The 121,747-nt window shown below is 43.5% G+C and overlaps 1 protein-coding gene and 1 long non-coding RNA gene across 5 annotated transcripts; both read left to right on the forward strand.

Moving 5' to 3' along the window:
• The first annotated feature begins 11,844 nt into the window (after positions 1-11,844).
• On the forward strand, positions 11,845-29,603 carry LOC307218716 (prostaglandin G/H synthase 2-like). 2 transcript variants are annotated; one of them, XM_079981472.1, is made up of 10 exons: positions 11,845-12,036; positions 12,497-12,613; positions 15,083-15,226; positions 16,465-16,608; positions 17,777-17,958; positions 20,570-20,653; positions 21,219-21,465; positions 22,041-22,327; positions 23,523-23,670; positions 27,010-29,603. In XM_079981472.1, exons 2-10 carry the CDS (start codon positions 12,541-12,543, stop codon positions 27,411-27,413), a joined length of 1,713 nt encoding a protein of 570 aa, XP_079837598.1. In that variant the 5' UTR covers positions 11,845-12,036; positions 12,497-12,540; the 3' UTR covers positions 27,414-29,603. The 2 variants fall into 2 exon arrangements, with proteins under 2 accessions (XP_079837598.1, XP_079837599.1); XM_079981473.1 differs by lacking the exon at positions 16,465-16,608 and having other exon boundaries at positions 11,847-12,036.
• A 10,167-nt stretch (positions 29,604-39,770) lies between these two features.
• On the forward strand, positions 39,771-88,186 carry LOC307218948. Of its 3 annotated transcripts, XR_013840173.1 has the most exons (5): positions 39,771-39,816; positions 43,136-43,237; positions 62,967-63,046; positions 78,077-79,056; positions 88,102-88,186. It is a non-coding gene; the product is annotated as an uncharacterized lncRNA (long non-coding RNA). The 3 variants fall into 3 exon arrangements; XR_013840174.1 differs by lacking the exons at positions 39,771-39,816; positions 43,136-43,237 and adding an exon at positions 50,867-50,944; XR_013840175.1 differs by lacking the exons at positions 39,771-39,816; positions 43,136-43,237 and adding an exon at positions 55,306-55,487.
• The last annotated feature ends 33,561 nt before the right edge of the window (positions 88,187-121,747 follow it).

Below are 121,747 nucleotides of genomic sequence, written 5' to 3' on the forward strand. Positions count from 1 at the left end.
TTTACTTTTTGGTTTTAATGCTCCAAACAAAGCCTTGGAACTGTAGGTTTCTCTTTCATTATAATTAAGAATATGTAAAAAACCAACACAAAAACAACAACCAAAAACCAGTCCTTTCTTTTTCCTCCCAAATTAATAGTTTTCAATTATAAAGAGTGGATCCATATCATTTTAATGTCCTTGCAGAGACTCAAAGGCTCTATACAGAACAAGGGTGGACCACCTTTGTTGTAGAATATAACACTAAACCCATTCTTTCTGAACCCTAAAGTGCCTTCAGGTGTTTGAAACTCCATAGAGGAGCCAGTGAGATAGCTGTGCTGCCTCTTTTGAGGTGCCTATGTAATGTGATGGGTGAGATACATCTCTCCCATAAGTAAGAACTGGAGTTTCAGATGTCATTTAGGACTCAAATCGATATGACTTGAGATACAGACCAGTACTGTAGGTTCCCAAGCCCCGTTTAAACACAGCACTTTATGTATACAAAGGCCATTTCAATTTTTGGATACTGACACTGCATTTCTGTTAATATTATTATACTTCAGTTTCTATATTTTTTTTAAAAAAATCTATTCCACTTTTCAAGTTGGCTAATAAACATAATTCCTCAAGTAAACCAACAGGCACGTCAATTAATAACTTGGGTATTGTCAATTTTACACATTCAATTAGATGCTAATTAATGGACTGCTAACTTGGGAAATGCAACCTTATTCTCATATTGTAGGTATTAAACCTTTCATATTGCTTAAGAAATGCATGTTTAATAGTATGGTTCTGAAGCCCGCACGTTACTGGCCCTCTTGGTTGAAAAACCCTCTGTTATTTGTACTCTGGCAATTGATATAATGATTATCTGTTAAAGCAAAGTGCTAAAGGAAAAAATATTGCTGGAAAAGGAAATATTGGTGTAACCCAATGAAATATGGACAAAAGTCACCAGGAAACGCTTGAGAAAACTCCATGATATCTGCTTTTTGTGCTTTTTATAGCACTCAGTGGAGGTTGCTCAGGAGAACTTCTGGTGGTTTGTGCCCACAGATTATAGGGCTAATTGTCCTTTTTGAGAACACACTATTCCATTCCTCTTTGTTCTTTTGATTAGTTCAAGCCTAGAAGTTACCTCATCTCTTTCTGATGCCTATCACTTCTCCCATTTAAGTTCTCTTTCTCTTTGAAATTAGGACACTAGTCCTGCCAGTTCCTGAACTTCGTGTTCACTGTTCTTTCCCCACAAGCTTTTACAGCCTACTCAGTGCTGCCTCCTCTTCTATGCCTCTTGTAATTATTAGATTGTGAGCCTGTTTTTCTTGGAACCTTTCTTTAAAAAAAACCAAAAACCATTTTTGTACATTACTTGCAAGTGCCGTGTGTGTTCTAAATAGCTGTAGTTCACTATATGGTGCCAGTTTTATGGAATTCTGTCTTCCTCTGCATTAAGTTCACTGGATATGCATCACACAGCCTCATTTTGTTCCTGTAATATTTCCATTTTTATAAAAAAAACAAAGTATTATTTATCCCAGCCTGCTGGTCTTGGTTGGGCGTTTAGATTGATGCCAGATTATGCACAGGGAAGAATTTTGTAGTGACCGCAATCCAGATAAAGTTAAGTCTCATTTGTGTTGTTGTTAACATCAATGGGATTTAAGCCTATTCTCTGGATTATGGCCTTATTTATTACTATAGTTTTAAAACTGTTTGGTGGTGTTGTTTTTTTAACGTTCCATGATGTGCAAAGTGTACTTCTACAAATAAATTATTTGAAAGCTAATTATTTGGTGTCTTCTGCATTTTTAAAATCCCATCGCAATGAACACAAGTGCAAGGAGGTGGGGCGTTTTTGTAGCCATGCAGAAGTCGGGTTTCTGCACTCACACATACACACACACCCCCGGCATCCTGTGTTCAGGAAGGCAAAAGTTGTTGCTGCAATTCAAGGGCACATTCTCCCCAGGGAGACCTACTCAGGGATGTGGTCTGGGAGAGGGATCTGATGAGAGAATCCTGAGGCCAACATTATCCTGGAGTACCACATTCAACTACAGGCCCTGAACATCTCCAACATGGGTGCATGTACCCAAGATTCCCGTTGACTAAGGCTTTGTTACCATTCCCATTTATGTGTACTCAATGCATTTCCAGTGTTGGGTTTTTACATGAGAGTTATCCAAAGGATATCTGTATCCTACACTTTGGTGGTCAGTCCTACTGTCTGATTCTCAAACAGGCATCACACCTGTTGGAATCCTTAAGCTGTTCCTCATTTGTCTCTAGCCAAAGTTTGAAAGTGATGTGAAACACACCTAGGGGAGCGGGGTGGGCACAGTCCAGCTTGAACAGGTCTACCATCTCTAGGCTAGGTAGACTTCGAAAAACGCAGTGAAGTGGAGGTCACAAAGAGGATGGATAAATAAGAAAAGCTTCAATAATAATAATAATAATTTATTATTTATACCCCGCCCATCTGGCTGGGTATCCCCAGCCACTCTGGGCGACTTCCAACAAAACACTAAAATACAATAACCTATTAACATTAAAAGCTTCCCTAAACAGGGATGCCTTCAGATGTCTTCTAAAAGTTTGGTAGTTATTTTTCTCTTTGACATCTGGTGGGAGGGCGTTCCACAGGGCGGGTGCCACTCCTGAGAAGGCCCTCTGCCTGGTTCCCTGTAACTTGGCTTCTCGCAGCGAGGGAAACGCCAGAAGGCCCTTGGTGCTGGACCTCAGCGTCTGGGCAGAACGATGGAGGTGGAGACGCTCCTTCAGGTATATTGGACCGAGCCCGTTTAGGGCTTTAAAGGTCAGCACCAACACATTGAATTGTGCTCGGAAATGTACTGGGAGCCAGTGCAGGTCTTTCAAGACCGGTGTTATATGGTCTCAGCAGCCGCTCCCAGTCACCAGTCTAGCTGCCGCATTCTGGATTAGTTGTTGTTTCCAGGTCACCTTCAAAGGTAGCCCCATGTAGAGCACATTGCAGTAGTCCAAGCAGGGGACAGGAGGCGGGCAGGTAGGGTCTCAGCCTGCGTACCAGATGGAGCTGGTAAACAGCTGCCCTGGACACAGAATTGACCTGCGCCTCCATGGATAGCTGTGAGTCCAGAATGACTCCCAGGCTGTGCACCTGGTCCTTCAGGGGCACAGTTACCCCATTCAGAACCAGGACGTCCTCCATGCCTGCCCGCCTCCTGTCCCCCCAAAACAGTACTTCTGTCTTGTCAGGATTCAACCTGAATCTGTTAGCTGCCATCCATCCTCCAACCGCCTCCAGACACTCACACAGGACCTTCGCCGCTTTCACTGGTTCTGATTTGAAAGAGAGGTAGAGCTGGGTATCATCCGCATACTGATGAACACCCAGCCCAAACCCCCTGATTATCTCTCTCAGTGGCTGCATGTAGATGTTGAAAAGCATGGGGGAGAGGACAGAACCCTGAGGCACCCCACAAGTGAGAGCCCAGGGGTCTGAACACTCATCCCCCACCACCACTTTCTGAACACGGCCCAGGAGGAAGGAGCGGAACCACTGTATAACACTGCCCCCAGCTCCCAGCCCCTCTAGATGGTCCAGAAGGATGTTATGGTCAATGGTGTCAAAAGCTGCTGAGGGATCCAGCAGAACTAGGAAATGGCTCTCACCTTTGTCCCTAGCCCCCCAGAGATCATCAACCAGTGCGAACAAGGCAGTTTCAGTCCCATGATGAGGCCTGAATCCCAATTGGAAGGGATCCAAATGGTCCGCTTCTTCCAGGTGTGCCTCGCTACCACTCGCTCAATCACCTTGCCCAAGAATGGAAGATTTAAGACTGGGCGATAGTTGGGCATATTGGCAGCATCTAAAGATGGTTTTTTAAGAAGCAGTTTGATAACCGCCTCTTTCAGCGAGTCTGGGAAGACTCCCTCACAGAGAGAAGCATTCACCACCCTGCAAAGCCCATCGCCCAGCCCTTCCCGGCTAGCTTTTATAAGCCAGGATGGGCAAGGATCAAGGAGACAGGTGGTTGGTTTCACTCGTCCAAGCAGCCTGTCCACATCCTTGGAGGTAACAGATTGAAACTGATCCCACGCAACTTGACTAGACAGGACTCTAGCACTCTCCCACCCCAGCCCTGCTCCCACGGTGGAGTCTACCTCTTCCCGAATCTGAGCGACTTTATCTGCAAAAAAACTTTGCAAAATCATTGCAGGAGATCATGTGGCCCATTCTGGGCCCCAATGTAGCAGGTGGTTCCACTAAATTGCGAGCCACCTGAAAAAGTCTCCTGCTGCTGTTTTCTGCAGATGCAATAGAGGCAGTGAAGAAAGTCTTCTTCGCCATCGCTATCGCCACTTGGTAGGCTCGACGTTGAGCTCTAACTCGTGTCTGGTCAGCTACAGAATGAGTTATCCACCACCGGTGCTCTAGCCATCTCAGCGATTGTTTCATTGCCCTCAGATCCATGGAAAACCACGGGGCTGATACAATTGTTTATGGAGAAAGAATAACAGAGTTGAAAGGGAACACGAGGATAATCTGTTCCAACTTTAATTGATCACTCCCACACACACACTCTGCCACCCTTAGTTTGTTATGAATAAGGGGTGGAGTTTGCTTGTTTCAGGTTTATAAGCCATCGCTAACTGGTCCATAAAGGCAGATCATCTACTGGACCTACTCCAGACACAAAATTAGCACCAAGAGCAGAAATTGCTAATCCTGCAGGGGTAAACAACGAGTAGGAGTCATTGTGCAACAACTCCTCAGGAATTTATCTTTATTATAATATTATATTTATATTAATATTTATCATATCATATCATAATATTATATACTAAATAACAGAAGCTGAGTCTGCTACTTTCTCCTCAAAGTTAGGAAATGTTTTTAACCTGCATTGTTCTGTTTTGTCTCTCTGCCATCAGCCAAGCAGGTGAGCATCGTGACTCCTTATTCTCCTCCTCTGTTGACCCATTTAAATTAGTTATAACCATTTACAAAAGCCAGTGCTTTGTTGTGCTTTGTTGTGTGCCCTCTTGCTTCAACCTAAGTCCCGCTGAGTGCAACAGGACTTACTTCTGAGTAAGGATAGGATTGCGCTGTTAAAATGTACTTCCAATATGTTTCTCATGGTAGTCTCTTCCTGGAGTTCCTTCGGTATTTAAGAACGATTTGGGGTTACAGTTATGGCTCGAAGTGGCTAAAAACCACTGAAAACAACCGGTGGTGTTTGGAAATGTTTAAGTAATCCTGAAATAAGAGGTTAACGTCTAAGTTTCCTGAAAGTTTCACACAGCTGTCCCTAAGAGGCATTTTATGGACAGGTTAGGTGGGCAATGAAGTTGAAGGGGAGAAGAAGGCTTAGCAGGAGCTAAATGTTTAAGTAATCCTGAAATAAGAGGTTAACGTCTAAGTTTCCTGAAAGTTTCACACAGCTGTCCCTAAGAGGCATTTTATGGACAGGTTAGGTGGACAATGAAGTTGAAGGGGAGAAGAAGACTTAGCAGGAACTCTACAGATAAGAGTTTAGAGCGCTCTGTTTGGACTGTAAGAGCATGAGTGGTTTTATCCTTGTATCTATGAATGTAATTTAACTGAATATAATTATTTCTGGCTTTGTCTCCTCGATACCTGTGTTGTCTGAATTAGGCTTAATTTCCTTTAACAAAAGTCAAACGTAGAGAAAAATGCCTGTATTCTGCCTTCTGTGCACTCATTCTGAAAAAATTAATGAAACACTAACTAAAGATTATGCCCTTATTCATACCCTTTCCTCAATATATCTGGCTGATTTTCTCATTGGGAAGGAAATTATATATGGGATATTATATATGGGAAGGGAGAGCAAGGGGCAGGAAGCTTTAAAAGTGTTTGATCTTGGAGCTAATAACAGCCTTCCCCCCCCCCTCTCTCTATATATATATTTAATAATATTTATTAAAATTTTAAAGGTTACAAAAAGAAAAAGAGAAAACACCAAGTTGAACAAAAACTAAACAACACATCACAATATAGAAAAAAGAAAATAGAAAAAATAAAAAAATAATTATAAAAAACAGAAAAACAGAGAAATATAAACAATTGAAAAAAACACAACGAACCTTCCCATAACTTATCTTTCATTTATTTGTTTCCTTGACCTCCTCACACCTCCCTTTTTTGTATTCTAGTACGGTTAGCTATTTCAGCAAATCCTTCCCATCTTTCCCAATTTTTATCCTATAATTTATCTTAATATAATGTAACTTTACCTTTCATCCATCAACAATCTATTTTTATTTAGTCATTTATAATATTTCTGCTAAAGCCACATAACTATCATTCCAGCCTCCTTCTAACATTCCTTAATTTTACAATGTTTCTGTAAATAAGCTTTAAATTTCTTCCAATCTTCTTCCACCGACTCTTCTCCCTGGTCTCGGATTCTGCCAGTCATTTCCGCCAGTTCCATGTAGTCCATCACCTTCATCTGCCATTCTTCCCGGGTGGGTAAATCTTGTGTCTTCCAGTACTTTGCAATAAGTATTCTTGCTGCTGTTGTAGCATACATAAAGAAAGTTCTATCCTTCTTTGGCACCAATTGGCTGACCATGCCCAGGAGAAAGGCCTCTGGTTTCTTCAGAAAGGTATATTTAAATACCTTTTTCATTTCATTGTAGATCATCTCCCAGAAAGTCTTAATCCTTGGGCATGTCCACCAAAGGTGAAAGAATGTACCTTCAGTCTCTTTACATTTCCAACATTTATTGTCGGGCAAATGATAAATTTTTGGAAGCTTGACTGGTGTCATGTACCACCTGTATATCATTTTCATTATATTCTCTCTTAAGGCATTGCATGCCGTAAACTTCATACCTGTGGTCCATAACTGTTCCCAGTCAGCCATCATAATATTATGTCCAACATCTTGTGCCCATTTAATCATAGCTGATTTCACCGTTTCATCCTGAGTGTTCCATTTCAACAGCAAGTTATACATTCTTGACAAGTTCTTACTTTTGGGATCTAACAGTTCTGTTTCCAATTTTGATTTTTCCACCTGGAAGCCATTTTTTTTGTCCAGATTATATGCCTCCATTATTTGATAATAATGGAGCCAATCTCTCACTCTATTTTTTAGTTTTTCAAAACTCTGTAGTTTTAATCTATCTCCCTCTTGTTCAAAAATTTCCCAATATTTCGGCCATTTGGCTTCCATATTGAGCTTTTTCTGAGCCTTCGCTTCCATTGGTGACAACCACCTTGGGGTTTTATTTTCGAGCAAGTCCTTATATCTTATCCAGACGTTAAACAGTGCTTTTCTGACAATATGGTTTTTAAACGCTTTATGTGCTTTGACCTTATCATACCACAAATATGTATGCCACCCAAATACGTTGTTAAAACCTTCTAAGTCCAGCACGTCAGTGTTTTCAAGAAGCAACCATTCTCTCAGCCAGCAAAAAGCGGCTGATTCATAATAAAGTTTGAGGTCTGGCAGGGCAAATCCACCTCTTTCTTTAGCATCAGTTAGTATCTTAAGTTTTATTCAAGGTTTCTTGCCCTGCCAGACAAATCTAGAAATATCTCTCTGCCACTTCTTGAAACAATCCATTTTATCCAATATTTGTAATGTTTGAAACAAAAACAACATCCTAGGCAGTACATTCATTTTTATCGCAGCAATTTGGCCTAGCAATGATAGCTTCAGATTTGACCATATTTCTAAATCCTTTTTCACTTCCATCCAACATTTTTCATAGTTATCCTTAAATAAATTCACATTCTTGGCAGTCCTATTGACCCCTAGGTATTTCACTTTCTTAACCAGTGTTAATCCTGTCTCCTTCTGAAACCTCTCTCTCTCAGTCACTGTTAGGTTTTTCTCTAAAACCTTAGTTTTCATCTTGTTCAACTTAAATCCCGCTACCTGACCAAATTCTTGAATCAGTTCCAATACTCTTTTAGTACTAGATTCTGGCTCCTGTAATGTCAATACCAAATCATCAGCAAATGCTTTCAATTTGTACTGTTTAGCTCCAACTTGTATACCTTCAACCAATTGGTCCCTTCTAATCATGTTTAAAAGGACCTCCAGGACTGATATAAAAAGCAATGGAGAGATTGGGCAACCTTGTTGTGTTCCTTTCTCTATCTTAAATTCTTCCGTCACTACATTGTTCACAATTAATTTAGCGTTTTGTTCTGAATAAATTGCACCTACACCATTTCCAAACCCTTGACCAACCCCCATCCCCTTTCCCCCTCTATATCATTTGTGTAGCCTGAAAAATGGGAAGAGGCACTGGGACTTGTGTTTTTAAACCACTGTATGCTTTGTCTCTCTTTTTTTACATCTACTCATTTATATGTGAACAGTCTGTGCTGCAGAGGCAAAAGCAGGTAAATGATTTCCAGTGGTTCTGGAAGCACTTATTATCCTTTTAAGAGATGATAATAAATTATCCTTTTAAGAGATGATAATAAACTTTTAGAGCCACGTTCGGGGGCAGGGGGTGTGTGGTTTAGAAACTGCAATGTCACTTATACTTTGAGTCTCTGAGCCCATACATCAAATGCCATTCTGGGGCAGTGAAGATAAGGAAGTGATAGGATCAGATTAAAACCTGCTGAAATAATTAAATTCTCTTCCAGGTGCACAAGATTATACATGCCCACCCAATGGGGCTTGCTTTGGTTACGATGGAATGGGATTCGACAGAGCAGGATAAACTTGACTTTCTGATCTTCTTGTTTTAATTGCCGTTAACTGTTTAAATCGCTATGCTTTTGAAGTGGCTTGTTTCAGTATGTATTTTAATTAAGAATGTTTTAATGCTTTGGTGGATCTGTTTTATTTTTGCATAGCTTTTATAATTTGTTTTGTAGTTTCAAACCTCCTGGAAATGATTTTGGCAAGCAAGTAGCATAAAGATGAATAGCTGAATGAAAACCATAGTATATTTAGATCTTGCATTACATTTGCTCCTGCAAATGAGAGTAATTTCTACCTGTAGGTTTTAGTTAAGATTATACCGTATTTTTCGGTGTATAAGACACCCCCATGTATAAGACACCCCCTATATTTGGGGACTCCAAATTAAGAAAACACCCCTCAACACTACCCATGTATAAGACAAGCCCTAATTTTAAACCTAATTTTTTGGTTTAAAAACCTAGTCTTATACACGGAAAAATATGGTAAATCATACAGAATGACTCTTATTCAAGGATTCAAGGATTTGAATTCAAGGATTCGAATATTTGGACTAATGAAATCCATTGTGTAAGACTTGCATGGAGAAATCCATCACATTTTCCTCCATATTTGCCAATAGTAGACTCCCCTTAATTTCATCCAGAGTTTTTCTACAACTAAAAGTTCAACTAGAAAGACCTTTCGGTGTTAGTGTGTCTTACTACTGTAGCACCAATGGAAGAAAGCAACGTTGCCAGGTTGCTAATAATGACGCTGAATGGAGTTTCTTATTTATTATTATTGCATTTATCTCCCACCTTCCCTCCCCAAGGAGCCCAGGGCAGCAAACAACAAGCAACAGAACAACAAAAACATCTTAAGAACATTAGCTGAAGGTGTAGATGTTCAGCAGATGTTCTTAAGAACAATTCCAATACTGATGCACACTGGGACAAAGTCTACTTCAAAGGCTTGTTTCAAAGGAAGGTCTTCAGTAGGTGTCAAAAACACAACAGAGGTGGCACCTGTCTAATATTTAGGTAAAGGTAAAGAGACCCCTGACCGTTAGGTCCAGTCGCGGACGACTCTGGGGTTGCGGCGCTCATCTCACTTTACTGCCTGAGGGAGCCAGCGTACAGCTTCCGGGTCATGTTGCCCACATGACTAAGCCGCTTCTGGCAAACCAGAGCAGCACACGGAAACGGCATTTACCTTCCTGACGGAGCAGTACCTATTTATCTACTTGCACTTTGACGTGCTTTCAAACTGCTAGGTTGGCAGGAGCTGGGACAGCAATGGGAGCTCACCCTGCCGTGGGGATTTGAACCGCCAACCTTCTGATCGGCAAGCCCTAGGCTCAGTGGTTTAGACCACAGTGTCACCCGTTGTGACAGGAGGTTATTCTACAGGGTATGTGTCACCAAAGGCTCAGTTCTTATATCGTACAGAATGAACCTTGTTATAAGTTGTTAGCTGCTGGAGGCCCTCAGCTGCAGAGCTCAGGTACTGACTGGGCAAATAAGGGGCGAATCCATCTTTCAGGTATCCTGGTCCCAAACCATATAGTGCTTTCAACAGCAAAACCAGCACCTTGAACTTAGGGGTTTCCCACACCTCCATTTGCCCCATTGCTTCCTCTTGGGGAAACCCAATCTTTAGTGCTGAATCAGAACAAAGAGCAATCGAGTTTCTTATACAAGGCTGTTTGTTTTGATTTATCACTAAAGAGTGGGTTTTCTGGGGGAAAGTAGCAGGATCAAGGCAAAACCCTGGGTCCGGCTATTAACCAGAAGGTTGGTGGTTCACGTCCACCCAGGGATAGCTGTGGGCAGGTTTCCAGCATTGCAGGGGGTGTACCAGGTGATCCTTGTCATGTGACAAAGACATGAGAGCAGAAGCAGCAAAGCAGGCTGGGAAGTGCTGGGACTGCACAATCATTTGGGCCTACTCAAGTTATTCAGGCCTAACTGCTAACTGTTGAGTCACTCTGCCATGTGACTTAGCAGCCATTTTCTCTGTGTGTTCTCTGTAAGATTTCAGTCAGAGTCTGTCTGCCTCAGATGTGAGCAGTATGTAATCTCAGTCAAACTGTTTGGAACCATGTTGTTTATGAAAAAGTTTATTTCAACTCAGTAAAGCTCTTTAAGACTTTGCATTATTAATTTATGCTGCGTGTCATGAGCCCTTAGCCTGGCACTCAGTGCAATTCTTTCAACAATAGCCTGCCCTACTGAGCAGCTGCCATATTTTATACCAACTGCCGCTTCCGGATCAGTCTTAAAGGCATCCCCACATACAGAGAACTGCAGCAATCCAGTCTGGAAGTTAACAGTGCACAGATGGCTGTGGTCAAGCTTTTCTGTCCAGAAACGGCCACATCTGTCTTAATAAATAGAAGGGGAAGAAATGGAGGCAGTGATTTTATGTTCTTGGGTTCCATGATCATCGCAGATGGTGACAGCAGTCACGAAATTAAAAGACGCCTGCTTCTTGGGAGAAAAGCAATGACAAACCTAGACAGCACCTTAAAAAGTAGAGACATCACCTTGCCAACAAAGGTCTGTATAGTTAAAGCTGTGGTTTTCCCAGTAGTGATGTATGGAAGTGAGAGCTGGACCATCAAGAAGGCTGATCGCCGAAGAATTGATGCTTTTGAATTATGGTGCTGGAGGAGACTCTTGAGAGTCCCATGGACTGCAAGGAGATCAAACCTCTCCATTCTGAAGGAAATCAGCCCTGAGTGCTCACTGGAAGGAAGAAGAAGAAGAAGAAGAAGAAGAAGAAGAAGAAGAAGAAGAAGAATAGTAGTAGTAGTAGTAGTAGTTTGGATTTGATATCCCGCTTCATCACTACCCGAAGGAGTCTCAAAGCTGCTAACATTATCCTTTCCCTTCCTCCCCCACAGCAAACACTCTGTGAGGTGAGTGGGGCTGAGAGACTTCAGAGAAGTGTGACTAGCCCAAGGTCACCCAGCAGCTGCAGGTGGAGGAGCGGAGACGCAAACCCGGTTCACCAGATTACGAGTCCACCGCTCTTAACCACTACACCACACTGGCTCAGATCCTGAAGCTGAGGCTCCAGTACTTTGGCCACCTCATGAGAAGAGAAGACTCCCTGGAAAAGACCCTGGTGTTGGGAAAGATTAAGGGCACAAGGAGAAGGGGACGACAGAGGACGAGATGGTTGGACAGTGTTGTCGAAGCTACTAACGTGAGTTTGACCAAACTGTGGGAGGCAGTGGAAGACAGGAGTGCTCTGGAGTCGGACATGACTAAACGACAACAATGCTGAAGCGCAGCAAAAAATGGAAAAGAAGGGAAGGCACAAAAAATAAAGACTGTTCAGGGCGCTACTAGCAGCTGCTGGGATCTTGTAGGTAAAGGGCTTGCCTCCTGCTGCCTCCCCATCCTTCTACAGCCATACCATAACATGTGAAGGATGCAGTATCAAAGTAAAAAAAGGCTGAATGTAATGTGAGAGCAAATATAAACTAATAATATCAAGCAGCAGTTAATCTATTGGGATCTAATTCATTAGCACTAGCTCATGGATTTTTATAAGACTTTAGATCAGCCATGTCCAAAATCTGTTTTGGGGGCCTAATCCGGCCCACCGGTTGGTTTAATCTGGCCCCTGTCACAGTTCATTTTTTCCTGGGGTAAAATCCTAAAAAACCCTCAACAACCTCAATCCTTAAAAAAGCTCAACAACTTTGGTCGGCCCTTTGGTTGGCCCTCGCGGCTCTTCACTTCATCAAATTTGGCCCTCTTTGAAAAAAGTTTGGACACCACTGCTCTAGATGTTACTTAACTGCACACCTCTCGATTCCTTTTCAGTTAATCCTTGCTGCTCAAATCCATGCCAAAACAGAGGAATCTGCATGACAACAGGATTTGACCATTATGAATGCGACTGTACGCGGACTGGTTATCATGGGGAAAACTGCACTACACGTACGTATTCCAGAAAGTTACACTTGCACAATTAACATTTAGGAGAAAAGCCATAGTCCAGTGATGTAAAGAGCACATTATTTTGCACAGTGTTGGTTCAAGCTAAAAATGGGTTTAAAAGGAGAAATTCTGGGGCAAGTTTGGGGCAAGTACCAAGTACTCTTTGGTGAGGGAACTCCTGTAGAGATTTAAAATCACAAAATATGTAGCAAAGTAAGCATGGAAATATAGGCTATTGGACCTTTAAAATATGCCCTTTCAAGTTCCTTCAAAAGTTCCACTTTTCCTGCAGCATAGGAAAAGACCACACGTTTTTTTGGTAAGTTAAAAATGGTTTACTTACAAACTCTTTTCATGAGCTTCAGAAAATTGCACAGGCAATAAAGCTTGGCTTACTTACAAAGTGATGAAGGTTCCTAAATTATTGTAGTGGTCTGGCACCCTCAAACTCATAACAGTTCAGCTTTGTAGTAGCTAACCAGTTGAACTAATTGGTATAAGAACTCAGCGGTTTCTCTGAGTCATATGGTCTAAACAGGAGCAACCAGCTCAGACATTCTCACATGTTGAACTTCTCAAATAGACAAAGGCTTAATTACCTCGTTCCTCCCAAAATGAGGGGAAATGGACATATTTAAGGCTGGCAGGACAGCTTGCTCTATGGTATTAACCCCTTCATGCATTAATTAGACTTAAGCATGTTAGTTATATGAGGCTGGGTATCCCACAAGCCTAGGGCTTGCCGATCAGAAGGTTGGTGGTTTGAATCCCCGCAACGGGTTGAGCTCCCATTGTTCGGTCCCTGCTCCTGCCAACCTAGCAGTTCAAAAGCACGTCAAAGTGCAAGTAGATAAATAGGTACCGCTCCGGCGGGAAGGTAAACGGCGTTTCCGTGTGCTGCTCTGGTTCGCCAGAAGCGGCTTAATCATGCTGGCCACATGACCCGGAAGCTGTCTGCGGACAAACGCCAGCTCCCTCGGCCTATAGAGCGAAATGAGCGTGCAACCCTAGAGTCGGTCACGACTGGACCTAATGGTCAGGGTTCCCTTTACCTTTAGCTTTATCCCACAAATAGCTGGTTCCAGGTTCAATTTCTGGTGGCACCAGGTAAGGTAGGGAAAGACTCCTGTTTGAAGCCATGGAGAAAGGCCACTAGTCAGTGAAGTTATTACGGATTTAGATAATCAGTAATAGCAATAATCAGAGTTTCCCAGACTTGGGTCTCCAGCTGTTTTTGGACTATATTTCCCATAAATCCTGGCCACTGGTCCTGCTGCCTAGGGCTGATGAGAATTGCAGTCCAAAAACAGCTGGAGATACCTTAGTTTAAGGTAGTGTCAAAGGTTTCAAACAAAGGGTTGCCATATTTCAAACCAGGACACCCCGAAAATTGTTGAATTTTTTTTAGATAAATCCCAGAGTTGTTGCACTCCCCCCCCCCCGCAAAAGCCCAAAAATCATCTCTTTTTTTTATTTACTTGCCTAATATCCAGGACAAACATCCACCTTTCGCAGATTCTCCCTGGACATATGGTGGTCCAGTTTTCTTCAGTTCTTATTTGCGTGGACAGGCGGAGTCCCCAGATCCCGAGTGGTCCCCCCCGTCATGTGGAATAACGACTCTAGACAACGTGCTATGGGATTAAATTGGCCACAACTTTATTAAATTTCAAATGTGGGTAGACCTTGGCTCAGGCATTGGGCGTTCTCCCTCCCTAGTCCCCAGCCAGGGACCTAGGGAGCTACAGGGTTATCCAGTGTGTGTGTGGGGGGGATGGGCCGGCTCTGGAGAACATATGTTCAAGCAGAGATAGCCGCCCCTGTTACGCCGCCGCAGGGGAGAGCAATGACGACCTTTCGGCGTACGGCCAAAGCCTCCCTTCAAAAACCCCTTTAACGGGGAACCCTGGTATCGCCGCCACAAAGAGGAGGATGGACTAAAGGATTCCGCCCAAGGCCTGATACCACCAAAGTTGTGACGTTTTGCTACGGGAAAGGCGAAACCTGCCAATGCAGGGAAATTCCTTTCCGGCCCTTTAACAGAGACCTTATCGTAGCAGTGCCCGCATACCTGTGGAGAAAGGTTAACCTGCAAAACCTATGAAGAAAAGTTAACCTGCAAAATAAGACATTAACTGAGGGTGGGTAGGGTGGGAGAAGCTCTGGAGCCAAGTGAGGATTACCAGGTAAGATCCACCCTCTATTGTGTGGGCAGGTAATCCCTCCCCCTACCTGGCCTGGTTTCCCTGGCAACGCTTCCCCCAGGTGGGATTGGACAACTCACTGGGGTAGGCGGGGACCTCCAGGTATCCCACCTGAGGGAAGGCAAAGCCTATGCTGATGGGGCCACTCCAGATCCAGGGCTGCACGCGTCCACGCAAAAGGCGCCCCCCGTTTTAAGTGGGGAGCGGTCATTGCAATTTTTCATGAATGTTTTCCCTAATTTTCATTGCACTTCATTCCTTGCAGCCGAATTCTTTACTTGGCTGAGAGCGATGCTGAAACCTGCTCCAGCCACAGTCCATTATCTGCTCACTCACTTCAAAGCAGTCTGGGATGTAATCAACAACACCCCTTTCCTCCGCAACACCATCATGAGATACTTATTGATGTGTAAGTAACCCTACCTTTCAATGCTGTTCTTACAGAATAGTCCTATACACATCTACTCAGAAGTATGTCTCACCGAGTTCAATGGAGCTTGCTGCCAGGTCAATGAGTATTGGATTAGAGGCTTAATAGTGGGGACAGGTATTTACCTATACATGTCTACTCCTTGAGAAGTAAGTCTCATTGAGTTCCATGGGCCGTATTCCCAGGTGAACGAATATAGGCTTGGAACAGGAGGTCAGCTATATATATCTGAGCTCTTTGAGGTACCATATGTTGACTACAATAGTTGTCATTTCTATACATATTGACCTAATGCAGTAACTGAATTCTACCCTCTAAGCTTTCTAATAAATGGCATTATGGAAAGCAATAGCTGAGTCAAGAGACTTCCTTTTCATACCTTAGGTGCAATTTGCTTCTTGTGGAAGATGACAGCAAAAGTGAAAACTCCTCTTGAGAAGTTTTTGTACAACACACATTTAAAATGAGCTTTGTGGTCTGTATAGCTGTCTGTACTTCTTCGAGGGAAGTTGGGGATCTTTCTCAAAGGGTTTTGAGCACCCTCATCTGATTACAAATTTCAGGATTCTCCAAGGGGTTTGACAGTGGTATGTCCTCCCACTTTCCTCAGTGGGCAGTATCATGGCCAGGCCACACAAGTGATCCAGCAAATGACAGGCCCAATCACCTGGCTGCTGACTATTGGCCAATGCCAGCAGACCTTGGATGGACATTCGCCTGGCGGTGGGCCCACCTGACCAATGGGGACAGTTGGGCCCACTCCCAGGGGTGGTTTAATTGTGGCCTGCCCAGCAGACTCCTCTGCCTTGACAAGAGGTTTTTAGTGTCATAATTTTTTAGAGTTGCTATGGCCCCAAAGATGTAAAAATGCAAAGAGTATAAAATTGAGAATGGGCTTATCATCTCACATCACTTCTGAAATTTGCCTTGCCGTGGTAAGATCATTAATTGGTGAGGTTTAGATCTGGCATGGGCAAATTCCAGCCCTCCAGATGTTTGGGACTTCAATTCCCATCATCCCTGACCACTGGCCCTCTTAGCTAGGGATGATGGGAATTGTAGTCCCAAACATCTGGAGGGCCAGAGTTTGCCTATGCCTGGTTTGGATCCTCTGTGAAAGCAGACTGTATATGAGTTATCACTGCTTAGGTCACACAGTCAGTCATTAATTGCTTGCCCTGAACATAATTTCTTTTATTCATCCCTTGGCCATCTAGCAAGGTCCAATTTAATAGAAAGCCCACCAACGTATAACAGCCGTTATGGTTACAAAAGCTGGGAAGCCTATTCAAACCTTTCTTACTATACCAGAGCACTTCCGCCGGTAGAACGCAGCTGCCCAACTCCTATGGGTGTGAAAGGTAAGAAGGGGGGGGGGGAGAGAATCTGAATACGTGAAGGTAAGAGAAGATGAAATATTATTCCTCCTCTATGCTCACAAGGCCAGTGGGGGCAACCCTGGTCTCCCGCCTCAATGCAGTGGTCAATCATGTCCAGGGAATACCTCAGAAGGGCTGAAACATTAGAAAATGTGTCAGAAGGAGAAGCACAAGATGTCAAGCATTTGCTACATCATAAATCTTCACATTGAAAGGTTTTGTCTTACTTTGTCAAATAAGAAGAGGGTGGGCTTTTAGTGGATGCTAGCAAGTGATGCATTTGGGCATGTAAAGGTAAAGGGACCCCTGACCACTAGGTCCAGTCGCAGACGACTCTCGGGTTCCACGCTCATCTCGCTTTATTGGCCGAGGGAGCCGGCGTACAGCTTCCAGGTCATGTGGCCAGCATGACTAAGCCGCTTCTGGCAAACCAAAGCAGTGCACGGAAACACCGTTTACCTTCCCGCCAGAGTGATACCTATTTATCTACTTGCACTTTGACGTGCTTTCAAACTGCTAAGTTGGCAGGAGCAGGGACCGAGCAACGGGAGCTCACCCCGTCGCGGGGATTCAAACCACTGACCTTCTGATCGGCAAGTCCTAGGCTCTGTAGTTTAACCCACAGCGCCACCCGCATCCCAATTTGGGCATATACTGGCAACCAAACTAATATCAAACTGGTTTAAACCAGAACTATATTCAGCGTACTACTTTAGAATTAGACTAGTTCCAAAACACAAAGAAGCTATCAACATTGTACATTTGGAGTTTAACATACTGTACATTTGGCGTTTTGCATATTTACATTTTCCCTGTCAAATTCCTGTAGGAAGGACCGCTCCCCACATCAAATGGGGGGTGCCTTTTGCTTGGTCGTGCCCAGCCCCCTGCATCCCAGTGCGGCTCCTGGTAGTTCGGGCTGGTTTTACCTCCCCTTGGCTGGATACCTGGAGGTCTCCGCCTACCTCAGCCAATTGCCCAATCCCACCTGGGGAGGTGTTGCCAAGGGATCAGCCAGGTAGGGGGAGGGACTGCCCTGCCCACACAACAGAAGGTGAATCTTACCTGTAGGAAAATGGAAACTGCAGCAGCTATTCTGTTTCCAGTACTTACAAGTGTCAGAAAAATAAATGATTATTTTACATCCCAGGCAAGAAGGAACTTCCAGAGTCTAAACTCGTTTTGGAGAAAGTTCTACTTAGGAGAAAATTTATTCCCAGCCCTCAAGGCACAAATATCATGTTTGCGTTCTTCGCTCAACACTTCACCCACCAATACCTCCGTACAGAAAAGGACAAAGGACCAGCCTTCACAAAGGCCTTTGGGCATGGGGTAAGCTGGAAGAGTCACGACTTTGACTGGTTAGCTATTACAAAGTAGAACTGTTATGCATTTGAGGGTGCTGGAAAAATACAATCTCTAGACCTTATAAATGTTAGAATTCAACTAAGGCTTGGGGGTGCCGAGCTATGTGCTAAACACTTTTCTTTCTTTTTCATAATTTTTATTAAATTTCCTGTTTTACATTTTTCACTTAATCAACCTTAAAATATCATTGACTTCCCTTCTCTTCCCATGGTTCCTTTTGCATAATGCACACTCATACTTGATAATGTGGGTGCCCTTTGTGGGATCGCGCGCGGTGCTACGGTTCCCAGGGAACTTATTAATAAAAGGGGGCTGGCTTGCTTCTCAGTGTATTATTTGGAGGTTCACACCCAGCCTCAGTTATCAAGTTTCTTGCTGGGAGGGGGCCCAGCCCCATTTATAATAGGGGATGAAGCCGACAATAGCCAGGCAGTCGGCTCTGGAGATTCACCCTCCCTCCCATCCCTCTATTTAATGTTTTCTCGTTTACAGGTTAACTTTTTCTTCCTGTTTAGCGGGTGGTTGCTGTTGAAGGACTAGGAAGAAATTTTCATGCATTTTGTCTTCCCCATAGCAGTTCGTCACAACTTTGGCGGTTATGGCCTTGGGGGCGTGGGCGTGAAGGGGTGACTCACCCCCCTGCAGTGGCAATTCCAGGGTCCCCTCTTAAAGGGGTTATATATATGGGTGTCACTGGCCATACACTGAAAGGTCATCAGTGAACTACCCTGCGTGCGGGGATATGGGCTTGGCTGCCTGCTACATTTACATCTCACAGAGCACCCCCATATCCCATTTACCCTGATGAGCCCCAGTTCCCCCCAGCTGGGGGGCTGGGAGGGATACACGCCTAAGGCCTACGCCAAGGTCTTCCTACATTTGGAAGTTTAATAAAGTTGTGGCCTAATTTTTAATTCCAGAGTCTTTATTCCTTTCTTATAATCCCTGGGGGCTGGAGCTGTCGCGCCTGGTCACGCAACATAAATCCCTACGTATTTTATATAAACTACACCATTCAGTATCCCGTTATTACATCAATCAAAGCTTATTTACACTGTTGAATTTATCTTAATGCTGCCCACATTTCCAAATATACACAGTTTCCTCCATATATTCAATAAACATTTTCCAATCTTCTCTAAACCTATGTTCTTCTTGTTCTCTTATTCTGTGTTAGGTCCGCAAGCTGCACACATTCCATCAGTTCAAGTTGTCATTCTTTTTTAGTTGGGACCTCGCTTGTTTTCCCATTTTGGTGCTAACAAAACACAGGGCTCAGTAGTGGCATACATAAATAACCTTTTATGACACCTGGGAATTTCAGGCTGAATTATCCCCAACAAAGAGGACTCTGTTTTTTTTTTTTTTTGTTTGTTTTTTTGAAAAGTACTTTTAAGCATTTCTTTCAATTCATTATGAATTATTTCCCAATACTCTTTTATGCTTTTACAGGTCCACCACATATGCCCCAGCCTCATTGCATCTCCATGTGCTAGACCCTTTTAATCCCCTGGAATCAGCAAGTGTTAAAAGATAATTGTATTTTAGTGTTCTGTTGGAAGCTGCCCAGAGTGGCTGGGGAAACCCAGCCAGATGGGCAGGGTATAAATATATTATTATTATTATTATTATTATTATTATTATTATTATTATGCCAGGCTAGCCTCCTGGGTCAAGGTAAAAGCCTGGAAGATGTGTCATTAAGAAAAGAAGGCTCAAAGTGTAGGTTAGAATGGTGACAGGAACTGTGTGACCAAGACACAAAGCAGAAGGCAGAGCATGGTGTCTGACATCTGTCTGAATTGAAAGCTACGGCTATGGGAGAAGCAAGACCCTTTTGGCGTGTTAATCCTGTGAGACCCTCCATCGTAGGCTCAGGTTGTATATATTTGTAAATAAGCCTTATATCATAAAGATGCCACAGTCTCTGCTCTGCCTCATTTCCAAAAGAAAATATGGACCCTGGATAAGTGCCTGGAATCTTTTGTACCGCTGGAGATTGGGGTAGCATGCAACACAATTTCCATTAGTTCCTTCAGAAAGCAGGAGCCCTTCTTAACAACCGTGTTTACAATGATATGTATCACCACCACCCTGTGTTGTGTATCAGAAAAAAACCAGTTTTATATGCCAGGGCTCATTCTATATTTAACCCAAATACAGGCATGCAATAGCAAAACAATTTTTCTATAAATTAAGAATATTCAAATCATGACGTATTTTGAGGACTGACCAAACTCTCTCCTCCGTTGTACCCTCACTGCAGCATATATTGTTCTGAAACTTTTAGAGGGAGATAACTAATTTTACTGGACATTTACAAAGTGTTCAACTTTCTTTGGGCAACAACTAGTATATTTAAGTAATATTCTGTCTGTTTTTATTTATATATAATTTTTTTATTATTTTCTTATAAACAGCTTTTCCATCAATACAATAACCAACTTAAAAATCCCTTTTACTCTGCTGAGCTTATTCTGTCTATTTTGTAAGGGCTTCACCCTGAATCTATTTGTTTCTCTGTCTCATCTGTCAAATTAAAAATCAGACGTTCATGTTCCTATCTTTTCAACAGGTCGATCTAAATCATATCTACGGAGAGAATTTGGATAGGCAGCTGAAACTCAGACTATTTAAGGATGGGAAGCTGAAATTTCAGGTTGGTTTGGACTTTTTCTGAAAACGCTGCAGTGTGTTGAGAAAAAGAGAGATTGTATTTATGTTAAAGTGTTTACTTGGAAGAGTGGTGTGTTCCCTCTGATGCATAGAAGCCCCACAGACATTTTAGTAACTGCACCAGCAAGCATTTCCTCCCTAGATAACTATTTAAGGAGTATAGACTATCACAATGCCACAATCTCACAAAAATCTCTGTACTTGAAATCCACTAGAAATTGACAAGTACAGTGGTACCTCGGGTTACAGACGCTTCAGGTTACAGACTCCACTAACCCAGAAATAGTACCTCAGGTTAAGAACTTTGCTTCAGGATGAAAACAGAAATCGTGTGGCGGCAGCAGGAGGCCCCATTAGCTAAAGTGGTACCTCAGGTTAATAACAGTTTCAGGTTAAGAGCGGACCTCCAGAACAAATTAAGTTCTTAACCCGAGGTACCATATAAGCATTTTATATTTTCACTGGATTTTAGTATTCTTGGCTGAAATTCAGCATGATAGAAGATTCTATATGCTGCCATGCTCATTTATTTGTTTTTGTAATTACAGATGATCAATGGAGAGATGTACCCACCTACAGTCAAAGAAACTCAGGCAGAAATGATCTACCCACCACATGTCCCTGAGCACCTGAAATTTTCTGTAGGGCAAGAGGCCTTTGGTTTGGTTCCAGGGCTGCTGATGTACGCCACGTTATGGCTCCGGGAACACAACCGGGTCTGTGACATTCTGAAGGGCGAGCATCCAGAATGGGATGATGAGCAGCTGTTCCAAACTACCCGCCTGATCTTAACAGGTAATTCTTACAATTGCTCATGGTTAACACACAATTACTTGATGAAATTTTGCTGCTGCTAGATGTGGCGATGGCCATCATCTAAGATGTCTTTAAAATGGCCGAGACAATTTCATGGGAGATAGCTCTATCACCGTTTGTTGACTATTGTTGATTCTGAGCATCTCAGGGACATTTTGTGGGCCGTCGTTGGAAATGTAGTGCCAGACAAGATGGACACTTGGATTGATCCAAGAGGACTGTTCTTCCATTATTCAGTGTTGCTGTGACTTTTAACTGAGAGCATGGCATTTCATAGCAAACTTTCTGTTAGCCTGCTGGATTTTGGTTGGCCTGCTGCAGATTTGGTTAGGGACTTAACATTGCTCTGGAAACAAAAGTAAAAGATTTGACTTTATTGTGGGACAACAGGAGCCACCATCAAGATTGTGATTGAAGACTACAGCCTGAAAGCGAGATGAGTGCCGCACCCCATAATTGCCTTTTTCTGGACTTAACCACCCAGGGATCCTTTACCCTTTTATTGTTTAGGAAATGAAAAGACTGACTGACTTTTGTTTTCTGTGGGGAAACAGGAGAGACCATCAAGATTGTGATTGAAGACTATGTGCAGCACCTGAGTGGCTACCACTTCAAGTTGAGGTTTGACCCAGAGCTGCTGTTCAACCAGGGATTCCAGTATCAGAACAGAATAGCGGCAGAATTCAACACCCTTTACCACTGGCACCCTCTCCTTCCTGATACCTTCCAGATTCATGACCAAGAGTACACATACCAGCAGTTCATCCATAACAACTCCATCATGTTAGAACATGGTCTTTCCCATATGGTGGAATCCTTCTCCAGGCAAAGGGCTGGAAGGGTAAGAATATATTTCCTACTAAGAAATTGCATAGCCTTCATCTTGAGGCAACATGTCCTCCTGTATTGTAAGTCACCCTTGTGTCTGAAAAGCCTTTAAACACAGAATGATCATCAATGGGGCCTTCTGAGATTTGGGGAACAGTTTTGCAGTATCTGCAGCTTTCTCTGTGGCAGCAGCTTTTATTGATTTCCCGTTGTTGCATTTTCTGACAGAAGGCTCAATAGCACAAGCAGTTTTACATTGTAAATCAAGAGATGAGCGTTCAGTCTTTTACACTTGAAGTCTGGTTGATTTCAAAGGGGCCAGAAGTTCCTATGACCTACTATTCCATTTGATCAATTTATAATGCAACAAATGCACAATAGACATGATTAGTTTCTCTACATATACTTATAGAAAAGTAGCTTTTATCACTGAAGTGGCAAACCTGTTCACTATTCTGCTTGAAGGAACTTGCATGATGGAATGTTCCTCAGTTTTCTCTTTTAAAAAATGTTCCTTCTGTATACAAAACTAGAAGTTGTGGAGAAGAATTCAAGTCTAGTATTTTCCCTGGTTTTTTTTTTCCCTGTGTGAGAACTGGACTCTGAGTTTAGTCTCAGTGAGAACATACAGCTCTGTCTGAAGTAACCAAGTTTAATGCAGTCCTCTGTGTTTTCTCTACTTCTCCATTCTACCCAAAGGAAGGCCAAGTCCAGAAGCTCACATTCCTATTTTTGGAACCATGGTGGCAAGGCTTGTAGGTATTATGCAACGCCATGCCATACTTGTTCCAACATATGCAACATTTAAGCTCCATTTTGTTACTCACAAAAGGGACGCGGGTGGCGCTGTGGGTTAAACCACAAAGCCTAAGACTTGCCGATCAGAAGGTTGACAGTTCGAATCCCCGCGACGGGGTGAGCTCCTGTTGCTCAGTCCCTGCTCCTGCCAACCTAGCAGTTCGAAAGCAGGTCAAAGTGCAAGTAGATAAACAAGAAGGTAAACGGTGTTTCCGTGCGCTGCTCTGGTTCGCCAGAAGTGGCTTAGTCATGCTGGCCACATGACCCAGAAGCTGTACGCCGGCTCCCTCAGCCAATAAAGCGAGATGAGCGTCGCAAACCCAGAGTCGGTCACGACTGGACCTAATGGTCAGGGGTCCCTTTACCTTTACCTTTTTGGTACTCACATTACTCCATTTCTTTGATAACAGGTAGCTGGTGGGCGGAATGTCCCTGCTGCAATGCAGAAAGTAGCTAAGGCCTCCATTGATCGAAGCAGGCAGATGAGATACCGCTCCATGAATGAGTATCGGAAGCACTTTATGCTGAAACCCTTTCAGTCATTTGAAGAACTCACAGGTAAGACTTGTCCTCTACTTAGAGAAAAACAGGAGCTGCTCTTTATGGGCAAGGCTGCGCAGCTTAGAGAACAAACCGCTGCTTTGTATGGGGATGTTTTGGGTCCAATTATTGGCATCTCCAATTAAGGGAAAGCAGTTAGCAGGTCCAGGATTGTGTAGGCAGCTAAAGGCTAGATGCTCCAATGGGTTGAATTGTTGTTTAGTCGTTCAGTCGTGTCCACCTCTTCATGACCCCATGGACCCGAGCACGCCAGGCACTCCTGTCTTCCACTGCCTCCCACAGTTTGGTCAAACTCATGCTGGTAGCTTCGAGAACACTATCCAACCATCTCGTCCTCTGTCGTCCCCTTCTCCTTGTGCCCTCCATCTTTCCCAACATCAGAGTCTTTTCCAGGGAGTCTTCTCTTCTCATGAGGTGGCCAAAGTATTGGAGTCTCAGCTTCAGGATCTGTCCTTCCAGTGAGCACTCAGGGCTGATTTCCTTCAGAATGGAGAGGTTTGATCTCCTTGCAGTCCATGGGACTCTCAAGAGTCTCCTCCAGCACCATAATTCAAAAGCATCAATTCTTCGGCGATCAGCCTTCTTTATGGTCCAGCTCTCACTTCCATACATCACTACTGGGTAAACCATAGCTTTAACTATATGGACCTTTGTTGGCAAGATGATGTCTCTGCTTAAGTGTTCAAATCCAAATACAAGATTCAAGCAATATACCCAATAAATGAATTTTTCAGTGTGTCGAGAACGCTACCAGACTTTTGGAAGACTTTTAGAAGACATCTGAAGGCAGCCCTGTTTAGGGAAGCTTTTAATGTTTGATGGACTATTGTATTTTAATATTTTCTTGGAAGCCACCCAGAGTGGCTGGGGAAACCCAGCCAGATGGGCAGGGTATAAATAATAAGTTATTATTAGTCCTTTCACGTGGACTATCATTCTGTCCTGCCAAATCCCCACACATGATTCAGTTCTGTGGGGACTTGGAAGCATTTTTCCGCCATTTATGCCTGAAGGAGTACTTTCAATACACACAAGAACAAGACAAAGTAGAACAAACAACATCTTCACAACACAACATCTCTCAACCTACTGGGGAACAACCACCACACTCCCAACACATTAATGAACAGAACATTGACTACCAACTACCACTTAAAAAGAGTTACACAAAAAGGGACTCCACATGGACCCCTCCTGATGGATGCAATACCACACTAGATCTGTACATCAATTTCTTCTGCCACAGTATCCAAACAGATGTGACCAGAAAACACCATCGCTTACAACCAGGTTTACCACAACTATCAGCCAATCACCCATTCCCTTCACCCTTCTGAGTAATACTCCTCCCCACCCTCTCACTATATATAAGGGTCTGGTGACTTCTGTTTCAGTGTATCTGAAGAAGTGTGCATGCACATGAAAACTCATTCCAGTAAGAAACTTAGTTGGTCTCTAAGGTGCTACTGGAAGGAATTTTTAAAAAAATTATTTTTATTATTAGTTTTTAAAAAGTGTTGAGTTCCTGTAGAAAAGCTTTGTTGTCTTTTATTGGAGTTTGGGTAGTTGCAGCCCCTCTGCTGAGAACCTGTACTGTCTTTTCAAGCTGTAAGGTAAAAGGCAAAGGGACCCCTGACCATTAGGTCCAGTCGTGGCCGACTCTGGGGTTGCGGCGCTCATCTCGCTTTATTGGCCGAGGGTTCTGGGTCATGTGGCCAGCATGACTAAGCTGCTTCTGGCAAACCAGAGCAGTGCACAGAAACGCCATTTACCTTCCTACCAGAGCGTTACCTATTTATCTACTTGCACTTGACATGCTTTCAAACTGCTAGGTTGGCAGGAGCAGGGACCGAGCAACGGGAGCTCACCACGTCATGGGGATTCGAACCGCTGACCATCTGATCGGCAAGTCCTAGGCTCTGTGGTTTAACCCACAGCACTACCTATAAGGAGAGATGCTCAAAAGGGAAACTGCATGTTCTAAGGATGGAAAGGAAGAAAGCAGAGGTTGTGGGGAGTTCTTCTTTTTTTAAAAAAAATAAAATAATTTTTATTCATTTTTCAAACACATAATAAAAACAGAACAAGACAAACAGAAGAAAAACAGAAGAAAAACAAGAAAATCAAAACACAAGCAAAAACATACAAAACAATTAAACCAATATAACTTCAAAATCATAGTTTCATACCCTTCTTTCTTTTGACTTCCCCATACCTCCCCATCCCTGCATCCTTGTTTAGTGATTCTTTAGCAACCCTTTAGTCAATTGTCTTAATTCCCTTTCATAAAATTTCCTTTAGTTTTTTAGTTACTGCTGCAGTTCTCTGCCTCTTACCCCCTGACATCTTAACATTCCTCAATTTTGCAATAGTTTTTGAGATATATTTTAAATTTCTTCCAGCCCTCTTCCACTGTCTCCTTCCCCTGGTTGCGGATTCTGCCCGTCATCTCAGCCAGTCCCATAAAGTCCATCACATTTGTTTGCCATTCTTCCAGAGTAGGTAGTTCTTGCATCTTCCAATACTTTGCCAGTAGAATTCTTGCTGCTGTGGTAGCATACATAAAGAAAATCCTATCCTTCTTTAACACCAATTGGCCAACCATGCCCAAGAGAAAAGCCTCTGGTTTCTTAGGAAAAGTCCACCTAAGGACCTTCTTAATTTCATTATAGATCATTTCCCAGAAAGCTTTAACCTTTGGGCAGGTCCACCAAAGGTGGTAAAAAGTGCCTTCAGTCTCATTACATTTCCAACACTTATTGTTAGGCAAGTGATAAATTTTTGCGAGCTTGACTGGGGTCATGTACCACCGATAGATCATTTTCATAATGTTTTCTTTTAAAGCATTACATGCAGTAAATTTAATACCGGTGGTCCATAACTGTTCCCAGTCAGCAAACATAATATAATGACCGATATCTTGTGCCCATTTAATCATAGCTGATTTCACCGTTTCATCCTGTGTATTGTGGGGAGTTCTTCTAGGGGATAGTTTTCCATAAGACTATTCTGTGTCAACCATAACTTTCCTTGCAAAGATTTTTATATGATTCATTCATTCTTCTCTCGCTGCATTGACTTTCTCCCTGCTGATGCAAAATTTATTCAGAATTGCAGAGCTTGACTTCCCCACCATACTATTTCTATTTCATGGCAGCTTTTGCAACACTAATGAGTCAGGGTCTCTCCCTGTCCTCCTTTGTAAGGCAACTTCCTTTCTTATTCTCAGAACCTCATAGAAGAACCCGCTAATGATTTACAATCATATACAAAACCATCCCCCCAACTGTTGGAGATTCCCTTCTTAACCATGATTTTTGCCTCTTGTTATCACAGGAGAAAAAGAAATGGCTGCAGAACTTGAAGAACTCTATGGGGATATTGATGCTATGGAGTTCTACCCAGCTCTTCTTGTAGAAAAACCATATCCTGGAGGTATATTTGGTGAGACCATGATAGAAATTGGGGCACCGTTCTCTTTGAAAGGTCTCTTTGGGAACGCTATTTGCTCACCAGAGTACTGGAAGCCCAGTACCTTTGGAGGCAAAGTTGGCTTTGACATAGTGAACACAGCCTCCATCCAAAACCTTATCTGCAACAATGTGCAGGGCTGTCCTCTCGTGGCTTTCCATGTCATAAACCCAGAAACAGCAGCAGCGAATAACATCAGCACCTCCAGCACAGCAAGAGACGAGATCGGCCGAGCTGTGCTACTAAAAGAGCGCTCTGCTGAACTATAGGGAACAGCTATTTGTATATTTATTTATTTATATCATTGCTGCTGCTGCTGCTGCTGCTGCTGCTGCTGCTGCTGCTGCTGCTAACAAAAACCACTTTAAAGGCATGTTCTGCTTAGATTTGCAGGACTGAACCTTTCGGTTTTTAAGAATATCTACTGTACCAGAAAGATGTATTCCAAAATGGATCAGGGCATGAAATATGCTGATTAAATTTGAACAGAAATGATAACTCTGCCTCTTAAACTTGACAAGAAGGACCCTAAATATGGAACCATTTTAGGTGTCTAGAAGTGATATTTCATGGAACAATAAATCCTGTTCTTAAATCATGCTAAAACCAATCCTTATTAACTATGCAGTTTGAAATGAGTTCAACAGCCAAATGGCCGCTTTCTAAACCCATAAATTGCCTTCAGCTGTTGCAAGTGGTGAGGGGCTTATGCTTCCTCTTTTCAGTTGTGAGAAGTGGAGTTCCAGATCCCATCTAGGGCTCACAAATGTGATTTGAGATATAGAATAGCACTGTATGTTCCAGAGCTTCTTTATAACACAGCCGCTTATATCTGGTCATTTCAACTTTTGGTTACTGACACGTTTCAAGTAGGCTGATAAACACTTATGAAAAAGAACTATAAACATAATTTGTAAAAAATAAACCAGAAAATAAACCAAATATGCACTCTAATTAATAGCTTGGTTATCGTCAGTTTTGCAAATTCAAGGCCCTTGAATCAGACCATTATTTCTGTAATCGACTGGTAACTTGGGAAATGCAACCTTATTCTCGTACTGTAGGTATTAAAATTTTAATATTGCTTAAGAAATGCATGTTTAATAGTATGGTTCTGAAGCCCATACATTACTGGCCCTCTTGGTTGAAAAACCCTCTGTTATTTGTACTCTGGCAATTGATATAATGATTATTTGTTAAACCAAAATGATAATGGAGAAAATATTGTGGAAAAGGAAATATTGGTGTAACCCAAGGAAATATGGACAAAAGTCACCAGGAAACTCTTGAGAGAGCTCTATGAGGGCTGCTGTTTGGGCTTTTGTAGCACTCAATGGAGGTTGCTCAGGAGAACTTCTGGTGGGTTGTGCCCACAGACTATAGGGGTAATTGTCCTCTTTGTTTTGAGAACTCTCTATTCCATTTCTCTTGGTTCTTTTGATTAGTTCATACCTAGAAGTTTCTTCATCTCTTTCTGGTGCCTCACTTCTCCCTTTTAAGTTCTCTTCCCCTTTGATACCAGGATACCAGAGCCCTGTCACATCCTGGACAATGGACTTCTTCTGCATTACCAGAGTAATTTTAAAAATGTTTACAAAATTAACAGGAAAAAACACATTATTTGCATGAAATAAGTTGGAAAGGTCATGCATGCTTTTGAGTCACAGCTACCTTAAAGTCTTGGATACCTGAATGGTTCTCTATGGTGCAGCAATCATTTTTCCCCACAAGGCAAGACCAGCATAAAAATAAAAAAAAATCCTTCTCTAGAGACTAGAAAATTGGTGTTTCATTCTAGCCTTTCTTTTTCTAACTGACTAGATCTGCTTTCTTAATATCAAACGTTGTTATGACTATCCATTGGCTAGAAACACTGTGGTTCCTCAGGTGGTTCCTCACAAAGCTGAGCAGACTAGAGCCCCTTTTGTGTTCTTCCTCCTATTTTAGGTTCTACAAATGCCATAAATTTAGTTTTGTAAAAAAGATGATGACGCAAACTGGGAATCTGGGTACTGTAACTCATCTGAGGAGGCAATCACCCCCTTTCTACAGACATTCATGCTCCTGCATCTGGGCCAATTCCTATCATAGCTGCAGTCGCAACTCTCTAGTGGGGTTGCTACCCTGTAGCATGGAGCAATGGTCCAGTCTTACAAAACTTAGAGGTTTCTACACACACATATCTCCTTTCTCCATCCAAGCAAAAAAGAGACTTTATTACAGTTCCATGACACCTTCCAGCCAAGCAAAAAACACTCAAGAGAGGCATGAGATACTAGAAGAGCCTTCTGGATATAAGTCCAATGGTCCATTTACCCCAGCTTCCTCTTCTCACAGTGTGTCTGGTGGTCTTGGGCTGCCCAGAAATCAAGACCCCTCTCTTGGCCTCGCTGATGTGGTCCAAAGGAAAGCAGAGCAATATGTTTGCCACCAGCTTGGCTGCAGGAGTTGCTGGAAGGAGGCGTTGTGGTTTAGACATTTAGTCGTGTCCGACTCTTCATGACCCCATGGATCAGAGCACACCAGGCACTGCCTCCCGCAGTTTGGTCAAACTCATGCTGGGAGCTTCGAGAACACTGTCCAACCATCTCATCCTCTGTCGGCCCCTTCTCCTTGTGCCCTCCATCTTTCCCAACATCAGGGTCTTTTCCAGGGAGTCTTCTCTTCTCATGAGGTGGCTATGGTATTGGAGTCTCAGCTTCAGGTCCTTCCAGTGATCTTAGGGACTCCACTCTGGATTTCTGTAGGGTTTACTCCTTAGCCTTTTCTTCTCCTGAAGATATCCTACAAGGCAAAGGAGATTTTGGATCAGAGTATTCCTTCTCCTAGAAGTCTTCCCAGGTTGACCACCTGCCCTTCACTTCCCTCTCCAGAACATGCAGAAACCACCTTCTTGACCTGTCTGCAGTAACCCTATTAATGGGAATGGTTTTGGATACACGAGGTTCCCCACTGCTGATCTAAGTGGCCACCTGTGTGCTCCACCCCTATGACCTGGCTCAGCAGATGGTTGGTGTTCATTCAACAATCCATCCATTCTCCAGCTCACTCCCAAACCCACTCCCCCCCCATTTGTCTTTTATTGCCTGATTCCTCCCAGCTTCACACCAACAGAACCTCTGTTCATTTTCCTCTACATCTAATAATAATAATAATAATAAATTTTATTTATATCCCGCCCTCCCCAGCCGAAGCCGGGCTCAGGGCGGCTAACAACAATAAAATAGTACAACATTCTAAAATCATTTCATTATAAAATTAATTCAACTCAAATTGATGGCAACCATTAGGCTAAAGTTCTGTGAAGATTGCCAAAGGAGGGAGTCAGGCTGTGCCCTGACCAAAGGCCTGGTGGAACGGCTCTGTCTTGCAGGCCCTGCAGAAAGATATCAAGTCCCGCAGTGCTCTAGTCTATTGTGACAGAGCGTTCCACCAGATCGGAGCCACAGCCGAAAAAGCCCTGGCTCTAGTTAAGGCCAGCCTAACCTCTCTGTGGCGTGGGACCTTTAGGATGTTTTTGTTTGAAGACCGTAAGTTCCTCTGTGGAACATACCAGGAGAGGCGGTCCTGTGTGCATTGGTAGGAAGCTGACCAGAAACCTCACACTGAACGCATGATGAATGGATGCAGAACAGTGTGGGAGGTGACGATTGTGCATGCATTGTTGATTCAGGAAGGTAAATTGCAAAAGGCACGCCATGTACCTTGCTTGATGTTTACTTCCTTCTTTTCACATGTGGTAATTTTTCAAGAAGATCGTTAAAATAAATGCTTTTCAACAACACAATGACTTTCATTTGTATTAGAAGGTGTGTCATGGAGAGCACTGTTGATCTTTCTAAAACCTCCAATTAACACAACATTTTTTTTTAGAGCAGCAAGGCAGCATTGGGGAAATGAAAAACCCTGAACAGCTCGGTTGGTAGAGCATAGGACTTTTAATTTCAGGGTTGTGGGTTCGAGCCACACGTTGGGTGAAAGATTACTGTATTGCGCGATGTTTGACTAGATGACCCTCGCTGTCCCTTCCAACTCTATGATTCTTTGAAATCCCCCACTTCAGAAAAAGAGAGAGATAACCCTAGCAACTGTTGTTGTTGTTTAGTCGTTTAGTCGTGTCCGACTCTTCATGACCCCATGGACCAGAGCACGCCAGGCCCTCCTGTCTTCCACTGCCTCCCGCAGTTTGGTCAAACTCATGCTGGTAGCTTCGAGAACACTGTCCAACCATCTCGTCCTCTGTTGTCCCCTTCTCCCTGTGCCCTCCATCTTTCCCAACATCAGGGTCTTTTCCAGGGAGTCTTCTCTTCTCATGAGGTGGCCAAAGTATTGGAGCCTCAGCTTCAGGATCTGTTCTCCAGTGAGCACTCAGGGCTGATTTCCTTCAGAATGGAGAGGTTTGATCTTCTTGCAGTCCATGGGACTCTCAAGAGTCTCCTCCAGCACCATAATTCAAAAGCATCAATTCTTCAGTGATCAGCCTTCATAATAATAATAATAATAATAATAATAATAATTTTTATTTATATCCCGCCCTCCCCAGCCAAAGCCGGGCTCAGGGCGGCTAACAACAATAAAACAGTGCTGGCACTAATTGCGCCCCCGCAAGAGATGGGAGTTGCCCCCCCCCATCCCATATCGTCCCGTCCCAGCCATAGGACCTCTGTCTTCGAAGGATTTAGCTTCAACCGGCTCCCTCACAACCATCCAGCCACAGCTTCCAAACATCTGGTCAGTGTGTCTGGGGCCGAGTCAGGATGGCCATCCATCAACAGATAGAGTTGGGTGTCATCGGCATACTGATGGCAACCCAGCCCAAAACTCCGAACAAGCTGGGCGAGGGGGCGCATAAAGATGTTGAAAAGCATCGGGGAGAGTATCGCACCCTGAGGTACTCCACACACCAAGGAGTGGCGCGATGACAATTCCTCCCCAAGCACCACCCTCTGTCCCTGACCAGAGAGAAACGAGCGCAGCCATTGAAGGACTGTGCCCTGGATCCCCACGTCGGCAAGGCGGTGGTCCAGAAGTTCATGATCGACCATGTCGAAAGCTGCTGACAGATCTAGAAGAATCAGCAGCCCCGACCCGCCTCGATCCAGCTGTCTATGAAGATCATCTGTTAGGGCAACCAGAGCCATCTCAGTCCCATGACCAGCGTGGAAGCCGGACTGGAATGGATCCAGATCCGACCAGCTCTCACTTCCATACATCACTACTGGGAAAACCATAGCTTTTACTATACGGACCTTTGTTGGCAAGGTGATGTCTCTGCTTTTTAAGATGCTGTCTAGGTTTGTCATTGCTTTTCTCCCAACAAGCAGGCGTCTTTTAATTTCGTGGCTGCTCTCCTAAAGAATGATTATGGTCCACACAAGCCACAGTTGCTGGAATCACAACAATTCTCTGTAGCCATAACAGATGCTGCTTAAAAACTCAGATCTGGGTAACTGAGAAGGAGGCTTGGGGATGAGAGGGGTTCACTGCCTTGCATTTCTGGTGCATCTCAGAATGATGAATGGAGATGCTATTGAAGGGACCCGCCTTCCCTTTGGGCATAGGCAGGCCTGGGATGATGCACTGGGGCAAGAATGTGCCTGTTGCATGCCCGAGAAACATATATTATGCACCAGTTATGATTACAACTCAGACGTTGTGTCAACATGAGGGTCAGGCCATGGTTTGATGCAATAAAACCTATTGTACTGCGAGAAAGTGATTTATCATGAAGCCAGAGGGTAATGTAGGACTTCAAAGCCAAACATTGGGAGCCAGACTGTAAACTCAAGTGCATAATTGTGCATTGCACCCCAACTTTCCCATTCAATAAGAACTGTCATACTGGATCATATCTGATCTACTGACTCATGTAGCTCACCTGTCTCTCTTTTGGCCAGTGCAAGATGATTAATTGCAGATTTAGATTTTATCCCTGGGTACAGCAGTTAAAGTGAGGCTGGCTTTTACCATTATTCATGTGATCAGTTCTGTTTATTCCCCAACATGAGTTGCATCTGGCTGGGAATTGTGACAATGGAAGTCATGATTGCTGCTTTACTGTTCAATTCAGGGACTCCTAAAGGCCAAGCCAGAGTCAGGATATATTTGGTATGGAAGTTTTTGGAGAGATTGGCCATGGATGGATGGACAGACAGACAGACAGACACATACAGATCTGGGAGAAAGAAGCTTTAATCCTTCTCACTACCTCCATTTCCCCTTGAAGCTGTTGTTGTCTATTTTGCCATGCAGGACACAGAGGGAAGGGTGCAATTTTTGTGGAAGTGCAACAGCAGCAACCATTCAGTTTACAATTTAAGAGTTAACCCTGTTGGTGTTAAAGACAGCCAACCAAGAGGGTTATTTGGGAGCGTCGCTTAGCAACCAGTGAGGAGGTATGATCCTTGATGAGGTAGCTTGTATGCGAAATAACATTTTGGGTGGTATTCCACGAAATGAATGTGCAGGCGGAATGACGTTGGCTTGTGCAACTGGACTTCTCTTCCACCACACCCTGTGTCATCCTCAAAACTGCTGCGGAGTGTTGTAGTAAGCAGTGTCAGGTGGACATATTTTGAAGAATCTCTATGAGATCCTTTTAACTGGAAGCTGAATCGGGAACCTCATCTGTGCACCCCCACCAAGAAGCTACAACTCCTCCAAAAACCCTCCTTATTTGAATAGAGGGAAATCACCATCCACCAGCCAAGCCCAGAGGTGTTTTCTCTTTGTTTTTCTTGTGCGTTCTCCTGGTAACCAGGTGTATACCTTTATTTTGGACATCAGGAGACAGGAATCATAGGTGTGCCTTCTTTGTTCAGACCTGTCCTGCTAGCTAATCATTTTTTAACACCCATTCATTTTCATTTTATTGTGGGTTTCTTTTTTCGCATTGCTTTGAGTGAATGCTCCACCCTTTCATCACCACTGCAGGGAAATCAGCGCTCCGAGCAGCGACTTGCGAAAGTGAAAGGTGACTTCAGCCTGATACCTTACCTCTGAGCGATTTATGGAGCCCTCGTCTCGCCACAATTCCACATTGGATGGGACAGGCGGGCAGTGGCATTTGCTGTTGCACCTCAGGCTTGTCTCTTGCAGTCAACCAACATGCTTGCCCCTCTAGAGACTGAATCATGCACAGGGAGGCAGCCGTTGAAATGAAATGCATTTTAACATTCCCAGGACAACAGTGTGTTTGCCTCTTAGGGAACAAGCGTTTAAGTGAACAGCCATTGGGGGTGGGAGACACAGCTAAGAAGTGGTGCCCCCCCCCCTTCCCTGAATGCAGCTGTTCTTTTTAAGGTCTTCCCAGGGCCATCTTAAGCATATCCAGAATTAATCCAGAATGCGGCAGCTAGACTGGTGACTGGGAATGGTCGCTGGGACCACATAACACCGGTCCTGAAAGATCTGCATTGGCTCCCAGTACGTTTCCGAGCACAATTCAAAGTGTTGGTGCTGACCTTTAAAGCCCTAAATGGCCTCGGTCCAGTATATCTGAAGGAGCGTCTCCTCCCCGATCACTAAGATCCAGCGCCGAGGACCTTCTGGCGGTTCCCTCATTGCGAGAATGAGAACCAGGCAGAGGTCCTTCTTGGTAGTGGTGCCCACACTGTGGAACGCCCCCCTTCAGATGTAAAGGAAATAAGCAGCTATCTTATCTTTAAAAGGCATCTGAAGGCAGCCATGCTTAGGGAAGTTTTTAATATTTAATGCTGTATTGTTTTTAAAGTCGCCCAGAGTGGCTGGGGAAACTCAGCCAGATGGGCGGGGTATAAATAATATATTATTATTATATTATTATTATTATTATCCAGTGCTGTAGTGCAAAGTTCCCTCCAGCACCCCCCGCACCCCCGTTTCCCATATTTTTTTTAGGGAGGACGGAGCTGCTGGTGGGGCTGGAGGAGGCGGGCAGTGGCTGGAGGGCAGATCCTCCGGCAGAGAAGAGGCGGGGACTGGATGCGGTGCCTCCCGGCTCAGCTGGCCTCTTCGTGCGGCGGTGGCCACAGCAGATGGAGCTTCCGGGCGCAGTGCTGCTTTGGCACGGCATGGCAGAGGCGGGCGAGGGCGGTGAGCTGATGCCGCCAGGTGCCACGTCCAGCCTCTGCCTCTTCCCTGGCGCCCTCCAGAACATGGAGCCCTGGTGCCCCACGCCACTACCCTCTATGGGTAAGACGCCCCTGGGTCTTCTTCTGCTGGGCTTGCATCATGGATAGAGAATGAGACTCTTGATCTCATTGTTGTGACTTCAAGCCCCACTTTGGGCAAAAAAAATTCCTGCATTGCAACTCTTCAATCCTACGGTTCTATGATGATTCCTGTTCTGAATGTGAAATGTGCTCCAGTTAATAAGAACCTAAGAATCACCCTGCTGGTTAAGGTCAAAGGTCCATCTATCTTTCTTTTCTTTTTGGGTTTTTTTTTTAGTTTTTTATTTATACTTTTCAAATTTTAACATTTCATTAGTTTTACAATCATTTTAACATTTCAAAATTGGACTTCCTTCCTTCTCCCTCTTTCTGCTGTTCCTAATTTTATATATATATATATATCACCTGCCTATCCAGGTTCATTTAGCTTGCTCATTTAATTATCTACTGTAAATATATACTCTTATGAAACTGCAGGTTATTACAATAATCCTGCCAATGTTTTTATCTTTTTACAATTTATCTGTAAATATTCAATAAACCACTTCCATTCTTTTATAAAAAAAAGTTTGTTATCTTGGTTTCATATTCTTCCGGTAAGTTCCGCCATTTCTGCAAATTCCATAAAATTTGGACTCTATTCCTCTTTCCCTGGGACTTCTTCTTTCCATTATTGGACAAGTAACCCAAGAAACCACACTGCAGACTCATGGTGTTTTAAAAATATATATCTATTTATTTATATAATTGGGGAAACTGGTTGGGGGGGGGGGAGAACTGTCTTGGAGCTGCTGGCTCCAATGATGTTTGAAAATGAACTTTATTAGAATAACTATTAAAAAAAATTCATTTATTTTTCGATCCGGATTTCTGGGGAAGGGGAACTGGGCAAAGGCGGGGGGGGGAGAGAGAGAGAGAGAGAGCTGTATTGCAGCTGCTGGCCTCACTGCTATCTCTGCCTGGAAGAGAAAAGAAAAAAAAGGATTCTTAATACTTTCATTTATTATTACTGTATGTTGATAATCCATCTTTCTGCAACGAACTCAAGGTGGCTTACGTTATTCTCCCTTCCTCCTTTCCTCATCCCATCCCTGAACTCTTATTGAATTAGGGAACTGCCCCCCCCCCAGTGAGCCAGATTCTCTCTGCCCCCCCCTGCTCTTTATGAACAAAGATCAACACTCACCATCCATGTTGGCATCGGTGGCATCCATCCCCTGGTCCCATGGTCTTACGTAAATTCTTCTTATCTTGATTAAACTCCTCCTTCTGGTTTTTAATTGCATTTACTTCACCATCCCATTGCTGTGGCAATATTTGTACCGCCTCCTCCTCACAGACCAGGGAATGGATCTTGGCCATGCGACAGCAGGAGACCAGCAGCCCATGTAGTCTTTGGAGACTTCGAAACCTAGGGAAGAAGAGGGAAAATCATCAGCAAATGGGTTCTAGATACTTCCTTGATACTCTATGTCTCTGTGCTGAATTTGGGGAATCGGTCAGCTAAACCTACTTTCAGAAACCTCTCATGGAGAAGTGTGTATCTGAAGAAGTGTGCATGCACACGAAAGCTCATACCAAGAACTAACTTAGTTGGTCTTTAAGGTGCTACTGGAACGAATTTTTTTATTTTGTTTTCTCTCATGGAGAGTGCAGGAAGCAGTCAAACCCATAGAGAAGGGCATTTTGTCAAAAGACCTCCAAAACTGGGAGATGCCCTTCTTGTGATGATGCCCACAAGGGGGAAGGCAAGCCATTTCCCTCAAAACATCTAAGGGGGCCCTGAGGAAAATCTTTAAAAATTAATCTAGCCTAGTCCCCTATGTTTTTGTATCCATTCTTCCATTAGTGGGACTTCTGCTTCTTGCCACTGTAGGATCATGCATAAATAAATTTCTATACAATTTAGGTAGTTCTGTCCCTATAATTCCTAAAAGAAAACCTTCTGAGGGTTTTTAAATAAAAGTTATTTTGTACATCCTTTTGAATTCATTATACAGTGGTACCTCAGGTTACATACGCTTCAGGTTATGGATGCCTCAGGTTACTGACTCCGCTAACCCAGAAATAGTACCTCAGGTTAAGAACTTTGCTTCAGGATGAGAACAGAAATTGTGCTCTGGGGGCGCAGCGGCAGCGGGAGGCCCCATTAGCTAAAGTGGTACTTCAGGTTAAGAACATTTTCAGGTTAAGAACGGACCTCCGGAACGAATTAAGTACTTAACCCGAGGTACCACTGTACAGCCATACCTCAGGTTACAGATGCTTCAGGTTGTGTTTTTTCAGGTTACGGACATGCTGAAACCCGGAAGTACCGGAACGGGTTACTTCCGGGTTTTGGCAAGTCGTGCATGCGCAGAAGCACTAATTCACGCTTTGTGCATGCACAGAAGTGCCAAATCGCAACCGTGCATGCGCAGACATGCCACTGAGGGTTGCGAACGTGCACCCCACCCGAGCGTCCACTGTATATCATTTCCCAGTAAGCTTTAACCTTACTACAAGACCACCACATATGATAAAAAGAACCTTCTTTGAGGGAGGGGGTGTCCATCTATCAGGACATCTTGTCCTGACACCAAATAGCTAGATGCCTATGTGAAGCCCAAAAGTGGGACCTGGGCAAAGTACGGTAGCCCTCTCCCGTCCTGTGATTCCCAGCGATGGGAATTCAGAGACATACTGTCTCCTACAGTGGAGAGAGAACATACCGTATTTTTCGCCCTATAGGACGCACCGCCCCATAAGGCGCACCTAGTTTTTTTGGGGGGGAAATAAAGAGGAAAAAATTATTTTCCCCCCAGGCGCGGGGCTGGGGCGGGGAGGCCCGAGCTTCCGCCGACCCCAGTCCCCAAACAGGCAGCTCTCTGCAAGCCGTGGGAGCCCAGGGCTGGCTCCCGCTGCTTGTGGAGAGGTCCGCGAAGCCTGGACGCGCTGAGCTCAGCGCACGCAGGCTTCGGCATGCAGGCAACTCTCCGCAAGCAGGGGTAGCGCTCCCACTGCTTGTGGAGAGGTCCGCGAAGCCTGGACGCACTGAGCTCAGCGCGCACAGGCTTCTGCATGAAAGCAACTCTCCGCAAGCAGGGGTAGCGCTCTCGCTGCTTGCGGAGAGGTCCGTGAAGCCTGGAGAGTGAGAGGGGTCTGTGCGCACCGACCCCTCTCGCTCTGCAGGCTTCAGCGAAAGCCTGCATTCGCCCCATAGGACGCACACACATTTCCCCTTCATTTTTTGAGGGGAAAAAGTGCGTCCTATAGGGCGAAAAATACGGTATCCATCATGGCTAGTAGCCACTGATAGCCTTATGAAGTTGCCTAATTTTTCAAATCCGTCTACATTGGTGGCTATCACTGCTTTTTCTGGGAAAGCATGTTCTCCTTCATGGAGAGCACGGGTTGCGGTGGGGTTAACAAGACACCTCGCCGGTGCCGGGCAGGTTAGTTTGGGTGTCCACTGTTGTGATTGGGCTCCTCTTGTTTTTGGGGAGAGTTTGATGTTGCCAATTATTGATTGACAGCCTTAGGTTATATATTCTCTCCGTGCAGCGTTGAGCTTCCTCTTTTCGCTGCGCACATCAGATCACCCACCCACCCTCCCTAATTTTAGGGCTTTTGAGTTTGACCTTGCTATGCCTGTCATGGGGTCATCTGCTTTTGGGGCAGGGGCCTGGTAGGAATTTTGACCATTTGGCTGATTGGCTGGAGCCATTTGGTTTTTTGCCTACTGCGTAGCAAATCGCCACAACTTGTAAGGTTGCGGTTAGGCACTGGTTTTAGAAAATTGGTTGGTGGAGGGGATGTGGTTGGCTGTGCCTGCCCCTCCAATGCTGCCGCTGCTGCAAGGGTATTCCATTAAAGGAATCCAGGGGCTCACCATGCTTTTGTCTGCATCCCTGTCAAGGGGCTAGGGCCACGCAAGAGCCCCTGGGAGCATTTGGGGAGAGGTGAGGGTCTGGCACCCAGCTCCATTTTCTCCCCAAAATGTTTTCCCTTACTGACTTTGCAGGTTTGCGGATGTCAGTTCTGTCCCTGGGCGGGGACAGATAGTCACAACCAATGCCTAAGCTACTACTCGCATTTTGTATTTTAATAAAGTTATGCCATAAAACAAAACAGAACCTTAAACAAAAATTCCCGTGTGAAGTGTGAATTAATTTGGGGGTGGCTTGGGGACCTCAACACGCAATGAATTCTGCATGGAAAGAAGCACTTTCTTTTGTCTGGCGGGAATCATCGAACCTTCAGCTTGATCGGATGTCCCCAAGCCTTAATGTTATGGGAGAGGGTGAAAATGGATGCTCACCGCTTCCCTGATGGGCATCAGTTGCAAACCTTCGCTCTCTGCCTCCTTCCCAGCCAGCCACATCTGCCCGGTTATTACCTCCCGACCAGTAGCTGGGTTCAAATGAGCCAATCAGGACCCAGGGCTTTGAGAATTCCTTTACTGTTCACAGCCAAGACCAGCTGAGCAGCAACACCTAAAAGGGCCAGTTGTGCTAAAATCCTGGCTCGACCTGCAGTGGTTTCAGCCCCCCCCCCCAAAAAAGGTAAAGGACCCCTGGATGCTTAAGTCCAGTCAAAGGCAGCTATGGGGTTGCGGCACTCATCTCACTTTCAGGCTGAGGGAGCCGGCGTTTGTCCAGAGACAGCTTTCTGAGTCATGTGGCCAGAAGGACTAAACGGCTTCTGAGGCAACAGGACACTGTGACGGAAACCAGAGCGCATGGAAACGCCATTTACGTTCCCACCATAGTGGTATCTATTTATCTATTTGCACTGGTGCGCTTTCGAGCTGCTATGTTGGCAGGAACTGGGACAGAGCAACAGGAGTTCACCCCTTTGCAGGGATTCGAACTGCCAACCTTCTGATCGGCAAGCCCAAGAGGCTCAGTGGTTTAGACCACAGCACCACTAGAGTCCCTCCAGCCCTCCAGCAGGAGGCTGAAATGGATATACACCCAATGCCTGAGCCAAAGACCCACTGACACCTGTAATCAATAATGATGTGACCATTTTCAATCCCATTGGTTATCTACCTGAGTCTGGTCTGCCACAGGTCAGCTGGTCGCTGGCTTGGGGGTGGGGAGGATAGCTCTGTGACTGAGCCCGCAATCTTTTCCTCACTTTATTCACACCATGAGTAATTTTACACACCTCTATAACATCCCCACTTACTTGCCTTTTCTCTGAACCAAAAAGCCCTAAATGTTGCAACCTTTCCTCACAGCTTGCTTCATCCCCTCAATCTTTTTGCTTCCTCATTTCTGAACCTTTTCCAGCTCTTACAATACCCTTTTTGAGGTGAGCATACCAGAACAGTTCATAGTACAGTATTCCAAGTGTAATCACACCATAAGGTAAAGGTAAAGGGACCCCTGGGAGTTCAGTCCAGTCACGAATGACTCTGGGGTTGCAGCGCTCATCTCACTTTACTGGCCGAGGGAACTGGCGTTTGTCTGCTTCTGCAGACAGTTTTTCTGGGTCATGTGGCCAGCATGACTAAGCTACTTCTGGCAAAACCAGAGCAGTGCATGGAAATGCCATTTACCTTCCCGCCAGAGTGGTACCTATTTATCTACTTGCAGTTTGACGTGCTTTCAAACTGCTAGGTTGGCAGGAGCTGGGACTGAGTAATGGGAGCTCACCCCATCGCGGGAATTTGAACCACCGACCTTTTGATCAGCAAGCCCAAGAGGCTCAGTTGTTTAGACCGCAGTGTCCCATAAGCACACCATATGTTTGTATTAATAGCATTGTGATAATGGCAGGGTTATTCTCAATCTACCTATGTCCTAAGGATTCCTAGCATGGCATTCATCTATTTCACAGCTGCCACATGCTTTTTTGACATCTTCATCAAGCTATCCGCTACAAGCCCAAGGTCTCATTCCTGGACAGCCAGTATGAGTTAACCCACCCCATGAGCATATATGTGAAATATAATCCCCCCCCCCCAATTGTGCATCACTTTGCAGTTGCATTTACCATTTTACTGTTTTAACCACCCTGTTAAGAAGCAGTTCTTTTGTTTCTGGTTCTAACATGTACAGTAATTAAGAACTGTGTTTCCTATTACTGAGGCAACACTAACTTCCTCTGTTTAGCAATGAAAACGAGAGTTGCTAAGAGTCTGGACATGAGTAATTAATTAAGACACATAATTATACAATGTTCCGCTAATAAAATTCTAGTTCTTTCATAAAACTGAATCATCCAACAATACAATTCAGAGGTCTTTGAAATAAATATAAAACTATGAAATATTAGTTCTTTGTATACTGAGCCAACCAGAAATGGAGTAACCACCCATTTTCAGTTGTAATAATTTCAAAGTACAGTGGTACCTCGGGTTACATACGCTTCAGGTTACAGACTCCGCTAACCCAGGTTAATAATAATAATATTATAATAATTTATTATTTATACCCCGCCCATCTGGCTGGGTTTCCCCAGCCACTATGGGCGGCTTCCAACTGAATATTAAAAACAGTACAGCATCAAACATTAAAAACTTCCCTAAAGAGGACTGCCTTCAGTTGTCTTTTAAAAGTAAAATAGTTGTTTATTGCTTTGACGTCTGCTGGGAGAGCGTTCCACAGGGCAGGCGCCACTACCGAGAAGGCCCTCTGCCTGGTTCCCTGTAACCTTACTTCTTGCAATGAGGGAACCGCCAGAAGGCCCTCGGCGCTGGATCTCAGTGTCCGGGCTGAACGATGGGGGTGGAGACGCTCCTACAGGACTGAGGCCGTTTAGGGCTTTAAAGGTCAGCAACAACACTTTGAATTGTGCTCGGAAACGTACTGGGAGCCAATGCAGATCTCTCAGAACCAGTGTTATGTGGTCCCGGCGGCCACTCCCAGTCACCAGTCTAGCTGCCGCATTCTGGATTAATTGCAGTTTCCAGGTCACCTTCAAAGGTAGCCCCACGTAGAACGCGTTGCAGTAGTCCAAGCGGGAGATAACTAGGTTAAGAACTTTGCTTCAGGATGAGAACAGAAATCAGCCTCTGGCACCGCGGCAGCAGCAGGAGGCCCCATTAGCTAAAGTGGTATCTCAGGTTAAGAACAGTTTCAGGTTAAGAACGGACCTCCGGAACGAATTAAGTACTTAACCCAAGGTACCACTGTATATAGAATCATAGAATCATAGAATCATAGAGTTGGAAGAGACCACAAAGGCCATCGAGTCCAACCCCCTGCCAAGCAGGAAACACCATCAGAGCACTCCTGACATATGGTTGTCAAGCCTCTGCTTAAAGACCTCCAAAGAAGGAGACTCCACCACACTCCTTGGCAGCAAATTCCACTGTCGAACAGCTCTTACTGTCAGGAAGTTCTTCCTAATGTTTAGGTGGAATCTTCTTTCTTGTAGCTTGGAACCATTGCTCCGTGTCCGCTTCTCTGGAGCAGCAGAAAACAACCTTTCTCCCTCCTTCACATTCTCCCTATACTTCACATTCATTCGGGGAAAATATGTTTTATAGGATGGTGAATTTGTGGCTCTCCAGATTCTGGACTACAACTTCCATCAGACATTGTGGCCAACAGCAAAGTTGATGGGAGTTGTAGTCCCAACAACTGAAGGACCACAGTTGAATATCTCTGCCTATGATCTCCCTAAAATATGAAGCTCTTCCAGCAAGTTGGGGGGGGGGAGCAGACTTCAGCTGAATTAAAGAGAAAGTGGTGGCAGAACAGGGACTTACTTCCCCTGCACACAAGACCAATAGTGGGCCAGAGAAGGTGTTTTCTGCATGTGCTGTAGAGGAAAGTGGGGGGCAATTGGGGCTCATCAACCTGGGAAGTTTGCCCATCTAGGAGAAGGAAAACTCTGATCCTAAGCCTCCCTCCTCTGCCTTACAGGATATCTTCGGGAGAAAACAAGGCCAAGGGGTTCGCAGACTGTGGTCAGGTGACCACCAGTATCCTATGACCTTCATTCAGGTGAATTTTAATCTGTTTCAGTATTTTAACTTGTTGTATGTTCTGAAGCATTGTTGTCACTCTTTCTTGATTTTATCGTTTTATCTCTACCAAGTGGCATATACATTTTATGAAACAAAAACGGACAAATAAATGTATTTTGCTCTTTTTCTTTCTCATGTTGCATTACTCTTTGGATTCTGGGGAATGCAAACTGTGATGAAATAAAATACAATATAAGAAAGAAAAGAAGCAACAAAAGTCCAACGGTAAATCATACAGCATGCAGCACACTGCATTCCAATTGCTGTAAGAAGCAGAAAAATATTAGCTGGTCTGCTAAGACCAGCAGCAATTTTCAAGTAGTCCATGGTGGCGGGTGGGGAGTGGAGTTTGAGAACTAGTGCTTTAGGCCAATAATTTCTGTAAAGTGTTCTGTAAGTCCACCAAATCTACTTGTGTTTGTTATGTAATAACCTTTTATGTTATATATAGGTTAGGTTAATTGCGTACAACTATGATACATATAATTTTAACAGCAGTGCTGCAGGTCAGGAGTCATATGTAATTTGCCTAAGTGCTCATGAAAGACACTGTATAATTATATTTTTATAAAGGAAGTTCAGAGACTTTTACAGGTCTTCTTCTCGTGGTGGAACCTTGCCAGATAGAGGAGATGCCAGTATCCAACACAATTTGGCCACAGTCTGGAAAACATCTCCAATGTTGGAGGCTGTGGAGTGTCACGATTATCATTGTTGCATCAGTACAGACCTCTGCGTAAATGCTCAGATGCTGACGTCATTGCTGAAGCTTCCAAACCTGACCAGAATCCCTTTGGTTAAGCAAGTTCTCAGGATGAGCCAGGTAGACGACATCTGAAATAAAAGACTGGTGTCCATTCCAGAAGCTTGGAAAAATCCGAACTACAAAATTGCACTGCACTCTAGAGCAGAGCAAACGAGGTCCGCCCATTCACAGTGCTGAAAGCAAATTCTATCTCATACTTTATGGGGCCATTTTTACTTCCTGTTATATATTCTCAGTCTTCAGGTCTTTGTTTTTCAAACAGAAGTGCTGAAATCATTTGTGGGTTCAGAAATTAGGAAGAGAGATGGATTGTGTCATATGTTTCATCCTCCCATGGAGTCAGGATTATACCGGTTTGTATAATCTTAGTGGTTTGCTTGGTCTAGCAACAATGTGACTCAAACAAAGGGACTTACAAAATTTCCTTAGGACTCCTTTTTTTTTTAATACAACAACTATGTAATGACTCCATCCATTAACTCTTTATATAGCTGCTAAATGGAGAAAAGAAATGGAAGCAGTGAGAGATTTTACTTTCTTGGGCTCCATGATCACTGCAGATGGTGACAGCAGCCATGAAATTAAAAGACGCCTGCTTCTTGGGAGAAAAGCTATGACAAAGCTAGACAGCAGCTTAAAAAGCAGAGACATCACCTTGCCGACAAAGGTCTGTATAGTTAAAGCTATGGTTTTCCCACTAGTGATGTATGGAAGTGAGAGCTGGACCATAAAGAAGGCTGATCGCCAAAGAATTGATGATTTTGAATTATGGTCCTGGAGGAGACTCTTGAGAGTCCCATGGACTGCAAGAAGATCAAACCTCTCGATTCTGAAGGAAATCAGCCCTGAGTGCTCATTGGAAGGACAGATCCTGAAGCTGAGGCTCCAATACTTTGGCCACAAATAGTACCTCAGGTTAATAATTTTGCTTCAGGATGAGAACAGAAATCGCACGGCGGCAGCAGGAGGCCCCATTAGCTAAAGTGGTGCTTCAGGTTAAGAACAGTTTCAGGTTAAGAACGGACCTCCAGAACAAATTAAGTACTTAACCCGAGGTACCACTGTAGTACCTCAGGTTAAGAACTTTGCTTCAGGATGAGAACAGAAACTGTGCAGCAGCGGTGCTGCAGCAGCAGGAGGCCCCATTAGCTAAAGTGGTGCTTCAGGTTAAGAACAGACCTCCAGAACGAATTAAGTTCTTAACCCGAGGTACCACTGTATATATACCGCACTATACCCGGAGGTCTCAGGGCAGTTCACAGAATAAAATCAAGATATAGAACCACAAAATACATAATAAAAATAAAAACAACAACCCAATAGCCCCCCCCCCAAAAAAAAACCACATTTGAAAAGGGTACAGGGTGTAGATCAGATCAACCAAAGGCCTGGTTAAAAAGGAACGTTTTTGCCTGGTGCCTAAAGGTATATAATGAAGGCTCCAGGTGAACTTCCCTGGGGAGAGCATTCCACAGACGGGGAGCCACTGTAGAGAAGGCCCTGTTCTCGTGTTGCCACCCTATGGACCTCTCAAGGAGGAGGCACATGAAGAAGGGCCTCAGAAGATGATCTCAGGGTCTGGGTAGGTTCATATGGAAAGAGGTATTGCGATCCCGAGCCTCTGAAAGCTTTATAGGTCAAAACCAGCACTTTGAATTGGGTCCGGAAACTAATTGGTAGCCAGTGCAGTTGGACCAGGATCAGTGTAATATGCTCAAACCGTCTTGCTCCGGTGAGCAACCCTGGCCGCCAAATTCTACACCAGCTTAAGTTTCCGAACCGTCTTCCGAGGCAGCCCTACGTATAACGCATTGCAGTAATCTAATCTTGATATAGGTTGATATAGGAAGAAGCACTCCTCCTAGTATTTGAATCCCAAGTCGTCTAGGGCTTGATATGTTCAGCAGCAACACCTTGAATTGGACTTGGGAGTGTACAGGCAATCAATGCAGACCTCATAACACCAGTATTATATGGTTAAGACTGGCCACGCCGCTGGAGCCCGATTTCTGTTCTTCTCCTGAAGCAAAGTTCTTAACCTGAAGCACTATTTCTGAGTTAGCAGAGTCTGTAACCTGAAGCGTATGTAACCTGAAGCGTATGTAACCCGAGGTACTACTGTATAGCCACTGCTTAAAAAAAATAAAACCCCAGAAAATCAACATTCTGGGAAATCAACCACTGCTTTAACCCATCTGTGTCAGAGTGCAAAAGCTTAAAGATATTAAAGGGGAAATGTCATATTGGTGGTTTGTGGTTTTTATAAGGACTTAAGACTTTTTCTAGGTGATTTGAACAGGTATTCTGTTGAAACAACAGCCAAGAGGATAACCTTTGATTACGAAACTTCAAAGGATGAGCAAGCATTAGCGGCGTTACAAAGTAATGTCTTTAGTTGCTATATATGGCTGTGAGATTTCTCTTCTCCTAGACCACCGGGGATATATCAAACATGACTCAAGGTCTATTCTAAGGGTAATCTGGGGGCATAGTAGCCACAGAGGAATCTCCTGTATGCTGGTGTCATGACAGACTTACCCTGTGGCCAGTAAATTGCACGCAAAGAGCTAAGAATGACATTTAGCCCTCTTCTGGCTTCCAGTTGAAACAGCCATTTATGGAGCAGATACCTGGTACAAACAGACGATGCTTTATACCTGTGTCTCCATGCTGCTTTGCCCTATATGTCAGTCCTTATTTACCCCTTAAATTGGCAGTACGCGGGTGGTGCTGTGGGTTAAAGCACAGAGCCTAGGACTTGCCGATCAGAAGGTCGGCGGTTTGAATCCCCACGACAGGGTGAGCTCCCGTTGCTCGGTCCCTGCTCCTGCCAACCTAGCAGTTTGAAAGCACGTCAAAGTCCAGGTAGGTAAATAGGTACCACTCCAGCAGGAAGGTAAACGGCGTTTCCGTGCACTGCTCTGGTTCGCCAGGAGCGGCTTAGTCATGCTGGCCACATGACCCGGAAGCTGTATGCTGGCTCCCTTGGCCAGTAAAGTGAGATGAGTGCCGCAACCCCAGAGTTGGCCACGACTGGACCTAATGGTCAGGGGTCCCTTTACCTTTATCTTTAAGTTGTGACTAGCAGAGCACACTAATAGAAATATGATGGAGAAATGCAGCTACAGTGAACCAATCTAATTTGTACTTCCTGAATCAATATGCGGACATGCAGCTATTCTTTGAAATTTGTGCTTTATGAATGTTGCGAATCAGTGCTGCAACACGCACACACCCACCCCAAAAATGCGCACATAATATTTGAAGGACAATTGTAAACAGTTAACAACACTAGCAGGGTTGATTTAAAAAGACTTGTAAAGTTAATGAGTATTGCCTTTTTATATTTATTTAAAATTGTGATAACAGAAATGAGTGAAATGTAAAATTGGAAGAGGTACAAATGCTATGACATCGAAATGAAATATGAAAACCATGAGGCGGGAGGGAGGGAAGTCCATCAGCTCACATGAGAAAAAAATTAAGATAACAATAAGGATGTATTTACAGTGGTACCTCAGGTTACATACACTTCAGGTAACAGACTCCGCTAACCCAGAAATAGTACCTTGGGTTAAGAACTTTGCTTCAGGATGAGAACAGAAATCGTGCCCCGGCGGCGCAGCAGCAGCAGCAGGAGGCCCCATTAGCTAAAGTGGTGCTTCAGGTTAAGAACAGTTTCAGGTTAAGAACAGACCTCCGGAATGAATTAAGTACTTAACCCGAGGTACCACTGTAAATGGAAAACAATAAAAATATTATTTTTAAAAATGTGCACATTGTGAGAAACAATGTTGGTGAAAATAAAATACAAAAATGCATTATATAAGGGGAAATTATTATAGTAGGAAAAATATTTCTTATGTTCACAATAATTCATTTGGTTTTTCTTATGTTCACAATAATTCATTTGCTTTTTTAATGTATCTTCTCCATAGGTATGCATATAAATATAGAAACATAGAACTGCAGAGCAGGAAAGGACTCTGATAATCATTAGTCCAACTCCTTGCAGTGAAATAATATGCAGCTGTCCCATATGGTGATTGAGCCTTTGGTGTTATCAGCACCACACTCTAACCACCTGAGCTATCCAGGCTCATCCAGGTGTGATGAAGATGATGCCCTCTTGCCTCAGTTCCCTGTGCCACGCATGCCACCTTAAATCTGGTGCTAGTGTGCACACTGCACCTTTAATGTGTGTTTGTCTTGTGTGTGTGTGTGTTAGTGTGTTCATGTGTGCACATGCAAGTCTGTGTGCAAGAGAGGCCATGCCCAAAGGTAAAGTTAAAGGACCCCTGGATGGTTAATCACTTTATAATTACTCTCAGTGGAGAGAAGTGGGGTTTCTCAACAGGTTGAGGAGATGTTTCCACCTTTTGACAGGAGAGTTAGACAAATCCAGGGACTTCAGCAGAGGGTGCCTGGCTGGTTTGGTTCTGGGAACATAGGTTAAAAAAAATGGTAAAGGACCCTTGGACGGTTAAGTCCAGTCAAAGGTGACTATGGGGTTGCGGCGCTCATCTCGCTTTCAGGCTGAGGGGTACCGGCGTTTGTCCACAGACAGCTTTCCAGGTCATGTGGCTGGCAGGACTGAACCGCTTGTGGTGCAATGGGACACCGTGACAGAAACCAGAGCGGACAGAAACACCGTTTACCTTCCTGCCATAGCAGTAACTATTTATCTACTTGCACTGGTGTGCTTTCGAACAGCTAGATTGGCAGGAGCAGGGACAGAGCAACGGGAGCTCACCCTGTTGCAGGGATTCGAACTGCCGACCTTCTGATTGGCAAGCCCAAGAGGCTCAGTGTTTTAGACCACAGCGCCACCCACGTCCCTGTGACCATGCCTAGTACGAGTATGTGGGCCCTGGAGGTCTGACCATAGCTGTCAACTTACAGATTTGAAAATAAGGGACCAGCAGCCTCGAAAATAAGGGATCAGCAGCCAAAATAAGGGATTTTCAGAGCACAGGTATGTTCAACTTCTGAGCCCCTCCCAGCCAAAGGCAGAAAGCCCAGCCAGCAGCCAAACGAAGCCTCAAGCGGTGGTTCCCACAGCGCAGCAACCCGGCAAAGGGGATACAGCAAGGAAAACCACCGTCACCTCTCCGCTGGGAAGCGCTGAGCAAAGGCGAGTCCCCAGGCAATACGGCCGATTTGATGGGCACAAGGCATGCAAGCTCCACCCCCCAGTCGTTCTTAGACTCCTTATTGGGTGAGCAACGCAGCCAAGCAACACAGTTGGAGCCTCCCTCCTCCCTGGCCAGCAGGGAGGGAGGGAGAGGAGCTGCTTCCTTTGAAACCCGGGAAATTTAAGGGACATCATCAATCCGGGACAGCAGCAGGACACGGCGCTGGGATAAGGGACTTTCCCTCTAAATAAGGGGCGGTTGACAGCTATGGGTCTGACCAAGGGCAAATATGGCCCTCAGACCAAGCCAATCAGCCACTTCTCCTCTAAGAGCAAGTCGGTGCAGCATAATCCTATGGATGCAAAAAATCTAGGCACCCCATAGTGCCTTAAAAGAGGTAGGAGCGTTGCCGCAGCACCTGGGATGCTGACAGCAATGACTTACAGTTCAGCATCGGCTTCCTTGCACCTCTCTGTTAACCATTGCTTGGCAGGGAGGCTTAATATGTGGAGAGAACAAACCAGAATGCACCAACCAGAACAGGTATGCTCAGTTTCCCCTCTCTCCCTGCAGCCGGGCTCCCAGAAAACGCTGCTGGAGACTTTTGCACAGAAACTTAATGGAGCTGCCTGAGCCTGCGTCAGCTAAGCGTTTATCACTACAGTCTTCATTCATTAAAACTACTCATGTGTAGAATAGTGTAGCTGTTGCAAATATCAGGGAGGCGATCGGTTCTCAACTATTAATGTGTAACTCAGGGACACGAATATCACCTGTGGAATTTAGACAGCTGTATGGAAAGACGAATGTCTTCCTCAATAAAGTGCACAAATCTCTGCCGCTTTATGTTAGGTATGTCGTCAGTGGCCCCTTCCCACTTCAGCCATATTTTCATTGCTCCGTTTCACACTCGCATTCTGATTATCCAGCGGCAAATGTTCTGTCGGGCTTGGTGTATATCTGAAAAGGAAGTACCAGAAACATTAGCTTTTCGTAATTTGGTAATAATGCATGTTCTTTGGACCTTAACTGTTCAACAACTACTACTGTTGAATTATCTGAGTGGCTTGATATATTCAGCATGAATAAAAAGTCAAGATGCACTTTAGGCAAATATTCATACAAGTAGCGAATAGAAAGCGCTGTAAAATCTACATTAAACTCAAAAATTTGTTCATTCTTGCTTTTGCTTTTTAAAGGGATAGTCTACCTACCTGCACACGAAGTCCAAAGACTTAGGATGCCTTTAAAAAGGTAAAGGGACCCCTGACCATTAGGTCCAGTTGTGACCGACTCTGGGGTTTTGGCTCTCATCTCGCTTTACTGGCCGAGGGAGCCAGCGTACAGCTTCCGGGTCATGTGGCCAGCACGACTAAGCCACTTCTGGCAAACCAGAGCAGTACATGGAAACGCCGTTTACCTTCCCGCCGGAGCGGTACCTATTTATCTACTTGCACTTTGATGTGCTTTCAAACTGCTAGGTTGGCAGGAGCAGGGACCGAGCAACAGGAGCTCACCCTGTCACGGGGATTCGAACCGCTGACCTTCTGATTGGCAAGTCCTAGGCTCTGTGCTTTAACCCACAGCACCACCCGCATCCCTAATTGGATGCCTTTACAAAACAGCAAAACCAAAAGCATTTGTTTTTTTTATTTAATTATTCAAAACAGTTCTGTACTACCTTTCATCCAGGGCTTTTTTTTTCCAGCCAGGACACACCAGAACTCAGTTCTGGCACCTCTCAGGTGGGCCCCACTGCTATTATAAGAGAACAAGGTTCATGGTGAGTTCTGGCACCTCTTTTTCTAGAAAAATAGCACTGCTTTCATATGTGTTTAGCAGCGGTTCTCAACCTGTGGGTCCCCAGATGTTGTTGGACTACAACTCCCATCATCCCTGAGCTCTGGCCTTGCTAGCTAAGGGTGATGGGAGTTGTAGTTCAACAACATCTGGGGACCCACAGGTTGTGAAAGGCTTGTCTAGGACATGGGTAGGCAAACTAAGGCCCAGGGGCCGGATCTGGCCAAATTGCCTTCTAAATCCAGCCCGCGGATGGTTCGGGAATCAGCGTGTTTTTACATGAATAGAATGTGTCCTTTTATTTAAAATGCATCTCTGGGTTATTTGTGGGGCCTGCCTGGTGTTTCTACATGAGTAGAATGTGTGCTTTTATTTAAAATGCATCTCTGAGTTATTTGTGGGGCATAGGAATTCATTTTTCCCCCTTCAAAATATAGTCTGGCCCCCCACAAGGACTGAGGGACAGTGGACCGGCCCCCTGCTGAAAAGGTTTGCTGACCCCTGGTCTAGGGTATGTCCCACCAAGGCTAGTGTTTTTGAAGGAGGTTATCTGGATGGGTTAATTTCTTAAAGGGCAGGTTTTTTACAAGCAAGAAAAGCACCGTAGCTTTTCCACCTTCATACAAAACAAGGCATCATTCATTATATTCTGTGGCACTCTGTTCCTACAACCACTGTCGGAGTTTCCTGTGTTTCGCTCACTGATGCAATGGTAACTTCTGCTGCGGCGGGATGCCAGGAAACAAAACTGAGATTTCAGTAACGGAATATTATTTTTGGAGGCAACGTGTTCATGGAGTGAATGCAGGTCAGCTTTTACTCATTTACTGAAAAAATCCGTTGAACCTTCTAACTAGGTTATTTCATATTGAATTTCCTGAGGCGATGCTGACTTTCTTTGCTGAGAAGGGAAGCACTGAACAAATACTTGTTTTAAAGAGAGGTACGGGGTTTCGCAGGGAGAGGGGAGTTTGGAAGAAAATTTTGGTGCCTTCCAGAACCACAGCCTTAGCCCTGCAAAGTCCTTCATCATATTTAGTTTTTTGACAGGCATAACTAGCAAGTAATTGTGTTTTTCACCCTTGAAAGAGAACTTTTTTTTTCTGGGTGTATGTGTATTTCTCCAGAATTCTTTGTAACAGTGGAAGCACCACTGCTTCTTTGCAAATATTTTTTATAAAACAATTCTGGAAATATTGAAAGCTGATGGTTATCATCTCTGTCTTTTGACACCAGTCTTTTAACACATAAAGAGGGACACTCTTCTCATTTTGGTTTGCGATAGCTCAAATTGTACCTTTAACGCCATCCCACCTTTCGTGCCAATCGTTCAACAAACCGAAAAGAAAAAGAAAAGAAAATGGATGAAAAAGGGACAGTTTTCTTAAAAATTACATATTATTAAGGGAATGAGTACAGAACAGTCATGGAAAACAGTGGCATAACATGGGGGGCACATGGGTAGTTTAGGGGGGGGGTTAATGTTTGACTTTTTCTTGTGTTTTTAATATCCTGTTGGAAGCCGCCCAGAGTGGCTGGGGAGGCCCAGCAAGATGGGCCTGGTTTTTAGTAATAAATTCTTCTTCTTCTTCTTCTTCTTCTTCTTCTTCTTCTTCTTCTTCTTCTTCTTCTTCCTCCTCCTCCTCCTCCTCCTCCTCCTCCTCCTCCTCCACAAAATTGTTAGGGGCACAAGATTTCAACACCCAGTGCCGCCTCAGTACAGCTTCATGCTTCTGTCACTGGGCTCTGATGAAAACGGCTGCCCCATGCCAACCTGGAAGTGACCTGGGAGGTTGAATGGTTTAACTTGGTACAAGGCAGAGCCAAATATAGCTGACCTAGTGAAAGGTTGCATGGGAGTCATCCTGCAGATCATTAAAAACCGAGTTCTCCCTGGAACAGTTCTTGGAAGTGTGAGCCCAAGACAAAGAGCAGGAGCCAACACACATTCCATAGCGTGTCAGTTTAAGAACCAGCACTGCTTCGTTGTTTACATTGGACTGTTTGGATTACACCTGATTGGAATGTGCACTAATTAGATCTACCCTAGATAGGTTTCAGCTCAAGGAAAGGATGTCACCTCTTAGAGACTTTACAGACTGAGGAGAAACTCCCCTTACTTTCTCAAGTCATGATTACTGCCTGAATCACTACAGTTCTTGGCTGGATTCACCCCACCCCACCCCCTCAAGCAGCAATTGACGTCAACATTGCCAATCATTAATTCGTCAAGTTACAAGTTTGTAATTTGCACAAGTGCCTAAACGCTGAATACAAGCCCCATTAATCAAACATTCCAGAGTCTGTTGCTGCTACATAACAGTATCCCGGTGTTATTTCAAACAGTAATGAGGCTATTTATTTATTTTAAGAGTGGGGGAAAAAAGATTAGGAAAAGGAGTGAAATGCTCAGATCATGGATTGTGAAAGAGCCATTTTGGGAGGTAGGGCTTTCCAAAGTGGGCTTCCCTTCTCTAGGGGTGAATGAGAGGTCAGCAGAGGTCCTGGGCATCTTCTGAAATGCAGGCCATCAGAAGGACAGAACTGCAAAACCAATGGGCCATTGAAGAGCACATTGTGCACAGCTCCACACTATACATAGCAAACATTTATTTTAACACCACTACAGCAAATGTATAGAGTACAAGTAACATATCATGTATGTATCTGCTTCTTAAAATGCCATTAGTGTAAAAGCATCTGGGAAGTGGATTGGCGTGGGGTGTCCATACAAACGTGGAAGAGTAGTTCAAGATCTGTGCATATGTATTTATGTTATCAACACTTGCAGTGGGCAATATAACAGCAAACACATTCAGGTGTACTGGGCTAAGGCCTTTTAGGGCAGGCTTCCTCAAGCTTGGGCCTCCAGATGTTTTTGGCCTACAACTCCCATGATCCCTAGCTAGCAGGACCAGTGGTCAGGGATGCTGGAAATTGTAGTCTCAAAACATCTGGTGGTTGAGGAAGCCTGGTTTAGGGCTTTAAAGGTCAGAACCAACACTTTGAATTGTGCTCAGAAGCGTACTCGGAGCCAATGTAGGTCTTTCAGGACCGGTATTATATGGCTCAGCGGCCACTCCCAGTTACCAGTCTAGCTGCCGAATTCTGGATTAATTGTAGTTTCCAGGTCACTTTCAAAGGTAGCCACATGTAGAGCACATTGCAGTAGTCCAAGCAGGAGATAACCAGAGCACGCACCACTCTGGTGAGACAGTCCATAGGCTGGTAGGGTCTCAGCCTGCGTACCAGATGGAGCTGGTAGACAGCTGGCCTGGACACAACTTGCTCCAACAGTGCCTGAAACCCACATGCAACCTTCTATACTTCTCAGTTCACATTACCGCATCTCATTCTCTTCCCTTGAGAAAGGTGAGCTTAAAAAGCCAGCCTTCTTATCTGGAGTGTAGCCCTGCATCTATTCTCCATTATTTCTTTCCTCCTCACCTGTGCCAGCAATATTCCAGGAAAGGGTCCTAGAGGAGGCAGTGGTTGGTTCCTTAGGAGTGTCAGAGTTGTAGTCTCTCTGATAGCTGCTCAGGGTCCTCTTGGCAGGGCCAGATTAGGGCCTGCACCTGAATATAGCCCTTCCACAGCTTTCAGTGTTGATCCTTTGAACCTGGCTAGAGCCATCACATTAGGTTGGAGTCAGAGCTACTGTCCAAGGTGGGGATCATGAATACTAATCTAACGGGTGTACATGTACATTTATAAAATTTCCTTCCTTGTGAGCAGGGACACGATGAATATATCTGAACTCTGTTTCTATTTCTTCTACACTGCAAGTGGCTGTGACATAAGATTTTATGTTCAGCTACCAATTACTGGATTAGTTAGCTTTTTATAGTTGCTAGTACTGTCATCTAATAGGTGTAATCTAAAGGCACGTAATGCAGCAACCTTGCAAAGTAGTTCTGGGTCTGGCGGGTGGCGCTGTGGTCTAAAGCCCTGAGCCTCTTGGGCTTGCCGATCAGAAGATCAGCAGTTCGAATCCGCCCAACAGGGTGAGCTCCCGTTGCTCTGTCCCAGCTCCTGCCAACCTAGCAATTCGGAAGCACACCAGTGCAAGGAGATAAATAGGTATTGCTGCGACAGAAAGGCAACTGGTGTTTCCATGCACTCTGGTTTCCATCATAAGCGCCAGAAGCGGTTTAGTCCTGCTGGCCACCTGACCCGCAAAGCTGTCAGTGGACAAACACCGGCTCCCTCGGCCTGAAGAGAGATGAGTGCCTCACCCCATAGTCTCCTTTGACTGGACTTAACTATCCAGGGGTGCTTTACCCTTTTATTGTTTAGTAAATGAAAAGACTGACTGACTTTTCTTTTCTGTGGGGAAACAGTAGAGACCATCAAGATTGTGATTGAAGACTATGTGCAACACCTGAGTGGCTACCACTTCAAGTTGAGGTTTGACTCAGAGCTTGATCCGTCACAGTGTTTCCGTTGCACCAGAAGCAGTTTAGTCATGCTGGCCACATGACCCGGAAAGCTGTCTGTGGACAAACGCCGGCTCCCTCGGCCTGAAAGTGAGATGAATGCCGCAACCCCATATTTACCTTTGACTGGATTTAACCATCCAGCAGTCCTTTACCTTTTACCTTTGCCTAGACTGTAGATGGGACGCGGGTGGCGCTGTGGGTTAAACCACAGAGCCTAGGACTTGCCGATCAGAAGGTTGGCAGTTTGAATCCCTGCGACGGGGTGAGCTCCCATTGCTCAGTCCCAGCTCCTGCTAACCTAGCAGTTCGAAAACACGTCAAAGTGCAAGTAGATAAATAGGTACCGCTCCAGCGGGAAGGTAAACAGCATTTCCATGCGCTGCTCTGGTTCGCCAGAAGCAGCTCAGTCATGCTGGCTACATGGCCCGGAAGCTGTACGCCGGCTCCCTCGGCCAATAAAGGGAGATGAGCGCCGCAACCCCAGAGTCGGCCACGACTGGACCTAATGGTCAGAGGTCCCTTTACCTTTACCTTTAGACTGTGGATAGGCAACCACCTACAAGTCAATCGTATACCTCCTTGACCTCCATAAATGAAAATAGGGGGGAGAGTTGTGCACACGTGGGTAGGTTTGGGGTGGAGTCTAGCCTACCAGTGCTGTGACCTGGTGGACAACAGTGGGCAAACATAATCAAGACGCAAATGAGCCTCAACTAGAAAGTGGGAACTCCAAGTGCATGCACACAAATGGTGGCAAAAACATGGGGGCAAGTAACATGCCACAAATTGTGCAAATTTATTACGTTGCATTTCTGCTAGACATAATAATGGATATCTAGGATGACAACCACAGGCTACAGCCTGTTTCAAACCCCTGCCCTTTGGCCTCGGAGGCTTCTTCTAAATTGCCAGCTGTAGGCTATTATGAATTCGTTTTTGAAGTGGGAAAAGCTCCTTATTAAGACATTATCTAACTGAAGCAACCGAAATAGCTGCATTGATCATTATCTTAGAGCAATTAAGCTCAGAAATGTGACTGCTGTAACAACAAAGTACTTTTATTTGTTGCTTCAACTCCCCACCCCCAAATACTACACAAGACCCAAAATAGCCTTACAATAATAATTATTTCTCTCTGCAAACTATCATAAGACTGGAAGGATGGAAACGTATTTGCCAACCTGGGTGGTCTTGCTTTTGGGTTCATTCACTGGCTGGTGTAAAACATTGTAGGATTTGCAGCAAAGCTTTCTTAGCGGCAGCACTGCATTGTAGCTCTGAGACAAACCCACCTGGCTTTTTCTATACAGTGCAAGTCAAACAGTTACATAAGCATCCCTATGTCAGTTTAGCAGGATCAGGGGATACATACTGTCCCCACATTGTACCAGTTATTCCCATGTGCCTTTTGAGGAACCTAAGATCAAACCTATCCATTCTTAAGGAAATCAGCCCTGAGGGCTCACTGGAAGGACAGAACCCGAAGCTGAGACTCCAATACTTTGGCCACCTCATGAGAAGAGAAGACTCCCTGGAAAAGACCCTGATGTTGGGAAAGACTGAGGGCACAAGGAGAAAGGGATGACAGAGGACGAGATGGTTGGACAGTGTTCTGAGTTTGACCAAACTGTGGGAGGCAGTGGAAGACAGGAGTGCCTGGTGTGCTCTGGTCCATGGGGTCACGAAGAGTCGGTCATGACTAAACAACCAAACAACAACAACAAGATGCTGAAATTTAGCAAGTGAAGAGTTCCTCATTTATTTTTTTTAAAGGAAAAGACTCATCCGCTTATTTTCCATGAGACAAGCTAAAGGCACGAGAGTTGGGCCACTAAAAGAAAAGATGGCAACCCTAGTGGTGCTGTGTTTCATATGGTTTGACATACTTTGACACTGCAGAGTGAAACGTGCTGTTTCATACAGTCAGATCAATCTAGTTCAGTATTGTCTAGGCTTGGGAAACCTATGGCACTCCAAATGTTAATGGTATCCAACTCCCCATCAGCTCCAGAAACATGGTCAACAGCCACGGATGATGGGAGTTGTAGTCCGATGACATCGGGAGTGCCACAGGTTTTATACCTAGTCAATTCTGACTGGCAGCAGCTCCCCAGAGTTTCAAATAGGAATCATTCTCAGCCCAGTATGTAGATGCTAAGGACTGAAGTTTGGACTTTCCATGTGTTCATAGAATCCTAGAATTGTAGAGTTGGAAGAGACCCTGAGGTTCATATATTCCAACTCTTTGCAATGCTGGAATATGCAGCTGTCCCATACAGGGATTGAACCTGCAGCCTTGGCATTATCTGTTAGAATTCCTGCTCCATGATTGCAGTCATGGGGTTTTTGTCTATCACATGACGGTATGTGTTTTGACTCCATAGAGTGGGAAGTGACGGAGACAGGATGTTTGTGTTACTGTGTTCCGTGAAGTGGAACTATTGTCCTTTGTTCTTTTTCTCTTTGCTGTCTGATGCTAAAGAGAGAGGGAGCCATATTGCAGTGCTCCATGTGCGTTTATATGTAAATAAAGTAGATTAGCCAAAATGCTGAGTTGCTGAGGGCTGTTACACAAGCTGCACAAACTCTGTGGATCCCTAAGTGTGTCTGTTGGCATAGGTCGCTGTGATGTTCGGGCGGAAGAAAGCTTTTAAAGCTCCCGAACGATCGACCAGGAGGGAGAGAACATGCCAGTTGGGCATGTGTCTCTGCCAGGGTCCTACTCGAGTGTAGGATGAGCTCCTGACATTATCAACATCACGCTCTAACCAACTGAGTTAAACATGTGCTGTACAATTGAGCCACATTCATTTCTGTGCAGGGTAGTTTTTCACACTATATGTATAATGTGTTTTCCAATTATTCCCAAAGCAGGCAACATGAATTAAAACAAAAGCTTAGTGAAAGTTTACCCTAAAAAAAACAACCCCACAGGTGCAGCCAGGTGTCTGGCTATAGAGCAGAAGCAAAGGCTCCATGACCGACAATTTTTGGCAGGGAAGAGAGGGGATTATATCTATGTTTGCATGGATAAAGTCACCCACACACACTGGAAAGAATTTTAGAGCAAATGTTCACCAGGAGCCATCTGAGAAGTATTTTCCCTTTCATCTCAAATGCCAGTACTTGTTCACTGGTGGATAATTCAAATGGCTTTTACAACTGTAAACATATAGTAATCCCAGACATTAAAATGCATGCAAATGGTGATGTTCCTTTTGCTTTGCCATAAAATACAGCAGCTGAAGGCCATCTCCTTTGTAGAGAAAATATTTTGGGGATCCACCCAGGCTTGGCTAACATTGCTGTCATAGAAGTGAAGGATAGGAAAAGCACTTTTTCAAAATAAATATAAACTGAGTACTCTATTGTGAACAAGTCTGAAAAATATGTATATTTTCCTGCCTTCCTTTCTACAAATATTAGTGGCCGAAAGAAAGTTTCTAGTTTAAGACCTGCAAAGGTCTGCCAAATTTAGACTGGACAAGGAGGGGACGACAGAGGACGAGATGGTTGGACAGTGTTCTCGAAGCTACCAGCATGAGTTTGACCAAACTGCGGGAAGACACTTTCTGCCTCTGAGTTTTTTGTTCTGTTACAGTGGTACCTCGGGTTGTATACACTTCAGGTTACATACGCTTCAGGTTACAGACTCTGCTAACCCAGAAAAAGTACCTCGGGTTAAGAACTTTGCTTCAGGATGAGAACAGAAATCGTGCTCCGGCGGAGCGGCAGCAGCAGGAGGCCCCATTAAGAACGAACCTCCGGAACGAATTAAGTACTTAACCCGAGGTACCACTGTACTCTCAAGGCATGCTTGGCTCTGGGAGGGGGCGCGTTCAAGAATGCTTTCAAGAGACACTGTTAGCTGTCTCTCCCCAGTGCTTCTTCGTCCTCCTGCTCCCCTCCCAATATTTCCCAGCTTCTCCCCTCTGCAGCCTCTGAACTATTACCTTCTGCAAACCACTATTCTAAATCTATACTGTCCTCCTCTTCTCTGGAAGGTGCAGGAAGAGGGGGCCGGTTCCAGGGCCGGATTTAGGTTTGATGAGGCACTAAGCTAGTGAAGGTAATGGGGCCTTTTATATCTCCAGCTGTCCTTTGTCAACGACAAATTGTCGCTGTTTTTTGTGTTGAATATTTGCTATATGGTAATTTAAGGACCAAATAGGTCTCTAAAGCCATTTGCACATAACAAATAGGCGCCTACACAACACAAAACACTGTTGCTGTTTGTAGGTTTTATTTTATTTGTTTTTTATCTTATATTTTGGAAATGTTATTTTTTCTTTAAAAATTTTTGGGGGACCCAAGAGAGGGGGCCCTAAGCTATAGCTTGTTTAGCTTATACCTAAATCCGGCACTGGCCAGTTGCCACCATTTCTCCTCAGTCCAGCCCCTGACATCTGTTTGTTTCATTCGGTTTGGGAACAATGGTAGGAAAATTGTCTTTTTAGAAAGCGAGAGAAAGATGGAAGAAAGCAAGAGCATTCCTTCACCTGTTTAGCGCCCAGCAGGGTACTGGAAATGATGGGTGAAATTGCTTTAACACACACACACACACACACACACACACACACACACACCACAGCAAACTTTAGGATTGTCATCTAAATTCTTCAAAGTTTGCAACTCTAACTCTAACCATTAGCATCATCCATGCAATGCTGATATCTTTGAAACGCAACCGAGTTTGGAATGTTTAATATTGACTGGATATTGATAAATGATAACCCAAAGAGAACATAAAGAAGTGAAACTGATGCAGGTTTGGGTCTTGGCCATAAAAAACAGGTGTGGGTAAAAAGCATTCCTTCCTTGAGGTGTTCTAATAATACTTCCTAAAGGTAAAGGTAAAGGCACCCCTGCCCGTACGGGCCAGTCGTGTCCGACTCTAGGGTTGTGCGCCCATCTCACTTAAGAGGCCGGGGGCCAGCGCTGTCCGGAGACACTTCCGGGTCACGTGGCCAGCGTGATGAAGCTGCTCTGGCGAGCCAGCACCAGCGCAGCACACGGAAACGCCGTTTACCTTCCTGCTATAAAGCGGTACCTATTTGTCTACTTGCACTTAAGTGTGCTTTTGAACTGCTAGGTGGGCAGGAGCTGGGACCGAACGACGGGAGCTCACCCTGCCGCAGGGATTCGAACCGCAGACCATACGATCGGCAAGTCCTAGGCGCTGAGGTTTTACCCACAGCGCCACCCGTGTTCAAAAAAAATTGGCTTCTATGAAAGCAATTAGAGCAAATCAGTCAGGCCATTTTTATTGGTGCAGTAGTATTTTGTTTTTTGCTTTGTTTATTTTGCATTCCTTGGACGTGCCTTGCCAGATTCAACAAATTCTCTGGAGGCATTTCTAATAAAGATATAATCACCAGGCTTGCTATTTATGGATTACTTTACAACCGTGTTCAGGGAGATGTGGAATACACTAATTACAGCTCCAGCTGCAGCTGGAATGGAAGCTGCTTTTTAAAATTACATCTAAAGATACAAATGAGATCAACAAGCAAATGATTGACATATTTCACACATCGCGGCAGCAAAATTGGTCACATTTTATATCAGCAGGAAAATTATGTTGATATGGGAAGGGGAGAGATATCAACTGAAAACCATTACTGAAATTTGACTATTACATAGTTACTGGTAGGACTGACACTTCAATTTATATATGCTTTTCATTGTGATTTTGTCTGCCTATGTTGTTTTTGGAAGCAATAATACGGCATACAGAAATTAACTATTAACCTGCCAACTTGATTTTTATTATTGCTTGTAAGCCGCTCTAAGCCCGGCCTTGGCTGGGGAGGGCGGGGTATAAATAAAAATTATTATTGGAGTGAGCTCCCATTGCCAACGAAAGCACGCCAGTGCAAGTAGATAAATAGGTATTGCTGTGGTGGGAAGGTAAACAGCGTTTCCAGACGCTCTGGCACTTGTCATGGTCCTCTCTGCACCAGAAGCAGTTTAGTCCTGCTGGCCACATGACCTAGAAAACTGTCTGTGGACAAACACCGGCTCCCTCAGCCTGAAAGCAAGATGAGCGCCGCAACCCCATAGTTGCCTTTGACTGGACTTAACCATCCAGGGGTCCTTTACCTTTATCTGTTTACCTTATGGTCCCTAGGAGGGCATCCTATAGACAACATCAGATGTCCTTCTCTAAGGACACAGAGAAATAAACAAATCTCTTTTTGGATTGGAATGCCAGACTTTGGTATAACTTGGCTTGGTTTTTTCATTTTGCATAGGTTCAACCATCTCTTGAGATAAGATTAAAAACAACTCACCACAAGAGTTCCCAAGGTGGGGCAGCAGACTTTGCCCCCAGTCAGACGCTGGGTGCCAGTTTGAATCCAGATGGTACTCTGAAATGCAACTTTGGTGTGACTTTATTGGCACACAGTAGGTTTGACTGCCTCTTGAGATAGCGTTTCCAAACTCAGCTTGAGGTTTCCTGGGGTCGGAACGGTTGTTTTCATTGAGGTTTGGGTGCCGGGTGCCATTGTGATTCAAGATAGCAGACCGAAATGTGACTTTGGAATGGCTTCATCCATTTTTGGTGTCGCAGGTCCAAACTCACAAATTGCACTATTGAAAAATCACAATTTTATTTTTTATAGTTTCTACAAATTCTGGGCAGTGCCAGGCACTCCCCACTAGTTTGATATAAAAGTAGCCGGCCTATTTCACTATAAAAGCACACACTTCTTGCTTGGCCCATAAACTTCAGAAGTAGAGCTGAGGTGAATCTCCCCTCCAAATTCACTATCACAGAGTTTTATATAAAGTACTCTGAGCATTCACTAGTTTTATTTATTTATCAGTTGGCATGGAATGGTATTTAGTATTTAAGGGGAGATAAGCTGGCATTAAATAGTATTTAGCAGTGCACCTTATTTGATTGTTTTAATGCAATAGCATTTAAAGCCCAATATAATATAATATAATATAATATAATATAATATAATATAATATAATATAATATAATACAATACAATACAATACAATACAATACAATACAATACAATACAATACAATACAATATAATATAATATAATATAATACAATACAATACAATACAATACAATACAATACAATATAATATAATAATAAATAGAATAAGAATTTATTTACACCCCTCCCATCTGACTGTGTTTTCCCAGCCATTCTGGGTGGCTCCCAATAGAATAAAAAAGTGATAAAATATCAAACATTTTAAAACTTCCTTAAACATGGCTGCCTTCTGTTATGGCATTTTTCATTTGATACTAGCCAGAATAAAAAAACAAACAAACCATAATGACCAATCAAAAATCAAATTCCTAATATAGAGGTAAAATCCTCCATTTACATTTCATGTTTGAAAATTTAGGCAAATTACAAAGTTGTGAGATCCTTTGAATTCTAGAATCTTGGTTAATAAAAAAAAGAGTTTTGAATTTGGTGGTTACTAAAAATATAAATCAGTGTGACCTTAAATGGTTAGTGTTTCCAGCCTTCCTTTGACCTTTTATTCAATGACAACTCATGATGATGTTCCTTTGTTTACTCCTTTGTCAGAAAACAGAGAGTGATGTAAGCAGCAGACCCGAAGCAAAATTAGGCAATGGACTTCTATTGTGGCTTTCCCTTATACGGAGGTGAGTGTTCCTTCTATCTCTTCTGTCCTATTTGAATCTCTAACATGCAGCCAACCACTATCAGCTTTCTTGAACAATAAGCAAGAAGTACTTAAAATTCCAAGGGAACGGGTCATGTATGACAGACAAATCTAATCAGAGTCATGTGTGGCTTTCAATTCTTTCGCAATGAGATGGAACGTCACCCACTTTAAAATGAAACTAGTTTAACCAGGTAGTCTCAAACCCACATACAGTAACCCTCTTAGTTTCAACTTTGGAGGTAGTAGAAGACAAGAACTTGCTTGCTATATTGCAAATAGGCAAATAGGCATTATAGTTCCACCACAAGTGGTTTCACATACACACACACACAATATGTTTAAATGAGTATTCTAAATGGTAAAACAGAATATAGATAGATGATAGATAGATGATAGATAGATAGATAGATAGATAGATAGATGATAGATAGATAGATAGATAGATAGATAGATAGATAGACAGACAGACAGACACACACACACACACACACACATTATATATAATTTTATGTTTTAGAATTTAGAATCAAGGAAATCATTGATATTTTAAGGATGTTTAAATGAGTATTCTAAATTGTAAAACAGAAAATAATTATATATATATATATATATAAAATTGTCTGTTTTACAACTTAAAATACTCATTTAAACATCCATAAAATATCAATGATAATGATTTCCTTTCTTCTCTTTCCATGGTTCATTTTTCATATCATAAATCCCTGCATATTTTTACATAAACCACACCATTCAGTAATCCATTGTTACATTCATAAAAACTTATTTACACTGTTGAATTTATCTTAACGCTGCCAACGTTTTCAAGTGTACACAATTTCCCCCCATATATTCAAGAAACATTTTCCAGTTTTCTCTAAACATATGTTCTTCTTGTTCTCTTATTCTGTATGTTAAGTCTGCAAGTTGAGCCTATTCCGTCAGCTTAAGTTGCCATTCTTCTTTAGTTGGGACCTCGCTCCTTCTCCATTTTGGGGCTACCACAAGTGGTTTCCACTCCTCTGTCTTTTTTATCCATACTTTAAAGTTTTGGAGCATGCTGTCATCTCTGTCTGCTGACACCCAGTTTCATTTTGCCTTTTCTTTAGCCTCGGGATAGCCTGAGGTTATGCAATTGTGCAATTGTGTGGGTGAATGACCTGCCAGAGATCAATAGTGAATTGAATGGGGAAGATTACTACCATCCTGATAAGACAAAGATGTTCATGACAAGTTAAAGCGCCATTCAGATAGGCTGTTGCTATTTTGCAGGTGGGATTCAAGCACAAACAAATTCAGGTCATGCAGTGGTTTTGGTGCTTTTGCGCAACAAACCCATTTTCAAAACAAATAGGCCTTTTTGGAAATGCAGTGGGAAGTGTGGAATAACAGCTGCCTGTTTCAACATCCTATAACACCCTTGGAAATAAATCAGAATGAAAGCCCAGTCAAGAGTCAGTGTTGTACAACCTCCCTGAACACACTACACAAACAAATCAAGAAGAATGCTTAATAAATGCAAATCCACATTCAGAGGTTTGGCTGTTTTCTTGCATGCTCTGGTAACCTGATTGCTGCAATGCACCGAGAGGGAGGGCTCAATTTATGAAACTTCAGCTGGATGCAGCAACTTTCTGAAACTAAGCTCAGGATATAAACAAGATTGATTCTTAATTATCTGTCCTGTTTCTGTTAAGTTGTGGGTGAACATATCAGACGACACAGCGATTCTTCAAACAGCTCTTGTTTATTCACAGGCCAGGACAGAACTGAACTGAAGGGTTCAGTCAGCCTGCTTATATAGAAATCCAGTACAACGTAACTGTAACAACTTTCTAAAACTATCCAATCACTGAACGTCACTTTCGATCCCTTATTTGCATAACTATCTACAGTATCCCCCTGCTGGCCCAGGGTGAGAACTTCAGTACATAACAGTTTCCCCGTTTGTTTCTGAGTATAGAACACAAGTTCTAAAAACAATAAACAACAACAACAACTTATTTATACCCCTCCCATCTGGCTGGGTTTCCCCAGCCATTTATGGCGGCTTCTAACAAAAGATTAAAAATACATTAAAACATCAGACATTAAAAACTTCCCTAAACAGGGCTGCCTTCAGTTGTCTTCTAAACGTCAGATAGTTGTTTATTTCTTTGACATCTGATGGGAAGGCATTCCACAGGGTGGGTGCCACTACCGAGAAGGCCCTCTAACTGGTTCCCTGCAGCTTCACTTCTTGCAGCGAGGGAACCGCCAGGAGGCCTTCGGCGCTGGACCTCAGTATCCAGGCAGAATGATGGGGGTGGAGATGCTCCTTCAAGTATACTGGGCCGAGGCCATTTAGGGCTTTAAAGGTCAGCACCAACACTTTGAATTGTGCTCGGAAACATACTGGGAGTCAATAAAATCAATTCTACAAATTCTACAAACTTAAAAAGCCAAAACAAAACCCAATTTCAGCTGATATAAAGCTGATTTTTCATAAATTTCTGCGTTACACCTTAAAGAAAGCCTTCCTAAGCAAAACAAAAAACTGATGGGTGGCATGTCGGGCGACTAGAAATTTCCATAGAAAATATCATCCCCCCCCCCATGACAAACAATTGGAGAATAACAATTAAAAGAAGCAAACAAAACAAACAAAAGTCTGTGGGGAAAAAACAGGAATGCACAAGAAATCTGCTCTGCCCTCACTTATCCCCTGGTCTGGCCGTTCATTCCAGCGGCTCCCTCCTGGTCCTGGTAGGATAGGATCGCTCTCTTCATGGAGTCAGTGAGGCATCAGATTAAGGCCTGTATTTTAAAATGAGCTTAAAGATATATTTGCAAATGTTTGTATGTTTCATGCCAGGCAGAAACCAGCTGGCTAAGTACTCTGGCAGTTGTTTATCTTCCTGCTCTCCTGGACAAGGGCCCCTCTGATTTATAGCAGTAGCAGGAGACAAGTTTCTCAAAGTTGTAAAAGGGAATTACAGGCTGGGAGCAAATGTTACACTGACCCTACAAATTACAGAATACAATCAACCTGCAAAAACACTAATTAAGAGTTGGTAAATAGTAAGATTTATTGTTTAACAGAAAATAATACCGTGTGCCTCTCATCAGACTCTAGCCATATTTTCCTAAGGGCAATAAATTTTGGGAAAAGCTAATGGGAAAAGCAGCTGGCTGGGGAAGGGGGGTGTAAGCTGAAGAGGCTTCTTTTTGAAGCTTTTTTTTACTGAGTTCCTTTTTACGTTGCAAAGGCCTTTTCTTCTAAAAAGCTATCTATGTTATGTATGAAATTTGTTGGCTTAATGTAATTAGGCAAAGGATTTAGAAAGTAAGAAATGTCAGATTCTTATGTTAGATTCTTATTTCATTGATGGTGTGTGAGAATGTGAACCCAACATCTCTGTTTAGATAGAATTTAATACCACGAGCCATTTGTTTTAGCCATTTGTTTTGGAATGCAGGGGCAACAGGGGCAAAAGGTGATCTGGTAATTAAGGTGCCTTGTCGAGGCAAATGTAAGATATATGGCTACTTGTCTGCCATTTATGGATAGAAGGAAATATAGCTCTTTGTCTCCCATAAAAGGTAATAGGAAATGGGTGTATCTTTTATGATTGGTTCTAGCAAACAGCCAATAGGAATTTCAACCAGGCTGATTGGACAGAGGCAGCCAAAGGAGGAGCAAGGGGGCTGGGTTGAGGAAATATAAGTGCTGGCCATCAGGGCTGGAGGGGGCAGAGCCTTGGTAACCATATACCACTGTGCCTATCATTTATTTGTCTGACAAATAAATTATTATTTTAATTTCTCTATTGCTGCGTTGAATATTTCATTCCAGCTAAGCGTTAAACACAAGCAGGGTGCTACATCAGCACCTTTGAACAAACCAGGACTTACTTCTGAGTAAAAATGCACAGAATCAGTTTGCAGGTAGTGACGGATCTTTTCAGAATAAACTCTCGCTGCACAGGAATGACACAGACCTGCCTGGAAAGTCAACTGCTACCACCTCAAATGCATAACTGGGGATTTTTAAAAAAGCACCTTACGTCTGGGTGAACGACAATGGCCACACAAAACATTATAAAATAGCAGTCAGTCATGGAAAGGTTTGTTTCGGTAAAAGACACCCAAAAACCTGCTGACCTGAGCTATTTGGAGGAAGGATTTTTTTAAAAAAGAAAGATCTACACAGTACACATGTTTCGTTTCCTCTAACGAGGAACCAAAACACTGGATCTCCCTTCACATTGGCAGTGCTTTAATGGAGCAGAACAAACACTTTGTTTTACATGAACATGTTGTTCCAAATTGTGGTATTTGTGGGTGGCTGCATGCTGCACAAGAATCGTGGTTCAGATAAAGGGGAAGTGTTATAGAAAGCACAACAAATAATGTGGATATCCCTTCCTGCTTGCTGACTCTGGGGTTGCGGCACTCATCTCGCTTTATTGGCTGAGGGAGCCGGCGTACAGCTTCTGGGTCACGTGGCCAGCATGACTAAGCTGCTTCTGGCGAACCAGAGCAGCGCACAGAAACACCTTTTACCTTCCCGCTGGAGCGGTACCTATTTATCTATTTGTACTTTGATGTGCTTTCTAACTGCTAGGTGGGCAGAAGCTGGGACCGAACAATAGGAGCTCTCTCTGTCACGGGGATCCGAACAGCCAACCTTCTGATCAGCAAGCCCTAGGCTCTCTGGTTTAGACCACAGCGCCACCCGCTGTCCCTGTAGGCTGTATACTGGGCAACAAAACCTTGGATTGCTCGATTTATTTTCTCTGGGCAATGATCACATCTCTAACAGGGAACAGAAAAACAAAACAAACAACAGCTTCCGAATGAGCCACAAAGTCTCTTCAAAGCAAATCAGGCAGTTCTTTCTCCACTCCAAGTCTAGAGAAAACACATGCAGCAAGGAAAACCCAAACAGATGAAAAATGAAGCAGGTCCTCTACATTGATTGTCTAGAGAAGGGACTTCAAGGACATTACCATCCCTGAAATGTGTGCAAATCTAAATTTTTCCATAGAACTCATCAATCATACCTGCGACATTAATCGTTGGCTAAACACACTGAAAGGTGCTCATATTTCATAAAGCAATTTCATCAAATGGTGCCAACACATTTTGCTGCATAATTTTTGTTCTATAGGAGCTGGAAACTTACATTTTTAAAATAAAAAATGGAGCTCAAAGTCTGGCCCTTTGCTGCCTTTGGGCCCAATACAGAATTACTTTCTGTAGCCCTTTCTTGTCTGCAAGCAGGAACCCTACAGGGCAACCTTGGGAGTGTCACTGTTTCTCAGCCTGACACACAGCCGTGAGGATAAAATGAGGGGGGGGAGATCATGTACAGGATTGTTGTTGTTTAGTCGTTTAGTCGTGTCCGACTCTTCATGACCCCATGGACCAGAGCACGCCAGGCACTCCTTCCACTGCCTCCCGCAGTTTGGTCAAACTCATGCTGGTAGCTTCGACAACACTATCCAACCATCTTGTCCTCTGTCGTCCCCTTCTCCTTGTGCCCCCATCTTTCCCAACATCAGGGTCTTTTCCAGGGAGTCTTCTCTTCTCATGAGGTGGCCAGAGTATTGGAGCCTCAGCTTCAGGATCTGTCCTTCCAGTGAGCACTCAGGGCTGATTTCCTTCAGAATGGAGAGGTTTGATCTTCTTGCAGTCCATGGGACTCTCAAGAGTCTCCTCCAGCACCAGAATTCAAAAGCATCAATTCTTTGGCGATCAGCCTTCTTTATGGTCCAGCTCTCACTTCTATACATCACTACTGGGAAAACCATAGCTTTTACTATATGGACCTTTGTTGGCAAGGTGATGTCTCTACTTTTTAAAATGCTGTCTAGGTTTGTCATTGTATAGGATAGAAACTTAATAGATCAATAAATCTTGATGTCCGTTCATATTTAATCTCCATTCACATTTAAGAGGATAAAAATATGGTTAAGCAGATTTTCGGCCTACTGTTTCTGCCATTTTCTTGCATACCATATTCAAGAATGTTTGCCGAATTGCAGCCCTTTTGCTTAACTATCTTAGGTAAAGGAAATAATTAGGCACATGATTGTAGTAAAAGGGAGGGAGGAAGTGGTTATGTAAAGTCTGTTCTCCCTCATGGAGAGCATGTGTTGCGGTGGGGGCTGATGAGACATCTCATTGTTGCTAGGCAAAAGGTTTGGCCATCTTTTAAGCAGGGGCAGGCTGTTACTGGGGAAAGTCATATGTTGCCATTTAGTGATTGACAGCCCTATTTGTTAAATACATTGCACACAGCGACAAACTTCCTCTTTTCACTGCGTGTTTCGGATCATCCGCCCTTGCTTCCCTAATGTTAGGCTGTTTGCTTGACCTTGCTATGCCTGTCATGGAGTCGTCTGCTTTGGAGCGGGGGCCCGGTAGGAACTTTGTCCATTTGGCTGATTGGCTGGTGCCATTTGGTTTTTGCCTACTGCGTAGCAAATTGTCACAACTTGTAAGGTTGCGGTTAGGCATTGGTTTGGGAATTGGTTGGTGGAGGGGTATGGATTTGGCTGTGCCTGCCCCTCCAAAATGCTGCTGCTGCAAGGGTATTCCGTTAAAGGAACCCAGGGATTCACCATGCTTTTGTCCGAAACCCCCTGGCAAGGGGCTAGGGCCACGCAAGAACCCCTGGGAGTATTCTGGGGAGAGGTGAGGCATGGTTCCCAGTCCCGTCTCTCTCCCCAGGTGACTTACCCTTCCTGACTTCGCAGGGGGTGCGAATGTCAGAGCTGTCCCAGTGTGGGGTCAGTTAGTGCTACCAATGCCTAAGCAACCACTCACATTGCTGTAATTTGAATAAAGTTGTGGCCAAAATTATGCCAAAAACCTTAAACAAAAATTAAGTGTCATTGTGTTTTTATTTGGGGTGTCTTGGGGACCTCGACGCGCAACAGCAGTCAGTTTTTCCATCATGGATGTCTTGGTCTTCCTTTCCCTTTCAATTTGCTTTGAAGGAAAGGGGGGGGGGGAGAGAGAGAGTAACCAAGAATGTTCAAGATCCAAGTCAGCAGCAGAAGATACACACACTCAAACATGAAATTGACTTACCCTTGTATGCTTTTAAGACCCTAAAATTGACCACAGAGGGCCGTAAAAATATTTCACATATATGTCACATCATACTACATGTAATAGTATCCTGCAGTCAAGCTGCTGTTTGTTCTGTAGTGCCTCAATTCTCACCACCAACACAGACATAGGTTTCATTTTGTTAATTAATCAATTGATTAATTTGAAGGGTTTAATTAAAATAACATTGGGGGCAGTTGAATCTCATTACAGTGAAGGTGTGGAGTATGGGAGGAATGAAACACTGTGTCTACAAGACACCAACACAGTACAAACCCATTTAACAACACAACGGGTCTCTTAAACTGATGGAGCGATTAAAATGCAGATGTATTAAAAAATCATACCTCCAGAAAGCTTTCATTTGAAAGGAAAAGGACATGAGCAAGGTTTAAGGGGTCTCTAAAATTTAGGGGACGCAGGCGGCGCTGTGGGTTAAACCACAGAGCCTAGGACTTACCGATCAGAAGATTGGTGGTTCGAATCCCCGCGACAGTCCCTGCTCCTGCCAACCTAGCAGTTCGAAAGCACGTCAAAGTGCAAGTAGATAAATAGGTACCGCTCCAGCGGGAAGGTAAACGGCATTTCCGTGTGCTGCTCTGGTTCGCCAGAAGCAGCTCAGTCATGCTGACTACATGGCCCGGAAGCTGTACGCCGACTCCCTCGGCCAATAAAGCGAGATGAGCGCCGCAACCCCAGAGTCAGTCACGACTGGACCTAATGGTCAGGGGTCCCTTTAGGAATCAGCGCAGGGTGGTTTGTTACAGACACCAGAAACAACTCTGTATAGTATCATTTCATTTTTTAATCATCAATACATTTCAGTTTAGAGCACATTTGGACTATAGTGGTACCTCCGGTTAAGAACTTAATTCGTTCTGGAGGTCCATTCTTAACCTGAAACTGTTCTTAACCTGAGGTACCACTTTAGCTAATGGGGCCTCCCGCTGCCTTTGCGCCGCCAACGTGCGATTTCTGTTCTCATTCTGAAGCAAAGTTCTTAACCTGAGGTACTATTTCTGTGCTTGCGGAGTCTGTAACCTGAAGCGTCTGTAACCCGAGGTACCACTGTACTTGGTCGCTGCTATTATTATCTTAATCATCATTTTATTTTCTAATTTTATTAAATCATCATTATTATTTTGCTATTGTTCTGGTTTTATACTTAGATTTTACTATGAAACGGTACACCATCAAAGAGAAGCACAAAATCATGCACTAAGAAGGCAGAGAAAACCGTGAGAGTCATTTATTATGGTAAGTTGAGTCAGCACTTTAGTGCCATTGCAAAAGCCATGAATAATACTCTGGGTGGCATGACTAGGGGAATTTCAAGAGACATAGAAAGTAATCCTACTAGTGACCTTAGCACTTATCAGATATTTGCAGCATAACTATATTTCCTTCTGATTACCACAGTTCAAGAAACGCCTAAACAAGCTGGTGGGGTATGGTGGCTATTGAGTGAAGAGGAACAAGATTTAGGTCTCTAGGAAAGACCAAGGGTATTTCTTTTAGTTTAGAAAAGTGTTGACTGAGGAGAGATTCACACATCATTATTTATTTTTTTAAAAAAAAATATTTCTATTTTTCAATTGTATACATTTTCAGTAGTTTTACAATCGATTTAACATTTCAAAAATGGACTTCCTCCCCCCCCCTTTCTGCGGTTACTTAAATTTATTTTTTAATATCTTCTACATGTCCAAATTCATTTAACTTACTCATTTGATTATCTACTCTAAATATATACTCTTATAAAACTGCAGATTATTACAATAATCCTGCAAATATTTTAATCTGTTTCCAATTGATCCGCAAATATTCAATAAACCATTGCCATTCTTTTATAAGAAGTTTGTTGATTTCTTCTTCTTCTGGTAAGTTTTGCCATTTCTGCATATTCCGTAAGTTTTTGTATCTATTCTTCCTCTACTGGGACTTCTGCTTCTTTACATTGTAGGGCAAGTAACATTCTTGCTGCTATAGTAGCATACATAAATAAATTTCTATAAAATTTAGGTAGTTCTGTCCCTATAATTCCCCAAAAAACTACACATCATGATAAGCACACAATGGCCACTGAAAACAGCAGCCTGGTCCCAAGTTTTCCCTGTGCCATTTAATACATTTTATCCATATTCTGTCATAACAGATATCAGGGCATGGTTAAGCTTCATCACCCATTATCTATGGGGTGGGAGGACACTTGGCACAGAGATGTTCTGAATTATTGTTAACATGCAGTTCCAGCAGAGGGGATGCTTCACTCCAGCAAATGGGAAAAACATTGGACGATGCATTGTGTCAGTCACGAAAAGTGCACTTACATGCGGACCCTTTCTGAGGTCCAGAGATGCCTGGGCTGCTTACTTTTGAGGCCCCTAGCTATAATAAAAATGTAAAAAGACAGCACACAAAAACTATAGTAAGTTAAAGGGGTAAAGGGACCGCTGACCATTAGGTCCAGTTGTGGCCGACTCTGGGGTTGCGGCGCTCATCTCGCTTTATTGGCTGAGGGAGCCAGCATACAGCTTCCAGGTCGTGTGACCAGCATGACTAAGCCGCTTCTGACGAACCAGAGCAGCGCACAGAAACGCCGTTTACCTTCCTGCTGGAGTGGGACCTATTTATCTACTTGCACTTTGATGTGCATTCGAACTGCTAGGTTGGCAGGAGCAGGGACTGGGGAGTTCACTCCGTCACAGGGAACTGAACCGTCAACCTTCTGATCGGCAAGTCCTAGGCTCTGTGGTTTAACCCACAGTGCCACCTGCGTCCCTCACAAAAACTATATAGGCAAACAAATAAAAAAGTGAGGTTGTTTACTTTCTCTGCGCCCAAGGTGCTCCTTCCGCAAGTTTGGGAAGAAGTGCACACACCAATCTTACATCTATTCTTTATCTATCCTGTTACTTTTTACAAAAAGCTATGCTTTGAGAGTTTGCTCTCTCCACAAACCAGCTTTGATCAAAAACTGGAAGGTGAGAGGACAACCTAGCTGCACTTTAAGTCAGTAATGTGTACATACCTGGGCAGTTCATTTGTTATAAACAGCTGATCTGAGAGGACACATTCATCACTGCCTAATATTGGGCCATCAGACCCAACCTACTCATATTTGTGGACACTTTAGACTCTTTAAGATGACAAATTCTATATTGGTTATCCAAAAGATGGTGGCTTTTACTAAATCACATTTTTATTTGCTTAAATTTGCAGCTCTGAGCTGGGATAGTGTGTCACGTTTTGGCCCAATGGCGGGTGTGTGTGTGTGTGTGTGTGTGTGTGTGAAACTTACCACATGCAAAGAAATTCATATGTGCCTTAAAAAACCCTTTCATCAGCACTGCTTATAAGGGAATAGGGAATAGAATTGGAGCAGCAAAGCTTGTTCAGGGATGCTCCCATCTATTACGTTGATGTATAAGGATGAAAAGGGACGCGGGTGGCGCTGTGGGTTGCTCGGTCCCTGCTCCTGCCAACCTAGCAGTTCAAAAGCACGTCAAAGTGGAAATAGATAAATAGGTACCACTCCAGCGGGAGGGTAAACAGCGTTTCCGTGTGCTGCTCTGGTTCGCCAGAAGTGGCTTAGTCATGCTGGCCATATGAGCCGGAAGCTGTATGCCGGCTCCCTCAGCCAATAAAGTGAGATGAGCGCCGCAACCCCAGAGTCGACCACGACTGGACCTAATGGTCAGGGGTCCCTTTACCTTTACCTATAAGGATGAAAGAGGCTGTCCCAAACTTGCTGCTCATTCGTCCAATGTTCAGTGATAACAGCATCAATTATAGTGATAAGTTTATCCCAAAATTTTCCTTGGTGACTGTGTGAAGACTTCTCCAATTGCATTATCGACCCTTGTGGTTGCAATGATAAATGTGCAGACCTCGCATAATTCCTTGGATATTCACACCCCTAAATTGAGGCAAACGATTGCTCTGTAAATTTGCTGAATCCAACAACTGATCAAACCAAACATAAACCAAAGGAAAGATCTCATCACCCTCTTTGGAATGTTTTTGGTGGGGTCTTATCTTAACTCCCTGTTCTTGGCACAAAATACTTTCCTTGTAGCAGGCGACCAAAGCACGGTCTGTACGTAACGCCCTTGCTTGCATGAAAGGGTTGCTTAAGAACAATGTCAAATTCTATACAGAGGTTAACGGGCCTCAGGGCTGCCACCTTGTGGTATGGCTGACTAACAGCTTTGTCTCAGACTGCAGTTTTTTAAAATGCACCCCTAAAATGTTTATAAAAATTATACCAAAACATGTGTTTTCACGATGAACCTGTATCAAATTTTATTTTTGATTAATTAGGATCATGTAAACCAGACATTACCAGATTGAGGTATGTGGTGTATGATACACTGCCATGGACCCCTTAAAGGAGGAGGCAGTATAGAATGAAGATGGCGCTGTGGTCTAAACCACTGAGCCTCTTGGGCTTGCTGATCAAAAGGTCACCGGTTCGAATCCCCATGATGGGTTGAGCTCCCATTGCTCTGTCTCATCTCTTGCCAACCTAGAATTTTGAAAGCATGCCAGTGCAAGTAGATAAATAGGTACCGCTGCGGTGGGAAGGTAAATGGCATTTCCGTTTGCTCTGGTTTCCATCACGGTGTTCCGTTGCACCAGAAATGGTTTAGTCCTGCTGGCCACACGACCCAAAAATATGTCTGTTGACAAACGCCGGCTCCCTCGGCCTGAAAGCGAGATGAGCACCGCAACCCCATAGTCACCTTGGACTGGACTGAACTATCCAGGGGTCCTTTTGCTTTTACCTTTAGTATAGAAACACAATACAGGCAGCTCCCGGTTTAGACACGTCTGAATGACGCATGATTGACCGACCGGGTGAACTAGCAGGTTGGGGTGGCGGTGGATTGGTGGGCCAAATGGGTGACAGCTGCTTGCAGCACTCCTCTGATTGGCTCAGCAGTGCATGTGGAAGGGAGCTCCTTCCGTTTTTTGAACGAAGAGTTCTTTTCTGGATCTAAACTGGGGACCCCTTGCCAATAATCTCTGAGCTTCTCTGTGATGCCAGGACTCCGACTGCTCTTGGTGCAGACTAGGTTCTGAGGCTGGGTGCTTGTGAGCAGTGTGTTAGGACTGAGCTAAGGAACTTTTCTTCACAAGCGTTACACACACCCCAATCCAGATTTTGCTATAAGCATAGTAGACCGTACCTGAGAAGGGAAGCACACATCAGTGAAAATCCTAGTAAAATATTCTGAACGTGGAGCTGAACTTGTTAAAAAAAACCAAAAACTTTTTGCTTCCATGCTGATAGCCTATTTCCAATAAACCTTTAAGATTCTGAAGAGTAAGGTAAAAGTAAAGGGACCCCTGACCATTAGGTCCAGTCATGGCCGACTCTGGGGTTGCAGCGCTCATCTCGCTTTATTGGCTGAGGGAGCCGGTATACAGCTTCCGGGTCATGTGGCCAGCATGACTAAGCTGCTTCTGGAGAACTAGAGCAGCGCACGGAAATGCCATTTACCTTCCCGCCAGAGAGGTACCTATTTATCTACTTGCACTGGTGTGCTTTCAAACTGCCAGGTTGTCAGGAGCAGGGACCAAACAACGGGAGCTCACCCCATTGCGGGGATTCGAACCACCAATCTTCTGATCAGCAAGTCCTAGGCTCTGTGGTTTAACCCACAGCACCACCCGCGTCCCTGCTGAAGAGTAATGCATATTATTAATGCCCAGTGCATTTTTGCCAATAAGTAGGGGATCTTCAGCTTGAACTTTTATATTTTGAACTGATGCTCACATTTTCAATCCCAGCCTGGATGTATTTCAAATGCTATTTAAAACAGATTACAGTCTCACTTTTTAAAACAAAAAACTAAAAAACCCACAACTTTAGTTGACTTTGGATTGTATCCTTGTTTCTGGGGAAACTAAAGGAAATGCCTAAGGAGAAACAACAAAAATATCCCTTCTTTTTGCAATAGGATTTTCTCGCTATGTGAAGTCATAGGTGAGTTTTCTTTTCTTTTCAGTGACTCACTACAAAAAGGGATAGTAGTGGATAAAGCGTTACACATAATTCATACCACAGGAGGAGAGGTATACATAACGTTTTGAAGGAAGTGCTATCATCATTTATTCATTTCCCTTCTCGGGAAACCACCCAAATGATTTTGTTTTAGTAACACACTTAGTTGTAATACGATTTTAGATGTAATCCAGATCCCACTGAGGTCAAGAGGGAAGAACCCACCGTGATGTTCATGGTTGTGTCACATAGTCGCTAACGGACAGGGGCGGCCATTTTGTGCACTAGTATCCAGGAATAAGTCCTACTGGATTTATTGAGACTTATTTTTAAAAGCATTTCAGGCTTTTCCAGGAGACGTTTTTCGTGCTTTTGCTGATAGTCTTTTTTATTTTTCTGTAACGACACTTCACATCTAGAAATCATGAACCTCCCTTCTCTGTTGCTATGTATAGATTTTGCCCAGACTGCAAAAGGGGGTCAGGAGAGAGAATAAAAATAAAGAGCGCTCTATGTGCTTGCTCATCTATACCACCATTGCTCCTGGCAAAACAGCTTTTGCAGGTGTTTGTGTTGCTTAAGCAACTTCCAAATATAGATGGTGTTGGGAGGGGGTTTGGGGGGGGGGACCTAAGACTAACAACAAAGTGTGTTCTCCTTCATGAAGAGCATGTGTTGCGGTGGGGGCTGACAGGACACTCCAAAGTTGTGGGTGGGCTAATTGATCGTTGGCCACTGTTGTGACTGGGCTTCCCTTGTTGTTGGGATGAAGTTAATGTTGCCATTTGTTGATTGACAGCCAGAAATGCTAAAACTCTTTGCACGAGGCGTAGAGCTTCCTCTTTTCGCCCGTGCATTGGATTGCCCGTCCCTCCCTCCCTAGAATAGGGTTGTTCACTTTGACCTTGCTATGCCTGTCATGGGGTTGTCTGCTTTGGGGCAGGGGCCCGGTCGGAGTTTTGTCCATCTGGCTGATTGGCTGGGGCCATTTGGTTTTTGCCTACTGCGTAGCAAATCGTCACAACTTGTAAGGTTCGCGGTTAGGCATTGGTTTATGGTTTGGTTGGTTGAGGAGCATGGATTGGCTGTACCTGCCCCCCTAATGCTGCTGCTGCAAGGGATTCCGTTAAAGGAATACAGGGATTCACCATTGCTTTTGTCCAAACCCTGTCAAGGGGCTAGGGCCACGCAAGAGCCCTTGGTTGCATTTGGGGAGGGCTGAGGACACGTTCCCTGCTCTGTCGCTACCCCCAAATGTATTCCCCTTTTCTGACTTTCGCAGGCTTGCAGAATGTCAGTCTGTCCCCCACTGGGGGGCAGATAGTTGCCACCAATGCCTAAGCAACCACTCACATTTTTTGTATTTTAATAAAGTTGTGGCCAAAAGTATGCCAAAAACCTTAAACGAAATTTCTGTGTGATGTGTAAGTTATTTGGGGTGGCCCTGGGGACCTTGACACACAAAAAGTAAAACTGGATAAAAGCTATTGCTTTTCTTCAGTTTGTGTCATAGACTTGACTGCACACAAGCAAGAGGAGCAGTCTGAGTGGGGGCAAAGTTAGGCAGAAGGGGAAGAAGGAGGCTTGCCTTTTTCTCAGACAGCTGAAAGCCGTGGGCTGCAGCCAGGGGCGTAGGAAGGGGGGTGCGGTGGTATAAAATTTTATTCTTCAAAATCAGAGAAGAGACAACAAATTCAGTAGCTTCACTTGCGTTTTCTTCTAGCTGGAATATGTCTGAGAATCAACAGCTTAAAATATAAAGAGTGTGGAAAAGCTTTCAGTGATGTGGTTAAGTCTTCTTGCTTTGGTTGCATGTTAGAACTTAAAAGACTTTTTTTTTTCTTTAAATGCGAGTGGTTTTGCTTTTGAAAAATAATAACAAACATCTTTGCTTTTCAGCTTGAAACTGAATCTATTCCAAGGCTTTATTTCAAAGAGATCCAAGATTCCGGAACAGGAGGTCATGCAAGTTCAGTTCTTTGTATACAGTATGCCCAGCAAAACATGTTGAATCTTTTGAGAATATTCTGAGGTTTAGTATTTCATTTCCTGGGCGGAATACAAGAAAAGCAGATTACTTTCACAAAGCTGATATTGGCTGGCAAAAGGAAAGCTAATTTTAAAGCAGATAATGGTGAAAATAACAAATCTGTGCAACCGCCTCTCAGAAATTGCCTAAATGCTATTTTATTCTGTTTTAACCAGCTCCCCCCCCCCCCCCGCGTCTCCACACCCATCGTTCTTGTTTTTGTATCCATTCTTCTTTCGCTGGGACTTCTTCTTCTTCTTCTTCTTCTTCTTCTTCTTCTTCTTCTTTCCATTTTTGGGCAAGAAACATTCTTGCTGCTGTAGATGCACCCATACGGTTGTGGGGGAAACCACCAGGGATAAAAAAAATGACCAAAGACTAGCATATTTCCAAAATAAATCTTTATTAGAATAAAAATATTCAGTTGGGGAAGGGGGAAACTGGGCCTTGGTTGAGAGAGCTGCTGGCCTCACTGTTGCCGCTGCCTGGAAGAGAAAAGAACAGAAAAGATTCTTAATATTTTCATTGATTATTACTGCAAGGATCTCCAAGTGGCCCACATTATTCTCCCTTCCTCATCCAATCCCTAAACTCTTCTTAAATCAGGGAGCTGCCTCCCCGCCCCCCCCCCCCAGCCAGCCAGCCAGATTCTCTCTGGCCTCCCTGTTCTTCGTGAACAAAGATCAAAACTCACCACTGGTGGAGTCACTGTTGGCATCCATCCCCTGGTCCTTGGGCCTCACATAGATGGTACGAACTGTGATCTTTTTGCCCTCTACAATTACTGCATCCTCCTCCAGGGGATGGATTCTTATGGAGCGGCAACAGGAGGCCAGCAGCTCTCTCAACCGTCGCAGACCGGAGCATCTAGGGAAGAAAAGGAAGACCTGGTAACCTATGTGTCTAAATCTTAAGGAATAGCTAAAGAAAGGGGAAAGAATTAGAGATCCTACTTACAGACGAGATGGTTTCATATTATTATTTTTTCAAGCTGCAATTTCCTTCTCCCTCTTTCTTTCTCTCTCTCTCTCTAATAGATGTTCTGCCCAAAGTTCTCGGCCAACCAATCAGCAGGGAACGTGTCACAATGGAAAACATGACTCCGTTACTTTAGCTACCTTGCTTAACAATGGGCATTGTTCCCCTTAATATTTATTTTTCAGATATATCTTCCAGTGGTTTAAGTGGTTTTATTAAATTTATTTAGAAAAGATCTAGAGCTGGCTTCATCCAGCACGGTGCACTTCTGGACAGGACAAGAAACACCTTGCAAACACACACACTTTTCAACATGGCGGGGTCACCAAGGGAAAACACTTCTGGCCTTGACTATGGCTGCTGTTTCTCACTTAAGAGTTAAAAAAAAACCCCTCTCAACACCCTGTAGTAATCTGTCCAGTATTATGATGAACAGGAGCAGGGCTTCACCCTTAGACCTCCTCATCCCCCTGTTTCTTTCAGTTTCTGCCCAGTGTGTTCTGCCAATAAACAGCTTTCCTTAGGCTGCAAGGAAGTGAAATGTTATGAGTTTGTAGGTGCCAGGCTCCCCTTTGCTATGAGTTTCTGGGTGCCAGGCACTGAACCCCTGGACACTGAACATCTGGAGAGTTGATCTAAGCTGTGTTTCAATGTACCCCAAGCTCTACATTTGATTCTTGGTTATTAAAAACTGTTTGAACCCATTGTTTAGAAATGGATTGAAACCATTTTATTTCATTCACAAAAGAAAATCTGACATGTGGTTATCATAAGGGTTTATAGACAATGGGTGACATATTTATTAATCCTTTTCATAGGTTATTATTTGTCTACTTTAATGGATTATTTATATATAGTAATCATTTAGAGGTTGGGGTGGGAAGCAGTTTTGAATAGGAAACTGGTGGGTGGCTGTCATTAATTCAGATCCATTCCATAGAATCATAGAATCTTAAGAGTTGGAAGGGAACCAAGGGTCATCTAGTCCAACCCCCTGCGATGCAGGAATCTCAGCGAAAGCATCCATGACAGATGGCCATCCAGTCTTTGTTTAAAAACCTCCAAGGAATCAGAGTCCACCACCTTCCAAGGGAGTCTGTTTGTTTTTATGAATGTTTAATCAGAATCTCCTTTCTTGTAACCTGAAGCCATGGGTTCGAGTCCTACCCTCCAGAGCAGGAGAAAACAAACATCCTCCCTCTTCCGTGTGACGGCCCTTAAGATATTTGAAGATGGCTATCAGATCTCCTCTCAGTCTCCCCTTTCCAGGCTAAACATACCCAATTCCTTCAACATCCTCCTTAAATTGTGGCTCCCAGAATTGGACACAGTATTCCAGGTGTGGTCTGATCAAGGCAGAATAGAGTGGTACTATTACTTCCCACGATCTGGAAACTATACTTCTGTTAACGCAGCCTAGAATAGCATTAGCTTTTTTGCTTCTGCATCACACTGTTGACTCATGTTAAGCCTGTGGTCCATCAAGACCCTTAGATCCTTTTCACAGGTACTGCTAGGAAGCCAGGTGTCCCCCATCCTATATTAGTGAATCTAGTTCTTCCTGCAAATGTAAGTGCAGAACCTCACATTTGTCCCTATTGAAATTCATTTTGTTGGCTTTCATCCAGTTCTCCAATCTGTTAATGTCATTTTGAATTCTGATTCTGTTTTCTGCAGCATTAGCTACCCCTCGCAGTTTGGTGTCATCAGCAAATTTGATGAGCATCCCCTCAGTTCCTTCACCCAAGTCATTTATAAAGACGTTGAACAACAATGGGCCCAGGACAGAACCCTGTGGCAACCCACTTGTCCCTTTTCCCCATGAGGACAAGAAACCATTAATGGCTGCTCATCATGTCCTGGCAGTGGGCAATGTTTGCAGCCCTGCGCACTGCACCAACATCTTTTTGGAGCCGTGGTGCTCCTGTGGCCATTGTTCCCCTCCTGGGGCCACCATGGAGGTCTCTGGGTTCCCGCCAGAACCCAGCCATTTGAATCTGTGAATCTGCGGTGGGCGCAGCTAGGAGGAGTGGACCGTGCCAACGCAGGCTTCCTTCTGGTCCACTCCTCAGATTTAAAGGAGGCCAGAGGCCTCTGGGCTAATCTGTTTTGGTATCAGTATATGGGGGGCTAAGCTAGATGACCCAGAGCCCCTTCTAACCCTGTTTTCAGTAACACGAGGGAAGGATGCTGTTAATTAGCTATTAATTAGTCATGAGGTCATAGGCATGTGCGCACATGTGGGGTTACAATGTATGGTTAGTTCGCACGTGATCTATGGTACTCTTTATGTGGGAGTCTGCATTTATGTATTCTCTACTTCAGTGCCTGGTCAGCTCAGCTGGTTAAAACATGATGCTGATGGGGCCACGGTTGCATGTTTGATCCTTATGGTGGGGTAGTGGGGTATTTCTGCATTGCAGGGGGTGGACTGGATGATCCTTGGGGTCCCTTCCAACTCTTCAGTTCTGCCTACACAATTTATATCTGAATTGTTTCACAGTCATCTCGTCTCTGCTGCGCCAGCATGGAATCTTTAGCTGCTACAATTTACTACACTTGTTGGGACTGGGTATGGTGTGCCCCTTTAAAGAATTTTCCCCCCCCACCTGGGAGGCTTCCATTGGCTTGGTTCTAAGAATGCGCACACACTCAGATGGTCACAGTTTCTGTTTTATATTCACAGCTTTCCCTAAGCGCAGGCTTAGATTCTGCGGCTCTGAGGCTCTTTCTTCTAACTCTTTGCTGTATCACTTCCTAATTTTTTCCAGTCCTTTTCCTTATTAAGATAATAATAACATGGATAAAAGTAATAGTAACAATAGTATTAGCACCATCATGCTGCCTGCTACCACAACCGAACAACAAGGGGTCATTTCTCCACCTCACACGCAAAAGGGCACGGCAAGGGGTGCTCCTAGCCGAGCCGTGCAGGTGGCTAAAAAGATTAAGAAGAGGGTGCTCTCTTCAGGGAGGAAGTGTGCCCCCACACCATGGGTTTCTGCTGGAGGCAAGAAGGCAACATTGGTTGGCTCTCTGACCACATCTTGGAACCTTGCGACCACCATCAAGCATTCAGCTCTCTCCTCAGGGCGTTGGGTGAGTCCTTCCTTTCCCTCATTCCCTGATTATTCCTCTTCTAACAAATATTCCCCTCTCGTTCGCTAGGGAAGGGACAACAGGGACAAAACTATTTCCCATTTAAGGCAGCGCTTGGAGCAGGCCAAGGCGCTCATGGCAAAATCTCGTTCTTCCCATCGCCATTCTCAGACTGTTAGACGCAGAGGTGGGTCTCCCTCCTCTAGTTTTTCTGACAGTTCCTCATGCCCTGAATCACATAGGAAACAGCGCAGGAAGAAGAGATCCTGCTGAACTAGGAAACACGGACATGAGTCCAGGAGAGATCCTTTGGATTCATCGGAGTCCCCAGATATGTCTGCTTATTCTGATAGCGACTTAGAAGATCGCATTAAGGGGTATTGGGTTACTACATCTAAATGACCCAACCTCCTCTTCTACTACTCTTCTTCTACTCTTGTAGAAACAAGAGTCATTTAGGGAAGCTTTTAATGTTTGATGTACAGTATTATAGTATTTTAATATTTTTTGGGAAGCCGCCCAGAGTGGCTGGGGAAGCCCAGCCAGATGGGCGGGGTATAAATAATAAATTATTATTATTATTATTATTATTATTATTATTATTATTATTGGCGTGAGTGCATCCTCAATGGCGAATTTATAGACATGTTTTCTTCACTATCACCTGCCTCGCCGTGTAGTATATAGTCAAAACCAGCTTAGCAGCAAAATAAAGAAAAGAAAATCACTGCTGAACGCAACTTCCATAGCTGGATGACCGTGTTCTCTAATTATGCAGGTGTCATATAGTGAGCCTCTCCTGACAGGGGCCGGCACCTCTTTAACTATCAGCATATCATCCTAAATGTCAAACTGATGGCGGGGGAAGCTGCAGCCTTAGAGGATGATGAGGAGTTTAGGGAAATGGCTGCAGAGGATCATACAGTTCAATGGGATGTAAAAGACAGGGACACTTGGTCAGAGCTGGTGTCTCCCCACATGCAGAAGAGGTCAGACGTAGCCAAATCTTTGAAGCTGCCTCAGAAGTTTCTGCATAGGGTGTGTTGGGAATTCAACAACGGCCCATGCCACAGGGATAAATGTCGATACACTCACGATGCGAGTGCTGTCGTGGCTCACATCCCCGTTCCAAATGTTTTCATGCCAGGACCTTTCTTTGTAGCTTCTGGAAGTCAGGTTCTACATTAGGAAAGAAGGACTTTAGAATGGCTGCCAGTATTGCGGGCTCCCAATCGGCAAAGAGACCCGCCTGAAAATGACCCGTTTTTCTCCCTAGGAGTCGCTGGTGTGCCCACCCCTGGCCAGCTTTGAGGCATATTGTGGGTATCACATGTGACTGATATGGGGCAAATTGTGTAGTGTCTGTTGGTCCAGTTTTGAGGTAATGTTATTCCATGCAGCAAATTCCTTGGCCTTCGTTGGGGCCAGGTTTGGATATGAAAGATACCAATTTCCAGGGGCGTTGTCTAAAAATCAGAATTTGTTCTTCCAAAACTGATCAGTTCCACAAGGGCACTAGCCTAATGCTGGCTCCTTCACCCCGCAATGGCCCCTGCCCTATCTGTGACACCCGTAGGTTCCTGAGTGTTAGGCCTGATATGGACGACCCACTCATTTACACGAATGCCTATCCTCTCTCGCAGCTCCAGTTCATCGCAGTACTGAGAAAAGTCCTTGTGGCGTGTGTTGGCAAGATCTCTCCTCCTTCCAGAGGGGAGGGGTTGTGTGTGGGAGCTCACTCCCGCGTCAGCAGGGGGGCATATTCAGCCCCCTGCATCAGCCTGCCCCTCAGCCACTGCGCCAAGCCCATTAGACAGCCAATAGGGCTGACTCATGGCCAGGGTTTAGCCGCACTTAAGCGGCCATGGCGGCGCTGGGGCCCCATTCAGCTTCCTGCTTCCTTCACCTCCCTCCCTGTACAGTTTCCAGACTACTCTTTCTGCATCAGGGTTGCTACAACTGCTGCAGCCTGGGGTTTGGACCCTGATCGCATGAAGGCAATGGGCCGCTGGCACTCTCTTACGGATTCCTTGTCAATCTTTAATTTTCAGCAAAAATGTTTGGATCTTCAGCCACAGCATCATCCACTGGGCAGCTGCCCACGCTACCGCAAATCACTGGAGAAAACACCTGACCATTCATCCCAGAGTGGACCAGCGCAGGATGTATTGGGATGCCCTCATGCCAAGGCTACGCTGAGGAATCACATTTCACGCCCCCCCCCCCCAGGTGGCTTGCTGCTTCGCCAGGCCAAAAATCACCTGGTCGTCCAAAGGAGCAACAACCTAATTTGGCGGCAATTGCAGACATTGGGGGACTTTGGGTAGCATATCCTGATACCACCATCCTATGGTGGGAGCTCCTTCCGGGTCTCCATTGGAGGGGGCTGTTCAGCCTTCGCGTCTCAATTGTGCCATTGTCAAAACCAACAGGGCAACCCGCAACGCGACCCTGCATATCGGCGGCCGAGTCATCAAACACCCGGACAACAAGCCTGACAACCTGGAGGTTTTCAGACCTGATGGTGTACACCTGACCCCACGAGGGAACAGACTTTGGTTGAGAGAAGTGAAACAGGTCCTTGAGGAATGGTTGGCAGACATTGCATTGATGGTATCAGGTGGAGGTAGTCTTGGTGGCGAGGCGACGATTTCACAGTCTTGGGGGGCTGTTTTAAGGCTTTGACTGAATTCTTTAATCCATCATGTGAAGTAGGGGTGTCGTCACAATGCACCCCACCTGCGATGGCAGTATCAGGGTCCCATTGAAAGGGTGTCCTGAGGGGAGTCTCAGACCGCAAGCGCACAGTGGTGGGCCAGCTGTGTAAACACACCTTTTGCAGTGTCCCCATATGTACACCCAATTCTTAAGCCATGGTTTCCTACGTCTGAAATTTTAATAAATTTGTGGCCAATTTTCATCCCAAAATACGTTGTCAGGCGTTTTTCTTTGTTGTGAGGTCTGGATCCCTTGGGGGGCCGGGTACTGAGCTTTATTTCAAAGAGATCCAAGATTCCGGAACAGGAGGTCATGCAAGTTCAGTTCTTTGTATACGGTATGCCCAGCAAAACATGTTGAATCTTTTGAGAATATTCTGAGGTTTAGTATTTCATTTCCTGGGCGGAATACAAGAAAAGTAGTCTGCTAGATTACTTTCACAAAGCTGATATTGGCTGGCAAAAGGAAAGCTAATTTTAAAGCAGATAATTGTGAAAATAACAAATCTGTGCAACTGCTTCTCAGAAATTGCCTAAATGCTATCTTATTCTGTTTTAACCAGCACGGAGGGACTTCTGGCGGTTCCCTCACTACGAGAAGCGATGTTACAGGGAACCGGGCAGAGGGCCTTCTTGGTAGTGGTGCCCGCCCTGTGGAACACCTTCCCACCAGATGTCAAATAAATAAAGACATCTGAAGGCAGCCCTATTTAGGGAAGCTTTTAATATTTGATGAATTATTGTATTTTAATATTTTGCTGGAAGCTGCACCGAGTGGCTGGGGAGGCCTGGCCACATAGACAGGGTATAAAAAATTATTATTATTATTATTATTATTATTATTATTATTATTATTATTACATCTACAAAGGAAGGAGCCAAACTGTAGACTCCTGCAGTTAGACCCAGGATTTCTACCCAGGTGGTCTGAACAAAGACATTGGATTCTTATCTCATTATACATGACAAAGCCATTTTTCACCTTCTCACCCCTTGCTTTTTCCTGTAAGACCTATTGCAGTCGTTAAGAGTCGTCAACAGGCTCATCACAGCTATCTGCCAATCACCCAATACCACCACCCTTCTGAGTAATACCCCTCCCCACCTTCTCACTATATAGAAGGGTCTGGTGACTTCTGTTTCAGTGTATCTTAAGAAGTGTGCATGCACACGAAAGCTCATACCAAGAACTAACTTAGTTGGTCTTTAAGATGCTACTGGAAGGAATTTTTTTATTTTGTTTTTTAAAAAATATGTTTTTATTAAGTTTTACATAACAAATTTAAATTCAAACACATCATTCACCCCTTCATTTAGGATTCTCTGAATCCTTTGACTTCCCTCCCCCCTTCCATGGTCATCATTATCAATCTCTCTCTTTTTCATCTGCTTATCTTATTTTCTCTAATTTGCTAATAGAATAGCAATCCATTTTTCCATAGTTTTCATAAATTGCAAGCATTACTAAAATCCTGCCAAAGTTTTTGGTTGTTTAGAACAGTGTTCTCTCAAATGCAATATAAATTCCCCCCATTCTTTCTTTAAAATTTTCTCTTCCTGGTTTCTGATTTTCCCGGTCAGTTTCGCCATTTTGGCATAGTTTATCAACTTCATCAGCCATTCCTCTCTGGATGGAACTTTATCTTTTTTCCATCTCTGAGCCAGTAGTATCCTTAGTGCTGTCATCATGTACATGAATAGTCGTTTCTGCTCCCTCAGAATCTCTATACCTAAAATGCCTAACAAAAAAAGCCTCTTTTTATTTTAAACATTATTTTCAACTCATTGTAAATCATTTCCCAGAATGTTTTAATTATCTTGCACATCCACCACATGTAGTAGAACATGCCTTCCTTCTCCTTACATTTCCAGCAAACATTTAATATTATGCCTAATAATATTATGAAAATTGAATATTATGCCTAATGTCTTGTGCCCATTTTATCATTAATGTTTTGATTTCTTCATCCTTAGTTTTGCACTCTAGCAATTTATACATTTTAGAACGTAACTTCACATTATTTTCCAAAAATTCCTTTTGAAGCCTTGAGATTTCTGTACTAAATCCATTTTTCTTATCTATTTTAAACACATCATTTACTTGAAGGTATTGCAACCAGTCTGTAACTAACTGTCTTATATCTTCAGTTGTTGTTCTACTTCTATGAGCGACTCTTTATAGCTTCTTTAAAAAGTCTGTTGCCTTGTGATGAGAGACCACACTGGAGACTCATGGTGTTTTGGAAATATATACTATTTATTTATATATATATTTGAGTTTGGGGGACGGGGGAACTGGGTCTTGGAGGGGAGAGAGAGCTGTGCCGGAGCTGCTAGTCTCACTGCTGTCACTGCCTGGAAGAGAAAAGAAGAGAAAAGATTCTTAGTTTTTTCATCTATTATAACGTTGATAACCGATCTTTCCTGAAAGGATCTCCAGGTGGCTTATGTTATTTTACCTTCCTCCCTTCCTCATCCTATCCCTGAACTCTTCTTAAATCAGGGAGCTGCCTCCCTCCGCTCCGGCAAGCCAGATTCTCTCTGGCCTCTCTGTTCTTCATGAACAAAGCTCAACACTCACCACTGGTGGAAGAACTGGTGGTATCCATCCCCGGTCTCTCAGTCTTACTTAAATCGTTCTTTCTTTAATCTTTCTTCCATCAACGATCACACTTTCTTCCTCCAAACAGACAAGGGGATGGATTTTCAGGGAACGGCAACAGGAGGCCAGCAGCTCTCAAATCTAGGGAAGAAGAGGGAAAATAGTCAGGAAATGGGTACCAGATACTTTCTTGATACTCTATGTCTCTGTGCTAAATTTGGGGAATCGGTCAGCTGAACCTACTTTCAGAAACCTCTCATGGAGAGTGCAGCAAACAGTTGAACCCATTTTGTCAAAGGACCCTCCAAAACTGGGAGATGCCCTTCTTGTGATGATGCCCACAAGGGAGAAGGTAAGCCATTTCCCTCCAAGCAGCTAAGGGGGCCCTGAGGACAATCTTTAAAAATTAATCTAATCATGACCTGGTTCCCTATGTGTCTAAACCTTAAGGGATAGCAAAAGAAGCAGACTGCAGAAAGAAGAAGAGATATACTTAGAGGCAAGATGAAGAAATTTTCATTTTTCGGAAAACACAATTTACACCAACGATCTCTTTTCTTTGAACTATCCATAAATAGTTGCTCTTCCCAAAGTCCTCAGCCAAGTGACTCAGCAAGGGGACGTGTTGAAAGATCCACAGACACCATCCATATCAGCAGTGGTGGCCTCCATCCCCTGGTCGCTTGGTTGAACATATAGTGATTTCATCTTCACTAATGTTTCCTTCTTATCCTTCATAACCATCACTCCATCCTCCGATTTCTCCCTCACAGACCCAATGGGTCTCGAATACCGACTCCCACTTCAACTGCCTCCCTTGGAACTCTGGCCAGTCAGGAGCTGTTGTCAGTTAACGGTTTTCTGGCAGGGGGAAAGGGTTGACGGTTTTCTTGCGTTGGCGAGGTTGCATATACCAGCCTCGATGCAGCAATGGGCAGGAATTGTAAAAAGTATTTTGGGGTTCCTGCTTCAATACGCAAATATACGTGTATTGTATACACAATACCTTATATACTTGATAATACTATTAAGCTATAAACACTATAAAGTTCTAAACATAACTATATAGCATAACCCTTAACTCTATATTCTTTTACATCTATAGGTAGGCGTTGCGCTTTAAAAAATACAGGATCCAAATACATTTTAACCACTTTTAAATCTGCATTTTAACTAATTGCATTTCAAACAGACACCACACTGATCCATTATCAGACGTTACTCTACATTAGCAATTTCTGCCAGTGTCTTCCACCAAGAAACAAACAGCTTTCCTTAGGCTGCAAGGAAGTGAAATGTTATGAGTTTCTGGGTGCCAGGCATTGAACCCCAGGATTCAGCATATGTTAAAAGATACGCCAGGCAATTTTCATTGTGAGAAAATCACCTGAAGTGATGAGCTATTAGGAAAGGCAAGAAGAGGAGGCTCTGTGCCCCTTCCTCAACTCATAGTTAGAAGACAAAGGCAGTTAGTGTTTGCTGTGAGGTGACCTAAAGGAAAAATAGGTTGCAGGCTGTTAAAGGCAAAAAAGCTGGAGAGAGGGTCAGGAGATGACGGTAGATTTCTGTCTCAATCTGCTGCTACGGCTATGGGAGAAACAAGGCCCTGTTTGTGTGTGTGTGTGTGTGTGTGTGTGTGTGTGTGTGTTTATTTATTTATTCTCTAGCCACTCTGGGCAGCTCACAACAGACTATTAAAAACACAATAAAACATCAAACATTAAAAACTTCCCTAAATAGGACTGCCTTCAGATATCTTCTAAAAGTCAGATAGTTGACTATTTCCTTGACATCGGATGGGAGAGCATTCCACAGGGCGGGTGCCACTACCGAGAAGGCCCTCTGCCTGGTTCCCTGTAACCTCACTTCTCGCAGTGAGGTAATTGCGAGAAGTCCCTCGGTGCTGGACCTCAATGTCTGGGCTGAACAATGGGGGTGGAGACGCTCCTTCAGCTATACTGGGCTGAGGCTGTTTATGGCTTCAAAGGTCAGCACCAACACTTTGAATTGTGCTCAGAAACAACCTGTGAGCCAATGTTGGTCTTTCAGGACCGGTGTTATGTGGTCCTGGCGGCCGCTCCCAGTCACCAGTCTAGCTGCCGCATTCTAGATTAGTTGTAGTTTCTGGGTTACCTTCAAAGGTAGTCCCATGTAGAGCGCAGTAAATAAATTATATATCAGAAAGACACCACGGTCTCAGCTGTGCCTCATTTCCAAAAAGGAAACATGCCCGGGTTGCGATTTGGTGCTTCTGCGCATGCGCAAAGCGCAATTTAGCGCTTCTGTGCATGCAGGACACCCAAAACCCGGAAGTAACCCATTCCAGTACTTCCGGGTTTTGGCTGGTCCATAACCTGAAAAACCGCAACCTGAAGCGTCTGGAACCTGAGGTATTGACTGTACTGAATTGGTCCTACATAGTTCATTAAAAATCTGAGCATTTCATCATGTTCTAACCATCAACCCGTTAAAATTAAAGGATCTAAGAAACTAATGTCCACTAATTTCAATAGGTTTACCCTGAGTGCATATTATAAAAATACAGGCACATGATCACAGCTTTGTTGGGTGGGGAATAAATAAATAAATGGAAAGCAGAAGAAACCCACTCTCCATTTATTTAATCCCCCCATGTGTGAAGTTGTGGTCAATTGCAGTCTTTACTAGCTTTGGGAAGGAGGAAGGACTCTGGACCCTGTCAGAGCCCTCACACCTCCTTCCCAAAGCCAAGCTAGCAGCCCTCCAGAAAACTTGCAGGGCGGCCATTCCCAAGGGTTTATAATCAAGCTAGATACAGTACTGCCTCACTGCTGAGGCATGTAATTCAAGATGTATCACTTATGCTGGGGGAGGAGAGCAAAGTTATGTCAGTGAGTCTAATTCAATTGCTTTACAGTGGTACCTTGGTTCTCAAACGTTTGGTACTCAAACAACTTGGAACCCAAACACTGCAAACCCGGAAGTAAGTGTTCCGGTTTGTGAACTTTTTTGGGAAGTCGAACTTGCTCCGTTTTGAGCATTATGCTTCCAATTTGAGTGCCACACTTCCGTTTTGAGTCTTACACTGACGTCTGTCTATTTTTGCTATTTATTTTGCATTTTTGTTTTTGTGGCTCTTTGTTTTTGTTTTCGTGACTGTATGGAACCCAGTTCAGCTACTGATTGATTGATTGATTGATTGATTGTGTGACTGCAGTACATTGCTTATTGCTTTCATTTTATGGATCAATGGTCTCGTTGGATAGCAAAATTCATGTTAAATTGCTGTTTAAGGGTTGTTTTTAAAAGTCTGGAATGGATTTTACATTACTTTCTATGGGAAAGCGTACCTTGGTTTTGGAATGCTTTGGTTTTGGAACGGACTTCCGGAAAGGATTAAGTTTGAGAACCAAGGTACCACCGCACTGACTTTGAAAAAGCATTTTATCCCATTCTTTAACTGAAAAGACTCCCACAGCAAGAGAACATCCAGTCTGAAGATTCTGAAGTGGACCATTGATCCAATCTGTGTCATGACCCATCCAGATTAGATCAGCTGAGTTCACTTAGGAATCTAAGTAGGGCAGATTTCTCTGCCATTCCTAGTGCTTATAAAAGAGTTCCTTGACATTTTTCTGATTTATTTAGAATGTAATAATTAAAACCATTTGGCCTCGTATCTTTCAAGCAAAACTTTGCTTTCCCTGTGGCCTATGGTGGGGGGGGGGAGAGACTAGGAGCTTTCATTCTATATACAGGACAAGAGTTAAGTGAATCCCTGTTTAACTGATACGTAATATTGAAATGATGTAAGGCATCACCACAAGACTCTACTCTTTTGGCTTCTTCCCCGGAAGTCATTTCATCATGTTGAATCATTCAAATGAACAGGCAAGTTCTTACATAAGTGAAGAAAATCCAAAGAGAAATATATCGTGACTAGAGAAGCATTTCTCTTTCAACTTCCCCAATATCACTTCTGGTAAACAAGACAATGTTTTTTAATCAAAAACCTAAATCTAAGATGACCTTATTTCTTGAATTAGTCCCAGTCCTAGACAGCAATTTAATGTGTCATTCCGACAATGAAGTTAACTAGTTGAAGAGAGTGGCTGAGGCATCATCTACACTATAAATTTAAAGCACTATCATACCACTTCAACAGCTTCCTCCAAATAATCCTGGCAACTGCAGTTTGTTAAGAGTGTTGAGAGTTGTTTATATCTGTATATACAATATATAGATTTTAACCTAATATAGATTTTCACCTGTGGGGGAAACTCTGGAAAAGTGACTTGAAGTTTACAGCATGTTATTCTTTGAAGGAGAACTACCTGAAAATGATTTACAGATGGTATTTAACTCGGAGTAGGCTTGCTAAGAGGGACGCGGGTAACGCTGTGGTCTAAACCACAGAGCCTAGGGCTTGCTGACCAGAAGGTCAGTGGTTCGAATCCCCGTGACGGGGATTCTGGTTTCTCTATAAATGCTGTTCTCTGCATGTTACAAAATTGTATAAATCCTTAATTTGTCTAACTGGTTATTATCAATAAAAAAATTGTGAGTGTTTATTCAAAACCTGCCAAGGAGTCCAATTCACTTTGTTGCATCTTTAAATACTTTGTAAAAGGTTCCCATTCATCTTTAAAATCACAGTTATCCTTGTCCCGTAGCTTATGTGTCAATTTTGCCAATTCTGCATAGTCCATCAGTTTCTCTTGCCATAATTCTTTAGTCGGGATTTCCTCAGTCTTCTATCTTTGTGCTCTCGTGGCCGTTGTCACATGCATGAAGATGCTTTCCAACTTCTTTGGCAGGTCTTTTCCTACAATCCCTAACAAATGCTTCAGGCTTTTAAACCAATGTTAGATGGAACATTTTCCTCAATTCATTGTATATCATTTCCCCCCAAAATTAATTTCATTACAGTCCCACCACATATGGTAAAATGTCCCCTCCTTTTCTTTACACTCCCAACACATACCTGAGCTAGTTTTATACATTTGTCCTAACTGCACTGGTATCATACACCACCTATACATCATCTTCATTACAACCCAATCCTGCACATTCCTACTCAGAAGTGAGTTGCATTGAGTCAATCTCAGTCTCAGTCAGTTTTATTGCACATAGCCAAAGGCTGCTGCAATGTACACAGAATTATTTGACAATTAAGAGAAAATATACTGAATTGATAAAAAAGACTTAAAACATTTATATTATTAAAACATTACGTACTCTAAACAGAGCTATAAAAGTACCCCAATGTACAAATAAAAACATTAAACAATAAAATTCATAAGCTAAAATCATCACATGGTCACTAATGTTAAAAACAAAATTAATACAGTGTGCAATTTATACTCAGAGTTTGGTGACAAAGATAGAGCATAGCCTGAGGTAGATAGATAGGATCAAATAAATTCTTCTCCTTTACAGTTAATGGCTACCTTGGCTATATAATTTGCTCTAATTTTCCTAGCAGCAGTTGCAAAAAGTGCTACACGCCAGGTCACATACTTACCTGTGTCTGTGAGGAGATATAAAATCATGTCAAAGGGGTTCTCGCCAGGGGACCTGTCATTATAGGTACTAAAAATCTTTTTCTTGCATCATTATATAAAGGACAGTGCAAGATATAATGCATAAGGTCCTCTACTTCAGAACACTCAATGCAACATTCAGTTGCATTGAGTCAAGAAGCCAGGACGTAACTGGTAACTGAACGAGAATCGGCTGTATGTCTTCTCCACACCACGGCCACAATTCTGCCATGTTCAGGACTTTCTGCCAGTTGCAATGGCATAATTGTCATGATGGCAGCATATACCGTATTTTTCGCTCTATAAGACGCACCAGACCACAAGACACACCTAGCTTTTGGAGGAGGAAAACAAGAAAAGAAAAAATCGGAATCTCAGAAGCCAGAACAGCAAGAGGGATGGCTGCACAGTGAAAGCAGTGATCCCTCTTGCTGTTCTGGCTTCTGGGATAGCTGCGCAGCCTGCACTCGCTCCATTAGACGCACACACATTTCCCCTTTCTTTATAGGAGGGGGAAAGTGAGTCTTATAGAGCAAAAAATACGGTATTTCCTGGTGGTGAAGTGGTCCTGTTGCTCCTCAACTGGCGGATCTTGGAAGTGGAGCTGTTTAGTAACGGTACAGCAGCAACTCCCTTGGAGACACGATCGCTCATGCAGCTATGCTACGCAAGGAGCCAGATTTGCGTAGGGAAAAAATTGCTTGAGGCAATGCGTGTTGCATCTGTTGTTTTTAAATTGGCTATTTTCTGTCCACTTGCCTCCAACCCCAGCTGGGGCTTTCCCTGGCAGAATTGTTAGAAAAACAGGAAGTGGGCTGTCAGAATACTTGGAAGGCAAATATGGATATAATAATGCAATCGTGCCAAGATGCACAAGATTTCACTGAATGAAATGTTTTTCCTGGGGCCCAGGCTGCATACAAATTGGGGACAGATTTTCATTTCATCTGGTATGACTCATGCAGCTTACTGATTTTAGCTTAGTCATTCATGACAAACAGTTTGTCGCAGGGTTTCCCCAGCTTTTGATAGTAGCCAGGGATGGTAGTTGACCTTGTTTTGTATAGTGGAGGCATATGTCACTCTACACTAATATGCGCCTTTGCACGTCAGATATAATGCCCAGATTCTCAGATTTCTGAAAGAGAGAGAGAGAACATTTTTAGCAATTCTGGAACCCGAGATATGAGGCCAAATGTAGAGGCATAATTATCCACTTTTGTTTTGTGAGAAGCTAGACTGTGCTCCCCTTACCTTAGGACAAGTTAGCTTAAGGATGGAAGACTCTATCAATCCTCATTTTTCCAATCTTAATTTTGCTTCTCCACATTTCTGCAGCAACTTGAGTTTGTTTTATTTTTAAAAATCATTAAAATTCAACAGCATTTTACAGCAAATTTCTCCTGATAAACTCATTTTTGTCAGCAGTTTTGACTAATGTGCACAGTTTTTCAAGCAGTTTTTCCCTAACATGACACATTCTATCTGCTGTCTTCACTAGTATATGCATTTTCATGCACACAACAGATGCCTTTTCGTGCACATCAGTTGGAGAGAACAGCATTGCAAAATTCAGAGAAGTGCGAATTTCTAAGGGTAGCTGTGTTTTGGTCTTTTTATTGGTTTGAGCATTGCCAATTAGGTAGCTTTGTATTAAAATTTCACCACCCATCCCAATGCTAGTTTACTTTTTGCCACAGGTATCATACAATGTAGACTTTCCTTGCCTCGAACAATATAGGAGCAGTAACATAGCCCTGAGGCAGTAAAGACGAACCAAGTTTCCCACCATGGATGGTCAAAGGAAGGGAGAATCCATGTTGCACAACACCTTTTTAACTTGTTCTCATAGCAATAAATGGTCCAAGGCCATGGAGACTATTACTGCACGCTACTCCCTCCCAGATCTTGACACGCTGTCAGCTTGGGATCAACATAAAATCCGGGCCTGGATTCTTACAAGAGACGAGGCCATGGACTGGGCACAGTCCACCACAGCTCGCCTCTCCATGTGGCTCCCTAAAGTGAAAGTGGTAAGATCACTTGCCAACTACTTGATAGACCTGACGGAGCCCAATTTGAGAAGAGCGTTTACCATGGCCCGTTTCCATTCTATACCCACGGCCTTCCTGCAGGGGATTTACTCTAAGACCCCTATTACTCAGCGTCTATGTCCATGCACAATGAATGAAGTAGAGGACTTCATACATTTCTTTTTCTACTGCCCAATTTATGAGCTAATAAGAACTAAGCTCCTCCTCTTGATCCCATCCACCATCACATCTAAGGAAGACTGTTTGAAATCGCTTCTTGTGGACGCAAATCCCCAAGTTACACGTGGGGTGGCAATCTTTATAGTGCAGGCCTTGAAACACAGGGCTACTCTGACGGGGTAGTGTGTCCCAGACCTGGACCTGTCTTAATTCTTTTATTACCTTTTTAACCTAATGTCCCGAGCCTATTTTGGGGCCATTATATGCTTTATATACATTCGCAGTAATATCACTTTGAATTTTGTTTGGTTGTTTGTCTCTAGCATTTATTTATTTATGTTTTTTTATCCTGCTATGGCTGTATGCTAATGCAATAAAGGTTTGATATACATTGATAACACCTTGCCAATCCAACAGGCATGGAATAGAGGAGGCATCCAACATGATAGCTTCCTTTTGCTTCCTCTCCTCTTTCCCTTTCCCTTTTAAAGGACTCCTAGCTTTCCCCTCTTATTAAGGTTGTTTCTCCAACCTTCCTTCAAGAAACATGGGGTTGGTTGGTTGGAGGGACTGAACAAGCAAGGCCAGTTTTACTTCTCCTAATCCAGGCCATGTCTGTTTGAACCCAGATCTCATAGCTCCCTCCAGAACAAAGGTTTGCTGATATGGAAAGTGGTGTTGCACACATAACACTCCCCCCTGCCCAAAAGCAATCCTAAGCATACATACTAGGAAATAAGCTTAGCTGAATTCAGTGGGATTTAATTTAAACAAAGCAGAGAATTGGGCTCTTAAGTGTTTCACCAGCTGCCTATTCTCATTACGGCAAAGGCATCAAATATTTATCCTCACTGCCATTGCAGGTTAAAAGAAACCTTCCTTCCATGTCAAATCCTCACATTGCTGAAATGTTAGGTTGAGTTTGAAATAGAAATAGAAACAGAACAAAAAAGAAAAACATAAAAATAGATATGAGACACCTTAGTGGCAAGAATTTTATATACAATATGAGCAAAGTTTTTTCTTTGTTGTGCAATATTCCCATTCAGTCAGGAAAACACCGAGCAAACATCAAAGCTTGTGCTAACATTAAAAGGAAAATATAAAAAAGAAGGTTACAGACCAAGTAACACAAAACAGAATATTTGAGATAGATCAAGTTCTAATACAAGGTCATCTGTCCAAAAAGGAACTAGTTCCAGTTCTAGTAAGTCCTTTTACAAAACCAACCAGTTCAGTTCTAGTGCATCCAAATTAACTCTTGAGTTCATAAAAAGTTCATCGTTGAGGGGGAGGAATCAGCACTCATAATATGGCAAGCTGCTGTGCTAGAATTTGGGGTCCAAAGGCAGATGAGTAGCCACAGACAGAACGTCAATAGGTGAAGCTTTCCCCATAATTGAATTTCCATACTAGAATAGATTTGCCCTCTTTAATTTCTGCCTGCCAAATAGGTGTTAAAATCACAAGGCGTCATTTGATTTGTTCCTGTGCTTATTGCTGCAAGCTGTTCTTGTCGAAAGACAGCAAAAATCTTCAGCAGGAAATGCCTTATATTCCTTCCTTGTGGTTGCTTAGCAGCAGTGCTTAAATAACTCAGCATCCTTAGAAGCAGAAGCTTTGCATCTGCCTAATAAACCTTCAACTGTTGCCTCCACAGTTTGCTATCTAACTTTCTTAATAGATGTCAGATTATAGATGTTCTTTTTAAAAAAAGAAAACTAAAAAAACTTGCCTCCTGCTCTGGGGGTGAGGGCAGGGCTGAACATGAACATAAACTAGAAATTGTTCAAAGTCCTACTGCACACTGAGCTTAATTCACCTTCAGTTCACCTGGCAATTATGGGAACTATCTTCAGGTGTAGTTCAGAGATTTTTGAACTAGTTCTTCTGAGCATTGGTCTTCTCAGAAGTACTATTATGTTAAATGAAACTTATTCCCAGGTAACTGTACACATGAGCATGCAGCCTTAAACTTAACACATTATTTTAAAATTGGAGCACTAAAAAGTACTTACCTTTGGCTGGATTTGTTACTTTTAGGTAAATGGTACTATACATATATACATAATTATATATGTGTGTGTGTTTGCTGATGTTCCAGACTTGAGTACTAGCACATAATCCACCAATGTCAGATAGCTAGCAAAAAAGCTGAAAACGTACATGAAAATAGGAACTAGCTTATAAAAGAGGGTTTGAAATCTTTCCACTTCCAGATATGCACATTCATTTTTGAAGTTTGAAAATCCAAGTGAGCATTTCCCTTTTGGATTTGCTTCAGTGTTATCAACACTGCGTGAATATCAAGTCATTCAATATTTGTGCATGTTTCCATTAAAACTGTTCCAGATGTTGCATGAGATTGTACCATTAATTTCCAACTTGTTTTGTTTTGAGCGCATGCATGCATGGTGTGACTCATGCTAAAGAACCTGCTTGGCAGAGCACATCAGATAAATAAATGCAAAGTATATATTTAAAAATAGCATGAGAGATTCTCTTAATTTGGGGTATCCCCATTACATGAGAAAACAGATAAACATTTGAGAAAAGAAAGCCTCTGGCTAAATTTTATAAAAACCATGTCTAGGGTGTGGGTAAATTAGCTGGAAGCATCTACGCTAAAGTCTTAGGAAGGGAAGTTCAAGGTTTCCGCAAAGAACATTGTGTCTATAATCAATCATTCCCCCAATTTCCCACCTTCATTTTGTTGCAGGGCTCCACTTGTTATATATTTCATAACCAAGTATTTAAGATGAGTTACAATGGTTTCCAGCTTCCACTACCTCGCTGGAATTCCCCAGAGGTATTAATTAAATGGTGCACGGTGCATGTAAGTATGTAATTAAAGATACCACTCAAAATCAGGCATTAGGTTGGATAAGAAGGTACAACCTTTTACCAGTATTTGTGGCATCAAAACAATTTAGAGAAGTTGCTGGAGTTTCAGCATGAAATGTAACAAATATGCAGATGACACCCAGCTTTATCGCTCTATTCCACCTGAATCAGGAAAAGTAGCTGACAGGTAGCCAGACAGGTGTTTGGAGACAATGATGGACTGGATGTGAACCAACTAAATCAGGGGTAGGCAACCTAAGGCCCAGGGGCCGGATGCGGCCCAATCGCCTTCTCAATCCAGCCCACGGACGGTCCGGGAATCAGCGTGTTTTTACTTGAGTAGAATGTGTCCTTTTATTTAAAATGCATTTCTGGGTTATTTGTGGGGCATAGGAATTCATTCATTTCCCCCAAAAAAATATAGTCCGGCCCACCACATGGTCTGAGGGGCAGTGGACTGGCCCACGGCTGAAAAAGGTTGCTGACCCCTGAACTAAATCCTTAAAAAATAGAGGTACAGTGGTACCTTGGGTTAAGTACTTAATTCGTTCCGGAGGTCCGTACTTAACCTGAAACTGTTCTTAACCTGAAGCACCACTTTAGTTAATGGGGCGTCCTGCTGCTGCCGCGCCGCCGGAGCACGATTTCTGTTCTCATCCTGAAGCAAAGTTCTTAACCTGAAGCACTATTTCTGGGTTAGCAGAGTCTGTAACCTGAAGCGTATGTAACCTGAAGTATGTAACCCAAGGTGCCACTGTATTATGGGTTCCAAGTTCTTGAGTCTAGTGGATGAAGACGGCATTTTCTTTTCTTTTTTTTATAATAATATTTATTAAGTTTTTAACAAGAAAAAAAGGATTACAAAACAGTAAACAGTGAACAAAAAACACACAAAGAAAATACAAAAACCAAAATTTAACATACAAAGGAAAAATGAAAAAATAAAATAAAATAAAAATCCCTCTTTCTTATATCTTACAATCATTTACTTATTTTCCTGACTTTCTCACACCTTCCTTTTTTGTATTCCATTTAAAAATTTGTTCAGCAAATTCATACCTTCTCAATTTACTCTTAGTTGTTTGTCCTCGCATATTTTAACTTCAAATTTTCATCTGATATCAATCCCTCCTTGCATATTCTTATTTTGCCTTATTGCTAGAACCACTTCGTTTCATTCCAACGTCATTAACATTCAATAATTTTACAGTGTTTCTGTAGATAGATTTTAAATTTCTTCCAATCTTCTTCCACCAACTCTTCTCCCTGGTCTTGGATTCTGCCGGTCATTTCTGCCAATTCCATGTAGTCCATTACTTGCATCTGCCAATCTTCCAAGGTGGGTAGGTCTTGAGTCTTCCAATGCTTTGCAATAAGTATTCTTGCTGCTGTTGTTGCGTACATAAAGAAAGTTCTATCCTTCTTTGGTACCAATTGGCCGACCATGCCCAAGAGAAAGGCCTCTGGTTTCTTCTGGAAGGTATATTTAAATACCTTTTTCATTTCATTGTAGATCATCTCCCAGAAAACCTTAATCCTTGGGCACGTCCACCAAAGGTGAAAGAATGTACCTTCAGTCTCTTTACATTTCCAACATTTATTATTGGGCAAATGATAGATTTTTGCAAGCTTGACTGGAGTCATGTACCACCTGTATATCATTTTCATTATATTCTCTCTTAAGGCATTACATGCCGTAAATTTCATACCTGTGGTCCACAACTGTTCCCAGTCAGAAAACATAATGTCATGTCCGATATCTTGTGACCATTTTATCGTAGCAGATTTTACCATTTCATCCTCAGTATTCCATTTCAACAGCAGGTTATACATTCTTGATAATATCTTAGCTTTGGGTTCTAACAGTTCTGTTTCTAATTTTGATTTTTCCACCTGAAAGCCAATTTTTTTATCCAAACTATAGGCCTCCCTTATTTGAAAGTAATGAAGCCAATCTCGCACTTTATCCTTTAATTTCTCGAAACTGCAATTTCAATTTGTCACCTTCCTGTTCCAAAATCTCCCAATATTTTGGCCACTTGGGAAGACGGCATTTTCTGGACAGGATTGTACACTCCTGGAAGAAGCAGGTTCATAACTTTGAGGGGACTCCTGAATCCAACATTGTCAATTGAGGTCCAGGTAGCCACAATGTTTCTCCATTTAATTCTAGGAAGTGGCAAAATATTTCTAGGGAAGCACAAAAGGGGCAATGTGTATTTTAGGGACAGGGAAGGCTTCATCTCACATGTTTTATTTCTGAAAAGAGATACTCTATCTCCATATTTGCACTTACATCGTAAGTGTATTTTCTCTTATTTCAGTGGAGTTAAGGTTCAAGTGGCAAACTCAAGATTGCAGCCTTATTTCTAACATTTAGTTTATTATAATTTGTGGAAACTGCCTTTCCTTCAAGGAGCCAGCGGGGGTCTTGCGATGCAAAGTTGCTTGCCTGAGGTTTGCTGCGCCCCTCTTTTCCTGCTCTGGAGCTGCCTATGTTCCCTGAACCAAACCAGCCAGGGACTCAGGTGGCGCTATGGTCTAAACCACGGAGCCTCTTGGGCTTGCCAATCAGAAGGCCAGCGGTTCGAATCCCCATGACGGAGTGAGCTCCCGTTGCTCTGTCCCAGCTCCTGCCAACCTAGCAGTTTGAAAGCATGCCAGCACAAGTAGATAAATAGGTACCGCTGCGGCGGGAAGGTAAACAGTGTTTCCGTGCGCTCTGGTTACCGTCACGGTGTCGCATTGCACCAGAAGCAGTTTAGTCCTGCTGGGCACATGGCCCAGAAAGCTGTCTGTGGACAAACACCAGCTCCCTCAGCCTGAAAGCGAGATGAGCACTGCAACCCACTAGTCCATAGCTGTCAACTTTTCCCTTTTCTTGTGAGGAATCCTATTCAGAATAAGGGAATTTCCCTTAAAAAGGGGAAAACATTGACAGCTATGCCCTAGTCGCCTTTGACTGGACTTAATCGTCCAGGGGTCCTTTACCTTTTTTTTTTTTTTTAACCTATGTTCCCAGAACCAAACCAGCCAGGCACCCTCTGCTGGAGTCCTTGGACTTGTCTCACTCTCCCTGTCAAAAGGTGGAAACACCTCCTCAACCTGTTGAGAAACCCCACTTATCTCCACTGAGAGTAATTATAAAGTGAATATAGATCTATGAACTCTTGTGTTGTTTTTTTAAATAATATTTATTACTTTTAAACACTACAAAAAAGGAAAGAAAAAAGAAAAAAAGACAATACAATACAATATAAAAAGATTACACAACACTAACACAATAAACTAAACTAAACAAAACAAAAACAGTTTAGCACACATCATACAATTTCAATATCTTATCTTTCATTCACTTCTTTCAACGACCTCCTCACACCTCCCTTTTTGTATTCCACTTCTATTAATTGTTTCAGCAATTCCTTTCCATCTTCCTCTATTTTCTGTCTTATAATTATCTTAACATATTCTAACCTTATTTTTCCTTTAATACTCTAATAATCTATTTATACCTAATTCCTTATAACATTTCTACTAAAGCCATATAACTTCATTCCAACATTTCTCTAACATTCATTAATTTTACAATATTTCTATAAATAGTCTTTAAACTTTTTTCCAATCTTCTTCCACCGACTCTTCTCCCTGGTCTCGGATTCTGCTAGTCATTTCCGCCAATTCCATATAGTCCATCAACCTGGTGATCTTCTGTCCGATGCTCTTAGCTCTTTTCCAAGTCCCATCTGCAAATCTTCTTCGTATTTATACAAAAACTTTACTTTGTCTTCTACTGATCTTATTTTTATTTTCCTTCCTTTAAAGCTGAAGAATAGACCTTGTGGAAACTCCCACCTAAAGATGATTTTATTCCTTCTCAGCAGGGCAACCAAATCTCCGTAGTTAGACCTAAGATCCAAAAGGTATTTCGGGACGTCTTTAAAAATTTCCACTCTTGGCTGTTGTACTTCTAGGTTCTTCTGGTAGTGCCAACAGTCTCTTATTCTATTCTTCTCTTTTTCCCCTCCTCTTCCAAATCTGAAAGCCCTCACAGTTTTAAACTCTTCTTGACCCAGATCCAAGTCCCAAAAATCAGCAAAATCCTGTGTGAAGAAGTCTATCAAACTTTCCTTCTCCAATTCAGGTAGGGCTCTGATTTCAAATTCGTCTGTTTTTCTTTAAATTCAATCATAGCAAGCGTCGACTTATGGTCATCAAGTTGCCTCTGTAAGGCTGGGACTCTCTCTCACACCAATTGTGTTACTTTACATTCAGCAGCAACGGCTTTCTCCCTAGCTTCCTCTGCAGTCTGCCGTATCAATGTAGATTCCTGTATCAATTTCTGTATTGTTTCTGTATTGATATTCACCTTTTGTCCCAGATTATTTATACTTTCTGTATTTAAGTCAATTTTAATAGTTGCAGCGTCCACTTTCACATTTGTCACATCTATTTTCTTGTTAAGCTGTTCCAGTGAATCACTTATCTTACTTAATGCAACTGCTAAGGCCTCTTCTGTCGACATTCCTCTTGATTTTGAATATACAGTTACAAAAGCAATAGCGGAAGAAGCAGGGGGGCCTGATATTGAGGCTCTCCTAGATTGCTGCTAAGTCCTCAAGACCTTAATGTTTTTTCAGGAATTGACTAGTCCGTTTTTTCCTTTCCATTTGCCATAACACTTAACCGATTCAAGGTCAGTCCCAGAGTCTCACAGCTTTTTATCTTGCAGCTGGAAATTCCCCAGCCCAGCTCTTGTAACAGTTTCAAAAGCTTCCTCTAGGGGGAAACAGTTTTTGTTTATATTAGTCAATAATGTCCTCTTTTAAACACAGCTCAAACAATGGAGTTAGTTTCAATTTTCAGTTACTTTTACTCCTTTTTAAAAGCAGACGGAGACAGTAGAAACAATGTATTTCTCTTATTAGCTAGCTGTCAACGAACGTTCTAATCGCTGTCAGTGAGCCTTCCAAAGAACGTCAGTCCTGCTAGCAGCCCGTTTCCAGGGTCTGAGCGGCGGTATTTTAACTCTCTTTGCTCTCTCCTGCAGGCATATTCAGTTCACAACTCCCCCCCCCCTCTTCTCCTGCCTCCAAGGGGGGGTTTAATGTTCTTTACCGATGGAAATTTAGTCCTTTACAATAGGCTTTCCAAGGCTTCAGCTTGCAGCCTCAATGCTTCAGTCTATTTACAAAAGGGGAAGGCGGACTTCCTGTATTGAACCTCCCCGTTACGATACCAAATTAAACTTTTAGAAATCCAATCCTCCCGCTTCAGCTCTACTCACGGGTAATTACTTTAAAATCAAATTGTTCACAGGAAAAAGTCAGCGCTCTCCGGCAACAGCTATGCGGCTTCGCTCCTTGGAAGAAGCAGACGATTCAAAGCACCGCACCGCTCACCCCACGTCGCTCCGGACCCCTGAAACCGGGTTTCCCCGCGAGTAGGGGAGGCGCAAAAGGTGCCCGCCGAATCCCACGCTCACAGGCTTCTCCCGCCTGTGATTTTTTGCGGGTCTCCGCCTTCGCCGTGACGGCCAGACCCAAATTCCCACGGGGCAAATTCCTCCCGATCAGAGGAATTCCGCCACTACCAGAGGCACCAACCCGGAAGTCAGATCTATGAACTCTTGGAACAGCCTTCTAGCCCAATGTTATTAAACTGGCAGCAGCTGTGTTTTCAAAAGTACAGTAAGTTCCATTCAGTTCAGTGGGGCCTATTCCCAGGTAAGCAGGCATGGAATTGCAGGTCCTATGCCCTGAAGCCCAACTTGAGAAATGCTAAAGACTGAACCTGAGGTCCATTTGCATGCATATCCTGGGCTCTGTCACTTAGCTATGCCCCATATCACCATGAAAGGTGGGAATACTGAATGGGCACTCAACATTTACCCACAGATTTGCATTTCCAAATTTCCCCCAGTTGGTGCAGACCCATATTTTCATCATGCTGCTCTTGTTCATCCACCCATACCTTGCATCTAACTCTAGGTCCATGGCCTTTTGCCCATTCAATTGTGTCCTTTCTTGACTCAGGGGAATGTTAGCTTATCCCATGATTGGTACTCTTTTGTTTCAACTGAGCAATGGAAATTATTGGTACATTAAAATACTGTCCAAACTAATTGGGAAAATAACTGCGAAAGCTGGCCCTCCCATGTAAATACTTCCTAAAGGGCAAAAATAAAATCAAAACACAATTCAGTAGCCCAGGTGGTCTGTATAAATCTGACTTTTATATGATGCATGGAAATAATAACATGAAATGTTTGGCTAGCAATAATTGTTTCCAGCTTCCAGATTTCAGAGAAGGAAACAATTTCGTCCAAGAAAATTTTAGTCCAATCCCCGGGGGGGAGAAAGTTGTTTTTAACACCTCTGATACTTTCTTCCCAGAAACTGAGGGAAACACTTCCCAAATGAATGAATCAGCTGAATGAAAGAGAGAAAAAACTACAGTAGATTATGATTCACTGCTTTGACAATTACATATATTTGAAGCCACTATGGATCAATATATGGAACACTATATGTATGATGTGTTGGCTGACTATTAGTCAGGCAATTCACACAGAGGTTTTCTTCCCTTAAAATAAGCTGTGACATTTTTAGACGCTTTGGAAATGTTCTGGAGCCAGCCAGACTTTCTGACGTGATAGTTTTAACCATTCTTCTTCCTTCGTACTGCCCAGAGGAAAGAATATGCTTTCTTCGGTTGCTGCTACTTAGCTTTGCAGATTTTTCTTGCCTTTACTTAATGAAAAGTAAATCAGCAGATGCAACTTCCACCATCAATGCTATACATAAAAAGTAGGGAACCGTCACAAAGGCCAAGGTGTGCTGCCTGGGAGTCATTTTGGACTCACAGCTGTCCATGGAGGCACAGGTCAATTCTGTGTCCAGGGCAGCTGTCTAACATCTCCATCTCCAGACCCTACCTGCCCGCAGACTGTCTTGCCAGAGTGGTGCATTCTCTGGTTATCTCCTGCTTAGACTACTGCAATGCGCTCTATGTGGGGCTACCTTTGAAGGGGAGCCAGAAACTACAACTAATCCAGAATGTAGCAGCTAGACTGGTGATTGGGAGTGGCTGCCGAGACCACATAACGCTGGCCTTGAAAGACCTACATTGGCTCCCGTTATACGTTTCCAAGCACAATTCAGTGTGTTGGTGCTGACTTTTGAAGCCCTAAACGGCCTCAGCCCAGTATACCTGAAGGAGTGTCTCCACCCCCATTGTTCAACCCAGACACTGAAGTCCAGCTCCAAGGGCCTTCTGATGGTTTCGTCACTGCAAGAAGCAAAGCTACAGTGAACCAGGCAGAGGGCCTTCTCCGTAGTGGCACCCACCCTGTGGAACACCCTCCCACCAGATGCCAAGGAAATAAACAACTATCTGACATTTAGAAGACATCTGAAGGCAGCCCTGCTTAGGGAAGTTTTTAAGGTTTGATGTTTTGTGGTGTATTTAATATTCTATTGGAAGCCGCGCAGAGTGGCTGGGGAAACCCAGCCAGATGAGCAGGGTATAAATATATGTTGTTGTTGTTGTTGTTGTTGTTGTTGTTGTTGTTGTTGTTTTAGAGTCATAGCCATTCATCTTGCTTACTGATATGAAGGCATATAAGAGGAATGGCTCTTGTCAATTTAGGTCCTAAATTTAAGCTGGAACCCACTGTAGGTGAAACCTCCAATTTGCACAATCAAGTGCCTTGAAGGCATCTAAAGTTCCTGAGGGTGCTTTATATTCTTCAGAGTGGTGCACTAAATTTAGGAGTCTTCTGAATGGATCTGCAGTGTGTCAACTTAGTAGGAAACAGGCCTGATCTGAACTGATATATTGTAGGATAAGCACCTTAAGCCTGTTAACAATGACCGCTCCCCGCTTAAAACGGGGGGCGCCCTTTGCGTGGACGCGTGCAGCCCCTAGATCTGGAGCGGCCCCAACAGCATAGGCTTGGCTTTGCCTTCCCCCCAGGTGGGATACCTGGAGGTCTCCGCCTACCTCAGTCAGTTGTCCAATCCCACCTGGGGGAAGTGTTGCCAAGGAGACCAGGCCAGGTAGGGGAGGGATTACCTGCCCACACAATAGAGGGAGGATCTTACCTGGGAATCCTCACTTGGCTCCAGAGCTTCTCCCACCCTACCCACCCTCAGTTAATGTCTTATTTTGCAGATTAACTTTTCTTCACAGGTTTTGCAGGTTAATTTTTCTTCACAGGTATGCGGGCGCTGCTACGTTAAGGTCGCTGTTAAAGGGCCGGAAAGGAATTTCCCTGCATTGGCAGGTTTCGCCTTTCCCGTAGCAAAACGTCACAACTTTGGCGGTATCAGGCCTTGGGCGGAATCCTTTAGTCCATCTTCCTCTTTGCGGCGGCGATACCAGGGTTCCCCGTTAAAGGGGTTTTTGAAGGGTGGCTTTGGCCGTACGCCAAAAGGTCGTCATTGCTCTCCCCTGCGGCGGCTTAACGGGGGCAGCTATCTCTGCTTGAACATATGTTCTCCAGAGCCGGCCCATCCCCCCCACACACACTGGATAACCCTGATGCTCCCTAGGTCCCCGGCTGGGGACTGGGGAGGGAGAACACCCAATGCCTGAGCCAAGGTCTACCCACATTTGAAATTTAATAAAGTTGTGGCCAATTTAATCCCATAGCACGTTGTCTTGAGTCGTTATTCCACATGAATGGGGGGACCGCGCGGAATCTGGGGACTCCACCTGTCCACGCAAAGAAATATTATACTCTATTATTGAGCCCTGCAAGAGACCTACACATGTCTAATTGCTTGGTGCCTTTACTAGGTTTGGGATGAAAACTATTTTGGAGTGTCTTCAAGCCTTTAGCATCTGACCACCCAATAAACAGTTTCATCATAAGAGATAGTACTTCTGTATACTGTTTACAGAATTCTTTGCAGAACCCAGCAGGGCCTGAATATTTACATTTCTTGAAATTTTTAATGGCATTCTTGAGCTCTTCTACATGGGCTCTTTTTCTACACTGGCTGATTTTTTATTTTATTTTTGAAGCCTTTGCTCCTCTGAGGTCACCTGGATGCTTTGGTTTTCTAATCATAACATGATTTATCTATGGCCTCCTTCAGCTTCAGTAAAGTGTAAATATTAGTAAAACAGAAAATAAAATCTCTTGGGGTGTATGGAGCTCGTTTCCTGTTGTGAATTTAATTGCCATAATTTTCCACATGGCCCTTTTCCTTATTAACCTAGGTGACAAGAGTTTAGAACATTTAATATTAGAATATTATTTGCTGAACAGAAAGCATTCTCCCACTCATATTATTTTTTAGCGTATCCAATTCTCTTTTCTTTAAAATCAATTTTTGAGGATAGTTTTAGTGTTGTATTAATTGACTACAAAAAGTTTAGCATTTAATGTCAGTGTTCTTTCATGGTAAAGTGACAATTAGATTATAATTAGCAAGTTTCACTGATGCTAACTTCAGTTATACTAAATTATGGGTTAAAATATGTGACCATATTTGACAAAGTACGTTTTGACTGGTCAGATGACCAAGACTACTACAGACTTGCGAAATGATGTATAATCTTGGCCTAGTTAAACCACACAGAGATGACTGTACAAGGATATACTACTCTAGGTAACTGTGCTTTCCCCTCAAACGTAAAGTGTACATCAGTCAAAGGAAAGGATGTTTGGTATTTAACATTACAAACAGTGAGGGTTCAAGTGCGGTTCGGTGGCATTTATTTCTGCTGGTGAATTTGAGGTCTAACATGACCAATGCCTTTCTTAGGATGTGAGTCTCAGCACAAAATCCACCAGCCCATTTTATGACTTAGCTAGTAATTAGATTTAAAAAAAAAAAAAACCACCATGCTTTAACCTAAACTCTGCATGGTTCTCATTAGGGTTTCTGTTATTTACAGAGTGAAGAGGAAGCTCTCTGTTCTGGTTTTGAGCTTTTCCCACTTTGCCATTCTATATTTATATCCGATAGCCCTGCACAAATACACATATACAAACTATAACCTGGGAATTCTGCATGGCAGACATTCTTAACCCTCTCCTTCAAGGAAACCAAGAACAAGAAGAAACCAGAGAAGGCCACTGGAAAATGTTCCACTCAAACATATTAATGGTTTATTTGCATGTTCAGACCCAGAAACCTCCCCCCTAAATATATTCACACTTGACTCAAATTCTGGTTTGGTTTTTGGCAGAATTTAGGCCACAACTTTATTGATTACAGAAAGTGAGTGGTTGCATAGGCTCTGGTTCGACTAGCTCCCTACACCCTCGGAGGTAGCACTGACCCAGAGCTCTATCATAGGTCAGCCAAGGGTGAACACCTGGATAAGTGGAAAGCTGGGAACGGGCTAACTCTGCCATCCAAATGTCCCATCCAGGGACTCAGGCATGGGCACAACCCCCTCTCAGGGGTTGACCAAACCATCGAGTCCCTGGATTCCTTTAACAGAATACCCTTCACATAGGGATGGCGAGAGCGTTCTCCCATCCCTATCACATGAACCAGTGCCTATCCGCAACCTTACAAGTGGTAACGATTTGCTACGTGGCAGGCGAAACCCAAATGGCAACAGCCAATCAGCCAAGTGGGGAAAATTCCTGCCATGCCCCTATCCCAACGACAGACGACTCACAACAGCATAGCAAGGTCAAGCACACAGCCCTAAAAGTAGGGAGAGGTGGGTGGGTGTTCCGAATGCACGCGCCAAAAGAGGAAGCTCTGGGTCACGTGCATGGGCATAAATAGGTCCCTCGAACCGTTTGGACTGAGTCCCATTGGCCAGATTGTACCCAGCTTCGAGGGACCTATCAATCAGGTGTTGTGGCTATCCAATCGTACCCACCCACAACACAGGGTGTCGGTTTTCCAGGTCTCACCGCAATACGTGCCCTCTTTAAGGGAGGACCCAATTTATTCTACTATAGCAGATGGAGATTCATTTATAATTACTAATTTGTGAGAAGTCATGGAACAGTTTAAGAGAGGTTGAATGAAGGGCATGAGAAGCATAGAACAAAAAAAATAACCCTTAAGAGAATACAAAGGTATATGCACAACTTGATGTATCCCCCCCACCTGCTGTCATTAGGCTGATCACCACCTTCTACTGTTTTTATTGAGATTTTATTGTAAAACGTCAGGGAAATATAGAGTTAAACTAAAATATCCTCCTTAGTGAGGCATATCTGGCTCCATCTTTATTAACTTTCAGGAAGAACTTGAACACACTCCTGCATATCCAGGAATTTGATGGCTGAAGAATACTGTTCCTGGCAACCCTGAGATCACTGGATGACGTAATGTTTTTAACTGAAACTATTTCTTAGATGTTTCTAATTATAACTATATTAGAACACCTCTAAAAATGTGGATGTGTTTACTGCCCGGGGTTCCTTTGAGAGGAATGGTGCCCTATTAATTTAATAAAGAACATAAATATTTGAATGGAAGCATTCGCCCCATCTATCTAGCATACAGGAAGTATTACCAACCCATAATAGTATGGTAGATTAGCCCCAATAATGAGATATTTCCTCCCGAACACCATGTCCTTTTCCATCTGAACATTGCGTGCAACAATTTCTCTGTGAATTTAGCATTAACAGATCAGAGTTAAAAACCAACAGGTGTGTGTGTGTTTTAAAGTGATGACAGAGCCATGGAAAAATGCGCAAACAGTTTTGACAAGATGTCAGTGAGGACCTTAAAAGAATGAGCGTGGGAACAAAGTCTTTGCTGCACCGGACAAGATAAATCAAACAAAAGCAGCACACCAAAGAAACACCCTGGCAGGAGAAATCCTAACAGATTAGTCCAGCAGGTCTCATTTTTATTACTTGTCACAATTAGCACTATATTAAATGGCTAAGTGGCAGCCTTAGCATTAAATGGGAAGCACCCTTTGAGAGCACAAGGGTTGCAATGCTAGTTGAGCCAGTCCATGCAGGTTCTGAAGATGATTTGCTGGTTTCCATTTGTGGTGTGAGCTGTTGTGTGGTCTGCAGAAGACTGTGTGAGCACCTCTATACAAACACCAGCCAGCAGGGTAGGGCAGCATTGCCCATGTGCTGAGCAGAGGGGGAGTGGAAAAGTATCAGGGAGGTTGGCGCATTATGGGGGCAGCAGCAAGGACAAACTACCCATCCCATCTCTTGCGGGGGCTCAGTTAGTGCCAATGCCTTCTGTCAAGAGCTTGGGTGTAACCTTCGACACCTCCCTTTCCATGGAGGCGCAGGTTGCAGCCACAGCAAAGGTGGCATTTTTCCATCTCTGCCGTATTAAGCAGTTGCCCTTACCTTTCTCGCCCTGATCTGGCCACAGTGATCCATGTGACGGTCACCTCCAGGCTTGATTATTGTAACACGCTCTACGCGGGGCTGCCCTTGAAGCTGACCCAGAAACTCCAGCAGGTGCAGAATGCCGTGGCGAGACTCCTCATGGGGTCCTCGCTGCGGGATCACATTCATCCAGTGCATTACCAACTGTACTGGCTCCCGGTGGAGTACAGGGTCAGGTTTCAGGTGCTGGTTTTGACCTTTAAAGCCCTATGCGGCCTAGGACCCATGTACCTACGGGACCGCCTCTCCTGGTATGCCCTGCAAAGGACCTTAAGGTCCACAAATGACAACATTTTGGAGGTCCCAAGTCACAAGGTGGTTAGGTTGGTCTCAACTAGGGCCAGGGCCTTTTCAGTACTGGCCCCGACTTGGTGGAACGCTCTGTCCCAAGAGACTAGGGGAGGGCGGGGTATAAATAATTTATTTTTATTTTTATTTTTATTTTTATTTTTATTTTTATTTTTATTTTTATTTTTATTTTTATTTTTATTTTTATTTTTATTTTTATTTTTATTTTTATTTTTATTTTTATTTTTATTACCTGCTGCACCCATACTGGCCCAATCTCCTTGCCACTTCTCCTTCTTGGTTATCATGGGAAGTGGGTGGCGCTGTGCTCTAAACCACTGAGCTGACAAGGTCGATTTCTTTATGTTGTTTTTAATTCACTTGTACCGTACACTTCTGCCAATCTACATAGTCTTTAGAAAGTGTTTTAAGAAGGGGAGGAGGAGAACTTATTGTTGCATCCAAGGTGGTCTAAACCACGGAGCCTCTTGGGCTTGCCAATCAGAAGGTTGGCGGTTCATGACGGCGTGAGCTCCCATTTCTCTGTCCGAGCTCCTGCCAACCTTGCAGTTTGAAAGCACACCAGTCCAAGTAGATAAATAGGTATCACTGCAGTGGGAAGGTAAACCGCGTTTCCGTGCGCTCTGGTTTCTATCATGGTGTTCTGTTGCACCAGAAGCAGTTTAGTCCTGCTGGCCACATGACCCAGAAAGCTGTCTGTGGACAAACACCGGCTCCCTCAGCCTGAAAGCGAGATGAGTGCCACAACCCCATAGTCACCTTTGAGTGGACTTAACCATCCAGGGGTCCTTTACCTTTACCTTACTGAGCCAATCTCTTGCCACCTGTCCTTCTGGGTCACCAGCAGCGACCTCTATGTTTGAAAACCAAGTGAACAACACTGCCCCACCCCACCAGTCACTTCCACATCCCAGAGCTACAATTTTGCTAAGACAGTCCCTGCCCTGGGTCTCACCATTTTAAAAGGCATGACACATAAGGACAAAGGAAGATGAGCAGGAGGAAGAAGCAAAGTTCAACCCGACTTTTTGAAGTCACAGTTCTTAACACAGTTATTCTGTCTGAGCAAACTTTCGTTGTCCAAAAGAGTAGCTACTCCTCCTTGTTGTCAGACAAGTTTGCTAATGTGTGGCAATATCTTCAAAGTTTAATAAATGTGAAATATATACGCTTCAGTTCTGGAGCGGGCAGGAATCTGCATTAGCTCTCTGGGTTTCTCTGTATCTCTTTTTCTTGGCTCCAATGGACAAAGGAAATGATGAGCAGGTATTTGAGTATTTGAGGTGTCGTGATAAAATAATGCTTACAGTCCAATCATAGTTGCATCAACCAGAAAGTGGTTGGGATGGAATGCAAAGATCAAAGTCTTATCCTGACAGCATAACTAAGGCACAACACTCAAATGGTTAATAAGAGTCTGAGTTTGTAAGAGCCCAATGTAGAATCTAAACACACCGTAATGTTTGGGCAAGGCCTGGGCATGGCCTGGGTGGTAGAAGGGTGGGGCTCAAGGTGATTCACTAGTGAAACACTGTAGAAGCATTTCTGCTACAACAGACTTATATGTCCAATATGTAGAATCATAGAATCATAGAGTTGGAAGAGACCACAAGGGCCATCGAGTCCAACCCCCTGCCAAGCAGGAAACACCATCAGAGCACTCCTGACATGTGGTTGTCAAGCCTCTGCTTAAAGACCTCCAAAGAAGGAGACTCCACCACACTCCTTGGCAGCAAATTCCACTGTCGAACAGCTCTTACTGTCAGGAAGTTCTTCCTAATGTTTAGATGGAATCTTCTTTCTTGTAGCTTGGAACCATTGCTCCGTGTCCGCTTCTCTGGAGCAGCAGAAAACAACCTTTCTCCCTCCTCTATGTGACATCCTTTTATATATTTGAACATGGCTATCATATCACCCCTTAACCTCCTCTTCTCCAGGCTAAACATGCCCAGCTCCCTTAGTCGTTCCTCATGTAGCTTGAATGCAGGGTCAGCCAAAGACATTTTGGCAATTTGGAAGAAATCAAACATGTAGGAAACAAAACAAACGCTTAAAACCTCTTCCTGTACCCTAATGGTACTCAAAATCAGCTGCCTGAGGGAACCCCCTCGCTTTGTCTCATGGTAAGGGAAACATGGACCTGCCCTTTCTTACTCACACAGGGTGATGCTGTAACTCTGGGTACATGCCAATCTAAAAACCACCAATAGCAGGATAAACAAACAGAATATGGGGGCCCGTTTCCATTTAAAGGCAAATTTACCTAATTTCTGAAATGCTATGTGAACCGCAAACTGGCAGTCGTACAAAATTTGTACTGCTCTGAATTTTGCAGTGCCAAGTAACGTGTACAAGACTGCAAAATATGCATAAAACGCATATATTTGTGAACATAACACACAAAGAAATGCACCATATTAGGGGACAAGTCCTTTGCAAAAAATGTGTATATTGGGCAAACTGGCATACAAAATAAAATGTGTTTACAGTGGTACCTCACAAGACGAATGCCTCGTAAGACAAAAAACTCGCAAAACGAAAGAGTTTTTCGTTTTTTGAGTTGCTTCGCAAGACGGAGTTCCCTATGGGCTTGCTTCGCAAGACGAAAACGTCTTGCAAGTTTGTTTCCTTTGTCTTGCAAGTTTGTTTCCTTTTTCTTAAAACCGTGCATTCACTTCGAGGAGCAACTCATAGCACGCGGTGTGGTAGCCTTTTTTGAGGTTTTTGAAGACTTTGGTGATTGTTGAAGCTTTTCCAAAGTCCGTGCTTCGCAAGACGAAAAAATCGCAAGACAGATAAAGTCGCACTAAAATACGGTTGAATTTTCAAAAAAGAACTTGGAAATGTGAAGGACTTGATTTAAGATGGAGAGAATGAGAAATAAAGAGAAACCAAAACTGATAGATATGCCCATCCCTAGGTTCCACTCTCTTGAATATGTCAGTTAACATATTCCACTTTAAGTTCCCCAATAGTGTATTAAAGCTGTCAAAAGTCACCTTTGTGGCCCCTGGGGTGGGACAAGCAGGATACCCATGGAAAGATAAACAGAAAGCTTTACATACCTTCTAGAGGGAAGGTTTACTGCTGGACTGTTGGGAAGTTTGGTAGACAGTATGAATATACCCCTAAGTGACTTAAGGCGAGGCATTCCACTTCATGCATAAGTAACATTCTTTGCTCAGTGAAATGAGAGATAGCGACACAAAGCTTTAAAAAAATGAGCCTGAGGAGAGGAGCAAATAAAACAAAGCATATTTGACATTTGAAGATGAAAGTTGGGAATTGGTTGATGTGGGAACCAATGGTATTTGGCTGTAAAACGTCTGACGTGCAGAAAAACCCCAGTAGACTTCAAAAGCCTCAGAATTTTTTATTGGAGAGGGGGAGAATATTTATTTTAATTAACACACACATGCATACAACCGATTTAGGGGGAAGGTTGGGCGTCTTCAACTTTTTTCAAGGATTGTGTATGTGGAAGTAAAAACAATGAAAATCATTACAAGCAAAGTTAATATTCTTTAAGACAAGAGCTGGACAAACACTTTTCCTCACAGGACGTATTTGCTTGAGATTATATCTTGCGAGGGCTCAATGCCAGCCACTGCTGGGACCTGACGATAGTTGAAGCAGGAGATAAAATTGTTCAGGATGAACTATTCCAGAATAAAGGTCCTCTCCCACTCCAATTTTTCACAATGGATAATTCAGATTGCTATTGTTGAGTAGTTTAGTCGTGTCCGACTCTTCGTGACCCCATGGACCAGAGCACGCCAGGCACTCCTGTCTTCCACTGCCTCCCACAGTTTGGTCAAACTCATGTTGGTCGCTTCAAGAACACTGTCCAACCATCTCATCCTCTTCTCCTTGTGCCCTCAATCTTTCCCAACATCAGGGTCTTTTCCAGGGAGTCTTCTCTTCTCATGAGGTGGCCAAAGTATTGGAGTCTCAGCTTCAGGATCTGTCCTTCCAGTGAGCACTCAGGGCTGATTTCCTTCAGAATGGAGAGGTTTGATCTTATTGCAGTCCACGGGACTCTCAAAAGTCTCCTCCAGCACCATAATTCAAATAATTCATATTAGAATCCCCAATTCTAGGCAGGTCTACTCAGAAGTAAGCCCCGTTAAAAAAAAAAAAGAAGAAGTAAGCCCCATTAATGGATTGATGGGGTTACGCTCAAATAAGTATACAGAGGATTATTTTTCAGTACAGCAAACCAACACATCTGCAGTTGTGGAAAGCAGATGGAATTAGTTCCTTTCTGACTTTGGTGTGCTGCATTTTCACACACACATCCACATATGGCAGAAACCTACCAATTTGTTCTGAGACAGCTGAGGCAAAAACTTATTTCCCCAAGCAACAAAACCAGGAATATATATACTGTGTGTGTGTATATATATATATATATATATATATCAGTTTCTTTTTCTTTTTTTTTACAAAATAAAGTCCTGCCCTTTCCAACTGTTCTGACTTTGCAGAGAAAAGAGAGGAAACTACTTTTAAAGCCAGGAAAACATGCTGGAAATTACAAGAAACCTAGAGCTGAAGATTCTCCATCTGTGCTTTAAATATAACACGACACAGAATGGGGGGGGGGGGACGACTACTGCAGATGCATAGCTAGGTATACAGAGGTCCATTTCTCATGTGATATCTTGCTACTGCTTTCCTGTTTAATGAACCAGGTTGTCACATATTACTCCCTGATGTAAAATCCCTTCTCGCCACTTGGCAGGGAAATAGAGGTCCCCAAACCACTCCAGGGTTTGAGTTTGGACAGTTTGGACATCCTGATGGACTCTGTTGTCATTCTATGAAGTTGCAAGGAGAATGTTCACCACACACATGGTTTAGGCATCATCTGCACCATACATTAAAAGGAAGCCATTTCGTACCACTTTAAACACTTACAGAGTATTCTGGTAACTGTAGTTTGTTAAGGGGCTGTTAAGAGACCCTCCCACCGCCAGCTACTATGTCCTAAGTGGTTTAACAGTCAATCCCTCTTCCCAGGGAAGTCTGGGAATTGTACCATTTTATACAAAAACCGCATATTCTCTCCCTCCCTCCCTTTCTCTCACACAAGCACACACACACCCTCCCAGCTTAGCCTCTTTGTTGTACGGGAGAGACGGCACGTACAGAATAAGGAAGGATGCAGATTACAGAGTCATAGGCAAATAAAATTGAACTGTAAAAAAAAAGCTTCAGAATTCATTGCGATAAGACTATGTACTTTGGTGTGTGAGGGCATGGGGACAACTATCAAAGCCACCTACAGAATGATGAAAGGATGGAAAACAAGGAAGCCTATCTGGGTGGGGATTGGTCATTATTCATGCTGCTCTACTATAGAAACACTTTTCGAGGGTACAAATCTGGATTTCTAGGCTGCATACTTGCGATCAAAATGAAACTGAAAACATTTTTAGAGAGAACGTTTGAATAATCCTCTGGTCTCCTCGCTGGCCCAAATAGGACTAATTTAGCCAGCTAGCCCTGGTGATCATCCAGTGTTTATTGGATGGATTTCCCCCTGAATTATTTTTTTAATTCTGAATTTATTGTTATTCATGTTTTATACTGTATTTTATGCTGTTTTTTGTTGCATCAATTAAGTGTTTTAAATTTGTTGTTAACCGCCCTGAGCCCGGTTTTATGAACCGGAAAGGGTGCAGTATAAATGAAATTTTATTATTATTATTATCCTTGCTCGTGATTCAAGTAACTGGCATTTGGAGTCATCCTGCCTCTGACCATAGAAACAGAACATAACTATTGCAGCTAGTAGCTTCTGATAGGCTTATCATCTTTGAACTTCTCTAATTCCCTTCTTAAACCATCCAAGTTGATGGCCACTACTGTTATCTTGCAGGCGTGAATTTTGTAGCTTAACTAGGTGCTATGTGAAGTGGTTCCTTGTTTCAGTCTAAATCTTCCAACATTCCAGGGTTTAGTTTTACTTCACCTTGTTTTAGGAGGTGGCTCTGTGGTCTAAGCCACGGAGCCTCTTGGGCTTGCTGATCAGCAGGTCGGCGCTTCGAATCCCTGTGACGGAGTGAGCTCCCCTTGCTCTTTCCCAGCTCCTGCCAACCTAGCAGTTCGCAAACACAGCAGTGCAAGTAGATAAAAAGGTACCACTGTGGCGGGAAGGTAAAAAGCGATTCTGTGCACTCTGGCTTCAGTCATGGTGTTTTGTTGCGCCAAAAGCGGTTTAGTCCTTCAGGCCACATGACCTAGAAAGCTGTCTGTGGACAAACGCCGACTCCCTCGGCCTGAAAGCAAGATGAGCGCCGTAACCCCATAGTCGCCTTTGACTGGACTTAACCATCCAGGGGTCCTTTACCTTGTTACCTTTACCAATTAAAGTGTGAAATGAAGCAAACCTTTCTCCCATCCTGTTGTTGCTGTTCCCCTGTAGGGTTGTCCACTGAGATGTTCCAGAGGGCCTCCTGCACTTTTGCAAGCTCCGTGATAGACGGTTACACAGCTGGTAATAACAAAGTGATGGAAGGAAACAGTACACCTGGTACTAGCTGTCAAACGCACAGGAGCCCTGCTTGAATGGTGGGTTGGCAACCTCAGGCATGTTTCTTTTTTGTATATTCAATCATCCCTCATGATAAAGGCTGTAACCATGTTGCATGTGTTACTCTTTATTGCTGGAACTGCACTGAGGGGGATATGTTCCTTATAACCTAGTCTGATGCACCATTTGTTCATCATCATAATAATAATAATAATAATAATAATAATAATAATAATAATAATTTATTTATATCCCGCCCTCCCCAGCCAAAGCCGGGCTCAGAGCGGCTAACAACAGTAAAATAATACAGCATTCTAAAATCAATCCATTCTAAAATCAATTCAAAATCAAATGAATGGCAACCACTGGGCTAGAGTTCTGTGAGGATTACCAAAGGAGGGGGTGAGACTGTGCCTTGGCCAAAGGCCTGGTGGAACAGCTCTGTCTTGCAGGCCCTGCGGAAAAATGTCAAGTCCAAGGCTCTAATCTCTTATAACAGAGCGTTCCACCAGATCGGGGCCACGGCCAAAAAAGCCCTGGCTCTAGTTGAAGCCAGCCTAACCTCCCTGTGGCCCAGGACCTCCAAGATGTTTTTGTTTGAAGACCATAAGGTCCTCCGTGGGGAATACCAGGAGAGGCGGTCCCATAGGTACGAGGGTCCTAAGCCGTATAGGGCTTTAAAGTTATAGGGCTTTAAAGAGCATAAACTCTGCCTCTCCAAAGTGCAAAACAATAAACACCCAAAATAAATAGCAGCAGAATAAAACAGATATTTAATGGCTGTTTTTCAAGTGAAGTAAATGGACAGTAGTGGCATTGAAACTAGAAGCAAATTTTATCTTAATTTTTTTAAAAAGAGAAAAATGATCTTAGGGATAGCATGACCTAGACATGAACATGCTGAACGTCAGATAGCAACGTATATTCTGCTTTTTACAAAAACTTCCAGAGCGGGTAAAGTAATTGCTTTTTCTTGGCCTGCTTCCATAATATTGCAAGTCATAAAATGTTTCATAAAATAGCTTTCAAGCTCAACCGTATTTGTTGTCAGATGTTGCCAACGCCCTGTATAATAATTTGAACTCCGAGCATAAAATACAGTTGGGTCGATATTCCTAGCCAATGTTATCATCAAAGACTCGTCATCACAGCCACATTTTGACCAGCCTACCATTTGCTGAGTCATCGACTGGACAAAACTTTTGTTTTCTTTTGCAAGTCTGGTTTTAGCGGGGAATTGAACTGGGTGACCTTTTCCATTTTAGGGCTTCTCATCTTTCACTTGCACGCTCTCCCTCCTTTCCTGTAGAGGGCTTAGGGAACCACAAGTGATACGGTGGTTCGGTTTTGCAAGAAGCTACAGCTTTGAAAAGACTGCACATCTCTCAATATCGCAAGGCTTGTCCCTTTCATCTTCTTGTGAAATGAAATTCTGATTCCAAATAATCAGATGAGGTCTGGTTCCATAGCAAAAGGAAAACCTCTGTTAACCAGTAAAAGTTTTTATGGACTGTGGAAGACTCGGGATCAAATCCTTTACTGTGTCATAAAACTACTAGCACTCGGTGAGCCCTTCTAGTCTAGCCAAACCTCAAGGGAATGTTGTGATAAAATGGGGCATGTCCTTGCATGCTACCCAAACTCGTTGGAGAAAACATGGGGCATACATTGAATGAAGTACTAAAACACAATGTTCAAGAGCCCTTCCTTCTGATATTGTGTTACTAAGCAGGGAGTTAATCTACGGGGTCAATCTGAACTTTGCAATTTGAACTTCGCAGCAGAGTGCATTGTGAAGAATTTGAGTTCTGCAACAAAAGTTCTGCAACAAAAAACCTAAAGATAGCAAGAAGGATATGGGCTGGAGTGGGGCAGTGGAGTTCACACCCTATGTGAAATGCCCTGAATATGCATAGCAACTTTCATTTTTCATTCTCTCTCTCTCTGGAAATAATTTTTATTTGGTTTTACAAGTATAAAGGGACACGGGTGGCACTGTGGGTTAAACTACAGAGCCTAGGACTTGCCGATCAGAAGGTCAGTGGTTCGAATCCCCACGACGGGGTGAGCTCCTGTTGCTCGGTCCCTGCTCCTTCCCACCTAGCAGTTTGAAAGCATGTCAAAGTGCAAGTAAATAAATAGGTACCGCTCCGGCGGGAAGGTAAACGGCGTTTCCGTGCACTGCTCTGGTTCACCAGAAGTGGCTTAGTCATGCTGGCCACATGACCCGGAAGCTGTATGCCGGCTCCCTCGGCCAATAAAGCGAGATGAGCGCCACAACCCCAGAGTCGGTCACGACTGGACCTAATGGTCAGGGGTCCCTTTACCTTTACCTTACAAGTATAAAATTCTAACAATACAAAATACATTTCCATATTTAGAGATTCCTCCGAATCTCTGGGCTTCCCTCCTTCACTAGTCTATGGGTCCTATTGTCAACCTGTTCAACTGCATGTTATTCAGTAATCCATATTTTTTGTCACTCCATTTTGTCCATAATATTTGCTACATTACAAGTGTTATTGTAGTCCTGCTAATGTTTTCATCTGCTTACAGTGATCTCCCAGATAAGTCAGAAATTTTCCCCATTCTTTCTTAAAGTTTTGGTTTTCTTGGTTCCTGAGCGTTCCGGTCAGTTTTGCCATTTTGGCGAAATCCAACAGCTTAGTTTGCCTTTCTTCTCTGGTAGGGACTTTGTCTTCTTTTCATCATTTCTCATTTTCAACACAGGGATCAATGAAGTCAATGAAGGGATCAATGAAGGGGTCAATGAAACTACCACATCACACTATTTATATCTTCCTTTCTCATTCTCTGGGGTGAGAGTAGTGGTCTCTGTGTCATGTTTAAACTTGAAAAGTATGCTGTTGTCCCTACTATGAGTTCCAAATTTAATTCCAATATCTCTACATTCAATGGAGATTTCATGTTCCAAACCTAGAAGCAAACATACAGAGACTGATGAACATTGAGCCAAAGATATTACTATGCTCAGGTAACTATGAATCCAAATCAGAATAAACCCAAATTATGATTAATTCTGAAGGCACAGGGAAGTTTTTAAATAGCTGGTGTTTTATTGTCTTTTTTATATTTTGCTGGGGGCTGCCCAGAGTGGCTTGGGAAACCCTATCCAATGGGCGACATATAAATAATAATATTATTATTTAAATAATTAATGTTATTAGAACAAACTACTGTACTTTTCTGTCTATAAGATGCCCCCATGCATAAGACACCCCCTATTTTGGGGGACTGAAATTTCAGAAAATGGGGGGGGGGGTGGCAAAAAGTTGTTGAGCTTTTTGGGGGGAGGATTGCCCAGAGTTGTTGAGCAAAAAACGCCTCCCATCTGTCTCCTCTCCAGCAGAAACTGCAAATTGACTGCTCATTTGCGTGGCAAGTCCCCTCCCCCCCATGTGAAATAAAGACACAGACACTTTAATTAAGGTTAATGGGCGTAAAAGGCCACAACTTTATTGATTAAAGAATTGAAGGTATTGGCCTTAGGCATTGGCTCCTATCGACTACCCGGCATGGTGACCGGGAAGGGTTGCACACAAGCCGTGGGGGTCCTGTTGAAGTACGCCAACTAGGATCCCACGGGTGTCACCGCTCGGGGGCGTGCCGGAGGCCCTACCTTCCAGGTTTCGGACAAGGCCACGCCCCCCGGAGTCCTCTAATAGACTACCCCTTCCATTGGGGGAAGGTGATGGCAGTTCCTCCCCCCCCCCGTCCATTTGCATAACAATTAACCCCTGCTAATGCCTAACCGCCAATACCAGGAAGTTGTGACGATTGCTACGAGGTAGGCGAAAAAACCAAAAGGCTGCAAGTGTGCCAGCTTGGAAAAATTCCTACCAGGCCCCTTGCGGTGACCAACCGGAGTCCATAGCAAGGTCATGCCTAACTAAGCCTAAGGGTGGGTGGGACGGGGAAACCTCTCAGCTGGTGAAGGGGGCAAAGAGGGAGATTCCGGGGTGTGCCTGGCCTTAAGTATGAATTGGCCACACCTCCTCAGCCCGCAGATTGGCGGGAATTCCCTGGGTCTCGCGGGGGCAAGGGGCCAGCCCCTGCGAGGGTGGGAGGGGGTTTTGCCCGCAACCCCCTCTCCTCCGGATCTCGGAAATGGCTTTGCCGCAGTATCGCCCAATCAACACCACCCATTGACACAGCAGCCAATAAGACGCACAATAGCCGCCTACAGCCACAGTAGCAGCCAATCAAACGTCCACTCTATGCACTACTCGTGTATAAGACAACCCCCACTTTTAAGCATGATTTGCAAGGGGGGGGGACCTAGTCTTATACACGGAAAAGTACGGTATATGTCTGCCCAAAAGAATATTCATTTTATACGTTCAGCGCATTTT

Source organism: Podarcis cretensis, assembly GCF_951804945.1.
Source record: "Podarcis cretensis genome assembly, chromosome: 6".
Taxonomy (NCBI): domain Eukaryota; kingdom Metazoa; phylum Chordata; class Lepidosauria; order Squamata; family Lacertidae; genus Podarcis; species Podarcis cretensis.

What these genes read in the sequence shown, in the direction of transcription:
- LOC307218716 (XM_079981472.1), top strand. Translation starts at nt 12,541, where the DNA reads ATGACAACAGGATTTGACCATTATGAATGCGACTGTACGCGGACTGGT. An exon ending in AACTCCTATGGGTGTGAAAG is followed by an intron (nt 16,609 to 17,776) that starts GTAAGAAGGGGG and finishes TTTACATCCCAG; the next exon opens with GCAAGAAGGAACTTCCAGAG. An exon ending in CAAAGGCCTTTGGGCATGGG is followed by an intron (nt 17,959 to 20,569) that starts GTAAGCTGGAAG and finishes TCTTTTCAACAG; the next exon opens with GTCGATCTAAATCATATCTA.